Source organism: Eretmochelys imbricata, chromosome 1 (genome assembly GCF_965152235.1).
Source record: "Eretmochelys imbricata isolate rEreImb1 chromosome 1, rEreImb1.hap1, whole genome shotgun sequence".
Classification (NCBI taxonomy): domain Eukaryota; kingdom Metazoa; phylum Chordata; order Testudines; family Cheloniidae; genus Eretmochelys; species Eretmochelys imbricata.
In genome coordinates, this window is record NC_135572.1 from 142,918,088 (window position 1) to 143,025,000 (window position 106,913).

General features: G+C 42.7%; 1 protein-coding gene across 1 annotated transcript; it reads left to right on the plus strand.

Annotated features, from left to right (window-relative positions):
- The first annotated feature begins 28,893 nt into the window (after positions 1-28,893).
- SMS (spermine synthase) lies at positions 28,894-104,934 on the plus strand. The gene is made up of 11 exons (XM_077816697.1): positions 28,894-29,066; positions 61,089-61,209; positions 72,241-72,334; positions 74,754-74,818; positions 76,892-77,067; positions 78,591-78,745; positions 79,530-79,619; positions 80,762-80,876; positions 83,240-83,319; positions 102,052-102,167; positions 104,549-104,934. Exons 1-11 carry the CDS (start codon positions 29,012-29,014, stop codon positions 104,589-104,591), a joined length of 1,110 nt encoding a protein of 369 aa, XP_077672823.1. The 5' UTR covers positions 28,894-29,011; the 3' UTR covers positions 104,592-104,934.
- Positions 104,935-106,913: the final 1,979 nt, after the last annotated feature.

Sequence of the window (106,913 nt, forward strand, 5' to 3'; positions counted from 1 at the left end):
TTATAACTACAAATACTTGAAATCAAAAATATAAAGTGAGCACTGTACACTTTGTATTCTGTGTTGTAATTGAAATCAATATATTTGAAAATGTAGAAAACATCCACAAATATTTAAATAAATGGTATTCTATTACTATTTAACAGTGCAATTAATTGTGATTGATTTAATTTAATCAATTGATTTAATTTAATCGCTTGACAGCCCTAGTGATTCTTAAATGCCCAGATCATAGCAGCAGCATCTTCTTCAGCAGTTAGGCATCTACCCTGCTATTTTGGATTGCGAATATTGTCAAGAAAATGAGGTGGAATATGTGCTTTCTCCATCCACTTCTTTACTGCCTGCAATTTAACTTTGTTGTGGGACATTTCTTTCTTCAATGTCTCTTGAAATTCTTTCCAAATTTCAGCAGCATCAGCAATACAGCAGCAATCTTTCTGCAGTTTGTCCAAGGCTATGGAAACTGGTTTCAGTATATTCAGCCTGTCTTCTACATTTCTCTTTAGTCCAGTGTTGATTACTTTGGCTGTGACAGTTCCATCTGTTTTGTCATGATTTTTTTCAGAAATTGTCATCAGAATAGGCGAGATCTTTATAAATAGCTCAAAACAGTCAACTACTAAATTCCATTGTACATTCTGGGGGAGAATTAGTTTGGATCCTCCTGCTCTCTTTAGCGAAGCTGAAGCAAAGTGGTTATTACAGAAGTATTTTTGCAATTTCGACGACGTCCTTTATTCCTGGAGTTGTACTTAAGATTTCTTCTCTTCTTGGCTGCATTTGCATCATCTGTGCCAAAGCTATACGCTTGACACTTGAATTTTTGTTCACAGTTTGTTATAGCTTTTACTTTAAATAACAAAATAAAGATCCAATTTAAATACAAATATCTGATTTTATATATATATATTTTTAAATCAATTTGTATCCACCCTGCAAAAATTCTTGGGTGAATGTTTACTATCGCACTAAACAAAGCAAAAATGTCCGAAAAGACATCATGCCGCATGGAAATGTCTGGCACTCTGGGTTACCTGCCCATAGTGCACTGCACTTTACACTGATGTAAGCACTCCTGGTGAGTATGTGCTTTGCCAGTGCATGCAGCCAGCTCTTTATAAGCAATGTACAAACTTTGATTGTTGTACACCGATGTAACTTGCACCAACCAAAGTTTGTAGGGTAGACATGGTCTGAGTCTGTAATCCACTGGAAAAAACAGGGCAAGGTGTGCCTCCTCAGTACCAGTTGCTTGTAATGTGCAATGATTTATTAAAAACAATTACATATAAAAAAAGTAATATGTTTAAAGAAACATAGTGGAAGTACATCCCAGAAAGGAAGCCATGGTGTTGATACTAATAAATAACAAAAAGAAGAAAAGTTTCCTACAGAAATGATGACTCTACATCTCTTATATATAGATGTTCACGGAACCTGGGAGGGTTCCAGGGTGCCCCTTCTGGAGAAGTCCTACGAGCGCATGAAACCATCAGAACTGCAACAGAATTTAGGCTGGGCTTTTTCAAAGGAGCCCAAAGGAGTTAGATAGATAACACACATTGATTTCAGTGAGAGTTGGGCACCTAACTCCCTTAGTCTTCCTTTGAAAATCTCCTCTCCCCCCCCCCAATAATCACATGATGTTGAGCCGAAGCCAGCCAAATAATTTCAGAGGAAAAACAATCTGCTATGTAAAGAAATAAACCAAGTTTTTACATAATCCATTTCTGTTTCGGGAATGTCAAGTGTTATTTCACTATACTGCAAGTGGTATCATAGCATACCTATCCCAGCTATTTTGTGAATATTCAGACTATGTACCAGAACAGTTTGCCATATGAATGGGTCATATAATGGTGGTATTTCTGATAGCTGGATTATAGGACTGAAAAGATGGGAAATACTGTTATAATCTGTATTATGCAGTGGATTTTGTACTCCTTTGGTGAAAATACTGACCCCATTGAAGTCTGTGGCAAAACTCCTATAGACTTCAGTGGAATCAGGATTTTACCCCTTATTTGCAGTGCTAGTGGTGATGGTGTATAATTAGAATTTTATTCCATCTGTCCATTACACATTCACCTGGTTTGCTGGGCAGATGTGCGTAGGCTTACATACAAATTCACTAAAATTATACCAGCTAGAATTAAGCAATGTGCAGCACGATAACCTTACAAGAGAGCGTGATTTTCAGGTCACAGAGATTAGTTTTAAATATAGAGTAATGTTACTTAGCATTTGTATCATCATAGCACCTAGGATCCCTAGTCATGGACCTGGACCCCATTGCGCTGGGTGCTGTCAAAATACAGGATGAGAAAATCCTTGCCCCGAAAGAATTTACAATCTAAGTGCAAGACAAGATACGACAGATGGATACAGACAAATAGATGGGGGAGTACAAGGAAACAATAAGACAATATTGGTCAGCATGACAGGTAGTAGTTTCAGAACACCAATGGCTTAACAGTTGTCAAAAGTTTTGTAGATGTCATGGAAAAGGAGGGTTTTATGGAAGGATATGAAGGGGGATAATGCATTAGTTTTGTGGATGTTTATGGGAAGATCGTCAAATGTGAGGGGCAGCATGGGAGAAAGCACAAAGGTGGTTGTTTGATAATTTAACAATTGGGAGATGGAGGCTGGTATCATGGGCTGACTGCATGCGGGAGTCAACATCTCAATAGCAAATGAAAGACAATGGCTCAAGTAGGGATAGACCATGAAAGGCCTTGGCAGTGAAGATAAATAGCTTGCTACTAAAGAAAACGGGAGCCAGTAGAGGGATGCAAAGAGAGGGGCGATGTGCTCAAAGCAAGGGACTGGGAAAATATTCTTTGCAGCTGCATGGATATGCGCAAGGCAAGATTGCATTTGTCAAGGTGAGAGAAAAGGAAATTACAGTTATTGAGATGTGAGCTGCTGATTCTGGATGAGAGTTTTAGCTGTGTGGCTGGATAGGAAACAATGTGTTGCAGACACGTTAAGCAGAAAGAATAGGCAAGCTTAGACATGCCCTATGTGGGGACCTGGAGATTGGTGTGAATCATAGATGATGCGTGGGGTACAGGCCTGAGCGTTGCTGTGGTGGTTGTAGCAGGATGGTGATATTGTCCAGACCACCCATCTATCATGCCAACCACATTTCAGGGCTGGATGCGAACCACTCAAGCAGTACCTGTTTACTGATGACGTTTTAAAGAAAGTCACACCACTGTGTTAATTAGTTCACCTTTTTGTTGCTCTGCTGGCATTCTTTATGAACCCCTACCTTTGATTGGGTAAAGCCCAGGATAGTTCTGCACAGCAAAAAGAAAACATTGGGAAAACCTAGAAAGGCAGGAAAGGTCACCTGACCTTGGGGTAGAAATCTGCCCAGAAACACAAGACTCTATAAGGGCTCAGCACAGCATATTGGTTGCTGCCCGCCCCAGTGGCAGTCTGTGCCCGCTCTTGGTATCATCAGAGAAGACAGAAGACAGCTGCAAGACATCTACCTTTTCCTGAGATCTCCGCTGTGGCACGTCATCCTGTGGTTCCTGGGTCCCTGGTTTCCTATTGGTCCTGGTTCGAGCTCCCGAGGCTCCGGATCCAGATTTGTTTGGCTCCATTCCTCCACAAGTTTCAGAGTAACAGCCGTGTTAGTCTGTATTCGCAAAAAGAAAAGGAGTACTTGTGGCACCTTAGAGACTAACCAATTGGTTAGTCTTTAAGGTGCCACAAGTACTCCTTTTCTATTCCTCCACAAGACTCAGTAAAGTAAATAACTTACTTGTGGTCTTTTATAACCCACGTATGCTTTTAGTTTGGTCAGGGCTTAAAACCTATTTGGGTTTTAAACCACCAAGTGTTTATAATTAAGGTTGTGAGTTTGTCATGGAAGTCAAGATTTAGTCAGGGATACATAGTACAAGTCATGGACAGGTTACGGGCCATGAATTTTGCTTTATCACCCATGACCTGTCCATGACTTTTACTAAAAATACGCATGACTAAAATGTAGCCTTATTTATAATAAACCTTATTTGTTTTTGACCTTTAACAGTGATTAATGTGATTTTTGGGGATTGCCATAGTCGACAGAATCTAATTTAAGGGGGCGAACCTGTATGGGAGGGGGACAGGGTCCTACTAAAGAATTCTCCTAATCATTGTCAACAATTGAACCGGGGGAAGTCACTGGCTAAGCACCTGGAATCAGAATTTGTTGAAGGGCTAAACCAGTTTTTGACAGCAGTAGCTGCTTCTGCAGGCACAGAGAGACTATTTTCTTCATTTGGACTAATTCATTCAATGTTGAAAAATCAGTTGGGAGTTGAAAAAGCAGGAGAAGTTGTCTTTTTCTTCTAGTATATGAATAAAAACAAGAAGGGATTAAAAGAGATCTACTAGTTGTAAAAATTTGAAGGACAGCCTAAGTAACTGAAGAAACTCTTGTCTTATTTTCAAGACACTTGGGTGAGTAGGAATTTAAGTGCTAGTCACTTTGTTAGGCATATTTGAAAATTTTCCCAGGATGACCTGAAATAATCAGTATAATTCACTGACTAGAATGAATCCCTCTGTTCCTTTAATAAGTTGTAAATTAGTCATTTAGTTGTAAATGTGAAACATAAGAGAAGTTTATGTATCCAATATAACTGATTGTTTTATTTCATAAAAATAAATTTTATAGGATACTTTTTGTTTGTTCAAATTCCGGTTATCATTCTAATGCAGCTTGACACAAACCATGAGCAAAAAGTGAATTATCTAGTAAACAAGAAATATATCATTCACCATTTTCTAACATGCTAAAAATGTACAATAGGATTGAAAATAGAAAAAGCTATATAATTGCTTAAATAAATGTATATAGAAATAGAGTACCCTCCAAGGTAGCAAAAAGATGTATCAATTCTAGTGAAAAGGCTCTACTTAGTTGTAAATCCACATATTTTAATGGTTATAGCAACCTATGAGAATGCACCTTTCTTTAGAAAATAAGCGAAGTACAAAAGTTGATTAAAACTCATGATTTAAATCAAGGCTTTCTATTTGGTGATTTAAATCACTTTGATTTAAATTAATCCATACTGACTTCTGGGAAACAGGGATCAAGTTCCCAGCATGCAACTTTCTCTGTTCTAGAATACCTTCCACATCCCATAATTTTCACACTATTTGGGGTCTTTGCCATCTCTAAGAGAAGCATGGAGCCCTAGAGTTCAGCACTAGTTTCATTAATGTTTCAAATACAGGACACACAATTCCCCAACATTTGCAAGCCTTCAGGGAATACTACAATGAGGAGAGTTTGTTGATGAACATAGTGAAAAAAATGCCAGATTATTTGTGGCATTCATGGAGCAGCTGCAGATGGCAGAGGGCCACTTCTGGGTCTGAGAAGCATTGACTGGTGGGATTGCAGATTTGGGACGATGAGAAGTGGCTACAGAATTTTTGGATGTGAAAGGCCACATTCCTGGATCTATGTACTGAGTTCACTCCAGCCTTCCAGTGCAAGGACACCAGAATGAGAGCTGCATTGGCACTGGAGAAGTGAGCGGTGATCATCCTCTGGAAGCTTGTAACACTAGACTGCTACCAGTCAGTGGGAAATCATTTTGGACTTGGAGAATCTACAGTGGGGGCCATTGTCTTGTAAGTTTGTAGGGCCACTAATTATCTCCTGCTAAGGAGGACTGTGACTCTTGGCAGTGTGCAAGAAATAATGGATGGGTTTCCAAACAGTGTTGGGATATTAGATGGCATACACATCCCTATTTTGGCACCAGCCCACCGTACTACTGACTTCATCAACAGAAAGGGGTATTTTCCCATGGTTATGCAAGCACTAGTGGATCACCAGAGTGTGCTTTGCTGAAAGTTATATGATGCACCTTTAAGAATACAGGACTCTGTAGAAAGTTGCATGCAGAAATATTCTTTCCTGATTCATGGATTTACCACTGGCAATGTGAAAATGCCAATTGTGATTCTGGAGCCTTGCTCCCCTGGCTCACGAAGCCATACACTGGCCACCTGGACAGCCCCAAGGAAAGATTCGACTAATGGCTCAGTAAGTGCAGAATGACAGTGGAATGTGCTTTTAGTATAAAGATGGGTCACTAGTGTTGTTTACTCACTAGATTAGATCTCAGTAAGTAAAACATACCCATGGTTATAGCTGTATGTTGTGTACTGTGTAATATATGGGAAGCAAAGGGGGAAGAGTTGCTGCCAGGGTAGAGGAGAGTGCTGGAGCAGCTGCCTGCTGAATTTGAGAAGCCAGATTGCAGGATTGTTAGAAGATCCCTGCATAGAGCTGTGTTTGAGGGAGGTTTTTTCACAGTCAGCCACCATAGTGTACTCTTGTGCTGTCTTGAGATACTGTCTGTCTTGTGTACTTTAAATTACGTATATTTTGCTTTGTGCCTGCTGGTATCTATTCTGTTGTGCCTGCTGCAGATTATAAATATTGCTGGGCCGGGGGCTTTGTCTGCCGCTATGAATGGTGTGGTGCTAGTTGTATAAATATAGCTGGGTGTTTTCCTGATGCTACAGATTCTGTGGTACCTTTTAAACCTACTCCATATAAGAGGGAGTAGAAAAATAAAACAATTAAGAAGACAAGAGCCAGTTTACTGAGCAACAGTATTGCATAATTAATAATTTAGCAGTACTTGTTTCTGAACTGTGTTTTTTCCCTATCTTCTCTCTTACATTCCTTTCTCTCTGTGGACTCTGTATAGTCTCTCTGCCTCCCTTGCTGTCTGAATGATTTTTATTTTTCTCTCCTTTCTATTTCCCACCAGCCCCTCCCCCCAGGGTGCCTCCTTCTGCATGAACATTTTGATCAGTAGTACTATTATTTCCTTCGTATAATTCTAAGCGAGATTCACTGATTAAGTAGATATTCTTTTTTCTGGTTTACAATATTTTTAAAGGCTGAGCCAGCATGCAACCCAGCTAGAACTAGAGGACAACCAAGAAAATAAATGGGGCAAGACCCATGGCTTGGGAACCACTTTTCAAATAACATCATAGGCTTCATTCCACTTTCAGACCACTAAAATCCCAGTATGAACCTTAACTGAGTCACTCCTGCTTTAAACCAGTGCACCATGTGTACAGAATTAGGACACCAGAGAGCTGGTTGTTGTAATTTACAGTATTATTTATTTAAGCAATTTACTTTTTTCTGTTTGCCAAAATTTTCCTGAATTGTCATGTTGTTTAAGAACCCTTAGACTCCAAGATATAATTTGACTTTCTAGGGCTGTTGTTATAGAAGTGAAATTAGTAAATCCAGGTCAAACTTTATTGTACTTTCCTAGAATCATAAGTATGTATTTAATTATAAAACCCAAGACCCAGATTTTTAAAGGTATTTAGGTGTTGCTCATTGACTTTCAATGAGACTTAGAGTCCTCAGTGCCTAAATCACTTTTGAAAATGGGACTTGGATGATTAAGTCACTTGGGCCCAGATCCTCACTTCCTTTGAAATCACTGGGGTTAGATGCCTAAATACTTTTAAGGATCTGGATCTTAGACTTTTCTGTTTGAGTGGACCAAAGCCTAAATACTGTTCAAAATCTGTGTCTAAGTCCCTAAATGATGGGTAGGCAAGGGAGAGATCTTGTGTTTGCTCTATCAAATTGGAACATACCAGGGGGATTGTAACAGATATACCAGGGGGATTGTAACAGAATCTAGATAGATAATTAATAAATTAAAGGCCCAGCTTTTTCAGAGTAGTGAATTCCATTCTTCTTAGACAAGTTTAATCTAAACAAATGACACATTTAGAAAATACATTCTACTTAAATTCTCTCTCACATTACAAGACACAATATTTGTAAATGCTTATAAACTCTTATGTCCCCAACCTCTGTAAGTTTTACCTTCAATTCCCCCCAAAATACCTTCTGAGATCCTGCCTTTTCCACATCCTTCTCTTCCAAAACAGGCCCTGAAAAATTTAGCAGATTTCTATGAACCAGAAGCAAATACTAAAGACTTGGAAAGCCAAAGGCATATCATTAGTGAAAAGCCAAGCCCATGGCTACAGCTGAAGGGAAGTGTAAAGGGGATGGAATTTCTATCAGGGCACTGCACCACAATTTTGTCATATATGTTTCCAACCCCAGGTATGCCCACTTTTCTATTACTAACCAGTACTTATTTTAGTGTGGTCTTAAAGGTTGGCACACTTTACAGTGTATATTTTACAGTACCATTGAAAGGCCTCTTATGAGAGAATGTTGAGTGCTCCTGTTCATCAGTGCTCAGAAGCATGCAGGATCAAGCATATGTGTGTGTATACAGGAAATACACATTGTATGGTTTAAAGGTTTTAATTAGCATGAGTTTGGGATAGCCACATTACTCATGAGTGACAAAGCCACATGATGGATTTTTTTTAAAGTTTACTTTTTAAAAAGCAATGGAATCACACAAATAAAAACTGTAAGAACATTCAGGTTACACAAACAAGCACTCTAAAGATAGGAAATGACATATTAAGGTTGCCTGTGCAATCTTAATTTGGCTCCCTTGCATGTATTATCATAATTACATGATCACAGACTATTTTTCCACAGCCCCCAGACTCATTCAGTGCAAAGAATAAATGGTGCTCACTCAGTGAGCAGCTATTCAATATTTTGTTTTTTCCCCATTGTTCAGTGAGTGGCTCTTTGCCACATTTACTGCATGGTATTCAAACCCTGCTCCGAAGACAGAATTATTAATTTCCTCACAGGCTTCTCTAGGGTGCTTATCACTATAGTATCTGAGTACTTCATAAATATTAATGAATTTATTTTCCACACCCTGATGAGATGAGGAGGTAGTATTATCCCCATTTTACAGATAGGGAACTAAGGCACAGAGAGATTAATCAAAAATATCCACTAATTTTGGATGCCCAAGAGTTGGTTTTCACATTATATAGCACTTTATATGTTCAAACCACAGCTCCCATTGACTTCAGTTACAGCTGTGAATGCTCTGCACTTCTACGAAGCTGATCCCATGGTCTAAAGTCAGGCACCAGAAAATGAGGAATACACAACGTGAAAATTTGGTGACTTGACTAGCATCACATCAGAATTCTGTAGCATAGGCAGGAATAGAATCCAATTCTCTAGGGCAGCACTGAACTACTTTAACCATAGACCATCCCTTCTCTTTCTGCAGTCCCCTACTTCATTCACTACACACTTAATTTCTGCAACAAATGGAGCAGTGGTCCCATAGACACTAGTCTCCTTAACTTACACACCCCTGATTCATCCCCAAAGCAGGTCCAGTCTGTGCACTGAAAGAGACAGGCAACCTTAATTTTGGCATTTCCTAGCTTTCAAGTGCTTGACTTTACAACCTTAATAATGTCTTTTAATGTATGTAGTATTGTGTAAAAAGAAAAGGAGTACTTGTGGCACCTTAGAGACTAACCAATTTATTTGAGCATAAGCTTTCATGAGCTATAGCTCACTTCATCGGATGCATACTGTGGAAAATACAGAAGATGTTTTGTGTGTATAAAAACAAACATCTTCTGTATTTTCCACAGTATGCATCCGATGAAGTGAGCTCTAGCTCACGAAAGCTTATGCTCAAATAAACTGGTTAGTCTCTAAGGTGCCACAAGTACTCCTTTTCTTTTTGCGAATACAGACTAACACGGCTGTTACTCTGAAATCCGTAGTATTGTGTGTGTGTGAGACATAATGAGAGAAATTGAGAAGCTTGCAGCATTCTGAATGCATACACAACCTTCAAACTTCAGCGTGGAATATAGTTTATATGTATTGCATAACCTTCCGTCCCCCTCTAAAAATACAAACCCAAAACACTGTTATGGAAAATTTTAGCCCACACAGTTAAAGTCTGGCTAAATTACAAGGAACAAAAGGATTTAGAATGGGAAGTATCAAATAGCCTTCATGGTACGTGGTGCTACCAGCCCCACCTGTAATTAAATTCAAAATGTTTTTAATTGTATCATATAAAAATCCTCCTAGGAAGGCAATGATTGTATATTTCATGCATATATATAAATGCCAAATGGGAAAGAGTTGTTCTGGGAAGTCCTATATATTTCAAGCCACAACTAGGAAAGCACTTCTTACAGTTTAGATGCCATCTTCAGGTTTTATTCTGGGGCAAACTCTAGCCAGAGTGAACTTTATATTTTGGCTTCCAGTGCTGGGATGAAGGCTTCCTTACCTTGTGCCCAATTGCCTTCTGGAATCTGGAAAGTTACGGTGTTCCACCCACACCCTCATTCTCCAGCCAGCCACTTCTACTCTTAGGGCTCTCTGGGATGGCGGTGACGAGCTGTTACGCCAGCTCCGTGTCACAGCAGTTCCATGGGGGCTGGATCAGCCACCTTTATGGCCCCTTTACTCTGGTGGAGCTGGTGTGAGGGGGCAGCAGCAAAACAATAAATAATTCAGTCTTTATGCCTAGAGGCTACTACACTTCATTCTGTAAGACAGTACTTGACATTGGATCCTTGATAAAGATCAGTAAGTGTAGTTATTGTTAAATGTTGTGTTCATCTCTCTAAACTAAAAGCCAAATCCTGTGAATCTGACCCTTGCAAGTAGTGCTACTGAATTTCAGAATTAATTGGAAACAAATTCTCCTAACTGGCCTGTTAGGCACAGGCATCAACATCACCCCTACGCTCACTTGGGAATCCCGAAAGGAAAAGATAGCTTTAGTCTCTGCTGAGGGCTTTAATTTCTACTTTTTCTGGCCACCCTTGTTCACCTGGGGCAGAGTTGGCTTTCTGTGGGCTCTCAGAGTGGAGGTGATTGTGGTCACATTGCAGCACTGCAATCCCCTCAACACTGCTGGGCACCTCTTCTGGAGCAGATCCTGGGTGAACTGGCCTCCTACCTGTGATTTGCTCCGATAGTGAGTGTTGAGATAATTATAAAGTTGTGAGCTGAATGCCTCAGAGCAAGAAGCAAAAATGTAGTTAAATGACTAATTGTAAACTTACCCTCTGAACACTGTGTTTTTACCTCAAATCCTATGCATCACCTCTGTGACCCACCACCAGGTTATAAAATTTAGGCCTTGTTCCTGCAAGGAGCTCCACCTGGACAGAATGGTTCACAGTGATGGAGCTCCTTGCAGGATCAAGGTTTTAGTATCCGCTATTGCGAAATCCTGCTGGAACATGGAGCCAGTCTTCATCAATGGCTTTTTAAAAAGTAAGTTTTGGGGAAAAAATCTGTTTATACCCTAAATAAATACCATTATCACTTCCACTGGAAAGAGTGATTTTTTTTAAAAAGTCCCTTTTGAAAATCATGTGTGACAGGGTCAGGCCAGATGGCTACAGGAGAGTAATTTTTTTTTTTTTGAAGCAAAAAGGATGTTTTTATTTACATAACACACTTACAACGTAAAAACAACAGCATACGCAATGTATAACACAGCAGCCAATCACAATTGTTTTCTCATTAGCTTCAGGGGAGGGAAGTGTTCAAGCTTGCCCAGGCCCAGAGCGGGGGGCTTCCTCGACTCTCATGGTCTTCCACCCTTCCAAGTTACCTGGTGGCCCAGAGCGAGGGGGCTTCATCGACTCTCAAAGTCTGCCACCCCCTCGAGTTACCTGGTGCCACACCCACTGTCACCAACAATTCCCTCCTCTGAAAGCACCCAACAAGAATGGCAGGCTGTGGGGTGGACAAGCCGGGGGGGGGCAAGGGGACATGTGCACCCACGTGTTAAAGGACCCCTCTAAGATGGTGGTGTCCATAGCAGCAAAGGCTGGGGCCGGGGTCCCTTACTCTCTCCCCCAATCAAAGGGTCAAACAAAGGGAAGCGGACGGGGACACCGAGCAGAGAACCTTGGACAGCGCCCACCGCTGCTCAAAAGCATCAAGGGAGTCGGTGGACGCCGCCCAGAGCAACTCCACCCGGATACGTGAACGGACCGAGGATCGGAAAACGGCCCTACAGTCACAGGAAACTCCATCGGCCAACCTCTTCTCTCTGGTTTTATAGATGGCCGTTTTAGCCAGGGCCAGGAGGAGGTTAACTAGGAGATCTCGCGACTTTGTGAGGCCACGGATGGGGAGTGCATAAAGAAAAAGGTGAGGGGAAAAATGCAACCAAAAATGTAATAGAAGATTTGTGAGGAGCTGAAACAGGGGCTGCAGCCTGGCGCACTCCAAATATACGTGCGCCAGGGTTTCCCTCTCACCCCAAAAGGGACAAGTATCTGGGATGGGGGTGAACCGCGCCAAGTATGTGCCCATGCTCACAGCTCCGTGAAGGAGCCGCCAACTGATGTCCCCGACGGGCCTCGGAACCAAGGTGGAATATAGGCTGGCCCACCGGGGCTGCTCACCCTCCAAAGGTGGCAGAAGGTCTCGCCACTTTGTGTTGGGGCGGGACAACACTTTGTGTTGGGGCGGGACACTAGCCACATGCAGCTGGCTCGCAGTAAAGGGGTGAAGGGGTCGATTGGGTCTACGGGGCAGGAGTCCGATTAAGAGGTCCAGCGAGCCTGGGGTAGAGGGTGGGCAGGGCATGCCCTCGAGCAGGACCCGGTCAAGGTAAGCTCGAGCAGTGGGCAGCAAAGCGGCCTTCACCTCCTGAAGTATGCACCGGGGGTACGAGGTCTGGAGAGCCCCATGCGCCGAGCGAGCGTCAGGGGATCCAGCCAGTCTCCCCGGTCGTAGTCCAGGAGGTCTCCAATTCTCGTGACTTCTGCCAGGATCAAGCTCTGGCACACCGAGTGGGACTCTGCCACCTGCACACGGAGCTGGGGTTGTGTAGCAGGGGCTCTGCAAGGAGATCTGCCCCCTCAGTAGCTGCCATGGACCTGGTCGTTAAAAACAGTTTCCAAGTCCAGAGGAGATCCTGATAGAAGACCGGCAGCCCAGAGAGGTCTTGCGGAAGACCTCCTGGACGGAGATAAAAGAGCTGCCGGTCATATCGGAGCCCTCGGACACAACGCAGGATGGTGTGCGCCAGTATGCTCCACGCCGAACTGCCTGCACCATAGAGGAGCTTCTGTAGGGCCTGGAGGCGGAAGACGGGGACCTGAGTGTGCAGACATTTCAGGCCCTGTCCTCCTTCCTTCAGGGGTAGATGAAGAACCCCTACAGGGGCCCAGTGCGTTCCTGACCAAAAGAACCCCAGAATCGATGTCCGGAGGTTGGTCAGGAAACCCGGGGCCGGGACCAGGGTGTTGAGCCGGTACCGGAGCGTGGACAGGACTAGTTGATTAAGCACCAACGCTCTCCCTCCGAGGGAGAGACATCGGAGTAGTCCCGTCCATTTCCGGAGGCACTCTATCACCCCGCCCTCTAAATTTTCCCAGTTCTCCAGCGGAGAGGGATGCGTGGCAGAAAGGCAAACGCCGAGGTACAGCAGCGGACCCGCGCTCCACCGGATGGTCTGAAGCGTGGGTGGGAGGGAGCTCACCTGCCGCCAGTCTCCTACCGCCAAGCCAGAGCTCTTGACCCAGTTGACCCGGGCGGAGGAGGCTGCTGAATAGATGGCCTGGCAAGCCTCTACCAGCGCCAAGTCGTCCAGGTCCTGGATCACGAGGAGCACATCATCGGTGTACGCCGACAGGACCAGCTGCAGCTCCGGCTCCCGCAGCACCAACCCAGTCAACCTCCTGCGGAGGAGACAGAGGAAGGGCTCAATTGCCAGAGCGTACAGCTGGCCCGAGAGGGGGCACCCCTGCCGTGCTCCTCACCCAAAGCTGACCTGTTCGGTCAGGGTCCAGTTGAGCTCGACCAGACACTCTGCGGAAGCGTACAGCACCCGGAGAAAACCCACAAACTGGGGTCCGAAGCCAGATGCCTGCAGAGTGCTCAGGAGGTACCCATGGTCCACCCTATTGAATGCCTTCTCCTGATCTAGGGACAGGAGGGCGAACGACAGACAGTCTCTATGCCCGAGTTCCAAAAGGTCCCGAACCAGAATTAGGTTATTAAAGATACTGCGGTCCGGGATGGTGTAGGTCTGGTCTGGGTGGATCACGTCTGCCAGCACACACCCTAGCCTCAGCGAGATTGCTTTCGCTACGATTTTGTAGTCCGTGCTGAGGAGTGAGACGGGACGCCAATTTCGTAAATCGCGGAGGTCCCCCTTCTTCTGCAATAAGGCAAGCACAGCTCGCCTGCATGAAAGAGGGAGGAACCCTCTCTGCAGAGACTCGGCCCAGATTGTGACTAGGTCTGGGCCCAAGGACATCCCAAAACAAGCGGTAGAACTCCATGGTCAGCCTGTCCATGCCTGGAGACTTATTAGTGGGCATATGACGGAAGGCTTCCGAGAACTCGGCCAGGGTGAGAGGCAACTCTAGCCGGTCTCGGTCACTCGCGCTGACTGTAGGGAGCTCCTCCCAGAGCACTCCGCAAGCACCAGGGTCGGTCGGATCCAGGGAGAAAAGACTTGCGTAGAAGGCTCGGGCCCTCCCGCACATCTCCACCGGTTCCGTGATGTGGGTGCCGTCCTCTGCCAGGAGGCAGGTAACATGTTTCTTGGCCCCCCTCGTTTTCTCCAGGGCATAGAAGAAGCGGGAGCTGCGATCCATCTCCTGAAGGAGGCGGATGCGGGATTGAACAAAGGCACCCTGTGCCTGATGCTCCTCGAGGGCCCGGAGCTCCTCTCGTTTCTCCCTGCACGCTCCACAGAGGAGCAGGTCTTCGGGGCTGGCGGCCAGATGGTTCTCCAGCTCTAAGACCTCCTGTTCAAGCTATCCTCTATCGCCGCATTTCTCCGTCGGCTGGTGCCCCGGGTGTAGTCGCGGCAAAAAAGCCGGGCGCGCACCTTCCCCAGGTCCCACATTGCCGCGCTGAGGGAAAGGCACACCGCTGCCCTCGCCAGGCCAGCCAGAAATCCCGGAAGGACGTCACGAAGCCCTCGTCCTCCAACAGGCTGTTGTTAAAATGCCAATAGGCCGGCCCCAGCCTCTTCGCACAGAGGAAGGCTGTCACAGTGGCTAGGAGATGGTCAGAAAATGGGGCCAGCCGAATGCTGGAGAAGTGGGCTGGTGAGAGATGGAAGCGTGATAAATAAATGCGGTCCAACCGGGAGTGGCTCGACCGATGGGCTTCCACCCGGACAAAGGTGAACGTGGAAGTGTCATCCGGGTGGTGGTCATGCCAGATGTCCACTAGGGAGTGATGTTTGACTATCTCCCGGAGGGTGTCCGTGGCGGCTGGGCTCTGCTCGGCCCCGAGTGGTCCCGCTCCTCGAGGGTGGTATTAAATCCCCTCCCAGGACCAGGCACTCGTGAGAATCTAAGGTGCCGAGGAAGGTGGACGCCTGCTGATAGAATTGCAGCTGCTCCGGGCCCAATGTCAGGGTATAGACGTTAACAAGGTTAACCATGAGCCCCTCCATACGGACCTGGAGATGCAGCAGGTGACCCGGCATGGCCTCAGCGACCCCTAGCACCTCGGGCTGTAGGTCGGGGGAGAACAGGTTGCCACTCCAGCCTGTCGAACTTTGGAATGGCTAAAGTAGACCCTGTCCCCCCACTCCAGCCACCAACTGTCTTCGGCGGTCAGATCGATATGGGTCTCCTGCAGGAAAACCACAGAGTACCCGCCCTCCCGAACGAAGGAGAGCACCTGGGACCTGCGGAGAGCCATCCTACAACCCCGGGTGTTCAACGTTGCGATGGTGAGAGGTGTCATGGGGAGGGCCTGGGGGTCCTCACTGGCAGGAACGCTCGCATCCCCTAGTGGACCGCGCAACAGTCCTTGACCCGTCCCGTAGGTGAGTAATTGGTCATGGAAGACGCGGACCCGCCAGTAGGCCATGGCTTCCTGCTTCCCCATCCCTCTACCTTCCCCCATCAGGGCCCTTGTGGCCCAGAGGATTTGAAAAAAGTCCCCCCATTGCTGGAGAGCAAGCTGTACCTTGTTGCGGGAGCCACGGACATCCTCTAAAAACTTCCGCAGTTCTCCTCGCAGCTCATGGGGGGTGGGGTTACGGTTTCCGGGTTGTTCCCTGGCGGGGCCCTTGGTGTAGCCCTCTGGTCCACTAAAACGGACAAGTAGGGTGCAGACCCCCGACGGGGTGCCTGATGGGCTGGAGCTTCTAGGCCCGCCTCAAGCTCTGGGGCAATAGGGGGCGGTGGAGGGAAAATAGCAGCTCCTAATGGGTCGGGACAGGAGAACAAAAAGGCTGCTCCCGGGGGTCACCAGTTGGGAAAGGGAAGGAGACAGCCCCGGGGGCGGCAATGACATTGCAGGAGGTAAATTGGATAGGGGTAGGGGCAGGGGCAGAGGTGAGGTTCTGGGATTCGGGAGGCAAGCAGCTGGATGGTGGCGCCTCCCGATCAGGCTCAAGGGTTAAGGGGGTGGGGAGGGAGCTCTCAGTGACACTGGGCGCGTGCTCTGTGGTGGATTTAGCGGCCACAGCATCAGGAGGTGGATTATCTTCTGTAGGGCCCCCGCCCGGGAAGGAAGTCGATTGCTCCGCACCAACGGGGGTTGCCCCTGGCGACTCGTGTCCCGGCCGCGTGGCGCTGGCTGTCACCTGAGCAGGCTCGGTGGTCGTCAGCGGGGTGCCATCAGCGGCCGGGTGGGTGGAGGAGTCCTTGGGCTCCTCGGAGGTGGGAGCGGAAGCAGCAATTAAGGGGAGGGAGCATGGGGAAAAGAGGGGTGGAGTGAGGTCGCCCAGATTGAGATTTGCTGGCAAAAGGTCATCCTCCCCCTGGGCGACCGGGGTCAGATCTAAGGCCTCGATCTGCTCGAACATGGAGGAGAGGACACTTTCCGCCGCCCCGGGGTTCTCCCCTCCGGCACCCACCACGACGGTTGCCTCGGGGTTCATGGGGGCTTCAGGTAGCGTTAGGACAGAAGGGGCTTCCTCGAGGGTCTCGGAGGGGAGGGTCTCCCGTGGAGGGGAGACACTACCCTCCGGTGCTGCCACGTCTTTCCCGGCTGACACCGGTGGATGGGACGCACTCCTGGGCAAAGTGGAAGGTTTGGCATTGGTGCCCCTCTCCCTGGTCTTCCGGGGGGCCTCCGCCTTGGGTAGATGAGGCGGAGCTCGAGCCTTCCGCTTGCCTCGCTTCCCCTGGACTAGGGCCCAGACCTCCATGGCATCATCTGGGGGCTGGTTAGCAGGGGTCATGTCAGGGGGTAAAGGGGCCTGGGGGTGGGGGGGAATGGTGGGGCAGCATAAGGGAGGGAGGATTCTCCCTGGGGCAGGCTCTCTCCCATGCCTGGTGGTATCTCTGCCACACCCTCCTCCATAGGCCCCACTAGATTGTCAGCAGCGAGGGCGGGGCTCTCTCGCTCGTCTGGGCATTGTAGGGGAGGTGCCCCACAGGCCTGAGCGGGAGTAGCGGTGGTCCGAAGAGGAGGTGGGGCGAGTTCGGGTACTGGGCGAACAGGGGCGTCGGCAATGATGGGGCCGATGTCCTGCCGGGTCTCGGGGATCCCAGGTGCCCCTCCTTGCTGGGCTAAGGGGCAGTCCTTCCGAACATGCCCTTCCGGACATGCCCCAACGCCCGGCAGAGGTAGCACCGGACTTCTCCCATGGAAAAGTACACCTGGTAACGGGCCCCCTGGTGGGGGACTAGGAAGGACCCTTCGAGCACCACTCCATCACGCGCCGCCGATGGCAGTAAAAGTTGCACTTGTCAGCGGAAGGAAAAAATGTGACGGAGGGTGGGGTCCTTGCAGCCCAACGGGAGAGGACTGATAACAGAAACAGGTTTCCCCAGGGTGGAAAGGGCGGGTAGCAGGGCAGCACTGGGGAGAAAAGGAGGGACAGAGGTCAGGACCAGGCGGACGCCCAGGTCCTCTAGCAGCTCTAGGGGGACAACAACCCCCCCCACCGCCAGGCCCCTATTCACCACTTGCTGGGCTGCAGCCTCCGATGCTAAGAAGAAGAAGACCTTTCCGTACATTTTGGAGGCTGCCACAATGGCCGAGGGCCCCACCACCCTCGCCAACGCCCGCACGTAGGTCTCCACGTGGGGTGAGGAGGGCACCAGGAGGCATCAGACACCGTGCTTCCTTGTCATGGTGGGAAAGGGGCCTCGGCCGCTATTGATGGTGGTGGAGGCGGTGGGCGGGAGAGATGACGAGGCGGCAGGCAGGGGGGTTGCCGCCGCCCGGGCATACGTCCTGGGGGCTGAGGGAGGGATATCTGTAGAGCTGGTGCAGGGGGCAGTGGGGGAGGACGCTGTGGTCGGTGGTGGGGCCGCAGCAGTGGGGGTGGCCCCTGCCCTGGAGGGCCCGGTGGTTTTAGCGGGGCCCTTCCTCTTCTTCTTGCCCTGGCCTTTCCCGCTGGCTGGGGGGCTTCCCTAGAATCTGGGGAGGCGATGGGCATGGCAGCGGCGGAGGTCACCCCGGTGCCCTGCATTGCCGATGCCCCAGCGGGGGCGGTGGCAGGTGGTTAATAGGAGTTGGGGTCAGGTAGAAAGGGACAAGCTGTGAGGTGGACAATTCTGGGGGGGAGGGCACATGAACCACCGTACGCTTGTCCAGAGAGTCCTGTTTGATTGTCTGGTGCTTCTTGCCCACGCAGTGGAATCAGGGCGAGCAGCTGAGTCCAGAGACAGATGTTAGACAGCCAGCAAAGATGGTGGAGTGGGGTGGGTGAAGATCGTAGTGTGGGGGTTGGGAGGACACATATGGATCGGGGGGCAGCTCCATGCCACACCCCCGTGTCCCTACAAACACAGTTAAGACACAGTCAAGGCCTCCCCCCACACGAGAGCACAGTTCGAAAGTTACTCAGTCTTAGGCCCCCTCCATGGCGATTTGTAGATTCCCCGGGCGGTGTTCCTCCAGTGGACGGCTTTTTCTCTGTCTGTTCCGGGCCTTCTTTTTTGCAGTAGCAGGGTTCCAGAAATGCCGGAGCAAGTGATAAAAGTCCTCTCGACCGGAGACGGGTCCGCAAACAAAGAGCAAGCGGCTGGCTCTGGGGGCTGGGTCCTTCCACTCCCCCCTCTGGGGAATGGGTCAGCAGGCCCCCCTCTCTCGGGGGGGGGGGGGGTTCAGCTGAAGCGGCAGCAGCGTCCAAGGGCAGGCGGGGTGGGGGCTAACAGTCGGCCGGCGCCCGGCCAGCACTCTAGCAACAGCAGAGAAAAGAAAAAAAAACAACAAAAAGAAGAGAAAGGGGGAAGAGCATCTGGCCCAGTCAGGAGAGGAAGCCGAAAGCAGGGGCAAAAAGTAAGGCAAGCCTAGGCCAGAGAGCAGTAGCAGGAGAGCAGGCTAAGTAAGTCCTTTTTCCCTGGGTAAGGTAACAGGGAAAGTTTCAAAACAATCAGGAACCTTCTGGAGACCATTAAGACAGACAGGCTGATTAGAACACCTGCAGCCAATCAAGAAGCTGCTAGAATCAATTAAGGCAGGCTAATCAGGGCACCTGGGTTTAAAAAGGAGCTCATTTCAGTTTGTGGTGTGCGTAAGGAGCTTGGAATAAGAGGCACTAGGAGTTGAGAGTGAGAACGTGTACTGTTGGAGGACTGAGGAGTACAAGCATTATCAGACACCAGGAGCAAGGTTCTATGGTGAGGATAAAGAAGGTGTTGGGAGGAGGCCCTGGGGAAGTAGCCCAGGGAGTTGTAGCTGTTGCACAGCTGTTCCAGGAGGCACTCTAGACAGCTGCATTCCACAAGCCTCTAGGCTGGAACCTGGAGTAGAGGGTGGGCCTGGGTTTCCCCCCCACCAAACCTCCCAATTCCTGGTCAGACACAGGAGGAGTTGACCTAGACTGTGGGCTCATGAAAATGGCTAAACTGAGGGCTGCTGTGAAGCTCCAAGCTGGGCAAATCTGCCAATAAGTGCAAGACCTACCAAGGTAGAGGAGGAACTTTGTCACACATGCCATATCTTATTATAAAAACCCAATGCATGCTGTATGGATGTGTCCTTATTTCTAGGGTGCCCTTTTGTACCTGGATGCAGCATTTCAGGGAACTTTGCCTCTCACACTCCTCTGATGCCCACTGTCCTGGCCCCACAATGACCAGTCCCAGCTAGCATCTTCTTCTGACTTCTTTTCTGGGTCTTAAGAACATAAGAGTGGCCATATTGGGTGAGACCAATGGTCCATGTAGCCCAGTATCCTTCCGAGAGTGGCCAGTACCCAATACTTCAGAGGAAATTAATAGACCAGGGCAATTATTGGGTGATCCATTCCCTGTTGTCCAGTCCCAGTTTCTGGCAATCCGATTTTAGGGACGCCCAGAGCATGGGGTTGTGTCCCTGACCATCTGGGCTAACGGCCATTGATGGACCTATCCTCCATGAACTTATCTCATTCTTGTTTGAACCTAGTTCTAGTTCTGCCCTTCACAACATCCCCTGGCAACAAGTTCTAGAGTTTGACTGTGCATTGTGTGAAGAAATATGTCCTTTTGTTTGTTTAAAATCCGCTGCCTATTAACTTCAATGGGTGGGCCCTGCTTCTTGTGTTATAAGAAGGAGTAAATAACCCTTCTTTATTCATTTTCTTCACACCATTCATGATTTTATACACCTCTATTATATCCACCCTTAATTGTCTCTTTTTCTATGATTAATGGTCCATCTTTTTAATCTCTCCTTGTGTGAAAGCTATTCTATACCCCAGTTGTTTTTGTTGCCCTTCTCTGTATTTTTTCCAATTCTATTTTCTTTTTTGAGGTGGGGCAACCAGAACTGCAAGCAGTATTCAATGTGTGGGTCTAACGTGGATTTATATGGTGGTATTATGATATGTTCTGTTTTCTTATCTCTCCCTTTCCTAACGATTCATAAGATTGTTAGCTTTTTTTGACGACTGTTGCACATTGAGCAGATGTTTTCAGAGAACTATCCACAATGACTCCAAGATCATAGAATATCAGGGTTGGAAGGGACTTCAGGAGGTCATCTAGTCCAACCCCCTCCTCATAGCAGGACCGTTCCCCAATTTTTGCCCCAGATCCCTAAATGGCCCCCTCAAGGATTGAACTCACAACCCTGGGTTTAGCAGGCCAATGCTCAAACCACTGAGCTATCCCTCCCCCTTTATTGAGTGTTAACAGCTAATTTAGACCTCATCATTTTGTATGTATAATTGGGATTATGTTTTCCAGTGTGCTTAATTTTGAATTTATCAACAATGTTGCCCAGTCACCCAGTTTTGTGAATCCCTTTGTAATTCTTTGTAGTCGCTTTGGCCTTCACTATCTTGAGTAATTTTGTATCTCTTTCAAACTTTATCAACCTCACTGTTTACCTAATTTTCCACATTATTTATTAACATTGATCCCACTACAGATTCTATTTACCACTTTCCATTGTGGAAAACTGACCATTTATTCCTACCCTTTGTTTCCTGTCTTTTAACCAGTTACTGATCTGAGAGGACCTTCCCTCTTATTCTATAACTGCGTAGTTTGCTTAAAAGCCCTTGGTGTGGGACATTGTCAAAGGATTTCTGAAAGTCCAAATACACCCTTGTCCACATGCTTGTTGACCCCCTCAAATAAATAATTGTAATAGATTTTTGAGGTATGATTTCCTTTTACAAAAGCTCTATTGACACTTTCCTGACACATTGTGCTCATCTATGTGTCTTTACTATAGTTTCAACCAATTTGCTTAGTACTTGAAATTTGGCATAGCAGTGTACAATTGCCAGGATTGCCTTTTGGGGTTTTTTTTTTTTTTTTAAATTGGCATCACATTGGCTAATCTATCGGTCATCTGGTACAGAGTCTGATTTAAGTGATAGGTTATATACCACACTTAGTAGTTCTGCTATTTCATATTTGAGTTCCTTCAGAACTTGGGTGAATACCATCTAGTCCTGGTGACATATTACTGTTTAATTTACCAATTTGTTCCAAAACTTCCTCTACGGACACCTCAAACTGGGACAATTCCTCAAATTTGTCACCTAAAAAGAATGGCTCAGGTGTGGGGAATCTCCCTCACATCCTCTGCAATGAAGATTTATACAAAGATTTCATTTAGCTTTTCTGGAATGACCTTATCTTCCTTGTGGCACCTTAGAGACTAACCAATTTATTTGAGCATAAGCTTTCGTGAGCTACAGCTCACTTCATCAGATGCATACTTTGGAAACATTTGCACAGTATGCATCCGATGAAGTGAGCTGTAGCTCACGAAAGCTTATGCTCAAATAAATTGGTTAGTCTCTAAGGTGCCACAAGTACTCCTTTTCTTTTTGCGAATACAGACTAACACGGCTGTTACTCTGAAACTTATCTTCCTTGAGTGCTCCTTTAGCACCTTGATTGTCCAGTGGCCACACTCACTGTTTGGCAGGCTTCCTGCTTCTGATTTATTTATTTACTTTGCTGTTTAGTTGTGTCTTCTGCTAGTTGCTCTTCAAATTCTTTTTTAGCCTGCCTAATTATACTTTTACACTTACCTTGCCAGAGTTTATTCTCCTTTCTGTTTTCTCAGTAAGATTTGACTTCCAGTTTTAAAAGGATGCCTTTTTGCTGCCAACCACCTCTTTTACACTATTGTTAAGCCATGGTGGCTTTTAAAAAACCATAAGAGGTTCAAACTAAATGTATACCCCAAATAAATAATCTTTTTTTTTTTTAAAATAGTTTCCAAGCAACTTAAAGGCACTTCCCCTTTGTGCTGTTCTTTTTAATTTCTGTTTAACTAGCTTCCTTGTTTTTGTGTAGTTCCCCTTTTGGAAGTTAAATTCTACTGTGGTGGGTTTCTTTGGTATTTTCCCCCCTAGAAGAATGTTAAATTTAGTTTCTTTATGGTCACTAGTATCAAGCAGGTCAGCTACATTTACTTCTTGGGCCAGGTCCTGTGTTCCACTTAAGGCTAAATCAGGAATTGCCTCTCCCCTTGTGGGTTGCAGGACAAACTGCTCCAACCAGTCGTTAATGGTGTCTAGAAATTTTCTCTGCATCCCATTCTGAGGTGACGTGAACCCAATCAATATGGAGATCAACTTTCTGTTTTTGTAGCCTCTCCAATCTCCCTGAGCATTTCACAATCACCATCACCATCCTGAGCAGGTGGTCAGTAGTATATTCCTACTGCTATATTTTTATTGACAGGTTTCAGAGTAACAGCCGTGTTAGTCTGTATTTGCAAAAAGAAAAAGAGTACTTGTGGCACCTTAGAGACTAACCAATTTATTTGAGCATGAGCTTTCGTGAGCTACAGCTCACTTCATCAGATGTATACCGTGGAAACTGCAGCAGACTTTATATATACACAGAGAATATGAAACAATACCTCCTCCCACCCCACTGTCCCGCTGGTAATAGCTTATCTAAAGTAATCGTCAGGTTAGGCCATTTCCAGCACAAATCCAGGTTTTCTCACCCTCCACCCCCCCACACAAATTCACTCTCCTGCTGGTGATAGCCCATCCAAAGTGACAACTCTTTACACAATGTGCATGATAATGAAGTTAGGCCATTTCCTGCACAAATCCAGGTTCTCTCACTCCCTCACCTCCCTCCAAAAACCACCCCCATACACACACAGACTCACTCTCCTGCTGGTAATAGCTCGCCCAAACTGACCACTCTCCAAGTTAAACCAGTTAAACAAGTTAAAGCCGTCAGGAACACTATCCCCGATAATGTCACGGCTAACCTGGTGGCTGAACTTTGTGACTTTGTCCTTACCCATAACTATTTCACATTTGGGGACAATGTATACCTTCAGATCAGCGGCACTGCTATGGGTACCCGCATGGCCCCACAATATGCCAACATTTTTATGGCTGATTTAGAACAACGCTTCCTCAGCTCTCATCCCCTAAAGCCCCTACTCTACTTGCGCTATATTGATGACATCTTCATCATCTGGACCCATGGAAAAGAAGCCCTTGAGGAATTCCACCATGATTTCAACAATTTCCATCCCACCATCAACCTCAGCCTGGTCCAGTCCACACAAGAGATCCACTTCCTGGACACTACAGTGCTAATAAACAATGGTCACATAAACACCACCCTATACCGGAAACCTACTGACCGCTATTCCTACCTGCATGCCTCCAGCTTTCACCCTGACCACACCACACGATCCATCGTCTACAGCCAAGCTCTGCGATACAACCGCATTTGCTCCAACCCCTCAGACAGAGACGAACACCTACAAGATCTCTGTCAAGCTTTCTTACAACTACAATACCCACCTGCGGAAGTAAAGAAACAGATTGATAGGGCCAGAAGAGTTCCCAGAAGTTACCTACTACAGGACAGGCCTAACAAAGAAAATAACAGAACGCCACTAGCCGTCACCTTCAGCCCCCAACTAAAACCCCTCCAACGCATTATTAAGGATCTACAACCTATCCTAAAGGATGACCCAACACTCTCACAAATCTTGGGAGACAGGCCAGTCCTTGCCTACAGACAGCCCCGCAACCTGAAGCAAATACTCACCAACAACCACATACCACACAACAGAACCACTAACCCAGGAACTTATCCTTGCAACAAAGCCCGTTGCAAATTGTGCCCACATATCTATTCAGGGGACACCATCACAGGGCCTAATAACATCAGCCACACTATCAGAGGCTCGTTCACCTGCACATACACCAATGTGATTTATGCCATCATGTGCCAGCAATGCCCCTCTGCCATGTACATTGGTCAAACTGGACAGTCTCTACGTAAAAGAATAAATGGACACAAATCAGATGTCAAGAATTATAACATTCATAAACCAGTCGGAGAACACTTCAATCTCTCTGGTCACGCAATCACAGACATGAAGGTCGCTATCTTAAAACAAAAAAACTTCAAATCCAGACTCCAGCGAGAAACTGCTGAATTGGAATTCATTTGCAAATTGGATACTATTAATTTAGGCTTAAATAGAGACTGGGAGTGGCTAAGTCATTATGCAAGGTAGCCTATTTCCTCTTGTTTTTTCCTACCCCCCCCTCCCCCCAGATGTTCTGGTTTAACTTGGATTTAAACTTGGAGAGTGGTCAGTTTGGGCGAGCTATTACCAGCAGGAGAGTGAGTCTGTGTGTGTATGGGGGTGGTTTTTGGAGGGGGGTGAGGGAGTGAGAGAACCTGGATTTGTGCAGGAAATGGCCTAACTTCATTATCATGCACATTGTGTAAAGAGTTGTCACTTTGGATGGGCTATCACCAGCAGGAGAGTGAATTTGTGTGGGGGGGTAGAGGGTGAGAAAACCTGGATTTGTGCTGGAAATGGCCTAACCTGACGATTACTTTAGATAAGCTATTACCAGCAGGACAGTGGGGTGGGAGGAGGTATTGTTTCATATTCTCTGTGTATATATAAAGTCTGCTGCAGTTTCCACGGTATACATCTGATGAAGTGAGCTGTAGCTCACGAAAGCTCATGCTCAAATAAATTGGTTAGTCTCTAAGGTGCCACAAGTACTCCTTATATTTTTATTGTTCAAGCATGGAATTTCTATACAGAGATTCCACGGTACTTTTTGATTCATTTCAGATTTTTACTATATTTGATTCTGTGCTTTCTGTCACTCCTGCACCAGCACAACCTACTTTGTCATTCCTATATATTTTATACTCTAATATTACTGTGTCCCATTGATTATCATAATTCCACCAAGTTTCTGTGATGCATTTTATGTCAATATCCTCATTTAATACCAGGCATTCAAGTTCATAAATCTTAGCATTTAGACTTCTATTATTTGTATATACGCACTTACAAAATTTGTCAACATTTAGTTGTCTGCTTTCATGAAATATAATTGAATGGGACTCTTTTTATTTGTTTCCTTCCAGTTCCTATCTGAATGTATCCACTCCTATCTTCTCCTTTTTTACTAGGATAGAGTATCCCTTTTAATAAATCCTCACCTAAAGCAGCGGTCTCCAAAGCGGGGTGCGCCAGATGACCGACTGGGGGGCACAGCAGGAGAAGCGCCGCCAGGGGCGGGGGGGAAGAGGGGGCGGCCCTGAGTCCTCCGGCCCGTGGAGGAGCAGGGGCAGCCGCGCAGCCAGCTGCCGGAAAGAAGCGGCGCTTTCCCCTTCAAAGCGGGCCGGAGAGAAGCGGCGCTTTGAACGGGAAAGCGCCGCTTCTCTCCAGCCGCGGCTGCCCCTGCTCCTCCTGAGTCCCCCGGCCCGTGCTCGCAGGGCCGCGTGCCGAGCGGGGCTTTAGAGCTGCAGGCCGGGCCCCCTTAGCCCAGGGCCCGAAAGGCCCTGCGCTCCGGGTGCCCTGCCGGCCGGGGGGGCAGCTCCCAGAACCGTGGCCATGGGGGTGGGGCTGCGCTAGGCAGAGCCACCCGCAAGCCCCTGCAGCAAACAGGAGCTGCCCCAGGTAAGTGCTCTGCACCTCCTGCCTGCCCCAGCCCTGAGCCTCCTTCCGCACCCCCACCCTGAGCGCCCTCCCACACCCTGCCTCCCTCCCAGACCCCGCACCCCACCCTGAGCGCCCGCTGCATCGCAAAGTGTTAAACCCAGATTTGCAAAAATAATAAAGCCTATTCAATCGCATTGTTCTCACTAAAATTATTGGTTTCAGAGTAGTGGCCATGTTAGTCTGTATTTGCAAAAAGAAAAGGAGTACTTGTGGCACCTTAGAGAATAACAAATTTATTTGAGCATAAGCTTTCGTGAGCTCACTAAGGTGCCACAAGTACTCCTTTTCTTTTTACTAAAATTATTTTTTTTTAAGTGAGAGCAAAAGTTTTTTGTACCATTAATAAAATTATTTTAAAAATATTCATCTTTAGCTCATCGTTTTTTCTATTTTTTGTGTATGTTTTATAATTTACATAATAGTACATGTATATAATTTATACATATATTGGGGGTGCGTGCTCAAATTTTTTACTGATGGGGTGCACGATCAAAAATTTGGAGACCACTGACCTAAAGGAAGTCTATGTCTGAACTGTGTGCTTCTCTGCACCTGTCAGCTTTCCCCAGCCACTAGTTTAAGCACTCCTCTACAACCTTTTTAATTTTACATGCCAGCAATCTGGTTCCATTTTGGTTTAGGTGGAGCCCATCTCTTCTACATAGGCTCCTTCTTTCCCAAAAGGTCCCCTAGTTCCTAGTAAGCCTTAATCTCTCCTTCTAACATCATTATCCCATCCAGTGAGACCCTGCAGAGCCAGTTAGACAGGCAGAACCGCATATGGAATTGAAAGCATTTGAGAATGCTATCATGGAGGTCCTGGACTTTAATCTCTTACCTAGTAACCTACATTTGACTTCCAGGACCTCTCTTCTACCTTTCCCTATGTCACTGATACCTACACGAACTACAACCACCACTCTTCTGTGGCTCAGCCCTCCGGCCCAGTCACGTAATAATTCACTCTCCTTCTAGGGTAACTAAAGGTCCAATTTAAGTTCAAAATGTCCAAACTTCTGCTCATCTCAAACTCTCATGAAATCTTTTGCTTCTTGGCCCCTCTAGAGACACTCTTGAACAGGGTTACCCCCGTTTCCCTTTGCTAGGGACTCTTAGCAGTTTACCTCTGAGGAACTTCCTGGTACTTTTAGGCCCTAGCTCATTGTTCTTCCCCCTCTCCCCTGAGCCAAGCCTATCCTATCCCCTATGGGTGATTCAGTTTGACTGCCTCAGACTCTTCCTGGAGGGGAACTCCCCTTGTTTCTCTCTCTAGGGTCCTCCTTTCTTCTGAGTTCCCAGCTCTATTTGAGTAGTACTCACCCTGCTTCACCATCACTGCTGGGGTCAGGCTTTCTAATTAAGCCCCATTATACCCAGTGGGGTCACTAATGAACTAATGCCAGCTCATCGGTAAAGCTAGGGATAGCTGCTAAATGATGGGCAGAGCTTGCCTCAACGGGCTAGCTAGTCCATCACACATGTCGTCTTGGCCTCTATGGTCTGGTTGCATGTTCCAGTGAAGTTTTTGGTAACCCTGATGCCACAAAATGATACATTTCTGGATGTCACACCAGCCACAGCTGCTTAAACTAAAATTTGTACTACCACCCATTGTTTACATGTTGCCTCTTTCATTTGCTGTTTGTGGCATGCAGCATCTCATCTTGCAATTTTCATTTTATTCAGAGATTTTAAGTTTCCTTACAGCAGCCTTTCTTAAGTGTTCTGAAGGAGAGTGACAGCAGCCTCCCTGCTAGGCAATGAAGTTAATGCTGGAAGATCACAGGGCACTCTGAGGTACTTCTGTGAAACAAGTCCATGGGAGAACTCTGGGGGTGTATTTTTGTTTTGGCAGCAGGGGCGGCATCTGTCTGCTCCAAACACAACTGAAGGTTTGGGAAGGGCCCAACTCTAGAATCCATCAAGTTCCAAAGCGAGGCTCAGGGCAGCAAAGGAGACACACAAAACTACTAGAAGCATTTGTTTTGCAGTGCAGTTGTAGGTAGGCGCCCTAGTCATGGGCTGAGCCCTGAACAAGCACAACAAAAAGATGGTTATAGGTTCTTATGGGGTTGAACCTCTGACTGCCTGATGCTGGGCCTGGACGACAGGGGATAGATCATGTGAGGATTGCCTGTTCTGTTCTTCCCCCGGGGCCCTGGCCAAAGACTGGATACTGGGCTAGATGGACCTTTGCTCGGACCCAGTATGGCCGTTCGTCCTTCCCTGCTGGGCTTACAACCCAAGGAACCAACCTATTGCGCTCACTCTTCCCCTCTCCCGCTGCTGGCACAGTGTGGGCTCTCCAGGGGCCTGGAAGAGGGAGAAGGGATATTGGCTGGGCTGGGCCCCAGGGTTGGTTTGCTGTGTAATTACTGCCCCCGTGCCTCCCTGACCCGCGGGCGGCAGGGAAGGGGGAAGGCGGGACCCCCTCCCCGGTTCGGCCTCTGCAGCCCGCCTGCCGCACAGCCTCGCCCCCGGAGGCCGCCGCGGTTGCGCTCCCCGCAGCCTGGGCTGGGCGGCGCTGGCGGGTCCCGCCCCCTGCGCTCCCACAGCCAGGCGCACACGCGGCAGCGCCGCAGCCCCGCGCAGACAGACAGACAGACACACGCGCGCACACACCCAGAGGCAGGCTCTGGCAGTGGCACTCGCAGCGCAGCAGCGGCCGCCGCCACCAGGCATGGCACAGGGCTCTGCCTCGCCATGGCAGCAGCAGCAGCGCGACACAGCACCCTGGACTTCCTGCTCAGCGCCCCAGGTCAGCGCCCCGCGTCCCCACTTGCTAGCGCGCCCCCCCGCGTCCCCCTTGCACCGCCCCGCCTCTGCCCAGTCAGACAGCGGGCGAGGGGGAGCCGGCCCCGGCCCACTCCTTGCCGCAGGCCCTCCTGCGGCTCCAGCCGCCGCCACGCTCTGCCCATCCGCCAGCGGCCGCATGCGAGCGCTTCCCTCCCCAATCCTCGCGCTCCTTCCTCCCAGAGCTCCCTCACCCTGCACCCCCTTCTCCTTCCAGGCACGCAGCTGATTCTCCCCCCGCTCCCCGCAGGCATCCGGCTGCTCTCCCGGCGTGTAGGTTGCTCCCTGACCCCCCTCCCCCCGCCTGCAAGTCTCCTGTGGGCCCCCTCCCCCATGTTTTAGGGCCCCCTGTGGTAACCCCCCTCAGGCATGCAGCTCTCCTCGTCCTTTATGTGTGCAACTGCCCTCTCTCCCTTCAGGCACGCAGGTTCCCCCTGCCTCCCCGTACGTGCGGAGCTTCCCCGCCTCTCCCCGGGCAGGCAGAGGCGTCCGCCACTCCGGGCGCGCAGTCCCCTCGTGACGCGCCATGCAACCCCTTTCCCGTCGCTCTCTGCACAATTCATCTCCGCGATCCCTAGGAAAAAAAAATACAAAGTCCGCTCGGCATCGGCGGCCAGCCTAGCAACGCACCTAGTACAGCTCTTCTTCGGCAGCCTAGAGTGTTAATGCAGATTAGTGGATTGTCACTGGAAAGTGTGTGTGGCTGGGGGAAGGATGTCGCTGCTATTAAGCATTTCTTTGCCGCGTGCGTGACCTTTTTCTGTCCCTTGGTTGGGTGACTTTCTCTTGGCGAGGTTATTTTTATTTTTCTGCCATTATCCTGGTGGGAAATGGGATCCGGCCAAGGTAATGCTTGGCCTAGTGTGGAAATAAAGCGAGGCAAAATGAGGTATTTTTGTTTGGGAGGGTTGGAGGGAAGTACAACAACATGATATGGAGAAACGAAACAAGGAAGTGCCCGGATTCGGAGGCCTGGTTTGGAAATGTGCATTGTCGGCCTCTTGCAAATGACAGGGCTAGCAAAGCTAGAAAAGACTCAAGTTTTGTTTTTAATTGTTTATCCCTTTGTTATGGTGCTATGGGAAGGGAGTTGGTGGGGGTGTGCATTCGTGGCTTACATGCTGTGCTTTAGCATGATGACTTCAGTCTTTGGGGTTGATTTATGCATGTACTTGTCCGTTGAACCATATGAACTAGAACCATAAACTCACTGAACATTAAATCTCACCAAATGAGGGTCAATCCATTCTCATCATCGTATCTACTCATTATACTCCACACCTGAACATAGCCATTATGTGAACAACATACTCTCATAGCGCAGTGTCTGTACTTTGACCCGTTAATCTTTTACCTCTAATTGGGATATTGCAGATTATGTATTCCTTACCCCATCCGATCTTAAACCGAATTTTGCACCCTCTGATAATCTGTACTTTATTCCCTGATAACCAGAAACTTCTACACTTAAACTCTGTACCGTTCACTTTTTTAAAACATCATCTTAATCAATTTTTTAAATCTGTTCTTACTAAAAACTAGATTTTTTGTTAAAAAACTTCCTATCCATATTAGGCTTTCTGAGGTTGCTTTGGGGAGGAGACATTACTGTAAAATGGGAGGTCCTGAAAATCTGACCTGTGGCATTTCATTATGTAGTCTATTATGACTTGTCAGTGAAATGCTAAAAGTAGCATTTTTCTCTTATTTAAAATGGGGTAACAGGAAATAACTTGCTGATTTTTTTTTCTGGGTCAACACAAAGTAGAGGGACACATATCCAACATGATTTATTATGATTTTATAAGCTATTCCTGAATTTCTTGTCAGATGGTGGTGTGCAGAATTCCTTGCAGTAATTAGTGATAAAAGTGGGCTGGGGATCAGATTTTAACTACTGACTTCAGTCATGGACTGGTCAGTTGAGGGATGGGGAGGCGGGTTTGAGCCAAAATTCAATAAAAGTATTCACTTTATTTGGTAAGTTAGGTGGGTGATACGTTTCACTTTTGGAGAGTGCTGTAGTGAACTTTGAGTGCCAGTCAAAGTCTGTAGATAGCTTTGTAAAGAGGCAAGCAAACACTGGATTATCTTGCTATTTATTAATTACTCTGACATATTTATTTAAAATAAATTTTTTTTTTTAGTTGTTTTTGAATGCGTCCTTTTTTTACTCCTGGGGGAATTCTGCGCCACTGTGCAGGCGCATAATTTATATCCCCTGCAGTTTTCTTTGCTTCCGTGCAGAAAAATGACTTTCTGACAGGGAAGCAAAGGGAAACCACAAGAGCGGTCATGCGACCCTCCCCAGAAGTATGTTTTGGGCAGCTGTCAGAGAAGTAGGGGTGGGGTGGGGGACTGGGGAATACCTGGCTGGTTGCTCCTATGTTGCACTGGGTTCAGTTGATAATCCCGGCTGGGATGGGGAGGACTGGACTTCGTCTTCCCCTGTACAGCATCCAGGGCTGGGTAAGACCCACCCCCAGATTTCTCCCCCAGCTGCAGGAAGCTCTGCACACTTGCCCCTGCTCCCCGCTTTCTGCATCCATCACACCTCCTGGCTCAGGGATTTGTGTACAGGGAGCTGCTCCCTCATCCACCCAACCCCCGTGCATCCAGATCCCCTCATACCCAGATCCTCCTGCTGAGCCTCACCCCTGACTTGGAAGCCATCCACACCCAGATTCCCACTTCACCAAGCCCCAGCCAGTTGCACCTGGATCCCCACTGCAATGAGCCCCACTCCCCCCACATCCAGATCCCCCTGCTGAGCTCTATACCCCCCCACACACAGACCCCCAACAACATTCAGCTGGACCCCCCTGCAGAGTCCCCTTACGGTTGCCCCCAGAACCCTCCCCACCCACCCACCCCCCCCCAACAAGCCCCTGTGCATTCAGGTCCCCCCCCACACCCGGATCCCTGAGCCATCAGCACCCAGATTGCCCTCAACGCACACCTGGATCCCCCCACACTTAGCCTCTCCACGCTTAGATCCTGCCTTCCCACACCTGGAGCACCTGGCATGGAGGGGCAGGGCCCTGGGGTGTTTCTGGGGCAGGCCTGGTCCTTGAGCTGTGTGTGGATTGGGTGCAAGCCTCACTGCAGAGTCTGTGTCCTATGGGCGGGGGGGAAGAAGCTGCACAGTGATCTCCCACCTCTGTGCAGCCAGTGTCCTGTGCTCCCCAATGCCATGCTGGAGCCTCTACATTTATATGACAAATACGATTTGCAGAATTTTAAAATATTGTGCATGGAGTTCTTATTTTTTTGGCTGCAGAATGTCCCCAGCAGTACTTTTTCCAGGCTGTTTTGGTTGGGGACAGGCATTCTCCCCCTGTTAAACAAATCCTTTTTGGGAATTCTGTTTCAGTGAAGATACCATAGATTCTAGAAGCTTTATTGCAATCCATAGCATTTTTGACAGTGCAGAATGATACATTTTTTTGTAGTGAACCAGCAAAAACCAAAAAGATATCACAGAAGGGAAAATAATTGTAAAAGTTTTTGTACTTTCCTATTTCTCCCTCCCTCCTTTAGTTAATGGAGGCAGTGTTTTCAGGTGTTACATCTGCCTTACTGTGTCTTTAAAATCATACTTTCCTATTGTTTTTACAACACTTTCCTCTTTCCAGTTAGTGTGTGTGAAGTACTCACGTTAACAACAAAAGGGGAAGTTGGCTAAACAGGGAAGTGTTGTCCAATACATAAGTGAATGATGAAATCTACTTTTACTTTTGTGTGTTCCTATAACAACAGTAGGTGAACAGTCTTTGGAGAGGAGTGAGTCTCTTTTCTGAAGATGACAGTATCCTCAACTCAAGTTGTGGGGTTTTTTATATTGAATTTCACCTCTTATATAGTTGTGGCTCAAAACTAAATATTGGTATGATTTCTGTATTGAAATGAGTACATATCATCCATAGAAATAAGTTTTGGATATAAAGGCTGAATCAAAGGTTATTAACTAGCTTGGTTTTGTATTTCCTATATGGGCAATACAATTTTTGAACAGAAAAATAACAGCTGCACCTAGCAGTGTTACAGTGTGATGGTAAAGTGCTCTGGGATGTCCTGAAACTACTAACAAACTGTTGATGTATCTTTGAACTGTTTTTGTTTTAGAGTAATGTAAATTATCTCTATGCCTTAGATTTCTCTGCCATCGGACAGCAACTAGAGAGTCTTGTTTTTAGTATATAACTTTTCAAGTGTCTCCTACTCCCAAATATATAATTTTAGGCTATTGAATGACGTGGTTTAGGAAATGTTAATGTGTGGTAATATAGTCAGTCTTTAAAATCATGTCTCTCTGTGAATGGACAGTTTATATAAAGTAAGAAGACTTCAGTAACCCTGTGATACCTAATTATAGCTAGTACTTGCAATAGCTGAAATCTACTAGACAATATAAAGCAGATGATTAAAAAAGTATACTTAGGCTCCTTTCCTCTAGATAAAGCTAGACTGGGCTTTTTTATAGCAGCCTAAGGGGGATTTAGGCATTGCAGCACCTACTGGAATTCTTAATCCTGAGTTAGGCACCCGGGCTCACTATGCAATGTATGGGGAGAGAGGATCTAAGAAAGGGATTAACAAAAGCCAACATGCTCAGTGGGGAGCACCTAAACTCAACATTTCCTATTGGCTGGGAGACGGGTATTATTGTGTAAGCTCCTCCCCTCAAAGTGAGTTAGGCAATTAACTCCAGGCCAGAGGGAGATGTCTCCCTGCCTTCAGGGTTCACAGTTGTGAATCCTCTCGTAGAGTTAGGTGCTTGAACAGGGTCAGCCCTCTCTGCTTGGTGATCTCAGGACTTGGGTGGCTGTGCACGTGCCTAGCTGCTGAAACGCAAGTGCTTCTGGGACTCTTAACTGGAAATTTGGTGCCTAAAGTGCCTGGGTGCCTACAGAATTAAGCAATAGCTAAAAGGATTTTTATGAATGCCAATGGTATCTAAATGTTGGTATGTAAAAGGTGGCATTTACAAAATGTCAGATACTGCTTAATCCTGTAGGCACCTAAATTCCCCCCCTATGAATCCCACCCTTAATAATTGGGAACCTAACTCCCTAAGGCATCTATGAAAATGTGATCATGTAAGCATCTGCATAACTTTATGCACTGTGATTAAGCACATGTATAGATCATCATAGGATTGGGGTCACAGAGATTTAAACAATATAAAGTACTAGCTACCTGTTGGACCAGCAGTTCACAAACTCTCTGTTGAATGAATACTTGCATTTATTTGGCAGACCAGTGCTTCCTCTGTCTAACTTCTCCTGTACCTTACGGCATTGCAGGACAAACCTGATCTCCATCTTTCCCAGCCTTAATTTGAAATGGGGGGGGGTGGCGGAGATATGATTTTGTGTTTAAAACTCTTGAGTGGGAGGGGAGGGATGGGTCGTTCAGTTGAAATACTTGTCAAGCCCTGTCAACAAGAACATGCAAAGTCTCCATCCTTCTCCCAGCAGCTTGTGGGATCATGACATAACAATTAGCTAGTCCTCCAGAGCCTCATCCAGGAGAAACAAGGAATTCAAGACTTTATGGTTATCTAGGCTGACTTCCTGTATAATGGCAGGTTTCAGAGTAACAGCCGTGTTAGTCTGTATTCGCAAAAAGAAAAGGAGGACTTGTGGCACCTTAGAGACTAACCAATTTATTTGAGCATAAGCTTTCGTGAGCTACAGCTCACTTCATCTGATACATACTCAATTAACTTAGGCTTGAATAGAGACTGGGAGTGGCTAAGTCATTATGCAAGGTAACCTATTTCCCCTTGTTTTTTCCTACCCCCCGCTCCTCAGACGTTCTTGTTAAACCCTGGATTTGTGCTGGAAATGGCCCAACTTGATTATCATACACATTGTAAGGAGAGTGATCACTTTAGATAAGCTATTACCAGCAGGAGAGTGGGGTGGGAGGAGGTATTTTTTCATGCTTTGTGTGTATATAAAAAGATCTTCTACACTTTCCACAGTATGCATCCGATGAAGTGAGCTGTAGCTCACGAAAGCTTATGCTCAAATAAATTGGTTAGTCTCTAAGGTGCCACAAGTACTCCTTTTCTTCCTGTATAATATAAGTCTAGTAAGTCCTGGATCAGAAAAATATCCAGGCTTCCCAGTGACAGAAAACATACCACATCCCTTGGTAAAGGAATGGCAAGAGCCATAGCGTGCTTTAGAGTTTGGTAGAGAACCTGGTTGTAGACCCGGTTAACTAATACAAGACTTGTGAAGTTAAATATGGTGTTCCTTGAAGCTTGTTAGGTTGAGGGCCAGGTGAAGTATTTTCATTTTCTTCTTGTCTCTCTATTCTGTTGTGTACACAAATCTGTGTTTCTTGGATGTTCTTTATGGACTTGTTCTCTGCCACACTGCATTAGTTATTTTAAATAAAATTTTTTTTGGGGGGGGAGGGGAGGAGGTACTGTATTAGCCTCTTCATTCCCTTTGAGGTTTTATAATTTCCTCTTCCTGTTCTTTTAAGGGTTTTTTATTTTCCTTCTTGCTGGGTGAAAGACCCACAGAAACAGGAGTGTCTGTGCGGGAGGAAGAGTGAAACTAACCCAACATAGTCAAATTATCACAGTAAACAAAAGGAACTTTGTCCTCTACTCTTTTGGTTATTGTAATAATGGTAGTGGTTTTTAATTAGATGTGTTGTGTGGATTTTTAAGTTGATATCCCTTTAATGATTCCTCCTGTTAGATAATTGTATTTGATATTTTAGAAATATGACATTTCTTGCCTCTAAAGCAGGGGTTCCCAAACTTAGTTTGCGGCTTGTTCAGGGTAAGCCCCTGGTGGGCCGGAAGATGCTTTGTTTATCTGAGCGTCCGCAGGTATGGCTGCTCACAGCTCCCAGTGGCCGCAGTTTGCCATTTTAAACACATTCTTGAGGAAAACCTGCATGAAACATTATTGCTTTTTTATCAGCTCTAGTTACAAGTGGCAGTCAAGAAGAAGCAAATATCTTCTATTAAATTTGTTAAACTTGTGGAGTGGGGTGGAGCTTCATTCAAGCACACTACCAGGAAAATGTTTCTTGGGGCAACCATGTGCAGTTTACCATGCACACAATTATTTTATAAATTTATACTAATTAATTTACAAGCATACTGAGAGAATATATATAATTTTTTTTTTGTCTTTGGTCAGTCAGTGAATTTCAGGCACTTAAAGAAAGTAAGATGTATTCTCTTCGTCATGCATTGGAATTTGTAAGTAACGTCCCAGGCATGCGTACATCAATATGCAAATGTTGGTACTGGACAACTTGAAATGCTAAGTGGACTTGAAATGTTCAGTTTGTAGGCTTTCCTTACCATCTGCTGTTTGGTCTCTTGCAGTAGGAGTTCATTAAATATCTCACTTCTTCCCACAGCAAGATGTCAATTGGACCAAACACAAACACCATCCATATAGTTCTAAATGGGGAAATGCCCGTTATAAGGCTAGATGTGTGAAGGATAATGTCACTCACTGGGTTAACCCAAAATGTGACCTGTCTTTTCCTTAACTGTTTGCAAAGTCTATAGAAAGTTCTCTCTGTAGTTAAAAAGGCAGCCAAGTAAGAACTGGGAACCCTATAATAATGTGTGTGTATGTGCACATGACTTTTGGGGTGGGGGAGAAATGTTAAAAACATTCATACTTCAGTTTTAAAGTGTTAGTGGGCTTATTAATGCTAAACAAGCAGAAAAGGAGAAATTATTTTAAAATACGCACGGTTATGATTGGAACCCCATAAGCAATACTTGCTATTCTGTTGGTTCTGCAACATCAGTTAGCCACTGTTCCCAGAGCATTGCTGGCATTATGAAGCTGTTGTACAAACAATAATGGTTAGCTGTAATGGGATGCTATGTAAGTTGAAGTCCCTTTTTTAAATGGTATACTTCAGCTTCACTCAAATTGTAGGAAAAACATTTTTTTTTCTTTTACAAACCACGCTCTGTGGGATACTTTTTTAGAAGAGACACTATTAGTCTAAAACTAATTTAAATAAAAACCAAATTTGCCCAGTAGTTCTGTCTACTGTAAAAATATTTGACAATAATAATCTCTTGTGTTTGTATGTAAAGAGCCTATTTTAGCTAGTATGGTAACAATGTATTAGTTTCAGAGTAACAGCCGTGTTAGTCTGTATTCGCAAAAAGAAAAGGAGTACTTGTGGCACCTTAGAGACTAACCAATTTATTTGAGCATAAGCTTTCGTGAGCTACAGCAAGTCAAGCTAATGATTCGAATGTATCTGGTGGCAGACAAGCAGAACTTCTTTGAGGAAGAAACTTGATCTGAAAGGTTCTGAGACTGGTTATTTCCTTAAAGTACTATCACTAATTAGAACAGTAATTGAAAGAAATTAAAATCTAATCTCCAGTCTTAAAACTCAGGATGATTTGTGTTTATTCCCCCCACCAGGGTTTGTTCGTCTCTCCTCTTCCCCACCCCAAGACTACATCTGCAGAGCACCACTTGTGGAACTGGGAGTGTAGACAGCTGGTCACTGGCATTTTAACCACTACGTTGCGTATTCCTGCTCTGAGGCATTTTGGATGAGACACAGTGGGCCAAGGTCTAAGTATGCTGCTGCTAGGAGTGGCAGAGCTGAATCACTGGAAGATCTTTGCCAAAACAGCCTAGCGTAGATACAGCTGAAGTGTCTTTGGAACTGCAGATATTTTTCCATGGCATCTGCAGTCTGTCTTAGGACTGTGAAGATGTTACAATGTACAGTCACTTGCATGGAGTGCTGCCTGCCTATTGATGCATAAGTACTGCTTGCTTACAGAAAGTCAGCTGGTGGGTGGGGGATGGGAAGGGTGCACTGTTGCAGCTTGCCTAGGTTCAGTCATCCCAGTGTAAACTACAGTAGTGCAATTCTCTGGTGTAGATGCAGCTAGAGAGAAACTGAGTTGTATTCAGTTTCACTCATTGCAGGGATAACTTCCTGTGATGTAGTAGAGCTGGAGTGAATTCTCCTAGAGCCTTGGGAGCCAGTGTTTTAGTCTGCTGTTTCCATACTCTCCTCCAGGATTGCCCTTCCAAGGAGTTGCTGAAAGTATGCGTGAAACTTGATTTCAGATTACAGGCACTCTGTTTTTGTCTTGACTTGTTTTTGTTTTCTAACTATGAGTATGTTTATACTGCAAGTCCTCTCTCGCCCTCAAGCAGCCTGCCTCGGAGATTGGATCAACTGCTTTCAGCTTGCACTATGGAGCTAAAAATAGCAGTGTAGACATTCTTGTCCTATAACGCTATCCCAGATCAGTTGACTGGGGCTCTGAGACTTGCTGCTGTGATTTTTTTTTTTTGCAGTGTAGAAGTACCCTACGAGCTCTGCAAACTCATCCTGAGTTCTTAGAGTGAAGCTCTGATGCTTTCTTGGTGTACCCAGGACTGGGGTCACCTTGTTATTTCCCTGCTATGGTGAGAGAGACTTGCTGGTGCTAAACTGGGTGTCAGCTCCCTGTCACACCAGTTTGTTAGCCACTCAAACAACCTCCTCTACTCCTTCGCTTTGCCAGGTTAACTTTAGGTGCATGCCAGCTTCCAAGCCCACTTGAAGAGTGGTCCCCTGTCACTGTGAAGAGTGGTCCCCTGTCACTGGACACTCACAGAAATTGCCAAGTTTGCAGTCTCCAAAGAGACATTGTACACACCAGCCTGTTTTGGTTCAGTTGAGGCCTCACGTTTTATTTAATATTACTGAGATGAGTTTATAATAAAACCAAGAATAAGCTTATTAACAAGAGCACAGCTTCGAGTGATACTGAGTAAGGATAGTGGAAACGGAATTGGTTACAAATAAAACAAAAGTATAATATGCTCCTAAGAGAGTAAACAACTTTAGCAGGCTATAATCATTTGTCTCAAACAGTTTCTCACCCTCAGAATCGTTCTGAAAAGCTTGCTGACTTTTTTCAATTAAATCAGGATCCAGACTTTTTTTTTTGAGTCACCTCCCTCCAGGAAGGGTGTTCAGCAGTGAAATGAATAACGAGATGTCTTTCTCCTTATATTTCCCAAGTTTATTGTCTTAGTTTCCAGAATCAGGATGACGCCCTGGGATTCAGATTCCCTCCTGTTGGTTTTCACATCCCTCTGTCGTCCTGTTTTTTCTGTTGACTTCATATGCAAATGGAACTTCCTTTAGTGGTGTTCCACAATGCTTAATTTGCATTAGAGCAACTATCCTCCTTCCAGTCTGGAATAAAACCTCTCTCTCTTTTAAGCATAATATCAGTAAGTATCCATAATTCCCCATAGAGTGATTTCACAATGATATTAATGACCAATATGTCACTGGCTTTCATTTAATCTCACACAACATCTTGGTCACCCTGAACAGCAAAGAGTTCTGTCACCCCTGAAGGCATGAAACCAGACCCTTTACCACCCAGAGTCTTCCCCGCTCCCAGTAGAGTTCTGCCTCCCAGCTGTTTCCTAGTTGTACTCGTGACTTACTGCTCCTAGCAGATCTTGGTCTACAGCACTTTCTCTCTGTGCTTCAGTGTCCCTGCTCTCAGTGGAGCTCTGGCCTACAGCATCTCCTAGTTATATCAGAGTCTTGCCTCTCCCAGCAGTCTTCCTGCTCTCAGCAGAATACTGGCCAATAGCATTTCCTGGCTTTATCTGTGTCCCACCCCGCTCCCAGCAGATTCTGTGCCAACAACACCTCTTAACTGTGCCACAGACACACTCAGCACTGACTTGATTTCCCCCCTTGACACTGAGTCTGATTATAGCAAGCAAATACCTGAGCCTTTACATCATTACAGAAAATGACACATCAAGGAAACCAGTTTCCCACATTCCCACAGTCAAAATCACAGACCATTTTTGGTGTCCATAATGATTCAGGCTACAGGCATCACACCCCTATCTGTTTGCCTGCTAGCCTGTAATTGGGCACACAGCCTTATGTTCTTCCTTTTGCGTCCCATGGGCAGTACTTGATTCTCTTCTCAGGTTCATGCTGCTTGCGTTTGTCCCGATCAGCAAGCTTGGTGCTCCAGCTCTGCCTCCTCACCGACACCTGGCCTCCAACTCCATGTGTTTCTCCTTAACGAGCATCCTTTCCCACTCCAGACTTCACACCTTTGGGCATCTCACTATCACCGCTGCTGCTAGATCATATGGGCAATGGTCTGCTTGGTCTCTTGCATGTGCTGTAGGAGAAAAAGGGACTTCTTTTGGCCGCTAGTTTGGAGTAGGTGCCCCATCCTGCCTCATTGCACATGAGTGCAGCATGGCCACCAGCTCCAATTTCTTCTGGTCAGCAGCTGACAGACCTTGCTGTGCACACAGTTTTTCTGACGGCTTCTTGGTGAGTTTTTATCACACATTTCTTTGCTCAGCTTGCCTCTTCTGCTGCTTTTATTCTTCTGTATACTTTCTTTTGTTTTTATTTCCTTTACCCTAAATAAACAGGAACAAATACGGACTCTAACCTTGTACTTTGCTCCCTCACTTTTGAATCTGTTATGGTCTGCTTAGCAAGTGTTTGGCGTGTGAACCTCAGGTCACTGATACAGGCGTGCAACTCCTGAAGCGACTACGCCGTGATGTTTTCTCGAGGCATCTAAAGCTGTAGGTTGCAGCGTAACCCCTCTGCCTCAGTGTGAAAGAGAGATGCTGATGCTAAAACCAGCAGCCATGCTATGCTGCTTATTTACACCTGTGTAACCCCCTTGTGTACAATAGGGTTGTACCAATGTAGCTGGGTGGCAAATGGAATGACATTCATTCTGTTCAAAGTTCAAAAAGAATTAGAATCCAGTTCCCCTTTTTTGCTGTGTTGGCATTGCAGTATAAAGAATACTAGAAATCAATACAAACTTATTTTATTTTAAATCAAGTGTAACCCTGAATAGACACGTGGTAGATGTGCTGAATGAGGTGCCTTTTTACATGGTACATTCTGAAAAGTGACTACTGCTTTAAGCAGAGTGGATACAAATCAGTTAACAGATTTTGTATTTAAATACATTTTTCTTTTTTAAAAATAAACCTGTCAAATTAAACTTGAAATTATGACAACTTACATTAATGCCTACATTTAGTATAATCTTTTAATCATTTAAATATGCATTTGATGTTAAGGAGGGGAAAAGTACTTTCAATTTCTGTTGGGCAGAAAATCTTTTGCCTTACTTTTGGTTTAAGATTAGCTAGCAGGTGCAGAGAATATTTTCTTAATTTTGGGCTAGTTCATTCAAAGTTGAGAAGTTGATAGAAAAAAATAAGCTTTCCTGCTTCTTCCAACTCCTAATCAGTCTATTAATAAAAAACAGGTGGGGGAGGAGGAGAGCAAGTAATTGGAAAAATGTGAGGGAAACGGGGGGGCTAACTTTTCAAAGATATTTAGGTGCCTAAAGCTGCACATAGGCACTTCTGATAATCCTAGTAGGCACCTATTTATATATGTTAGAATATCTTTGAAAATCTGAGATATGGTGACCAGAAACAATCAGTTCAATTCTCTAACTACCGAAATAGTTCGTTTGTTTCATAAAATCCGTTCTAAATGCAAAACACATTTGATACTTTTCTTAATGTATCCAGCACACTTAAGGTAGTTTTATTTAACTTTGTGTATTTAATTAAATTCCAAATTTCCATTCAAATGCAACTTGACACAATTATCAAGTAAAAAAAAAAAAAAATCATGTAGTAAATAGAAGATGTTGTATGATGCGTTGTGACATTTCCCAGGATTGTGAGGCACCTCACTGCTACCCGTCCTTGGTGTGAAAGGGTCTTGTGTGTGCCTGCTGTGGATCAGCAGCCTCTGGCAGCACAAGAACCAGCTTCTGCAGTCCTCGTTCTCTCTGTACAGGTAGTGATAGGCACACACCAACGCCCAAGTCCTTGGAGTGATCTGTGCAGTGTCCAGTCCCATATCCACTAGACACTGTACACAGTTACCAGATCTGCTATTCACAATGGAATGGTACATGCCACGTTGTTAGTTTCAGCTCAGGATCGGCATTTTGCTTAACATCACAGTTAGATATATACGTATAGTGAAAACAAGAATAAATTTATTATCAAAGATTCAAGTAATAGTGAGTAAGAATAATGGAAAGAAATGCCTTAATCTTAAACAAAATCATTAAATGCTTTCTAGAAAGTAAACTCAACTAAAAGGTTAACCTCCTGTCAAAAGAAGCTTCTCTCACACAAAGTCTTCTGCAGCATTTTTAACCAAGATTGGCTGAGACCCCTACTTTCATGAATGCAAACATGCTGACTGTTTGTTTCATAGGTGCAGGATACCAGGTTATCTTCTTTGCCTTCTAGACATCTCCCCTCCCCTCCCCCCCCCCCAGTTCATTGTCTTTACTCCGAGAGGGGATAATGCTCCATGGCTTTTTTTTCCTGCATGCTCCTTTCCTTTTGACTTCACATCTCTTTGTTAACATTTGACTGTGTATGTAAATTGGCAACCATTGTGTTAGCTAACAAAGCTTAATTTATATCCTGACAGAGAGATGCACATTTCTTACCTCCTGTCTGGAAGAACTGGTCTGAGGCATGTCACCTTTTGATGATCTACTTTTTACCTTACATGCTTAAGAACATAATTTTCTGGTACAGATACATAATTCCTTGTGTAGTACACGTACATACATTTCACAATGACATTAATGACCAGTGTGATACTGGCTTTCGTTTGAAACCTCACGTGACATGCTTTGGTGAACTAGAACATGCACACCAGTTTTGAGATTTGTGTAACCCCTCTCTACACCCATTTCAGCTGGCTTTAAGAGGTTCTTGGGTCACCTGCATATTCCAACAGTAATAAAAAAAAATCTGAATAAATGTATACTTAAACTATATAACTACTAAAATAAATGTGTATAGATAGTGCATCCTCTTAGTTAACAAAAAAAAAAGTACCAAATTTTCATACTTGGTTGCATATCACTGTGTTCTAATTATTATATCAGCCAATGAGAATGAACCAGTACTTATTTCCCTAAACAAAACATGGTTGCAGAATGAGGTTTAAAATTGAAGTGCCTTAAATTGTTATTAAAATCAGCAAGCAGGAAACCTTGCTTTCATCACTGCTGTTAATTCATCCTGGCTTTAAGTAATTATGTAATAGTACAGTAAAGTCCTTGGTCTTGCCCTCAGGTACACTGTATCTTGGAAAAGGAATTAAGTAGTTAATATCTTGCAGTATTTTATTTTCCAGGACACAGAGATTGACAGCACAGTGGCATGACTTGAATACTCAACTGCCAGTGCTTGAAAATGTTATTGGATGCCTACTAGCAGAAGGCCTGAATCTGATAGCCAAAGGTAGATATGAAAGATGAGGGAAGCCCAACAGGCGTATATGTGGGATCAGTAACATGGGAACAAGGCCAGAACCCCTGCTACCTTGGATTCTGGGTAGGAGGAGGTTCTTTAGGCTGCATCTCTCAGCCTCTGGATAATAGGTGTTTGAAACTCAATCCTTCCCTAGCTGGTGGAGGAAAGCAGCTTTCTGTCTCTACATTTTGCATTTCCTCATAGCTGCTGAAAGAATGGATGGAGGGTTTCTGTTTATTGAATTCTTCCCTCAGAACTGTTAGTTAGTTCGTGGGTCTCTGCTAGTGTATTCTTTTCTCCCCCTTCCCTTGGTAAAATACCTGTAGAAACCCTTCTTGTTACTCTTAACATCCCTTGCTAACTGTAACTCCAAGTGTGATTTGGCCTTCCTGATTTCATTCCTGCATGCCTGGGCAATATTTTTATACTCTTCACTGGTCATTTGTCCAATCTTCCACTTCTTGTAAGCTTCTTTTTTCTGTTTAAGGTCAGCAAGGATTTCACTGTTAAGCCAACCTGGTCACTTGCCATATTTACTATTCTTTCTACACATCTGTTCTTTCCTCCCCTGCCTCTCTTTTACTGGGACTTCCACTGTCTGCCTATGATGCTGCTGGGTTGCTTTCCTAAGGATCAGTAGCTTGAAACTGTGTGATTCTTGATAGTGTCAAAGGTGTCAGTAGGGTTCTGAGTAGCAGCAGTTAAACTGGTCAGTCTCATTTAATTTCACTCCGCTGCTGCTTGGCAAACTTAAGGATGGCAAAAGGGACTGGAGCCATCTGTGAGCCCAGAAAACACATTGCCTTGCCTTACATTTGGTTAAAAAGAACAGGACTACTCGTGGCACCTTAGAGGCTAACAAATTTATTAGAGCATAAGCTTTCGTGGGCTACAGCTCACTTCATCGGATGCATAGAATGGAATATATAGTAAGAAGATATATACATATATACAGAGAAGGTGGAAGTTGCCATACAAACTGTAAGAGGTTAATTAATTAAGATGAGCTGTTATCAGCAGGAGAAAAAAACTTTTTTAGTGATAATCAAGATGGCCCATTTAGACAGTTGACACGAAGGTGTGAGGATACTTAACATAGGGAAATAGATTCAATATGTGTAATGACCCAGCCACTCTAGTCTCTATTCAAACCCAAGCTTATGCTCTAATAAATTTGTTGGTCTCTAAGGTGCCACAAGTACTCCTGTTCTTTTTGTGGATACAGACTAACACGGCTGCTACTCTAAACCTTACGTTTGGATAGTTTATCATTTTAGCCAGAAGGACTAGTAAACTTTCTTTTAATGAAATATTAGATTCTGTAGAAATTGCTGGCTTAAGGCGCTTGCTGGGAAAAGCTTTCCATTTACCATTGCTGAGTAGTTTTTGCATAGTGCTGTGGTGTGTCCGACCCAGGCCTTACTTTAAGAACGAATGCGAACAGATGCTGAAAAAAACAATCAGTTGTTATAATTACAGTTGGTTGGGTGGCAAAACAGCCCTTTCTTTATTTCTGTCAATATCAAACTTTTGGAAAATCTCTATTTTTATTTGCACCCTTTTGTTTTGGTGCAAGTCTATGTGAGCACTGTCTATGAAAGAAGTGATATGTCACTGTGCCAGTGTTCTTTCTCTCTCTAGAGGCTGTGTTGCAAGAAGTATGCCTTTTATGGAATCAGGATGCCAAATTCTGAGAGGCATGATTAGTGGTTTTAAGCCTCTTTTCCCTCCTGGGGAAGGTTATTTTGGGACTCATCCTAGCTTAATAGAAAAACATTCTTTGATTAGTTGGAAGTGGTTCCTAAAATGGTCCCAGTTCCTCAGCAGTGCTGAAGGGATCTAAAAGTTGCTTGGCTGAACCAAGCAAAACCATAAAATACTTAACACAATAAGAGACAACTTGTGTGTGTTTTAATTGCATTAGGGCAACTGTTAAGTAGGAGGAGTCAAAAATAGAAAAGGGATGGAGCAGGGTTATTGAATTCCAATGAGCAAGGAATATTATTTGTGCTGTACACAAGCCAGGAAAAGTACTTTTAATACTGAGGAAATGTAGTTAGTCTTCGTGAATCAACAGCTTTGGAGATCGATTTATCATCTCTGACAAGTGAAGCTAATGCATGTTAATGCAACTAAAAATCAAAGCAGATACTGAGGTGTGACCTTTGTTTTTTTTCAAACTTTGAAACAAATGGCCTTCCCTTCCCAAATAGCTTAAATCTCAACCACCCGGAAAGTATTTTAAATTTGGCTTTGCTAGATCCTTAACTGGCTGTAGGATAGGCAGACTTTTATATTGGGATGAAGATTTTTATAGTGATGGCCAGTTACAAAAACCATCCTGTGGGCTGGTGACTCTTGGGTCTGATTTGATTTGTCTGTCTATGCTGGCCCTGATCCATCAAGGAGCTCTGAGAGGGTGAACTGTAATGCCCACTCAGAGCATCCTTGCGGGATCATGGTTTCAGATGGTTAAACTTCTCAAGGCAGGGAGCATGTCTTCTTTGTATCCTCCTGAGCTCCCAGTCGGCGCTTAATAAATAAAAATATGGGTGGGACTTCAGATGAGCAGGAGTCCAGAGGCCAATAAATACAAAAGGAAACGTTTTTTTAGTACTTAATGCCAACATTGAGACATTTTGTAAGAGGTTAATTAGACCAAATAGACCAACTCAGAGCAAGATTTAGACAGATTATCAGCAGGAGAGTGGTGTGGGGCGGAGGTATTTTTTTCATGCTTTGTGCATATAAAAAGATCTTCTACACTTTCCACGGTATGCATCCGATGAAGTGAGCGGTAGCTCAATTTATTTGAGCATAAGCTTTTGTGGTTAGTCTCTAAGGTGCCACAAGTACTCCTTTTCTTTTTGCGAATACAGACTAACATGGCTGTTACTCTGAAACATGTTTTAAATAATACCAGTAGTACGCTAGATGCTTTGACATGGTATTCCGTCTCCCTAGCGCTGTCTACATAGGGCTTAGGTCAGCATCGCTACACCGCTCACGGGCACGCATTTTTCACACCCCTGGGCAACCTAGTTGTGCCGACCTAACTTTCTAGTGTGGATCAGGCCTAAGTCTCCTCACCTTCATTTGCAACCCTGGCCTTCTCTGTCGTACGTTATCCGGTTTAGCCTTCTAAACTTGTTGGGGAAGTGACCATCTCTCTTAGCTGTAAAGAGCCATGCAAAACTGTGGTGCTACGTAACCAATGCTTAATACAGCTATGCAGTCGTTAAGAATGGGAAGTAAAAAATGGTCTATCCAATTGAAACTTCAAGGGGGATTTAGATAGGCAGAATGGAATTTCCTCAGGATACTGGGATTATGGTTTCTAACAGACTTCACATTCTGCTTGTGCTGTGTTTAATTATAGGCTATGGGGTGGGAGGCTGGCTACCAGTTTCTTAGTACGCAGTCATGACTCATATAGGTTTGAAACATTTTAATCCATGTCCTCTGTTCTTCTTGTTTAAAATGAAGTTTTTGTCTTTGAAGCCAGACAGAAATGTGTCCTTTAGTGTCCTTTTTAAAGACTGAGTAAATACATCTTGCCATGTCACTTTATCAATTCTCTCAGAGCCGAAGTCATTGGGTGCAGTTGGCGCAGAACTTTGAGCGATTAGGTGTCTCACAAAACCTATGCTACTGTGAACATACACATTTTTAGTTATTATCAAGACTTGCACTCATGTTTTAGAGCAATGTCCTCTATATCTATTGTGTCTAGCACACTGGGACTCTGATACTAATTGGGACTTCTGGATGCTACTCTAATACTAGTAATTATTAACAGTTTTTTAATTCTGTAATCTGAGAATTGGGACTCCAATTTATACATCCCATTGGATTTTTTAACTGACCTCTTACAGTTTACTTCATACATCTGACAACCCCTTAAGGTATTTGCAATGTGAGCACAGGCAGAGTACAGCAACTAGAAAATCGTGCTTTGTTTTGTTTTACATGTACTGATGTCTAAATTTTCACAACTGTCCACTCATTTGTATATCTTGGAGGGAAGGGGAGGGAGAGACTTTTTTTTTTTTTTAAATGTTATTTCAGTTGACAAAAATTATCAAGGGAATTCAGGCACATAGTTGCTCCAGATCTCCTGACAGTTTGTCTGGCTTGCAGTCACATTTTTAAAGAGAGACAGGGTTTCTCTTATACTCCCATTCCTGTGTGAATACAAAGAGAAAAGTGAACATCTTCCTTACTAGGATTAAAGGAAAAAAAAGACTATTACTTGAATATTTGTAGTATAATGGAATGCAAATAGACGAGATCTGTAACTATGGTGAATCTTGTCCATGTGCATTGGATTGAATTGATGGCAATGGTCCCAGTCCTGTAGCTCCTACTCATTTGTATCATATTGGCCTTGTAGCTGGAACTCATCAAACCATTTTTGTTTGAATACACATGAAAGAATAGAATCATACTTGTCTCATAATAATCAGTTTGCACTGCTTGTGAGAATTAAACATAGCAAAAACTTTAGTCACTAAGGCCTTGTCTACACTGCCACTTTATGGTGCTGCAACTTTCTCGCTCAGGGATGTGAAAAAACACCCCCATGAGTGCTGCAAGTTTCAGTGCTCTAAAGTGGCAGTGTAGACAGTGCACCAACGCTGGGAGCTACTCCCCTCTTGGGGTGGTTTCTTTTTATAGCACTAGGAGAGCTCTCTCCCAGCGCTGGTGCTGTGACTACACAGGCACGTTAAAGCTCTAACGTTGATAGCGAAGACATGCCCTTAGCCCTGGTCTACCCTACAAGTTTAGGTCGAATTCAGCAGCGTTAGATCGGTTTAACCCTGCACTCATTCACACAAGAAAGCCATTTTTGTCGACTTAATGGGCTCTTAAAATCGATTTCTGTACTCCTTCCCGACGAGGGGATTAGTGCTGAAATCGACATCGCCAGGTCGAATTTGGGTTAGTGTGGATGCAAATCGACGGTATTGGCCTCCGGGAGCTATCCCACAGTGCTCCATTGTGACCACTTTGGACAACACTCTCAACTCGGATGCACTGGCCAGGTAGATAGGAAAAGCCCTGCGAACTTTAGAATTTCATTTCCTGTTTGGCCAGTGTGGCAAGCTGATCAGCACAGGTGACAGTGCCGATCTCATCAGCAGAGATGACCATGGAGTCCCAGAATCGCAAAAGAGCTCCAGCTTGGACCGAACGGGAGGTACTGAATCTGATCGCTGTATGGGGAGATGAATCCGTGCTATCAGAACTCCGTTCCAAAAGACGAAATGCCAAAATATTTGAAAAAAATCTCCAAGGGTTTGAAGGACAGAGGCTATCACAGGGACCCGCAGCAGTGTCGCGTGACACCTGAGGAGCTTAGGCAAGCCTACCAAAAAACCCAAGAGGCAAACGCCTGCTCGGGGTCAGAGTCCCAGACATACCGCTTCTGGATGAGCTGCATGCAATTCTAAGGGGTGCCCCTACCACTGCCCCACCTTGTATGTGGACTCCTGCAAGGGGGGAGTCTCACACAACAGGGATGAGAATTTTGGGGACGAGGAAGATAATGCACACCAGGCAAGCGGAGAAACGGTTCTCCCCGACAGCCAGGAACTGTTTATCACTCTGGATCCAATATCACTCCAAGGGCTCCTGGACCATGAAGGTGGAGAAGGCACCTCTGGTGAGTGTACTTTTGTAAATATAATACACTGTTTAAAAGCAAGTGTGTTTGATTACTTTGCCCATAAGACTTGGGATACATTCATGGCCAGTACAGCTACTGGAAAAGCCAGTTAACATGTCTGGGTATGGGGCGGAAATCCTCCAGGGACATCTCAATGAAGCTGTCCTGGATGTACTCCCAAAGCCTTTGTAAAGGTTTGTGGGGAGGGCAGCCTTATTGCGTCCTCTATGGTAGGACACTTTACCACGGCAGGCCAGTACCACGTAGTCTAGAATCATTGGATAAGAAAGCATGGCAACATGTGGTCCCGTTGTTTGCTGGCATTCAAGCAACATCCGTTCTTTATCTCTCTGTGTTATCCTCAGGAGAGTGATATGATTCATGGTCACCTGGTTGAAATAGGGGAATTTTATTCAGGGGACATTCAGAGGTGGCCGTTCCTGCTGGGCTGTTTGCCTGTGGCTGAAAAGAAATCCATCCCACTGTTCGCCACATGGTGTGGGGAGAGGTGAAGCGATCACCCCAGAGAATTAGGTGTGTGTGGGGGGGGTTAGTTGAGTTTGTGCTGCACGTTAACCCGAAAATATCAGCCCCTCCTTTTAAATGGCCTATGTGGTTTTTTTTTCAATTTTAATCTCCCCTTTTTTCCTCCAGCAGCTGCAAATGTTTCAACGCTGCAACTAACATCTCCGTCCCAGAGGCTAGGGCAGATAAGAAGGCGAAAAAAATGCACTTCCGATGAAATGTTCTCTGAGCTCATGCAGTCCACCCAAATTGAAAGAGCCCAGCAGAATGTGTGGAGGCAGACAATGGCAGAGTCCAAGAAAGCACAAAATGAACGTGAGGACAGATGGCTGGAGCAACAGGAGAGGTGGAGGCAGGATGCAATGCTGAGGCTACTGGAGGATCAAATTGATATGCTTCGGCATATGATTGAGGTGCAGGAAAGGCACAGACCGCCACTGCAGCCCCTATGTAATCAACCGCCCTCCTCCACAAGTTCCATAGCCTCCTCACCCAGATGCCCAAGAATGTGGGGGTTGGGGGGGACCTCCAGGCACCCAACCACTCCTCCCCAGAGGATTGGCCAGGCAACAGAAGGCTGGCATTCAATAAGTTTTGAAGTGCAGAGTGGCCTTGTCCTTCCCTCCTCCCCCACCTGTCCCGGGCTACTTTGGCAGTTATCCCCCTATTTGTATGACGAATTAATAAAGAATGCATGAATTTGAAACAACAATGACTTTATTGCCTCTGCAAGCGGTGATCGAAGGGGGGAGGGCGATTGGCTTACAGGGAAGTAGAGTGAACTAAGGGGGCGGGTTTCATCAAGGAGAAACAAACAGAACTGTCACACTGTAGCCTGGTCAGCCATGAAACTAGTTTTCAAAGCTTATCCGATGCGCAGCGCGCCCTGCTGTGCTCTTCTGTCCGCCCTGGTGTCTGGCTGTGTGTAATCAGCGGCCAGGCGATTTGCCTCAACTTCCCTCCCACCCCGCCATAAACGTCTCCCCCTTACTGTCACGGAGATTGTGGAGCACACAGCAAGCAGTAATAACAATGGGAATATTGGTTTCGCTGAGGTCTAACTGAGTCAGTAAACTGCTCCAGCGTGCTTTTAAATGTCCAAATACACATTCTACCACCATTCTGCACTTGCTCAGCCTATAGTTGGACAGCTCCTGACTACTGTCCAGGGTGCCTGTGTATGGCTTCATGAGCCAGGGCATTAAGGGGTAGGCAGGGTCCCCAAGGATAACTATAGGCATTTCAACATCCCCAACGGTTATTTTCTGGTCGGGAAAATAAGTCCCTTGTTGCAGCTGTTCATACAGACCAGCGTTCCTGAAGATGCGAGCGTCATGTACCTTTCCCGGCCATCCCACGTTGTTGTTGGTGAAACATCCCTTGTGATCCACCAGTGCTTGCAGCAGCATTGAAAAGTACCCCTTGCAGTTTATGTACTGGCTGCTTCGGTGGTCTGGTCCCAAGATAGGGATATGCGTTCCATCTATTGCCCCACCACAGTTAGGGAATCCCATTGCAGCAAAGCCATCCACTATGAACTGCACATTTCCCAGAGTCACTTCCCTTGATAGCAGCAGCTCAGTGATGGCGTTGGCTACTTGCATCACAGCAACCCCCACAGTAGATTTGCCCACTCCAAATTGATTCCCGACTGACCGGTAGCTGTCTGGCGTTGCAAGCTTCCCCAGGGCTATTGCCACTCGCTTGTGAACTGTGAGGGCTGCTCTCATCTTGGTATTCTTGTGCTTCAGGGCAGGGGAAAGCAAGTCACAAAGTTCCATGAAAGTGCCCTTACGCATGCGAAAGTTTCGGAGCCACTGGCAATCGTCCCAGGCCCGCAACACTATGCGGTCCCACTAGTCTGCTTGTTTCCCGGGCCCAGAATCGGCGTTCGATGGCATGAGCCTGCCCCATTGCTACCAAGATGGCCAAATTGCCAGGGCCCGTGCTTTGAGAGAAGTCTATGTCCATGTCCTCATCACTCTCGTCGTCATGCTGCCATCGCCTCCTCGCCTACTTTTGCAGGTTCTGGTTCTTCATATACCGCATGATAATGCGCGAGCTGTTTACAATGCTCATAACTGCTGCGGTGATCTGAGCGGGCTCCATGCTTGCCATGGTACGGCATCTGCAGGAGAGTAGAGTGGCAGCGGAAGTGGTCGTTCAGTGACGATGGTTTGCAGACCTAGTGCACCATCTGCTGCCAGGACACAACAGCTGAGCAGGCTACATGCTTGCAATGGTATGGCGAGACAAGAGCAGCTGAGCAGAGTTGCAGCGGAAGCGGCCCTGCGAGACCACCAGGAGAGCAGAGTGGCAGCGGAAGTGGTGGCTGACAACCTGGAAGGTGGATTCATGAGAACAGAATTGCAGCGGAAGCGGGAGCCCATGAGAGACAACATGGAGAAATTCGCTATCGAGACGAGAGCAGAGTGACAGCGGAAGCGGTGGTTTGATGATGACTGTTAGCAGTCCTACTGCACCGTCTGCTGAAAGCAGTATGGCGCCCACATGGAAAAAAGGCGCAAAATGATTGCTTTCACGGAAGGAGGGGCGACTGACGACATATACCCAAAACCACCCGCGACAATGTTTTTGCCCCATCAGGCATTGGGAGCTTAACCCAGAATTCCAATGGGTGGTGGAGACTGCGGGAACTGTGGGATAGCTAACCACAGTGCAACGCTCCGAAAGTCGACGCTAGCCTCGGTACTGTGGACGCACTCCACCAACTTAATGCGCTTAGTGGGGACACACACAATCGACTGTATAAAATCGCTTTCTAAAAATCGACTTCTATAAATTCGACCTAATTTCGTAGCTTAGACACATGCTTAGGAAAGCTGATGTTGCTCTTAATTCTCACAGGTAGCAAAAATTTCAGCACTAAGGTGCAACTTTTACGCAGGCCTGGTCTGCACTAAAAAGTTACGTTGACCCAGCTACATCACTCGTACGGGGAAAAAATATACATGTCCCTGAACTGTTTAGTTAAGCCAACCTAACCCCCGGTGTAGGCAGCGCTAGGTTGATGGAAGAATTATTTCATTGACCCAGCTATTGTGCCTCAGGCAGGTGGATTACCTACACTCACAGGAGAATCCCTCCTGTTGGCGTAGGTAGTGTCTACACTGAAGCACTATAGCAGTGCAGTGGTGTCGCTGTAGCATTTCAAGTGCACACAAGACTTTAGTCACTTTTCAAAGTAGAATAGCAGTTCAAAGTTAACCTGCAAAAAATAAAAGTTCTCTCTTCTTGATTTATGATATGTAAATAAGATCTGATCCAAATTATAATCCTCCCCATCCCCCAATGTAATTAATTCCTTTTTGGGTGACTTGGTTGGAGATATGGATAGGTAGGACTGGAGTAGAAGATTTCTCAATCAGTTTGAAAGGTAATCTGCTGAAAGCAGTTTTCCCAACTGCAATGGCTTTATCAGGTTTTTTTAAACTCCATTTCAAACAGCCTAGATAAAAATTCCTTCCTGTCTTGGTTGCTCTTGTTTTCACTGTCTTATCACATCACTCACTAGTGGGGTATGGTGTTTTGTTTTTTGTTTTTTTTTACTTTTTTCCCCCTTCCCAGTCCACCAAGGAGTACTTCAGCAAAAACAGTGAAGTCAAGACATGCAAACGTAAAAAGCAAAGAAGAAATCCTTTTAGGTCTTCTCTGTGCAAATTTTCCCTTTCCCTAGCGATCACCTTACTTTTATTACGCTATCTCCTAGAAGCTCCAAGTGGGCTAAGCATTATGAGTATTAAAGAAATTCACTTTTGCACTTGGTTTGTGTTCATTGTGTAGTTTCTACATTCCTATTTTGGTAGCGTAATTTTAGAACTTCACTACTACTGTGATAATCTATTAAGGAAAAGTAGCCCTCTGAACCCATCTTCCATATTATACACATGAGGAACCTAATAAAACAGAGCAGGTGCACGGGAAAATCCAATGTTGATCCACTTTCCCATGTACAACTAAACAACAGGTGGGTCATTTCAACTTGAAATATTAGTGGCTGCTCACATGTGAACATTATTAAAAATTCAGTTCCCAAGTGCCTTGAAAGTCTTGGTACAGAGCTCTGCTTCCTGCATTCTGTGTCTGGCTGGACCTAGTGTGCATAAAACAAAGGATTTTCCTATGGTGTTTTTCTTACAGAGAACAGAATGCTTCTAAACTTAGTACTGCGGGAGGTGTTTGTTGCAAAGGCCAATTGTTTTTAGAGGACATATTTTCAGCAACTTGAGGCAAAAAGTAGCTCAGTTGTTTGAAAGGTCATGTTAGAATGGGGTTTCTTATGCTCTTCAGTTTCTTCTTAAAAACATCCCTTCAACAAAAGCTACAATTAAAAGCTATTAATACAAGAAAGAACAGCCTTCCTAAACTTTAGAAAACCTGGAAGTCTAAAACTCTACTCAAACTAAGTAAATGTGAGAAACATAGTTAATTAATGAATTATATTGCTGCCCTGAGAAACATCACATTTAGAGATGGAGTATCTTCGGAGGTATATAAATTCTTAGTTTTATAAGCTCCGCTCCTGTAATCTGCTCAAGTGGGTGAATTCGCCCTTCCTCCCCCCTGCCACAGCACCAAATTACGTTTGGGATAGGAGCCAGAAATATTGCATGCTATCAGTTAAATGAAAATGTACCTCTTAATTTATATGATTAATGCACTTTATTTCTGCCATTTCTACAGCCGTCCATAATCCACAGATTTATTTGCTACTTCCTAAATCAAAAAGCGCGCAGTGCGGGGCCTCTGCCCTTCCCCCTCAACCCCAATTCCTGAATGTACATGTGCTGACAAATGCACATGTAGGTAATACACATAGCTAGTGTATCTATAGGCATAGATTTCATAGGGCCATACTGCTATATCATGGGATATATCTACAAGGTAAGAGCAAATGACAGTGCGATCGTAAAGGATCAGACTTGCTGCTATTGGAGCCATGTAGCTATGGACTACAGAGCACTGGTTTTATAGATTTGCAAGTTCAAACTCATGCATCCTATACCTTGAACTGTCACAAGTTGTCAGGCATTCAGATTGCTCTTTTCCCAGGCCACTTGTATATTTGCACGTTGTGTGGAGGGTGAACACATACTAACACCCAGTGGCATAAATATGTGTGCTTATACAGTAGTATTTGCACAGGTATGATGTTTCAGACCATGCATATTCGGTGTCATATATTACATTAGGTTTATGAATTTTTGCTTTGTAACTTAGTCCATGGGTTTATTTAGGAAAAAGTAGTCTTCAAAACTGGAGAAGTATTCAACAGTGGGGTCTTTGTGACACACTATACCTCAGGGATGGGGAAGGCACCTTGTAAACCCCATATTCATAATTTTTATATAATTGTCATATTTCATATAAAGCATGCCAGGTAGGGACTCATAGGAAGGACTATGATCTGCCGAAAGCCATTGTTCTATCTAAATATGTATATAATTAGTGCATATGAAGTTATTAGATTGTGTTGTATGGTTGTCACTAAAATATGCTGTGAATTGGGGAATTGCCGAGGTATTAGATCCCCAGAAACAACAACAAGGGAGCTAACCAATGCCTGGGTGCATGTCCAACAACCATCAGCAGCCGTTGTCCAGCAAGGGAGTTACAATTCAGTGATTCATTTGCACAAGTCCACACCAAGGGAATTTCTCAGTCTTGCCTGGTGACTCTGCCCATCAGACATACCTGGACTTGTGTTCTCCAAGCACATGGAATGAGGATATAAAATAGAGGACAGAGGCTGCATGGTTTGTCCTATATCTTCCCCCAACTATGCTGAAGGCAACAAGATCGGTAGCGCTGAGGAGACTAGTCCCCAGGCTAAGAGGAAGAGCCTGCATATGAAAGATTGTAACCAACCTGTAGTATTCAGTGGGGTGAGAAAAACTTCTTAGTCCAGATTGCCTAGTCTAATAAGGTTGAGAATTTAGACTGTGTGTTTATCTTTTATTTTCCTTTGGTAACTACTCTGACTTTTGCCTATCACTTAAAATCCATCTTTTGTAATCAATAAGTTTATTCTAATGTTTATCCTTATCAGTGAGTTTGACTGAAGTGCTTGGTAAATCTGCTCAGGTTACAAAGGCTTGTATATGTCCACTTTCCATTGATGAAGTAGTGAACCAATTAATAAACTTGCATTGCTCAAGAAAGGGTTTTGAGCAGTTCAAGATGGCGTGTTCCTCAGGTACTAGGTTTGGAGAGGGGGGGATTTGGCTGGTGCCTTTCTCTGTGTGATTCATGAGTAGCTCTGGGAGCATTCATGCAATCTAGCTGGGTGTGGGGCTCCCCATGCAGTTGTACTGAGTGTTAACAACATGTGGAGGGGTTTGCTGCTTGTCTCCAGTAAGGCATTGTGAGAGACAACCCAGATTAGTGAGTTAATGAGGCACAGCGGTCCCACAGTCCCTAGTTGAACCCCATCACAGTCTTATTTAATTTGTTTTATCTGACTAGCAAGAACTAAACAGATAGAAGTTGATGTTGTATTCTTGGAACCATCACATTAATTGTGTTCATACCATGCAATGAGTTTTAAGGAGCTTAGTCTGTTTATCTTACAGAGAAGTTTAAGAAGCAACTTTAATTGTGGTGTAGGAGTACTTACAAGGAGAGAACAAACCAGAAATTTAGAAGGCTTTTTTAATCCACAGGATAAAGACATAACAAGATCAAATGGCTCAAAATTAAAACTGGAGCAACTCAAACTGGAAAAAGGATGTGTAATAAACAAGAGGGTAATAAACTATTGGAACAGATTACCAAGGGATATTGTTGGAAACTCTCTCTTACATGGAGACTTTAAATCAAGGTTGGATGTCTTTCTAAAAAAGATGGTCTGGTTCAGCTACAAATTATGGGGCTGAATGCTGAAATTACAGAGTGAAATTCTGTGGCTTGTATTGTGCAAGAAGTCAGACTAGCAGATCATAATGTTTTTTCTCCTTAAGACAGTATTTAAATTAATTGATTTTTAACAGTGAGCAGCCTTTTGGCAACTGTAACTTCAGAGGAATGTCTGTAGCTATTCCAAATTGCCTCTTCTAGAAGCATATTGTTATGCACAGACTGGATGCTTAAAACTTATGCAGATGTGATGTCATTATAAGTAATAGTAATTCTTGTTTTGTATTCTTTGATATCTAATCCCTTGCAGTTCCATTCCTTTCAATACATAAATGCCAGATACTTGGATAATTATTAATTCTGTCACATTTTAAATAAATGCAGTTTGTTAAATTTCCATGTGAACTATAGAGAAATTTCCCTGGCCTGAACTTGCATCAAAATTTGAGCTGAATGGAAAGGCTTTCTTTCACTTGAGTTGCTGTTATGGTCAGAGGATACACTTTGCCTTGCTAGGGGTTGCTCAGTGTATTGATTCTCCTGCTCTGAACTTGGGTAGGGGGGCAAGTTCATTTATTTTTAAAACTGGGGAGTGGGGGGGACGAGGTGGTGGGTGTCAATATTCCAAATACTTCCTGGCTACCCAGTGGTGGTGATGATGCAGCTGCAGCAGCAGCATTCAAGTGAAGGTCTGGAATTCATTTAGGGCATGTCTACACTTAGGGCTTGGCTACACTTGCGAGTTACAGTGCATTAAAGCAGCCCTGGGCGCCCTAGCTCACTACCTGTCCACACTGGCAAGGCACGTAGAGCGCTCCTGGTACTCCACTTAGGCGAGAAGATTAATGCTTGTTGCAGGCATCAGGGTGAATGAGGTGTTGCATTACTGCGCTCTGATCAGCTTTGAGAAACGTCCCATAATCCCCTTAAGTCAAGTGGCCACTCTTCTCATTGTTTGGAACTTGCTGTAGGAATGCGGATATGCCTGTTGAAAGCGCTGTTTCTGACAGCCAGCTGCTTATCTGCTCCAAGACTAAGCAACCATTACTGTGGAATGCTGTGTGAGAGAGAGAGAGAGGCGGGGGAGGAAGGGCGGGGGTCTGCTGCTGTCTGAATTTACAAGACGGCATGCTGACATGCTCTCAGCCCCTCCAAAAACCCACTCTCTCTCCCCGCACATACACACTCCCTGTCACACTCCACCCCACCCCCCCATTTGAAGGCACGTTGCAGCCACTTGCATGCTGGGATAGCTACCACAATGCACTGCTCTCTGTGGCCGTTGCAAGAGCTGCTAATGAGGCCACGGCAGTATGCTTGTAGCTGTCAGTGTGGACATATTGAAGCGCTTTCCCTACTGTGCTCTACGAAGGCTGGTTTAACTCAAAGTGCTCTACATTTGCAAGTGTAGCCAAGCCCTTAGCGTCAGTATAAACACTGCCTACTCTGACAGGAGGAGTTGCTCAGTTGGCATAGGTAATCCACTTCCCTGAGGGGGATAAATAGGTCAGCAGAAGAATTCTCCCCATCAATTTTGCACTCTGTACACAGACCTTAGGTTGGCTTAACTATGCTGGTCAGGGGTGTGGATTTTTCACACCCCTGAGCGATGTAGTTATGCTGACCTAATTTTCAAGTGTAGACCAGGCCTTTTTGGTTTTCACTCTAATCTGCTGGCCTGGAAAGTGCTGTGTGTATAATTAAACTAACGAGGCACCCATCAGTTTCATTTTCATGTTCCTGTAGCACTCTTATGATCTTGTAGGAGGAAAGGAAAGAAAGTGGGAGGGAGATGACGACGGACGGGTGTAGTAGTGGGGAGGATGTGTGGGTGATGGGATGGACAACACAAGAGACAGCACCAAGTGCAGAGTCTAAATTAAAAAATGTGGAACCAGTTTTCTTGCCAGGGAGTGGTTGTACCAGTACTAGCAGGGCAGACAACAGGAGCAGGGCAGGGTGTTCAACACCGAGTCATGAAAACCTTCTTTCAAGCCACTGCTGTAAACACCTGAGTCTAGTCTGTGCTAGTGCTTACACCAATGGTGTATCTTTACTGCTGCTGCTGCACAGGAGGTATAAAAATTGCTAGTGGATATGAAGCCAGGGAGAGGCTCTAAAACTTCCTAGAAAACGTAGAATATGAAAGAAAGCAAAAAAAAGTTGTGGTTTTTTGAGGAGGGAGGGTAGAGATTGCATTTGATTATGTTTCAGCTATCATTATAATGGGAATAGTTAATTGAGCTAATTTGCCAAAGAAATTTGGAAATAAAATCTCCCCAGTAAAGTCTGAATTTATACCACCGCTTAACACTGCATGTATATTGTGGAGGTTTGGAAGGAGAGTCCACTTATAGTTGTGCATGTGTGAACACTACACACGAGTAAAATTAGTAGACATGTCAGCATCCAAATTCTTCAGTACTTTTCAGTACAGTTTGTTTTTTCTTAATTCTAATTAAGCATAAATTGCAACCCGGGGAGTGTAATGAATGAGACCTAGAAGATAAAAGGAAAATGTGAACTCTTGCTTTGTTAGCTCTAACATTATTTGATCTTTATCTAAAAGGCATTGCCTTCCCAGCTTACTACATTTGGCAAGAGAGATGAATCACATCATTCTTGTTGACAGGGAAAAATAAGGGAAATATTTTTTTGTTCCTCTCTAGTATTTCAATTTCTCTGGTAAAATTATATGGATGATAGCCCACATGTCTGAGTACAGCTTTTACATAATAGCAATCAATAATCAGGTTGGCAGTTTAGTCTAGTGGTCTTTGTACTCGGTGGAAGATAGGGGTTCCTAAGTTTTAGGGCTTGTCTACCTGGAGAAACTGACCAGCTAAAGCAGAGTAATGGTTGAATAAAGTCACTTTAACTCTGGAATAGTGTCTGCATATAGCTATATTGGCTTAGCTATAGTTATAATTATTCCACTGAAGCTAAACAATATATTTCTCCGTGTAGACTAGCTACTTGTTTTGCTATGCCTGTCTTGCTGAATGGTCTTATGGCAACAGAGGTTTAATTGGGGCTTGATGTCTCTCTCCTTTTTTTTTTTTTAATTGAAACTTGTGGGTTATGCTTTGAGGATTAATGCTATGTACATCAGAACCTGCATTGTATGACACTTTTCTGCCAGTTTTACACTGAGTCTCATATAATTTTACCAGAATCACTAATTTAGCATGGATAACTAATTCCAAGGTCAACTAACTTCTCACAATTTAGTTTAGCATTTCACTCTTGATACAGCTTCTAAAATACCATAACAAGGAAGCAAAAGATGCAGTCTCTTTATTTTATGCACACTAGACTTTTGTGCTGTAACTTGTTTGTTTTAGCTATAAAAGGATGATTACTGATTTACAAAAGTAGATTCATCTTTTTTTTTTTTTTTTTTGGAGATAACAGAGCAAACGAGTCTCAGATGTTACTTGCATTAAACTCAATGGGATCACACTAGGGATGACTTTGGACAAATGTTTATGTATATTGGATATGAACTCTAGCAGAATAACTGGATTATAGTTGGCAGGTTATAATGGCTTCCTCTTAAATAAGGGAATGACCATTCTGCTCCTCCTGTTTTCGGGATTGTCTAATTAATGTAAGTAAATAACTGAGGGAACCGGCTCTAAGTAATTCCATTTTAGTTTAGATTTGGCCTGTGAAAGACTACTAAACTATGTAACATCTCTAGTTTGATGACTAAGGCCCTGAGCCTTTATTGAGTTCTGTGCAAACAGACTTCTCTGTACCACAGACAGGGATCAGCGCATAAATCAGTAGATTGATAGAAAAGTGATGACCAACAGAGAATACCTGCAGATTGAAGTCTCTGTTGGAGGGCTTCTTGACAGTCAATTTAAAAATCTAACTCACTGTTGGTATTGGTGGTGGTGGTGGTGAGAAACGTGCATTAGCACTTACTATTGCTTTGTATCCCTTAGCTACAAACTTTCACCTTAGAGTTTCCCTTTCACCTGAGGAAAATCGTCTTTTTGTTCCTAAAAGGAACCAGGAAAAGCTTGGCTTGTGTCTGGAGTGGAATTGGTTGGCTCATCTTGCCCAGTCAGTCATTGTTATTGGAGAGAATGTTAAAAGTCCTAACCTGGGAAGAATACTAAATTGCGAGATCATCCAGTACAGTAGCTTCTCTATCATTAGGTCTCATCATAATTAAAATAGTACAAGTCTGGAGTCTTGCTATCATGGTGGTAGAGATGGTTGAGTAATAATATTAATCCTATTAAACTAGACACTTTGCCCTATGATCACCCAACTCTTTATAAAAAAAAAAAAAAAAAAAAGTCTGATGGAACTTCCTTGACCAGAAAGATGTCATAAAGGAGGGGACAAGGCACCCTCATAGCGTAAGATTGCAGACTCAAAAGCCACTGCCTTAGTGGGGGAACAAAGGCGGTCCAGAGTATAGCTACCAGACTGCTGCCAAGAACTACAGAACCTTTTTAAAATATAAATAAAGCAGCAGGTGTGTGTAGTAAACTTAACGTTTGTCTGAGAATGTCTTAACTGACTGTATTTTCCCTTCCTTCCCTTCATCTTGCAGCTGATTGCAATGCCGTTCTTAAAGGTCTACAGCCTGTTTTTCAAGAGCAGGGAATGACAGAAACAATTCATAACTGGGAGGATCATGGTTACTTAGCAACTTACATCAACAAAAATGGCAGGTGAGTTGGATATTGGACCCTGGGTTCATATTCTGACCAGATGAGTGAAGTCATCTATGAGCATAGTTATAACTATGTAAGAAAAGCAGCGTTAACACCATCTGAGCTTCTGAAAGCAATCTATAAAAGGAACCGTACATCTGAAAACCTCTGCCCACCCCTTCATCCCCAAACAAAACAAACAAAATAAAAACCCTAAAGGAACAAAACAGTTGGGTACTGCCTGAGACTTAGTTTAAATACCATACTTAACTAAAACTTTTTTAAACATTTTAAATTTAGAAGGTGTTTTACTGTGTCCTTGTTGTTTTCATTTTACCTTCTTCCCTACCTTTATTTATTTCTTTCCTTATTCTAGATCAGGGATCGGCAACCTTTGGCACGCAGGCCGAGATGGTTTGTTTACCTGCTGCGTCCACAGGTTCGGCCAGTCGAGGCTCCCACTGACCGCGGTTCGCCGTTCCAGGCCAGTGGGGGCTGTGGGAAGAGGTGCAGGCCACGTGCCAAAGGTTGCCAATCCCTGTTCTAGATCATGGTGTGTCTCTTCCTGTTTTTCAGCCGCCTTATTTTTCTCCCCTGTCCACACCGTACTTGCTTTACTTCCTTCCCTATATATTTTTTTCTCTTATTTTATTTCTCCCTTGTGGGTCCCGAAAGGATCATGGAGTCTCCTAGGCTGAGCTGATCCGCCTGCTCCTTTTTATTTCTCTGTGTGTGTGTATGTGTGTGAGAGAGAGGAGGAGAGGGGTCCTCCTGTTGTAGTGGAATTAAATTAACCCAAACTTCATCCAGTTTCATTGCTGCACAAAACTCTGAACAGTAGCAGTGAAAACTGACCACCCTAATCAGTTTTATCCTCTGTTGCAGCATAGGAAACATCTCAGAAACAGACAGCCAGGAACTGTTTCTCTTCAGACTTAGGACAACCATCACTTAACATTCCCATTGTGAACTGAATGCCATCTTTGCAGTCAAAATGGCTAGGGTTTTTTTTGGGAGGGGGGCGGGGGGAAATAATGAGATCATAAATTCTGCAGAAATCCAAAGTTACACCCCTTCCAGCTCCCTTTGAGAGAACTTCCTACTTGCCATGGATTACTGTATTTGAAGCCCTGCCATAGTTTATCACTGCTGCTTTAAACTCAGGATTCTCAATTTTCCAACGATAAGATCGTTATATGTTTAACCACGTTTTAGCTTTAGAAAATTGCAGCATGTGAATGATAGATGTACTAACTGAAGTGCATTTTCTGGAGAGAAGAAAAATGAAGTCCCCAGGGCTTCTGTTTTTCCCAGATCTGAAGAAGAGTTCTGTGTAGTTCAAAAGCTTGTCTCTCTCACCAACACAAGTTGGTCCAATAAAGTCACCCCTCTTGTCCCTAGATATGCTAACTTGGTATTTTTGCCCCTTTATTGCCATTGCTTTTGGCTATTTTACAAACCCATTGGTGGTTTCCCAAAAAATATGACTGGGACACGCTTTCATATAAGCAGAGCTAATTGAGACAAACTAATAAATAAAACCAGGCTCAGTTTATTCCCCTTAGCTGCTTTACCATGCAGAAATATATATATATATATTTTGAAGGACTGCATATTTAATATAATTGGCCTATTTGATGCTTCACATCACGAATTAGATTAGCTTTACTGCGTTCATGCCTAACCATTTTGTAACTTTGGCTCATCGTTGAGGGCAGAAACCAAAAGCTGTGCAGTTTGACGTGGTTTTTATGCTTTGTGGTTTTTGTTTGTTTGCGCTGGCTTAGCTATGCTAATCTAAATGCAGTGGTGCAAGCTCAGAGTATAGAGATGTTGCAGTTTATCCTAGTTTGCAAAGTGAGAAGTGTCACCATGGCTGTACAGGGTTTTCTTGTGGGACTTATTTTCTTTCTTACACAATTTTGAGCTGTACCGGTGCAAAATCGCGGTTTACACTATGGCAGGGGGTTTGTGATAGGAGCTTACACACACTGTTATATCAGTTTCGCTACACAGGTACAAAAATACTCAGTGCAGAAAAGGCCTTATATCTTCCACTAAAAAAGATGCTTCTTGAATCTTCTGTTAGCTAGGAGGCTTGCCCGACTGCAGCGCGCTCTCATTCTATTTCTTTTTTTTTTAAACTGAACCCTCTTTACTAAAAAGGTTAAAAGGAAACTCCAAATTTTGTAACTTTTGTTACAGCCCATTAAAACATTTGTGGACATAGTTATACATTTAGTCAAATGTTAGCTGGACTTAAGGAAACTCTGAGGCCTTGTATATACTAGAATGTACTGCTTGAATTATACATATAGAATTTGTATGTTAATAAAACAATGCCTTTAGATTTACAGGTTTCAGAGTAGCAGCCGTGTTAGTCTGTATTCGCAAAAAGAAAAGGAGTACTTGTGGCACCTTAGAGACTAACCAATTTATTTGAGCATAAGCTTTCGTGAGCTACAGCTCACTTCATCGGATGCATTCAGCAATAAGAAAGCTTATGCTCAAATAAATTGGTTAGTCTCTAAGGTGCCACTAGTACTCCTTTTCTTTTTAGATTTACAGTTAGCAAGTTTGTACATTGTTCTGTCATGCAGCTGTAGTTTGACCTTTGTAAAAAGACCTTCATATTATTCCATTGGCAGTGGCTGGAGTTAGTTACCTTACAAAACTATTTTGGCTTTGGTAGGAAACCTTGTAACTCTGATAATAAGGCCTAAGTGGAGGGTGCTGTACTCAGATCCATCTTGCTGAACAATGTCTCCTCTTTGTGAGCCTGAATGAGGAGCTTTCATACTGGATTGCTGGGTCTTGTCAGGCACAAACACTGCACGCTGAGTGGGAGGTGACGCCCAGGAGGGAGAATAGCCAGCCTTAATATCAAAGTAATTGCTTTGGGTAGTTTCAGTACTTACCTATGCCCTGAACCAGGCAACGAAAGCTGGGCCAATGCAGGGCCACATGCAAAAGTGCAAAAACTAGAAAAACGAAAATGTTTTGAACAACTCAGATATATTGTTAAACATTGTGTATGCAATACAAACTCTGTAAAATGAGCATGCTACTCTTTAGTTGTAATATATTAGAGATTCAGACTATTACCGTTGCTGTCGACAAAAATTTATCTGACAAAGACATTATCTGAACTGCCCTTTGGAAAGCTGCAGCTGTTAAATGAATCAGAGTTGATTTGCGGATTACGCCACGCTTTCCTGTTGTCATTGCCAAAATAACAGAGCTGCGTCCTTCTTTGTCTGAAGTTAAGCTAGCAAAAGTCACATTTGGCAACTCTACCTGGTCCATTTAATTCATGATTTACTCTGACAAAGAACCTAATTGAAGAAGGCTCACTTGAAAAATATTCACTAATCATTTTGTCAACACAAACGTAGGGGAAATAACCATTCACACCCCACACAGAAGCAAGACACTGCCCACTTTAACCAATCAAATCATTGCCAGTAGTGGTGTGAATGAATATTTTCTTTGCTGTACCAGCCTCATTGACCAAACACTGAGCTGGCAAATACACCAAAGTGCATTGTGGGACTTCAGCAATTTTTGTTTCTGACCAATACCTTTAAAGTCACTTATGTAAATTGCATTAACTTTTAAAAGGGTGCCTTGTCTTAAGCAGCACATTTCTACCTGAAATGTTGCTGATTCTCATTACAGGTTGTGCATGACATTGTAGGGAAAATTATTACTGCACTTCGTGTATTTTTACTTTTTGCGTATGTGCTGGCACCTTCCGTACAGCAACTGGACAAGAAACTAATGATTAAAAGAAAATGTAAAACTTCAAAAATTGGCAGAGGAATTCAGGGTGAGGGGAGCACTAAAGGTAGTACCTGTAACTGCTCGAGGTTTATTTTTTTTAATTGATGGTGCCATATAAATGAATACTGTATCTTACTGTGTTGTAGTGGCAGCTTTGATAGCCTGTGTGGATAAACTTGAGATTTGCACGTGGTGTCTGGGCAGGCGGTGTATATGGGGAAAGGGGGAGGAGTTGCTTCAAATCCACACTCATGGTCTGCCTGCACAACTGTTTAAAAGCAAAATCCCTCTTTCTCATTTAAAAAAAAAAATAAAAAAAAAATGAGCTACTTCTCTGAGTAGCTGTGACCTTCACCTTTTTTTAAACCTCTGTTCAGCCTTGGAACACAATAGAGCACTGGGATTTTATTGACATTTGTGTTCTGTAGATTATGGTTCTGTTTTGGCCTACAGCAGGAGGGTGAAGGATTTTTTTTATCTCATGTTAACACCTCTTTAAAAAAGGCTAGTCTGGACACTCTCCAAGCATTTGTTTCAGGGCTTGTCTTCACATACAGCGCTATAGCAGCGTAGCTGCAGCACTTAAGTGGAGACGCTCCTACACTGACGGGGGAGCTTCTCCTCTCCGTGTAGTTAATCCACCTCCGCAAGAGGTGGTAGCTATGTTGTGGGAAGAAGCTCTCCAATTGACATAGCACTGTCTATGCTGGGGGTTAGGTGGGTGTAACTTTGTCACTCAGGGGGTGGATTTTTCACACCCCTGAACAACTTAGTTATACCGTGGTAGGTCTGAAGTGTAGACCTGGCCTCAGGCTATAAATTGTGTGGTTTACCCTCGGAATCATCCTAGAGTCAGAAGGCATAATCAGATGTGTAGTCACTTTCTAGCCCTGTCACTGTCTCTTGTAACATTGGGTATATCTTAAATTCCTTCATTTTCCCATCTGTATAATTAAAATACCTACTATGCAGGAATGGTGTAGTGATGGCTTTCATTCATGTTTGGTAAACGCTCTGAAATCCATTGGGAAATACTAATAGATGTGCAAAGTTTGAGACATTTCAATGGTATTATTTTAATAAATCAATCAGGATTGGCTTCTGTCCCCTCCCCTATTATGAGGAATACCTAAGTGACAGAAGACAACATTTTAAAAGTGACCTGTCTAGGAAAATATTTAGGCTGCTGTATGATATGCAAAAAAGGCCTAAAATGGGGGTGTGTTGTGTTGTCTCCTACTCTCCCCCCCGTAGTCCTCTTTCAAGCCTTAATTGAAGGGGTCAGGGTGCTGAATCCTTAGCAAAGTGGACTCCTCTTTCAGTTTTTTTAAATTTAACAGGAGTCAACTCAAATCTCCATCCCACAGCTTCAAGTGGTATAAAAAAGTCACTTCCTAGTTCATAAGTATAAAGGAAATGAAACCTGATGAACTGATGACCTCTAATGTCCAACCACCCCAGCAGACGGTTGGACAAGACAACCAACGTAGGCGAGACCTGACTGTTAAATGTTAGAACAAATAAAACAAGTAAACCCTGCTCCGATGAGGTATGCATGCTCTCACCCCCCCCCAAAGGGGCGAGGGGGAAAAGCTCTTATGTGATTCCTTCAACCTGTGTAGAGAGAAGGGTGGCTGGCAGGATCCAGGCCCACAGCTTCAGCAGCACCAAGGCCCCATGGCTGAGCCAGGCTTCTGCTCAGAGTCTACCTCCACTACCCCTTAAAGGGGAGAAAGACTTGCTTGACTTGGGCTGCTTCTCATCTCTTTTCACTATTCCTCTACACTGCTGCCCCACACCACTGAAGATGAATTTTAATTACAGAAGTAAGGTGTAGGAAAGGAGAGTAAAGCATCTGACATTACTGGAAAACAAAATCTTTGTATATATGTTCCTGTGGGCAGGGAGTGTCACTTCAGGAGCCTCAACCTGATAGACCCCTAAGTGCTACCATAATAATAAATGTTTGACTATTTCTATCTTACAGACTACATTGGCTGTTTTCAACTAGTCTCGTTATTAATGTAAAAATTAGTCTTGTTTTAGAATTTACAACATTTAAACTCCAGTATTAATCTACTTTTCAATCTTAAAAATTGCTGATCTTAGAAGTGACACCTTGAAAACTTCTCTAATAATGTAGGTTTCAGAGTAGCAGCCGTCTTAGTAAGTATCTACAGGTCTGATGCAATACCATTTCAAGTTGCTGAAATGTCTCCCTTTGATTTCAGTGAGCTTTAGATCTGGCTCCAAACAAGAGGACTGAGTTGGTGGGATGTGGTGGTAAGATACTGGGTTAGATTCTGCTCTCATTTGCTTCCTGATAATTTTGTGACTTAAACTAGTAAGTGTGGCTGATTAAAACACCCGCCACCCCCAACCTTTAAGTGAGAGGACTCTACCCCATTGAGTCAATTGTCCCCTTCTCGTTGCCTAGCCAACTCAAAGTTAGGTCTAACTTAATAGTGGCAAACATTTGTTTCCTTCTCTATAGTCAGTATTTATTCAAGAAAACTGAACAGCTTTTGATGGCAGCCACCCAATGGTTACTTACAGTGTGATATCTCACTGCTCTATCAAAAATGTCATTGCATTTTTGGATTCCCTGTGTAAGCTGTATGAAGCATTCTCATTGGATGTTGGGTGGTGAAGCTAGCCTATGCTCATTGGCAACTCGGGGAAACTGGTCTTAGCAGTATAGATAACACCGGTAATAAGAAAACACTTGCCTTAGGAGAGAGGATGAACTTTGAACAGAAATGCATAGTAACTGTTTTTGATTTTGCTGAGTCTTATTTACAGCGGAAGCTAATGAGTCTCCTGGCCGCACCCTTGGGCTGCTCTGCTGTTGTTAATGGGTGTTTTTCTAAACATATGATTGCAGTGGTTTGACTACATCTGTTTTCAAGCCTGCCTAGTTTGTGGACACACTTAAATCGGTTTTAGTTAATTTGGTAAACAAGTAAATCAGTAACCAGCAGGGGTTTCCATCCAGCTAAGCAGATTTAAAAACTAATTTTAGTTAAACTGGTGCAACTTGCCTTTAGAAAAAGGCTAAGACTGTCTTCTGTTTAGAGGCAGGAAGTATGGGCTAGGTTTACAAGTTGAATTATGGACCGTTTGAACCACTCAGATGCCAGTTTGCGGAAGAAAGGAGGCATGACAGCAATCTTCCACTCATGTGAAGCCTAAGGATCCTGTGGTAACAGTTAAAATAACAAATAGATAAAATCCACATAGGTCTAGAAAAGCCTCTGCTTTATATTCTAATACCTGCTGTAAAATAGCCTTGCCTTTATATTGTGTCTCTATTTTAAAAAATTTACAAAGTATGTATGTATGTATTGAGGAAGCAGCCCTGGAATGAGCCACATTGGAAGTGAAACATGGCAGTTGTTAAACAGTAATAGCAATGCCTCACTTCAGGACAGGAAATTGAAATTACAGGAGGGAATTTGTGTAGAGGAGATGACTACCCAAATTAATAATGGCCAGTGGGAGGTGAATTACCTCCAGTTGTTACAGTATGGGGATAAATTTCTGAAATGGCACATTTGATAGTGCAGCATTCTCTGGCACCATGTTGAAGCATGGGTTCAGTACAGAATAGTAAGAGTGCCACCTAGCTACATGCTCTAGCACTATGGGTGGTGGTTAGGGGTTGGTTTGAATCAATTGACTTAAAAAGTCAACAGGAGTACTTCTATTTAAGTATTTGATAAAAACCATGTAGTCTCCTGGACTGAAGGCATTGTACATACCTATAGGGCTAGTCTATAGCATGCTTGAGCAAGCACGCTTTATTAAAATCCCTTTCTGTAGTGGAGGGTGTCCAGCTATTGGAAGAAGTTGTCATGCAGGCTTCTGCATCCATGCTTGACTGTTTCTTTCCAGCAGGATTGTTGCCAGCCAGGGTTTCTTTTGTAATGTGCCCAGAGTGCCTTAAGAAACAGACCAAAAGAAAGGGCTAAAAATGCTTTTAGGGATACACATGCATAAAGGCTAGAGAACAGTAATGGCAGCTCTTTATAGTGCTGTTTTTTGGGAAAAAGAGGAAAAGATCACAAATATTTTCAGTCTTTTATGTTTCTCCCCTGATATGTGGCCTGAAATCTTGAATGTCAAAAATTTTGACCATCTCTAGGTTCTTAACTTAATAACCTCTCAGTCATATATAAAAGTTATCATTTTCTGGTAGCGCAAAACTTGCTTATACTATAGCAAATCCTGCTTTGCTGGAGCCAGTCTCCTGCTAACTTTTACCAGATCCTAGCCATCCCACTCATGAAACAAAAACCACTCCAGAGTTTCCTGGCTTTGATGTTGCTTTTATAGCATTTGTGTGTAGGCAATGCTACAGTGTGCAGAATCTTGCAAAAACACCAGCTCTTACACCCAAGCATTGATGCTGGTGGAGTGTTCAGGGCTGTCAAAGTAAAATGTCTAATGGGCTGGCTCTGCCATATAAGAGTGGCTGGGGGGGGGGAGATGGTGAATCTGAAGAATAGATGGGGACTGCAGTGGCAATGGTTGCTTTAAAAATAAATGGCGTAACTTGGTTGGTTTTTACTGTTGTACATATTTCTGGAAAGCTGGAGAAAGTCTCACTGTGTGTGCATTGCTATTGCTCATGTCCATCAGTGCACTGAATGTGCTTATAACTAAGTTGCTGTATTGAGGATTTTCACTAACATTTTACCATAGTGTTGAGATGGAAGAAAAAACCAAACCATTATTATTAGAACAAAGTACCTGTGAGTGCCTTCTCCTAAGAGAGTGGTAATGTCACAGTGTTTCTAAAATGATGGAACAACATCCTAGTGACTAAGCTGATGGTTTAACAACTGCCATGTTTCACCTCCATTGTGGCTTATAATTACAAGACAAAGATGAATCTATCACTGGAATGGCCAAACTTACTGACCCTCCGAGCCGCATACAATAATCTTGAGAAGTTTGAGAGCTGCAAGATCTGCCGAGGTGCTGGGCTTCTGGCTCCACCGCCCCTTCATGGGGCTAAAGCCTTTTCATTCCCCTCCCTGCAGGGCAGAAACCCCTAATTCTACCACCTTGCTGCAGGGCAGATACTCCGAGTTTCTTCCCCCTTCTCATCTGGTAGGCAGAGAATGCGGGGTGCGTGGGGGGTCCACGAGCCGCACTTTAACTGTAAAAGAGCCACATGTGGCTCACGAGCCACAGGTTATCAACGCCTGATCTGTCACATCAGTTTGATGGAGGAAAGTAGATGAACAGTGAACTAGCAGGTTGCTTATTATGCAAAAGTTATTTACTAGATAGTAGGAGGAAAAAGACTGGTCCATTGACTTTGATGAACCATGGTTTTAATGGTGTTAGTTTACAGATGTCTCATAGATAGTCTTAAATATTAGTGGGAAAGGCCTTGACTGGACTGTTTCTGATACCATCTGGTTCAGATGGAAAACTATAAATCTGCATATTTTAAAAAGTACTTTACAGATGTTACTGTAGATTTAAAAATAAAATTACTCCAAAGGGGATATGCTGCATATCCTTCTCCTAAGTCAGGTCCTGTAATAGAGACTTTGGTGAACCAAAGTGAGACATCTCTTAAAGGGACTGGAGTTCCATCTTAAGGGCCTTCTCTTCTTTGCTTAAAAAAACCCAACAAACCAAACAAAATCCTGCTGATATCCAAAGCAAATGGCTGATGGATGGCCTCTAGAATAGAGCAAATGGTTTTGTTGTTGGTTCAGTGCATGTCATCCATGGCCTCTTCCTTTTTAGTTTTTAGGGTAATCACTTTAAGGCCAAAATTACTGGAAACTTTTAATCACTTTAAAAGTTTCCAGTAACTAAACTAGCAGAAACTAGTTACCCATTCTTACTTAGTACTTGTTTTGTCACTTAATTATGTTTGTTGCCCCCCCGCCCTCCCATAAAATACACTTTGTATTTCTTATGAATAGTCATTAATCTGTTAACATGAAAGCTGTCTGTATGAGGTGGCTCTAATACTTTAAGTTCTCTTGAAGTGAAAGGCAAGGGAATAGCTAATTGTTTTCTGAAACTTGTTTTGTTTTTAAGTATCTAATTATAACTCTAAACAAATTCTCATATTCAAAGAATAGAGACTGATGTGCAGTGTATTTTCCCTCTTGTTATGTCTGTGTTGGTTTTTATGCACTGCTGTGGTTTTGTTTGTTTGTTTTAAGATTAGTTGTATGATCTTTAGGGGGTGGCTGTCATGCTCCTGCCAACTCTGTATGTTGTTCAATTACTTTTTGAAAGAAACAGAGAGAGAAAATCATTATTTGACAGTGGAGCTGGAAAAATTACTAGACTTCTGAATTCATAGAATATCAGGGTTGGAAGGGACCTCAGGAGGTCATCTACTCCAACCCCCTGCTCAAAGCAGGACCAATCCCCAATTAAATCATCCCAGCCAGGGCTTTGTCAAGTCTGACCTTAAAAACTTCTAAGGAAGGAGATTCTACCACCTCCCTAGGTAACGCATTCCAGTGTTTCACCACCCTCCTAGTGAAAAAGTTTTTCCTAATATCCAACCTAAACCTCCCCCACTGCAACTTGAGACCATTACTCCTCGTTCTGTCATCTGCGACCATGGAGAACAGTCTAGATCCATCCTTTTCGGAATCCCCTTTCAGGTAGTTGAAAGCAGCTATCAAATCCCCCCTCATTCTTCTCTTCCACAGACTAAACAATCCCAGATCCCTCAGCCTCTCCTCGTAAGTCATGTGTTCCAGTCCCCTAATCATTTTTGATGCCTTCCGCTGGACGTTTTCCAATTTTTCCCCATCCTTCTTGTATTGTGGGGCCCAAAACTGGACACAGTACTCCAGATGAGGCCTCACTAATGTAGAATAAGGGCAACGATCACGTCCTTCGATCTGCTGGCAATGCCCCTACTTATACGTCCCAAAATGCCATTGGCCTTCTTGGCAACAAGGGCACACTGTTGACTCATATCCAGCTTTTCGTCCACTGTAACCCCTAGGTCCTTTTCTGCAGAACTGCTGCCTAGCCATTCGGTCCCTAGTCTGTAGCGGTGCATGGGATTCTTCCATCCTAAGTGCAGGACTCTGCACTTGTCCTTGTTGAACCTCATCAGATTTCTTTTGGCTCAATCCTCTAATTTGTCTAGGTCCCTCTGTATCCTATACCTACCCTCCAGCATTGCATTGTATTAAGAAATAGTTTTTCCTCTTGGTAAACTACAGTGTTGTTAATAAATGAAATCCTAATCATTATAATTTTGCTTTTTAGTTTTTCCAATCTGAGAATTTACCCTCATGGATTAGTATTGGTGGATCTGCAGAGCCACAGTGATGATATTAAAGGAAGAGATGAAATCGATCATGTAAGTATACCATTAGCCATCTCAAAGCACGTAGAAGAAATCCTAGCAGTTTCTTTGAATATGTCAGTGTGGATCCCACTATAGGTAAATGTGTCCACAAGATCTGAGTCTTTTGAATAGCAGTGTCTGTTGCAGCTGGCCATGCATCCTGTACCTCCTTGTGCTCTCATGCAGGAGTAAAAGTGGCTGCCACCCTCCCCTCGCCTTTTACCACCTGTGGCAACAAAATAAAACCGTGGTGTCCAGCCCACTATCTCTTAGTGTTGGCTAAATCTTCGGCCTTACTCTATCTACCTGATTTAGACTCAAGAACTAACACTGTGTGTGTGTGTGTGTGTGTGTGTGTGTATGTATGTGTGTATACATACTTGCTCTAGTATACTGATAGAACTAAATCTATCAGGATGTCTTTTTGTGGCCATATGAGGCTACTTAGGACATTTTACCTAGCTAGATCACCAGATGGCTGGTGTACCTCTCCCTCCAAATGTGAAGGCCCACTCCACCGGAGCACAAACAATGTCTTCTGCCAGTTTCAGGAATATCTACAAGGCAGCAGTGTGGAGTAACCCACTGACTTTTGTCAAACTTCATGCCCTTAACTTAGCAGCCAGGTCAGATGCCAAGTTTGGGAGAGCTGTACTGCAACTGCTGTTCAACTGAAGCGCCTTATTCCCACCATCCGGAGGTGACACTGCTTAGTGGTAGTGCAAACTTCCATATGCTGCTGTGTCTTAATGCCAAGTTGGAGAATCAGCTACCTTTTTACTTAGAATGAGAGCCTCTGTATGCCCATTTGATCCTTGGCCTCCAGGCTGATACTGTCAATAAATGTGCCAATTGTGGTTGTAGCTGCTGTCATGTGGATACTATTTGCTAGGAATTGGGCTAAGACTGCTAACTTCACATTGTCATAAAGTTGACCAGATCTGTATTGGTAACTTACAAGTGAAAGGCTGTGTGTCATTACTATTCTCTTGAGATACCCAGTGTGACAGGGTGTGTAAACACCGCATTGAAAGGGCCAGGGCCAGCGTGGGCTCTGTGTGCTAAGGTAGCTATGCCAGTCATGCATGGTAAAGAGGAAACTACTATCAGCAAGGGGGAAGTCCTGAGAAGGAAGTGGCTGCTGAAGCAATAGGAGGAACCTCCCAATGCCAGAGATCCTATACCTCCCTTGTGTCATTGCCCTCCCACTCCCCTCCCCGCCCGGCTCTGCAAGGAGTCAGGTGAACCTCAGAGAAGCCCAGGAGGGAGAGACTGGCGTGGCTACCTGGCCAAGAGTCCATAAAGCTGCTACCCAGGCACCCCCAAAGTAAGGTGGTGCTACTGACCTCTTTCAAACTCAGCCTCAAGCCTAACGCCTTCCTTCCATCTAAACGCAAATTGCGTTAACTCAGGGCTTGGACCCAGGCTCTCAGGACTCCATGAGCCCGAGTCAAGCCAGGATCCAGGGTTTGAGACCTGTTGCTTTACAGGGTAGACACAGCCCAACTGGACTTGTGCTTTGGGAGTCCACCAAAGGCATTCCATGCTCCCAGGTGCTGACTTTCTTTGTCCTCTTGACAGTCAAGTGTGGTGGTTAGTCAAGGTTTCCCACACTGCATCATGAACCAAGGATTAGAGCGGCCCTGTGTTGGGAGGGTACTAGGAAGGTTGGGTGACTGGACTCAGGCCCACATAATGCAGTGTAGATGCTGGTTGGGACCCAGGGTTCGACAATTCCTAACCTGGGGTTACAAATGAGTTTAGACACTCAAGCTGTAAGTTAACAAACCCATGGACTGCTAACTGGAATTCTGCTGACTCTGGGCTCTTACCCTTTGGGCTCTTACCCATACACAGCAATTAAACATCTGTGGCTGGCTGGGTCAGCTGACTTGGACTTGTGGGGCTATAAAATTTCTGTGCTGACGTTCAGGCCCAAGCCTGAACATCTGTACTGCAAGTTTTCAGCCCTGCAAGGCTGACTCAGGCCAGCTGACTCGGGCTTGTGGGGCTCGGGTTGTGGGGCTGATAAATTGTGGTGTAGGTTTTTCTAGCTCAGGTTGCAGCTTGAGTCCTGGGACCCTCCCACCTCACAGGGTCCTAGAGCCCCAAACCCAGCCTGAGCCGGAAGTCTGCACTGCCGCTGAACAGTCCCACAGCCTGAACCTGGCGAGCCCGAGTCAGCTGGCGTGGGCCAGCCACGGGTGTCTAATGGCAGTGTAGACATGCCCTAAGGTGCTGGGGCCTGGACTGGGCTGGGCTGACCTCCGGGTGATAATTGGGCGTGACCAGGGGCCCCAACCCAGCTGTATAGGCACCACAGGGAGACTCTTTTTACACATTATTTAACACTATTTCAAATTACTGTATCGTGGGTGGGGAAGTGTATTTCTGAACTTTGTAAATTCAACATCTTTCATGTTTCTTACAGCTACTAAATAAGATAGAAGAAAGAATGAAAGAGTTGTTTCACAGCAGTATCAAAAGGGTAAAGCGGTATGTTATTTTTAATGTATCATCACCATTTAACTTGATTTACGTTAACATTGAAAGTGAGTCAAATCCTGCTTTGTTACACAGGTGTAAGTAGGGCCTAATTCTTCTGAAGCCAGGGAATCACTCTGGATTGACATAGAATTTGGTTCAACGTTTTGATCCTGTAGTGTAGTGGACAGGTCTGTGGACATACCTTTTGATTTACTGCTAATTTTTCTTTCTAATCCTCAGATTTGTTCAAACAAATGCATGTATATAAATATATTTTTGTATAATTTTTTGAAAAATTCATATGGCAGTTAACTTCTATAATAAATACCTGTTCAAAGAAACACTGTCAAGATTGGTAGGCGCAAAACTGAGTTCTTGGTATATAGCAAATTCCACATTACTTTTTTTTTAATGGGAGATTTTTGTTTCTCAGACACATTCTATAGTGCTGTCTAGTACTGGTAAGCAATCCTGTTGTAACGTACCAATAGCAACTATCTCTGCTGTGGTGGAGTTTGTAAGGAAACTCAGTTTCAGGTTTCTAAGAGGCTATTAAAATCACCAATAATAAATTACTGCCTTTATCTATATCTATATATAATTTTTAGAGAGAGACACACACAGTCTGTTATTGGTTTGTTTTTTTTTGTTTGTTTTTTTTAAGTCTGAGCATGTCTGCTTTCTCAGTACCTATAAATGTGGTGGTTTTATTTCAGAATTGATAAATATTGCCACTCGGCTTGTTGTTAAAATTGTACATAGACTAAGCCATTGTGTAATACTAAACCTTTGCATACTATGTAATAATTATGGTGAATGAAGAGAGAAAGGGAATCCAAAATAAAGAAAAAGTAGTTTGAAATATTTTCATAACAATTGAGTTGAATAAATAAAAAATCAGAGAAAATAGCATTTTAATTTCAGTTTGATATTTTGATGTGCTCAAATGGTGAGGCTATCTTGTCCATGTGTGTTTATTTTATAAGGACTGCAAAGGTCTTTCACTCTCAAAGCAGAACAGCCATAAATTGCAGGTCCTGATTTTTTTTGCCTTCCCATATTTGTGCTTATCGATGTATATTTTTGTACTTTCTCCCACTGTGTACTGCCATCTAGTGTCTCTCAGAGGGTATAATTTTGGCTTTTGTCCTTTAGTATCACTGGACATTCAAAAGATCAATTTATATTTTCAAAAAGCTTAATTTTCCTAAATATGAAACAAATTAAATCAGTGTTTAGACGGTCTTGCACAGAAGAATAACAAAAGCATTTTGATCTGTTGGTGTCACCTTAACCATGAACGCTGAATGTGAATTTGTCTTTTTAAAGCTAACTAATTTTTTAAAACTGAACTTATACTCGATTAAGAAATTGTAAAATGACTTACTAGATTCATCCAACTTTGAGGCTGCATATCTGAGCCAGACTTTCAGAAATTAATGCAAATTCTGGTGGAAACATCCAAATGTGTTTCACATCTACGTTAAGAATAAAGGCAGACAGTGCTTAAACTTGTTTGGTGTCTTTTTGCCCATGTTCTGCATTTTTGTCATTAATTTCAGTTTCTAGTTTCAAATTAAGTGTCTAGTGTTCCACAAATCCTCTTCCCCAGGATAAAAGACTGATTCACACACAGGTTGCTAGAGTAGTGCTAAATTAAAGTATCAACACGCAGATTCTCCTGTAGACACTAGCAATCCTTGTATATTTGACTGCTAGCTAAAATATTTCAGATAACCTTCATGAGCATTACACACAAATTGGAATAACTTCGTATACAGTACAATTTTACTGAATACAAGAAAAATGTAAAAATCACATTGAAAATTTTTATTTTTTGTATGAATGCTATTTGGATTTTATTTTCTTGCAAAATCGTAGATTAAACGTGTATTTGAGTTGGTGTCCACAACATTGAGTTATGTAGTACTGCATTCCTAATGATGATAAGAAAATGTTAAGTACTATGGGGAGGGAGAGCATCTCTCATGTATTGCATTCATGCTAAATTAAAGGAGAATGAGGAATATTTGTTAACTTTCAGAGTGAATCGTGAATAGTTTTTGTTTTCCCCTTCCTTAGATTGCCAGCAACTGTGAGAGGAGGAGCCATTGATAGATACTGGCCCACGGCTGATGGGCGTTTGGTAGAGTATGACATAGATGAGGTTGTTTATGACGAAGAGTCGCCTTATCAGAATATTAAAATTCTACATTCGAAACAGTTTGGGAATATTCTTATCCTCAGTGGGGATGTTAGTAAGTATAGTCTTTTTACAATGTGCTGTTGCTCTAAAGCTGTAGGTCATTTGGAGTCTATCTTGTCAGAACACCCCTTTGTTTCTCTGCAAGTAAGAGGTTGTGTGGATTTTTTTGGGGTGTGTGTGTGTGTGTGTGTGTGCGCGTGTTTTAAAGGCACCTTTTTCAAAGTATCAAACAGAAAGTTTCAGAGAAAATGTATAAGTGAAGAAAACTCTCTTATATTTAACCCTTTCCCACTCCCCAGGCTATGCAAGCAACCTCTGAGAGTTACTTTAATGGACAGGAAAGCAAACTCAGTGATCTATCTTCTAAACAACTGCCCATTATTTTAAAGGACAAATGAAATGATTTTCCCTAGTCTGCATTAAGGTTTCATAACCTTGTTAGATGGCTTATTTCCCCCTGTAAAATATTTGGGCCTTTGGTGACTTGCTTTCTACTTGTTAACTAATTTTCTTTGGTTGAGGCCAGCTAGGGGTAGCCAAATCTCAGCCTTTTAGCAGTCTCAATCTCTCCATCAATATTACTTCTTCGAGTGCTTGTACATGTCCATTCTGATTTGGGTGTGTGCATGCCCTGAGCACAGCTGTCGGGAATGTTTCCTCTAGTGGTATGCGATGGCTTAGCTCTGGCACCCCCTGGAGCTGTGTGATCATAGAACTGATATAAGGGGCCCGCTGAGCCTGCGCTCTTGAGTTCCTTCTTACTGTCCGTGAGGGCTGTTGGAACTGCCTCTTTGCGTTTGCAAAGTGCCTTTAGTGGTTCTCTCTATAGTTTTCCTGTACATAGTTTCTTAGTCTAGTTTTTAGTTGTTTTAGTGTAGTAGGGGTAGGGCTCCTCTCCATGCCCGGAGAGGCTGTCCATCCCTCCCCCAGTACCGGGGCATGCCTCGGTCACTGGGGTTTAAACAGTGTGCTTCTTGTGGCAAGCCTATGCCTACCAGTGACCCTCACTTAAGTTGTCTCAAGTGTCTGGAGGAGGGCCACAGGAAAGAACATTGACAGATCTGCCGTGATTTCAAACCCCTCTGGTGCGCTTTGCAGGCATTGTGTAGACAAATAAATAAATATATATAATAAAATGATAGCCCAGGGAACTGCTCAATTAACTGAGGTGTAAGAAAAAGCCAATGAATTAGCAGAGGGTATGCAGTAATGCCCCCACCTGCAACTGGCTGCTTGTGGTCACATCTGCACAGAGTTCACTGACCCTAGTAGGGGTCATCATGCAGATCTACCCATGCAGAGTAAATGATGAGATGGGGACCGAAGTAACCATAAAAATTCCATGCAGGGAAAGCCCTTAGTTCTGGCATGTCCTCACTTTGGAGAGCTGGACTTTGTAACGTTAACACTTGTAAGTGTTGGTGTTATTGTTCTGGAAGAATATAAAATCCATGCTGGTTTTCACACTGACAATACACAGCATTGCTTTTAAGGTGCATCTGGTCTACTGTAGTTAGTAATTAACAGACTTACAAATGCAAAGCTTCTGACCAACTTTCTCTTTGTTACTTCCAGATCTGGCAGAGAGTGACCTGGCATATACGCAAGCCATAATGGGCAGTGGGAAAGAAGACTTCACTGGAAAAGAAGTGCTGATCCTAGGAGGTGGTGATGGGGGTATACTGTATGAAATAGTCAAACTGAAACCAAAGATGGTCACCATGGTGGAGATATCCTTTCAACAAATGACCATTCATGTTAATAATCCAGCATACTCTTCCTTATGTATCTTGGGACCTCAAGTTAAATGTCTCTTGTATGAACTTGTGTTGGGAGACTGGTTCTGTCTAAGCCAAAAAATAGGAATGGTTTTAGACCCAGTCACTACAACATGCAGGCACTGACTGTGAGATCTGATCCTGGCCAGGTTCCTAATCCAAATCGTAGCTCTCAAACAGCATTTTCTGCACTTTGAGTTGAATCCTGATTTCCTTATTTAGGTAACTTAAAGCCATTGATGTCAATGGGAATGTCACCTGATTAAAGACTTCAGGATTTGGTTCTTAATGATGATGGCATATGTCAACCGTATCCTCTTTCTCAGATATCAGTTAAAGAAAATGGTCCAAAGGTGGCTTCATAAATAAGATTTCAAAGTTCCATTTTCCAGATATGATTTGCTATTAGTCACTGTACATAGCAAATTTCATTAGTCTATAAACCAAAATAATTATCATCATCATTGTATTAAAACAGTACACTTTTAAAATGTATGGTAAATTATGGTGCCAACAATGCTGGTTGGAAAGAATTTTTTTTTAATATAAATAATATCTTAAACCTCTAATTGAGGTTGGGAATGAATTCCTAATCCTAGATGTTGCAGTAAATATGTATTACTATTACTATTCCTCCATAAGATTGACTGTATCTCTTTGATAAAAGGATAAAACCCCCAAAACTTAGGTTAATAAAAGGTGAACAGAATTTAATGTTCCTTAACTAACATCAAACATTGACCAAATGGTGATCGACGGGTGTAGAAAATACATGCGTAAAACATGTGGAGATGTCTTAGACAATCTTAAAGGAGAATGCTATCAGGTAATCTATCTGTTGCCTTCATTGCAAGTAACTTTTACAAATGAAAATATGATTTAGATCTAGATTTAGATCTGGCAGTTTATTGTTTTGGGAAGTTTTTTGTATGCCATCTGACTTCTTAACATTTTCTTTCCTACTATTTTAGGCTTAATCCATATCTGCATTTCTGAATCATGGTATAGTTTGCACTAGGGTTTGGATTCAAAACACTGATTCATTAATTTTGGAATATTTAACTCTGCCTCTCCAAACCCACTCTGCTTTCTTAATATTTACAACCCACACTTGGAATAATAAAGAAACTTGAAGCGTAATAATGCATATTGGCATCACCAAACCTTGTTAGTAGCTGAGTGAAAATAGGTAATATTAATATAAAATTAGAGTATGGTATCTAATAACTCCCAGTATAAACTGGCTGAGAAGTAATGCAAATCATAAGCTTAATTCAATTGCTAGTACATCATTCAGAATCTCAGATATAGTTCACATGATTGGGGGGTTAATTTGGTTTTATCTGTGCTATTATTTGCTTGAAATCTGTTGGCAAATTCTATTCATACGAGTAAATATTCTACCCTCTTTCCCCCATTGGAAGAAAGAAGAAACTGGGTTACTGAGAAGGGTATGTAACATATCATGTCTGTCAGAGCAGGTAAACTAGCCCACAGCTACTGGATCATAATTCGGTATCTTAACTGCAAGGTTATTCTTCCTAAGGACATATCTTTGAATACTAGCTAGTTTTCTTGGAGAAAAACTAGCAAAAATTGCATGATATTTTGCATGTGTTAAGTGCCTTTCATCCAAGGATCTCAAAACTTGCCACTATCTTGTGAGGCTAGTAACTACTTCCCCATCTAAAAAATGGGGAATAACAGAGGCACAAGTGATCTAAGTGGTCATCCAGCAGTCGGTGACAGAGCTGGGAATGGAAATTCTGGTTCGCTGCTGCATCACTCCCGCGTTCCATCCCCCACGCATTGCCTTCTATATAGAGATATAAAAAGCTAAGATTAGAACCTTATGTTAAAGTCAGACTTAATTCTGACCTCTTTCCCTATTTCAATGCTTATACATCATATTAGTCCAGTCAGTTTAAGAAGATTTTGATCACTTATTAAAACATAGTAATTTTTTAGGTTCTAATAGAAGACTGTGTTCCAGTACTGAAGAGGTATGCCAAAGAAGGAAGGATGTTTGATTATGTAATTAATGATCTGACAGCTGTTCCAATCTCCACATCTCCTGAAGAAGGTTAATTCTTTGTTTATACTAACTGTTTTTAACACTTCGCTTTCTTGACAGTTTGCAGCAAAATATTATTTTGGGGGTTAAAATGGGGGGGATCTTTTTACCTTATGTGATGCTTGCTGCTTGGGGGTACCCTGCGTTGTGAGGAACCTTGCTGCCCCTTCTGCATCCTGCCCCATCCCTCCTGGCTTCACCTTGAGGAAACCTTGTCTGTACCTGCCATGGGTCAGCTCCCCAACTCCATGGGCAACACAAGCCTGCTCTTCTAGGCCTGTTCAGCCCTGCTGACTCTCTGCAGGTTAGTGAAAGGCACACTCCAACTCCGGAGCGTCTGCCTGGATTGTCTAGTCCCATGGGGCTCCTGGGTCACAGCCAGTTGTACCAAAAGCTAAATAGCAGAGTGCAGTGATGGGGTACACCTACACTGCAAAAAAACCAACCCCAAAACAAAACCTGTGGCAGGGAATCTCAGCCTGGGTCATTTCATGCGGGGCTAAAAACAGTAGTGTCAGTGTTCCCAGTTGGGCCAGAGCACAGGCTCTGAGACCACCCCGTCTTGCTGTGGGAACATCTGCACTGCTATTTTTACCCCTGTAGTGTGAGCCTGAGTCAGTTGATGTGGGCTCTAAGACTCTGCCATGGCTTTTTCCCCTGCAGAAGTATAGACATATATCCACAAGTACATTGTTCCTCCCGAACCCCCCCACCCCACTTTTCTGGATATTGGTGGTGATGGGGACCTAGTCACTGCACAGCAATGAACCCAACTGTACACTTACTAAGAGTTTATTTCAGCCATGTCAGAGTCTCATTCAGCAGTGCGTGGGGTGGTATTCGCAGCAGTTTCTGTAAGTAACATGCTCTTTTGAGACCAGAGATGTTCTCATAATTAGGAGCACTAGGAAGAAAAGCAAGGGGGGGGGAGGAAAGGGAGTGCACATGCATGCAGGTGGAGAGAAGAATTGTGACTATCAGGACTTCTAAATTTTAGCATTCAGTTCCTGAATTGGGAAAAAGGGGAAGTGAGGAGCACTTTCCTTGCAAATTTTGAAGTAAATGTCACAGAAGAATCTTTATTTTCCCCCACCTCCACTTCCCGAGTTGAATTTAAACAGTACAGCTACTTTATAAACTATGGAAGACTTTGGAAACACAAATCTGTTTTTTACAGCTTGCCATAGATTTGTGACCTACAGAACATGAATGTACGTTTTCTTTAATTGTGTCTTATGAAATTGGGGGACACATTATTTTATGTTCTCAGGCAGGGAGATGTGTTCTTTAAAATAAATGTAATAGTGTATCCCTATATTTGAGTTGCTGCTCTAGCATGTACATTTTTGGAGCACTTTTTGCCCAGATTTCTTTTTTGTTTGGAGCATTTCTTCCCTCTCCTCCCATTTACTCTGAAAGTTGAGGTCCTTTTTCAAAACAGTTGAGGACTTCAGAATTATTATGTACTATATCACCATTCTGTTAAAATATGGATATGGAACACTTTAGGGAACATAAGATACCTTCCCTATGGAGAATAGAATTTTCCTTGCAGAAGACACAGTGGGGCTGGAATCACTAGAGGAAGTTGAAGTCTTATTGTGCTATATGTTGAAGGACAGTAAGATCTCAATATTTCATTAGGTGGCGCTATTTTAGGTCTCTTTCCTGTAATGCCTTCTAGATGACAGATAACTGTTAGCTTGAGTTGCCGATTGCAGTTATGCTTGAGAAATAAGTTAAATCTTCCTGAGGGTTAGTGTAATGCATTCATCCAATGACGTAAAGAATCACATTACATTTTTTCTTCTGCAGATTTTTCTTATTTTCAGGGCTCTGGAGCTGTTCATCTTGAACTGCTCCCAATATGCACCTTGCAGTGTGGAAAAATTAGAGCTGAAGGGGGAATGTCACGCATCTAACCTCCATAGTTTAGGATTGCAGGCTTGCTTCTTCTATGCCCTTGGCTGGGTGGAAACTGCATTACCTTATTGGTAATGAAATACTTTTCTATTGATATTCTGTGCTTAAAAAGTCCAATTACTGGCATCGGAGACTTGATTTTTTTTCCTGAAATTTTCTTTGTTTACCCTTTAGTTTGACTTTAAGCACAGTCAGCTGAATAGTGGGAACTCATGAAAATACGTGTGGGAATTCACACTACAGGTTATGGAAAGTCTCTCAGAAATGCTTAAAAAACCTGACAAAAATCCAAACAGCCCAAGTGCTGGTAATCAACACTTTATTTAAACTAATGATGGAGAAAAATAATCATCTTGCTGAAATATTCCGTAGCAGTGCTTAAATATTAGTTATGTAATGCTTAGCAAGCCACTAGTACTTGAAAATTCTAATTCATTCTTTATATCCAGATTCTACATGGGAGTTTCTACGATTGATTCTTGACCTTTCAATGAAAGTCCTGAAACATGATGGAAAATATTTCACGCAGGTATGACACTGTGATTAAAAGAAATCTGCATTCTCTCTCTATATAGTGACGTACATTTTTGGATCTTGAAAAAATACTGTCTGACTTTTTCTTTAATATATTGCTAGGGATATTTGTTTGAAACATGGTCTTTGTTGCTGCTGACTCATTTGTTTCTGGTGGTGCATGTTCTCAGCTGAGGTCATAGTGTATTAGTTTTGACATTTATAATCACTTCTTCAGAAACTAGTTGGCTTGTCACAGAGGATTATGTCTTCAAGTGGTGTTTAAAAAAGCAAGAACTGGTGAATTGTTAAACAATGAACCAGTTTTCAGGCCAATGGCTCTAGTAATATATAAACAAAAGATGAAAACTTATGTTGTCCATAAGGCATGAGTGAGTTGAAAACTGACCTACTGGGTGCTGAACCAGCAATAAATGGAGAGTTAATAATAAAGAACACATCCCCATAGTATGTTTAGATTGCTAGCTCCAACTTCAAGGACCAGATTTGCAAATATAAATTTTTGCCTGCATTTTTCCAGCCACAAAATTAGAGGCAACTTTTGAAAACCTGGTCTAATTTTGGCACTTGTAAAAACACTTCAGGTGAAGATAGTGGCAAAACTCTGATTTCCAAGTGCCCATTAATGTTGAAACCTCCGGCCTAATATTCATTAACTTAAATGATTGAAAAAATATAAAAATATTTTAATATAGTAACTGATGTAAAACCACTTCAGGTGTAATTCTAATCAAACTTTCACTGGAAGAGACTTTTAAAATATTGTGATGCTTTCTCTGGGTGCCCAAAACCGTAAGCCACTGTTACCCCTCTGCCTCAGCAAGAGAGAGCTTTGCTGGAGCTTAAACTGTGTGTCGGGTCCCTGCCACACCATTGTGTCCACCTCACCAGCAAACTCCTCAAGATTCTGTCAGTCTTAACCTAGCCTTGAAGGTAACATTCAGTGAACCTGAGTTCCTGACGGCCCTGGGAGAGCGTTCCTCTGCAGTATTCAGCTCCTATCACTAGACATTCACAGAAAGTATCAAGTTTACTGCATCTAAAAAGGCAGTGTATGCACCAGCCTGTTAATTTAGCTGACAATCCACACTTTAATGCACAACACTGCATTATGATAAAACCAAAAGTAAGTCTATTAATAAGAATAGCGATGTAAGTGAGAATAAGCAAGAATAATAGAAACAGAAAATGGTGACAAAACAAAAATAAAACATATTTTCCAGTGTCTAAAATTTAACAGATTACAATCTTGGTCTCAGGCGATTTCACTGTTAGTCAGATCAGTGTCCTCAACCCACATGGCTGAGTGATCCACTTTTCATAGATTTCAGGAGTACTGGCCTCTGTGTCCATGAAGTAATGGCTTCTTGCTTATCTTTATACTTCTCCAAACTCATTGTTTTGTCTCCAGAAGCAGGATGACCCCCCGCTGTTCATCTCCTCCTGTTGACTCCCCATCCCCCTGTTGACTCATATGTAGATGGAGCTTCCATTGTTTTGGTTCCATATTGCCTAATTTATATTAGGGAGAGGGAGAGAGCTACCTTCCCTCTCTCTGAGAGAAACCCTGTTTCTCCCTTTGGCTTTGGCTACACTTGCACGTTATACCACAATAAAGCCTACCAGGGCGCTCTACCTTACTCCCCGTCCACACTGGCAAGGCACGTAGAGCTCTCCGACTCCCTGGCTGGAGCGCTCCTGGTACTCCACCTCCCCGAGAGGATTAACAGCTGTTGCGCATTGGCTGAGAAGCTCCAGCTCCAGTGTAAACGGAGCTGGATTGACCTCTGGAAACTCCCCATAATCCTTTTAATTGAAGCGTCCTGTCTTGTTTTGTTGTGAACTCCGGACGCGGAAGTGCCGTTTCCGGGGGGCTGCTTATCGAAAAAACAAAACACAGCTACTGTTTGCTTTGAATGAGTGAGGGGCAGGCGGAGAGGGCTCTGTTTGGAGTGACAGCTAATGTTTGCTTGAAGAGAGAGGCAGCACGGGGGAAGGGAGGGGTGGGGAGGGGCGGGGGATTGGGGTCTGTTTCCGAAAGCGGCTGCTTATCTCATCTATGAGAAAAAAAAGAAACAGCTGGTGTTTGCTTTCAGTGAGTGAGAGAGAGGCGGGGGAGGGAGGAAGGTCTGTTACTTACAAGGTACTGACACACTTTCAGCACCCCAAAAAAACACTTTCTCCCCCCCCACGCTCCCTGTCACACTCCACCCACCCCTCCCCCATTTGAAAAGCACATTGCAGCCACTTGAATGCTGGGACAGCTGCCCATAATGCACCACCCCCAATGCAGCTGCAAGTGCTGCAAATGTGGCCACGACAGTGTGCTGTCAGTGTGGACAGACTGCAGCTCTTTCCCTACTCAGCTGTACGAAGGCGGGTTTAACTCACAGCGCTGTATGTCTGTAAGTATAGCCAAGGCTTTAGTCTGATTAGACTTGAGTGCATAATATCAATGAGTATCCATGCTTCCTCACAGTACATACATTAATTAATCATTAATTAATACATACATTTCACAATGATATTCATGACCAGTGTGTTGCTGGCTTTCATAAAAGACCTTACTTAATACACTTTTATAGTATAATAGTATTGTATACAGTATTCAGTTGCTTATTTTGGAGCTTTCAAGCCCCTTTTCTTCCTCTGGGATGTCTGGACTCTGCTTATCACAAATATGTAGTCATAACTGCACATACAGTTTTCTATCATTGTTTTAAACATAAAATGTTTGCTGCTATTTTCTGTTCTCCAGCACATATCTGAACTGTAACTCTTAAGGTATTTTTTTTTTTCCTCCCTATGCCCTCAGCATAACTTGTCTTTCAATATATCTAGCATGCAGCTGTAGTATGTTGAATTTTTTTTTTCCACTTAGTGCTCTGCAATAATTCTTGAATGGCGAACAAGTCATTTGTTGGTATGTCTGTGAACTTAATGTCTGTCTAAGCTAGGCGTTTGTAAAGGAAATGGCTTTTATGCTAGATTGCAGTGCGTAAGTTCCCAAAAAAATAAGGTTGGCCTACAAAAGCCCCCCCAGCCACCACCACCACTTATTTTGTGTTGGTTTCCATTATTGCCCACCTTAATGTGTTTCATTATTGTAGACCCTCTTGGTTGTACAGGTGAGTTATTCTCTTAATCTGGTCACTGTAATGTGTAATACAATCTTTTAAAATCACTGTTGCATTCTTATTGTGCTGTCTAAAGCTTAAACAGTTCTCTCTAATGACTTTTAATGTAACAATACGAAATCTCATTTCAAAGCTCAGAGTCTGTTTAATATCTACATCTTTTATTGGATGCAGGACATATTTTGATGACTGATACTATATCTGCAGCAGACACAAAATTAATTCTCATATACAAAGAGAATATATACATAATTTGTTCTGGGTTTTTTTCCCCTTATAACTGTAGGTTTTGCAATAATGCTTATCACCCAGGTGCCTGCTCTAAATTAGTTCTGTATGCAGATACAGGAGTGGACAGACAGGTATGAATGTTGTGCTCTGGTTAGACATAGGAAGTATTTAGCAAATGGGTAGGTCTTGAGTTGTATTCTAAAACTGGTGTGTGTCAGGGGGTTGGGAGGGTGGTAAGCTTCTTTTGTTTTTAAAGCAGCATTATCCCAAAGGAACCCAATGATGGAGAGTTGTCGGGATGGAGAGGCAATTTCATGTAGCTAGATCCTGACCATTTACAGATCTGAAGATCAGTGGAAACACTTTAAATTGGCACTGTAGTCTAACTGGTAACCAATGGAGGGTCCTGAGCACGGGAGTCATGTGCTCTTACACAGCTTGACCTGCTGAGGAGTTGAAATTTACTTATTTTCAGAAAGTATAAAGGCACCATAGAAAAAGTTTGGCTTTTTTCAAACTGATCTTAATCTACACACTGTGTGTATTAAAAAAACAAACAAACAAACACTTTCACTGGTTGTGTGTGTGTGGGGGGAGGTAGTAATGGTTTTTTTGGTTTGTTTTTTTGATAGCCAGTCATCAGAGTTTAACTCATTTCACTTGTAAAATATAGTAAAATCAGCCTTCTATAACTGTAAAATATGTAAAATTGTAACCATGGTTTTACGTATTCATGAGGAATCTGCCAATTTTAATTATTTTAGTAAAAGTCAACATTACCAACAGTAACCTTTATGGTATTGGAGCCTAGTTTAAGCAAATGTTGAAAACTGCAGCCTGTTGAATACTATGATGTCTTGATAAATGCTGACTTGTATTGGTCTCTGTATTGCAGTTTGCCAGTCTGTGTGGTTTGGTAGTGGAGGGTTGTTTAGTTTATAGATTCTGTTACATAGTGTTACTCCAATTTGCTATGTCTTAGACTGCTGTCTGGGTCTGCATGGTGTCGTTTGTATTTGCTTAGCAAAGTAACTTCATTTTCTCAAAGAAGGCATTTGTAAAAACTGAGATTGCCTTCCCCAGGGAGCTGAAAACTCTGAAGCTGGAAAATAATGTATTAAGTGATACCAGAAAAAGTAATGGTTTATTTGCCCATCTATTCATTCTGGCTTGTCGCTTCTCCCTATGTTACATCTTGGCTTTTCCCATAATGAGCAGACACTTGTCGGCAGAAATCAAGGTGTCTAATAATGGAGTAGACCTCCTACTTATTACTGGCCAGCTGCCTCAACAAGGCTCCAGCTGGAGTCTGCTGTGCTTTGTGCTGGTGTTTGAACACTGGCTGTAGGGGTTGCCAAGCATGCAGTACAGTCAACCTTTCAACTGGGAAAGCTGTCAGATGGAAGGGCTGTCTGGTTAGAATATTGTTTCTTCCCAGTGTCTGGGCAAACTTTCTCCCACAACATAGCTTCATTTACACACCCAAACCTTCCACCTACTTTGGAGTGTGACTTTCTCAATGACTAGCTTGTGTTACAGAGTCAGATTACGTGTTATCAATGATTTGTACATATTTCACTGGGCTAAAGTTTACCTTTTTAGTATCTTGATGCTTTTTAAAGCAAATATACTTGGGGGTGGATTGATTTTTTTTTTAAATGAGCAAGCTGAAAACCATTTGTTTTGTATAAGTACCTTTTTAGTTATCCTAAAGAAAGATTGGTTTCAGAGTAACAGCCGTGTTAGTCTGTATTTGCAAAAAGAAAAGGTGCCACAAGTACTCCTTTTCTTTTTTTAAAGAAAGATTGATTCTCATAGGATAGTAATCATTAAAACATGTTGATTTGCAACCAAATATAGTCTTTACACTAAATTAGGAACTTTATGCAAACCAAGTGGGTACGCTATAGCTGTACACGTTAATTCAAGCAATTATATAGCTTAACATGTGTTTAGTAAGATTCTGAACTCTTATATTTTTTGTTAGAAAATGGTGAATGTTATATTACTTATTAACTAGATTCATTTTTTACTTGTGATTTGCATTTAAGCTGAATTTGGATGGAAATTTGCATTCAATTAAAAAGGCACAAAACAGCATTTAAAATTTTTGGTTTTATGTGTTAAGTAAAAACTACCTTACATGTGCTGGATATAGAAGAAAAAAGTTTATACACACTGATTATACTGTACCACAACTGTATCACTATAAGCTAACAGTACAATTACATGTATTGCACGACTTTAGGCTCAGCAGACTGCATTTGCAGATACAGTTTTATGTAGTGCAAAAGCACAGGATGTAGAGCCCAAGAGTATCAAATAGATAGCTCCTTGACAGTAGCTAGGGAAGTTCAAGAAATACCAACAGTTACTAGCAGGTAAATAAATACAGAAGTGTTGGGGGAAGGGGAGTGGTAATAGTTGTAGGCTGCAGAGCCAGGATGAAAGTCTGAAAGAATAGTAATTGAATGTACCTTGCTGTTGCTTAATTATTTTTATCCTCCACATCTAGCTGTGTAATATCCTTTTTTTTTCCTTCTCCAATATTCTAGTTACTGTTCCTAGGCTAATTCAGTCTTATGAATTTATGTGCTGTACATATGCAGTGCTTTGGTTTGTTCTGAAATCAGAACTTGCTGTTTTTTCCCTTATTTCTTAGGGTTTTTTTGATCTTTTGAGAGTATAACATGCATGAATGGGGAAAAAAGTCACCAATCCTTCAAACTGGTCACATGGTACTATTTCTAATTAAATAACTTAAGTTCCAAATTCACGAAAGCTTCACTGGCACACCAAAATCCTTGTTTCTGCATGACTGTGTTGAGCAGATAATACATCTGTATACTCCTCATGAACAAAAGGGCACGAAATAAATGAAACTGTAGGTGTAACTGGCCGGGGGTTTGTCCATTAGTGTTCTTCAGGAAAGCTGTGAAATATGTGCAGAGGCAGTCTATTGCTTATCTCTCAAGTCTTCACTGCCAACCAGAGTTGAAAGACTCCAAACGGAGCTACATCTGGGGCCTGATCCAAAGCCCACTGAAATCAGTGGGGGCTTTCTGTTGATTTCAGTGGGCTTTGGATCAGGTTCACACAGAGAAGAATTATCCAGACAAGATGTATGTCTTTTGGAGGGTGAGCACAATGAAGGTAGTAAAATGGAGTGAGGCTTCATTTGTTTGTCTTTTTTTTCTTCTGCAAAATTTGCACGTTATTCTCAACCGAAATTGCCTAATAGTGAGGGCTCGCGGGAACATTTAGGCAGGTTCTGTGATGTAAAATTTGTTCATTATACTTTTAAACAAGGCAGGTTTGTTATTTTTCTAGGCTTGGCAGGAGTCTCTATTGTACCAGGAATATATCATGAAAAAGGGTAGAAATGAGCTTGTATCTTTACATTCTTTTTATAGCTGTGATTTACAGAGTTACACTGCCCTCCCAACCTTCTCAAAATATACTTGTTCTTTCCAAATTTTTCTTCACATGCTTTCCATTCCACAGCTTGATCGTTTCTTAGACATTCGGAGACTGATTACAGCAGTAGCTCTCAACCTTTTCAGACCCCTTTCAGGAGTCTTTGTCTTGCAAACCCCAAGTTTCACCTCACTTAAAAATTACTTGCTTACAAAATCAGACATAAAAATACAAGTATCACAGCACACTGTCACTGAAAAATTGCTTACGTTCTCATTTTTACCATACAATTATAAAATAAATTAATTGGAATGTAAATATTGTACTTACATTTCAGTGTATAGTGTACAGAGCAGTATGAAATGTTAGTTTGCACTGACTTCACTAGTGTTTTTTATGTAGCCTGTTGTAAAATGAGGCAAATATCTAGATGAGATGATATGACCCCTGGAAGACCTCTGAGTACCCCCAGAGTACCCTACATGTACCCCTGGTTGAGAACCACTAATTTAGATAATATGAGTATTGTGCAGTATGATCTTGTACCACTAGGTGGAGAAAAAAGACTAATATTGGCTAGCAACTTCTCAGCACACCAGAGTCTACGGAAAAGTTTTGTGTGAGAGAATTTTGAGGATTTATTTGCATTAACAAAAGTGCTAGGACAGACTTGGCTAGTTGTAGGATTTGTTTTTATATTGTAGATATGGAAGACAGGTTTCAGAGTAGCAGCTGTGTTAGTCTGTATTCGCAAAAAGAACAGGAGTACTTGTGGCTCCTTAGAGACGAACAAATTTATTAGAGCACAAGCTTTCGTGGGCTACAGCCCACTTCATCGGATGCATAGAATGGAACATATAGTAAGAAGATATATATAAGTTGGAAGTTGAGTTTGAAAAGAGAAGATTAGATTTTTAACGTGGCTAATAGTTGTGATAGGATAGTGTGACTTTTTATCTCTGAATATGCTTGACACACATGTACAGCACATGAAAACTATTCAGTTTCCTCTCAGTTGTTCAGCTTGGACTCTTGGCTCTTATAACCTCACTCTTTCAGTAGTTCCTCAGGCATCATAGTTCTGCAGCATACACAGGATCTGAATCTCCAGTGCAAAAAAGCAAGCCAACAACTTCCCCCAGCATGTTGTGAGGTGGGGAGAGACCCTTTCAGTCCTTTATATATCATAAAGAAGCAAAAAGGGCCCGAAGACATACTACTGAACATAGTCCCATTGATTTGAATAGGAATGCATGAGGTGCTAAGGGTTTAAAGGGTTGGCCCATGGTGTAATTACTGTTTCTTTCATCATTCCCTCTTCTGTGAAGCAGAGAAGTTAACTGATTTGCCAAAGGTTACATGGTGAGGGCTTGGTCCTATGCGGTGCTGAGTACCCTTCTCAGGATCTTGAAGGATAGAGCCCTGAGTTGTTGACCAATCTTAGAACTTGGGACCTCCTGACTGAGTCCCATATTGTCATTCTTTCCAGATCTCACTACTTACAATGCTGTTTGGGCCATGTTTCTGTTCCATGCAGGGTAAAATATCCTTTTCTTAAAGGAATAGGGTGGGATTTTCAAAATTGCCTAAGTCAGTCGGTTTCAACCTGTGATCTGTGGAACCCTGGGGGTCTGCAGACTATGTGTAAGATTTCCAGAGGGGTCTGCACCTCTATTTGAAAATTTTTAGGGGTCTGCAAATGAAAAAAGGTTGAAAACCATCCCACTCCTAAATCACTTATGTGCTTTTGAAAATCCCACTCAGAGTTGTCCTGACTGCCTCAAAACTACCTTTTTGCATGCTGTCCAAACCTGCTGGAAGGGTCTCTAACAGCTCCTGTATGATGGCTGTTTAATTATCAGTCATTGGCTGTTTTGTATAACCCAGCCATTTTAACTGATAGCCACTATTCTTGATGCCAGATACTTGCCCTGCTGATCTAAGCTTCTCAGCCAATAGCTGTCATCTTGAGCCTGTTTATGAAATGAATACTTCAAAAATATTTTTGTACGGGAACTGCACTTCCTTGTCTGGGTCATCTTTCCCATCCAGATAAAAATGTTCTCAGAATGTTTATGGTGGGTTTTTGTGCATTCCACTAACTACTGTCGTGAGGATCAGATTTCTTCCCCCACGCCGCCATCTGTCATGTTGCTCCTTCCCAGCCACTCTCCAATATATTAGAAGTCTGCTCTTGTAGATTCTTCAGACCCGTTGGGCCATTGCCTCATAGCTGCTCGTGTGTGTGTGTGTAATTTCTTGTCAGTTTGTTCTTTCAAAATTCTTCTGACCAACAATACTACTTTTGAGGCATGGTTCCTATGTATGTTTGTGTGTGTTCCACACATGGGTACACATGTGCACCATGCACACCCACATATGGAATATGGATAGAGACCACGCATCTCAAGAACCTCCAGTTATAGGTATTTCTTTCAGAGTAGCAGCCATGTTAGTCTGTATTCACAAAAAGAAAAGGAGTACTTGTGGCACCTTAGAGACTAACCAATTTATTTGAGCATAAGCTTTCGTGAGCTACAACTCACTTCATCAGATGCATAAAGTGGAAAATACAGTGAGGAGATTTATATACACACAGACCATGAAAAAATGGGTGTTCATTATACACATTGTAAGGAGAGCGATCACTTAAGATGAGCTATTACCAGCTGGAGAGTGGGGTGGGGGGAGAGAAAACCTTTTAAAGTGATAATCAGGGTGGGCCATTTCCAGCACATGTCCAGGAATTAACAAGAACATCTGAGGAACGGGGGTGGGGGGAATAAACAAGGGGAAATAGTTTTACTTTATATAATGACTCAACCGCTCCCAGTCTCTATTCAAGCCTAAGTTAATTGTATCCAATTTGCAAAATGAACTGTATTTTCATAAAACACTGCAGAGTCCTCCTTTGAACCGATTCAGCTCACTTATCTCTTGATAACTGCCCCCATCTCCCACCACGCACATACACTTAGCCAAAATGATTTTCTGTCTTGCTGTAGAATAGATATCTTCTGGCCCTTAGTCACGCTGAAATAAAAGGGAAAGGGAATATTGGCCAAATTCAACTCTTTCCTTTGTCCTAGTCCCATTAAGAAAGGAGCTATTGATGTTACCCTTCCTGTTTCCTTTTAGTAGGAAAGCTGGCTGCTACCACACAAAGCGTGGTGGAAGGGTATGTGCTTATGTGGCAGACGAAAGAAAAAATGTTGCAAGGGATAGGCTTATCTTAAAATATGACTTGGGGAAGTAGTGACACTAATATTGTGTATGTAGTGGGGATTTAACAGGAACTGGTTGAAAGTTTTTGAGTAACTTCCTGGAGGTGGGGTGGGGTATGGTGCATAAGAAAGGGACAACCTTTTCATGAAAAGTTTTGACACTTTCTGGATTCACTATTCATATTGCAATAGTGCTTCGAGGTCAGCCTGGCTAGTTCTTCACTGTGCATATTATACATGATAGCCTGTATCCCAAAGAGCTTACAGTCTCTAAGAGTTGAGATAGTTTACATTTGGAGAAAGGCATGGACAGTGAAAGGTGTAAGTATTCTAATCCATGTAAGAATGCAAGGGATGTTTAAATCTTACTGTATAGAAATATGTAGTCTTTTTACAATGCAAGTAAGCTTATTTAAAATTCCCCATGTCTAATATGCTTGAGAGTTACAAATCACGTTAGGTACTCTCCTGTTCAGAAAGCTGCAGAGCTATCTCATCATGGCACCTATAAAGAAAAAGCCAAAACCAAAATAAATTGGGAAAACTTCCTTCAAGATGGTTAAAGTACAAAATAGAAAAGACTTCTCCAACTCTATGGTGTGCTGAACGCTTTTGCTGAACAAAAAGGGGAAAAATTAAGGGCCTAACTCTTATCTCACATATTACCATATAAAAGAGGAGTAATTCCATTACTCAACCTGTTTAAACTCAGTATAAGTGAGATGGAATGAAGCCTCTGGCTTTGTCTAATATTGTCCGTTACTGAATACAAAATGGCTAGATGGAAGAAAAAGTGTATTGCTACACCCTTGAATTGTGTTCCTTCAACCTACACTAATTTTTTAACTATTTCCCCTATCTGACTGAAGATGGTCATTTGTGTGTTAGTCTTGATCCCTGTCTGAATAATTTCGGTGGTGCAGGAACTCTCCTAAATTTGCTCTAACTTGGCATCATAACTGCAACCTGGAAGTAATCTAAGTGAAGCCTTTTGCTACAATTGATTAAACTATTCTAGTTGCCTGTCAACTGTTAGTGAGGAGGGGATGTTTTTAGATAATTTGTTTGATTATTGTAATGGCCATATCTAAATTTTCTAGGCAGTGTTTTTTGTATTGTTTTTGGCTTGTTAAATAAAAGTAGACAACTTCTTTGAAACAAAACCAATATAAAATGTACATTTCTATATACCTCAATTCAAAGAGGTGTTAAAAATACTGTAAAATGGAATGTGTCTGACCACTCTTAGGGCAAGTCTTGATTTGAGGGGTGGGAGTTTGTGGGTTTGACAAAATGTAGAAATTACATACTGAAGTGTTTTGTTCTTTCCTGTAATTTGTTTGCCACATTGGCTATAGTGATTCCTCTGTCATATATGAAGACAGGAGAAGGGCTAGGATACGAAGATGACAGTCTGGGAAACTAGTCTATTATATATATATATATATTTTTGTCATTGTGTGCCTTATTGGTCTCACCATTAAACTTCCTCCATAATGGTGGTATGTTCCATAAATTACCAAGCACTATTTTCTATTTGTGAATCTTAAATTACACACACAAGCTGTTTTGGTACTCTCATTCAATCTGATGTCAAAACAAAATTATATGGTTGGTAAAGGACAGCTGAACCAAATAACCATTGCAGTCCTCTGGATAATAATAGGTTACTAAACGAGTACTACAATAGTCTCTTCAGTGTATTGCTTTATACAGTTGTGCTAAGTTAAAGTACCCAACTCTTACCTTTTTATAAATCTCTTCTTTTCCATTTCCTGATACCTATAGTAGTCGTAAACCTATTCGGAAATAAGTATGAAACATTGCAATGTGACATGTGCAATCTTGGGCTGTGTAATCAAGAGTGCATTTGTAAATGAAATATCATTTCAGTTTTAATGATCACTGTTTTACCCAACTCTCTTTGGCATTCCAGCAAACTGAAAGTGAGCATCTTAAGGGTAAAAGATGTTTAAAAAAATACTTTGTAAGACAGAAAGCTTTCTTTATTCCATCCATGGAACTTACAATAAATGTAAAAAATCAAGGTACAATAAAATAAAAGTGGGATGACATCTCTCCCTATCTCCCTTCCAAACTCCTCTGAACACTTTCAGGTTTGTTTCAAATACTCCATAGTAGAGAGGATCCTTGTAATAGTAGGAAGCAAAGAAACTGTTTCATACCTTTTCATTCCCAAAGTCAAAACAGACAGGTTGGGCTTACTTTCTAGTTATTATCTGGGCCTGCCACATGGAAGAAACAGTCTTGAAAGAAACTGCTCAACTATACTAGATTAAATATAAGATCTGCTTGGTTCAGTCTCTTCTAATTACATGTGTCTGTTGTTTGGGCTGATTTTTTTATGTGTGTGTCCAAAAATAAGCTTATGTTAAATTAGAGCTATTTTTTAACAAATTAGAAATTGTCTTCCAAGAAGAAACACAATAGTAAAATTCTGATTGGTGTCTTAAGTAAAGTCTGTTCTCAAAAAACAAAACTCTATAATACTTTAGCAAAACATATGAATATTGTATGTGAAAGATCATTTGAAAGTGCTGCATTAATTAACTCTGTTTCAAATTGATTTAAATTACTAGTCAGGAAGAAAAGGAGTCCTTGTGGCACCTTAGAGACTAACCAATTTATTTGAGCATGAGCTTTCGTGAGCTACAGCTCACTTCATCAGATGCATACCGTGGAAACTGCAGCAGACTTTATATATACACAGAGAATATGAAACAATACCTCCTCCCACCCCACTGTCCTGCTGGTAATAGCTTATCTAAAGTGAGCAACAGGTTTGGCCATTTCCAGCACAAATCCAGGTTTTCTCACCCTCCACCCCCCCACAGGAAGACTCGATTTAATCATGGATTTCTACATAAAAGTGCATTATTGTTGGTTGTTATGACCTTAATACATATTCTTCACAATGCAGAGATAGATGTAGGTTTCATTTTTGGAAGTAAATATATTTTTTAAAGTGATGTATTTTTGAAAACTTTTCAGATTAGTTTTACAGCTATATCAGAAAATGAATGATTGTTTGGTTATTTCATTTACCAAAGGTAATTGAAGCAGATATTTATGAAGTCACAGGGAGGTGAACTATCTCCAATTCAACAAGTTAATATTTGGAGGATTTTCTTGCCATGTTGTATTAGGAGGAGAACATCACCAAGCCTTGCATTTCTTTGTTGTGCTGTTTGCACGCATTCCTGTCTTATCCACACGTAGAAGAACTTCATTAAAATATTCCCAAACTGGGTCTCTTTTATGGCCTGCTGCCATTAGAGGTTTTCCCTTCTAGTGAGAGAATGGTATGTTAGATCTCAAATCAACGAAGGCTATACTCAGAAATGGAATATGCCGCTCAAACAGTTTCACTTTTGTTTGTACTGCCTGTCCCTCCCTTCTCCCATTTATCTCCAGACTTCTTCTGCTTGTCCAGATCTATTCTGCCTCCAACAATCTTCTATTCATTGAACTTTTTGAAACTTTGCACTTTTAGAGAGAGGTAAGGGATTGACTTTGTGTACACAAATGTGCAGAGGGACAATAGGCTATCTATCTAATCTATCTATCTATCTATCTATCTATCTTTTTGCTGTTAACAAGCATGTTATCTCTGGAGACACAAATCCACAGTTTGAGAACTGCAAAACTAAGCATCTTTGATGGTATCTTCTAGACTGAGCACTGAGTCCCATTGGGTAGATAGAAAGATTAGCCTAAATCATCTATGCAGAAGCCCCTGAAACCCCATAAGATTGGGTCCCTAATCCACAAACTATTGGAACTCATTTACAAAACTTTTCTTAAACATTACATGAATATGTTGTCTCATACTATCAGTTAGCATTTATAATCCCTATTCCATGATGATATCTTTGAGCTATAATGTATCTTAATTAAAACTATCTTGAGATAGGTTTTTCATCAAAAAGCATTTTATCAAAAAAATCCGATTTAAGTAAAACCCGATTTTTATTTATTTAAAAAAAAAAAAAACATTGATTTTTATCCACCTTGGTTTTTGTCATCAAAGTCATTAAAAGAGCTTGATCCTCACCTTCAGATAAGAGGACTTTTAGAAAAAAGGGTGAAATTTAAGTCTTTAGAATGAGAACCAGATATATATATATAGCAGTGGTAGTATTTTACGTCTTTCCAGTCAGGTACAAATCATGCAAGTAGTCTGGAAGGAAAAAAAGAAGATACCTTGCTTAATTTTTTTTTTTAAATCTCTGTATTCAGACTACTCCAAAAGTTTCTCAAAACAGGTGAAAAAAATTGCTTTTGCTTAGGCAGTGTTTTGTTACTTTAGGCTTTTTTGCCTTTGTCTCTTTTCCATGCAAATTTAAGATGTAAAGGTGAAAAGCAATACATCTTCTAGGGTTATGATGGGTAGATTTTTGGGCATGTAATGAGAAGGTCATTCTAGAAACTGTGAAGCTGGTGCTGGTTGTTGAATTATCCAATTCTTTAAAATTCTTGAAAGATTAGAGTGCAGCCAAGAGTTTGTTTAATGATGACTCTCCTATGTTATTAAGATTAATGGTCTATTATTATGAGTGCTACTCTCAATAAATAGTGACAATGTTGAGGCTTAGTTCTTCTCATGAACATGCTTTTAGGGACTTTTGCTCAGACATTATTACGTCAGTAAGATTTGATTATACCATTACATATAAGTTCCTCTGTTTTTTGTCTGCTATGATAAATGTGACACATCCATTGGAAATTAAAAAATGGTAAAAAAGCTATTGTTGCTACTGAAAGTGGAGTTGAAGATCTGTTAGTTCATGCTTCTGCTTCTAGTGACTGGAGGTCTGCAAAATATAAGCTCTCTTCCTGCCACATGAAGGTAAGCAGCATTGCCTTTGGTTTAAGTGACAGAGGTAAGTAGCTTTTATCTCTTTAGATGGAAGGTTGGCTGTTCCAGTCCTCATCTAGATAGCTGATAACCATATCTACTTACCTGTGTGGTCCTGGGTTCCCTGTGCCTCAATGCAGAGTCGGCAGAATCCAGACAAGGAGCAAATAAGGGAGCTGAGTCTGCAACTCTGTTGATCACCTGCCATTGTGATTAGGGGGAAAGGAGTGGCTTGGCTGAGGATGCAGTAGTGATTCCGGTGCAGGTCTGCAAATCTGGAGAAAGGATTCATCCCCTTCTTGGAAATCTCTTGGAAATGTCCAGTACAGGCCCTCTGTGTGTGTGTGTGTGTGTGTATATACATATATATATAAAAATAAATGCCAGCTCAGGTTTTATTGTTCATTGTTTTCTCACTTGGACCATCTGGATTTTTTGCGTTTCATACAAGTCTAAGTCCTATGTAGCTATGTTTGTTCCTTGAAGAAGGAACACCTTTTGAGGTGCCCCCTATGATTCTCTCTCTCTCTCTCACACACACACCACACACACACCCCCTGATATCTCTTTTACAGGTCTAGTCTATTGCAGCAGGGGTAAAATGTTACTAGGCTGACCCCAAAGATTAGAGATCTCAAATCTACCTTTAGCAAGAATGTGCCAATAAAGATTTCTTGTATTAATCTATTGAGGAGAAAACTGAGAAAAAGAAAAACCTTGCATTTATCCTCTATGTAACTCATAATAAAAGGGAATTTTGTTAACCAAGGGCTGTAATGCTCAGAGACCTCAGCAGACCAGCCAAAGCTAACCTCTTTTGATTTTAGCATTCTTAGCGTGTCAACAGATGACATCTAAAGCAGTGTTTAGTGTCTTCCAATTGAGTATTTTTGAAGTATAAGGTGCACTCAGATACTCTGCTGAATGCTAACATAAGAGTCCAGGCGTAAGATTGATTTGAGGAATAAAGGGAGTGTTTTCTAGTGTGGAATAACGAAATATTCTACTTGAGCATAAGACTGTAAAGAACCAATAGACTTTTTGTTATAGACCATGGTCATAAATATAAAGGGAAGGGTAAACACCTTTTAAATCTGTGCTTCTGGTTCAAATTGATCTCAAAATGATTTCAAGTTAATCCCACCGTTCTGCCACCATGTCACGGTTCCTTCCCCACTCTGAACTCTAGGGTAGAGATGTGGGGACCTGCATGAAAACCCCCCTAAGCTTATTTGTACCAGCTTAGGTTAAAACTTCTGCAAGGTACAAACTATTTTACCTTTTGTCCCTGGACCTTATTGCTGCCACCACCAAGCATCTAACAAAAATAACAGGGAAAGAGCCCACTTGAAACGTCTTTCCCCCCAAAATCCCTACACCCCCTTTCCTGGGGAAGGCTTGATAAAAATCCTCACCAATTTGCATAGGTGAACACAGACCCAAACCCTTGGATCTTAAGAACAATGAAAAAGCAATCAGGTTCTTAAAAGAAGAATTTTAATTGAAGAAAAAGTAAAAGAATCACCTCTGTAAAATCAGGATAGTAAATACCTTACAAGGTAATCAGATTCAAAACATTAGAGAATCCCTCTCGGCAAAACCTTAAGTTACAAAAAGACACAAAAACAGGAATATATATTCCATTCAGCACAACTTATTTTCTCAGCCATTTAAACAAAACAGAATCTAATGCATATCTAACTAGATTGCTTATTAACTCTTTACAGGAGTTCTGACCTGCATTCCTGCTCTGGTCCCAGCAAAAAAAAGCACACAGACAGAGAGAACCCTTTGTTTCTCCCCCGCTCAGCCCCCCCCAGCTTTGAAAGTATCTTGTCTCCTCATTGGTCATTTTGGTCAGGTGCCAGCGAAGTTGTCTTAGCTTCTTAACCCTTTACAGGTGAAAGGATTTTTCCTCAGGCCAGGAGGGATTTAAAGGTGTTTACCCTTCCCTTTATATTTATGACAACCATTTTCTTAGATGTTTCTTTAAAATAGACTATATGCATGTTGTAAAGGAAACTGTTGATTGTTTGTGACAGTAGAGATCCTGAATTAGTTCCCCAGTTGACTTTTCTCTAACAGGGATGTGCTGAATGGGACTCCTGGAAACCATCTGGAAAGCTATTTGGTAAATCTCCAGGACAACCAAATTGAAATGAAGATTTTCTTGTTTCTGATGGAGTCTTTGGGGGCTGCTAAACTATCCCTGTCAGATGACTTATCTCTGGGAGTCATAAAAATACTTCTGAAGAACCCTTTAAAAATATACCAAAGGAAAAAAACCTAGAACTTTAGAATGAGCAGATTGCACCAAATGTAAGGTGTGTTTGTATCTGTCTCTCGAAGGAGGAAATGCCTCTGCTGAATCTTAATCCGATGTCCCTTCAGTGAGTACAAGCCTGGGCTGGACTGTCAGTATGCTCAGTATATCTTTCGGAAACAAAATATAACATTTCCAGCAAATGTCACTGAATAAAGTTGTTTATCTAGCAACATTACATCTTTTCCTGGTTAAAGTGATGAGAGAGCATGGTTTTTGTTCAGTTGGGAAAACAAATGAACTGCAAGTATGTACATGTGCTTAAATGGGGAATTGTTGTTGGAGCACTTCATTAAAATGGCAGAGCACCTCCTCTTCAAAATTGGTTGTCTTGCCTTCAATTCTACAATTGGTACCAAAATCCACAAGTGGGATGGCTACCATGGAACAAATGACATACATTTTTGATATGGACCTCTTTCTTAGACTTGCAGAACCACCTAAAATAATAGCCTACACTATGGACTTACCTTCTTTTCCTGAGATGTTCAAAAGGGATTGACTTATCCCTAATTTTTTTTCAAACCAGGTACAGAGAAGTGTCTGCATGACTTCTACTTACCACCCTCTTTACATGGCGACCTCATATCTCACTTTCTCAATTGCCTGTTGAAAAGTATGATTCTTAAACCATGGCTTTTCAGTTTTTCAAGTTAGTCTCATAAAAGGATGTATACCCCAAGAACTGCCTGGCTTGTTGGGGTGGGTGGTTGTTGTGGAGTTCGTTACTTGGAATGGAAGAATATGGTTTTTAGTTTGTCCTCCTGTGGAGGTGGTGGTGTCTTGGTGATAGCGTTACGAGGGGAAATAATAGCAGGTCATTTAGATTTTACTTTCTTTTGCTCAGCAAATAATTGCTAATATTTTTGGAGGGGAGAAAACTGCTGTTGGTTGCTTAGATACAAAAAAAGTATTCTTGGGAAGCACCTGCATTTCAGTAATGTGACACAAAGGAACTAAAGGTAAGGGAGAAATCCCACTGCTGAATCTCTGTTGTTTCAACATATTGTTTTATGGATGAGTAGATTAAATTGTTAAATGTAGATTAACTCATACAACATAGTCTGATTAAGATTTTAATTAAGAAAAACCTGACTTATAATGCTGTTTACTAATGTATGGAAACAATCATAAAGTAAATGATTATGGAGTAGATGCTGTTCATATAAATACCATTAATGTCTGCTGTAATTGGAAGCACTGATGCAGTGAATGCTCCTGCTAATGAGAAGGGAGTCAGACAATCCTCTAGTACTTACAAATTCATTACAAATTGTGATTGGGTAGGTGTCTTTACATGAAAGGGTAAGTGAGATGGAAAAACAAGTTATTCAGACTTCATCTTGCATTTGACATTAGAAGCACTGTGTATTAAGAAGAGCTCAAACATATCTCAGTAGTGCAGAGCAGCCTAGAATTAATGTATAATGTGTTTGTGCCTATGCACCTGTAATTTTTCTTTACTTCATTCTGACTTGGACTTGATGTATTTTGTTTGTTTTTGTCCTCCTCTCAGGGAAACTGTATCAATCTGACTGAAGCCTTGACCCTCTATGAAGAACAGCTTGGTAGGCTTTATTGCCCTGTGGAGTTCTCAAAGGAAACTGTATGTGTACCCTCATACATGGAATTGTATCCTTGACAAATATAAAAGGTTGAGCCTGCATGATTAATAAATCAAACAACCCCAGTTTGTTGGGTTGGAGTGAACTGAATAGTTTTTTTCTTTAAACGAACAAGACAACAGTTTTAAATGCCCTAATCTAAATATGTTTTGTAATTACTAAACAGGAAGTGAACTACTGTAGTAGGGGGCGGGGGAGAGGATGGCTTAAAAGTGCCATGAAACCACAGCTCCCATTTGATGTCCCTGTGAGAGGGGCCCGGCACCTTTCAAAATTGGGCCACTTGTTCCTTAACTCTCCTATAAAGTAGTCAGTGGTGGAGTATACCTCCATAGGATAAACTCATAAACCTGGGGAATGAAAAATCAAGGAGTCAGGGATTTGGCCAGGATTTTCAGGGCCCAGGACAAGCTGCTCCTCCCTCCCTCCTCTCATCCCTTCAACTTGTCTTTGTCTCTGTCCCTTCACCTTGATGATTATTTTCCCTCCTTGGTCTAAATAGCCACCTCCTGTGGAAAAACAGAGGAATGAGAGTCAGGAAATCTTTCCTCTGAGCTTGTATTTTTTTTCCTCTCCCTGCATCAAGGGAAGAGGTTTGAGGCATGAAAAGGCTGCCCAAGTCTTCACCTCCATAGAGGCATCTTCATGGGTGGCCTGCCCTGAAAGGATTGCGCTTGCCTTGATTATTGCAGCTCCTCCTCTGTGATCTCCTAGAGTTTCTCTCTCCAGACTCTTGCTTGGTGTTGCCCACTTTTTCCTGCGTGCTTAGGTCTGCTCTGCTTGGTTTTTAAAGTGTTGTGTGGTTTTGCCACACTCTGCCTCTGTCTCTGTGTGTTTTCTCCCTGTACAGCTTCCTTTCTGTTCCTGTGTACTATCTTGGTACAGTTGTTTCCAGAGCCTTCTGTTCTGAAGCCCTGCCCTCTGGAACGATCTTCCTGTTTCTCTTGACCTTGCCAACTATCCATCAATATTCAGATGGCATCTTAAAGCATCTTTAAGACAAATAGAAAAGGCGTAAATGCCATCTCTTTTGGCTTTACCCTTATGACTAACAGCTTTAATGTATTTAGTAAACCATATTTTTCACTGTCTATTATATAGGCCATGCTTTGCTTAATTTAACTCTGTAAATGGTTTGGGTGTATTTTGTATGAAAGACTTTAAGTGTTGTTTGTGCAGTAGTATTGCAAAATGCTTCTACATGAACTATGGCAAGAAGAATACTCATTCCTCTGGAAAGTATATTTAAATGTTTCCGGTGAGGTAATTGACATGAAATGCCACTAAAGCTAATTCTATTAATTCTGGCTACTAAATAGGCATAATCAGGCTTCCAAGTGAACAGCTCTTATAAAGGGCAAGATTTCATTCATTCTGTCTAACTGTCGACATGACAAGATAACCCACCATATATACAGAAATGCTAATAAGGGCAGCAGGAGTCATGCTGCCTTCAGACTAGCCTCCGGCATGTCTGCAGGACATAACTTTTGTTCGTTTAACTTAGACTTCTGGTATGCATTAATGTGAACAGCATACATGTTATTCTTAAAAAAAAAAAAAAAGGAAAACTAGATATTAAAACTAATAAGTGTTCCAGAAAAGTTGACATAAGGATGGGAAGGAAATTCCATCGGTACTCTGTTTAGATCACTGTCACCTGTTAGTGCTGCAGAGCAATGCATACTACTCTCATCCTAAACTTCGCCCTAGTCTTCGCCTTACCTCCCTCCTTCCCATACCACAGGGGGCAAGTAGATTTACACAGAAGTGGATCTAATTTTCATCATACCCCATGAATAACAGAAAACAGGGAGTTCAAGCAGATCACTTCTCCTTGCCACTGCCTCTTCACATCTTCTGCACAGTGGAAGTGTGTTGGTTTTGCTGTATCTGGATCCCTCTGCACTCATGAAGAAGGGGCCAGAATCTGCTGCCAGCAGAACAAAATGTTGTGCTAACTGCTTCCAGCCCAATGTACAACAAGAAGAGGGAAACATTACGAGGAGTACCCAAGATCAAAACCAAGAAAGTGTGATGGCAGGCAAAGTAAGAAAGGGACAGAAATGACAGAAACTATAAGTAGAAGTCATGGCAGATGTGGAACAAATCTTTCCATATAACTACAGGAAAAATACATGATACTAAATAAAAAAACATGAGTGTGAGGCAAAGAGGTACTTCACAAAAATGGCATCTACCCCTACATGTCAAAGGGGTGCTACTTCCTGGGATCCAGAAGGAATGTTGGGGATATTACCCACCCTATCTTTCTGAGTTATAATAAACAGGGGTTATTTGGAGATTTATTTCACTTTAGTTCTAAAAGTGTTTCTTTGACAATATACTACACAGTTTGCTTTGTTCCTTGACTTTTTTTTTCTTCAGGTGGGTGTTTTACACCATTTGGAAGACGAGAACTGAAGTGTGAAGATCAAGATATTCTAATTGTGTGCTGCATGGAGCATATAGGCTTGCTGCGTGCTGCATATTGGCATCTTGAACCTTTAAATTATATGCTGTAGATGATCCTGAAACTTAGTCATGCTATTGATTGTGAATTCTTTAAATGTTTTTTATTATTATTTTAATTTAAAAGCAAATGGAAAATGTATATTTTGATGAGGTAGGGTGTTATTTTTGAAAGTCAACTTAAAGATGAATTAGCAGCAAAACTATAGCTGCTGAATGCACTGAACCTTTAGAATGTGATCCTTTTTATTTTTTTGTAGATCTTCACAAACTGATTAAAAAAAAACATCTTTAACATTTCATTCCTGAGGGTGGTCCCTGTATTTTTTTTCTCCAGATATTAACTCACTTATAGATTATGGTGCTTTTAAAGGACTGCGGGTTTCTCTTAAGTGAATACCACTGTGCTTCCATTACAGAAAATGTGAAGGGCATAACTTTTTAAAAGAATACTCTATGTCCTTAGTTATAAAGGGGAGGAGCTAATATGAGGTTTCATTTGTTTACGCCTTAGTTTCATTCATCATGCTGCTGCAGTCTCTTCAGCAGACAAAGCTCTCACCTGTCACCACTTAGAATTACTTAGCTCCTGTCACATTTATTAGTTTGATTTTAATATGGATTAAGAGTAGGTTATAGAGGTATTTTCAGCACCATAACTTTGAAAATTAAAACCTATTTTCATTCCCACCTGAATGTGGGATGTTGAAATGTGTAATGAGGCTTCTTGTAGTCAGACACCCATTAGCTTTATGGCAGAACATTATGTCCATAGAGAATGAAAGTCGCGTAAAAGGGAAGACGAGAGAAAGTGATTTAGGTCCTTGTTCATTCATAGTTTGTGTTTTGAAACAAATGTATTCACTTCACTAGGTTAAACTTTGATCATAGGGAGTCAGGTGTCCACAGTGACACTAATTCAGGATTAGGCCCAGACATGGTATTCACTGGTAAGTCAAAATTCCAATGGAAGGAAGGGTGCATTATTTTTTGTGGGATTTTTTAAGGAAAAAATTTCTTCCCTTCAATATTTCTGCACATCATCTGAAATTATATTTTTGTAAAAGCTTGCTATTTACTGATTGCCAACTTTATTTGTAAGCAGAACATTAAAAAGATTCCACCTCAGAGGAGGTAAGAAGTCTAAGCCTTTGGTATGTCTGAAAGAGAGAATAAAAAAATTCACTGTCCCTCCCTGAGGATCTGAGATTGTGGACCAAAATGAGACTATCTTTAAACACCAGGTTTCCCATGTACTGTAGTTTGAGGTGAAGTGGTTCCTTCCCCTCCCCCCCCCCCCGCATTAACAGTGAATTCAGATTGTCAAAAAACTAATTTCCAATTATTACACTCTGAAGAAACAGTACAACTGATGTGTTTTATCGTGTCAAAACTACTAGCGAACTGTAAATAGCCTGTGAAGAAATCCAAAATGCTATTAATTAGAACCCTTGCAAAAAAAAAAAAATCCCCGTTGCTCTTCACTTGGTGTATATTTTTGTATGTATGATTATGCTATTAGAGGGACCACTTTAACTTGGGAAGCTAAGTGAAGTTCTTTGTATTCCCTGTTTTAAGTTACTGCTTTAAGCGATTGCAAGCAGCATTACTGATTTCATACGCCTGGGGCCAAATCACTCCTTGATTTAGAGCCTGTGCAGTCCCACCAACTCTTACAGAATAGTCTCCTTGTAGGAAAGTGGAAAGAGCCCTCTCCTGGTCCTTGGCATTCGTGGCAGTGTCACATCCAGAGCACAGAACATTGTAGTGACCATACTGCTAGACCCTGAACAGTTGTAATTGTGCATCTGTGGCTGAAGGTTGAAGTCAGTGGGATTATATATGGCCCTGATGCTGCAAAAACACGTGCTTAACTTCACATGTATGAGTAGTACCTTTGACTTGGTTGTGATGACTCATGTAAGTAAGGTTAAGTGTGCATGCATGGATGCATGCAGGAGTGAGGTTTGATAGCCCATGTCCTGGTGTTTGGAGTGGTTCTAGACACGTACACCCCCCATCCTCCACAGGCTTGTGGATTAGAACATGATCTAATACACTTGATAGGTTTGTAGCACCAAGACTTGCTTTGTTTTGCATAGATACATGGAATTAGAGCTGTTTGAAAGTGGAAAGATGCTGTGAAATCAGTCCCTGGAATGTTCAATGAGGGAGAGGAGTCTTAAATTGATGGGTGATGGGGAGGTGGGAGGAAGCATTGTTTTGAAAGCTGATCAATACATATGAAATTTTTCCTCGTATATTGACATTGTGAAAAGAG

Coding starts and splice junctions, on each gene's coding strand:
- SMS (XM_077816697.1), top strand. CDS start 29,012: ATGGCAGCAGCAGCAGCGCGACACAGCACCCTGGACTTCCTGCTCAGC. Junction 61,210..72,240: donor TACATCAACAAAAATGGCAG/GTGAGTTGGATA, acceptor TTTGCTTTTTAG/TTTTTCCAATCTGAGAATTT. Junction 79,620..80,761: donor TTAAAGGAGAATGCTATCAG/GTAATCTATCTG, acceptor GTAATTTTTTAG/GTTCTAATAGAAGACTGTGT.